The sequence below is a fragment of the Amblyomma mixtum genome, chromosome 9 (genome assembly GCF_055824585.1).
Source record: "Amblyomma mixtum isolate Tamu chromosome 9, ASM5582458v1, whole genome shotgun sequence".
NCBI lineage: Eukaryota > Metazoa > Arthropoda > Arachnida > Ixodida > Ixodidae > Amblyomma > Amblyomma mixtum.
In genome coordinates, this window is record NC_143020.1 from 24,250,566 (window position 1) to 24,353,993 (window position 103,428).

The 103,428-nt window shown below is 45.3% G+C and overlaps 2 protein-coding genes across 3 annotated transcripts; both read left to right on the forward strand.

The window, feature by feature from the left end:
* Window positions 1-29,110: 29,110 nt before the first annotated feature.
* Window positions 29,111-35,731, forward strand: LOC149328527 (uncharacterized). Its single transcript, XM_089559009.1, has 5 exons — window positions 29,111-29,197; window positions 29,474-29,774; window positions 32,062-32,373; window positions 33,407-33,700; window positions 35,625-35,731. Exons 1-5 carry the CDS (start codon window positions 29,111-29,113, stop codon window positions 35,729-35,731), a joined length of 1,101 nt encoding a protein of 366 aa, XP_089415135.1.
* A 13,874-nt stretch (window positions 35,732-49,605) lies between these two features.
* On the forward strand, window positions 49,606-103,136 carry LOC149328528 (tenascin-X-like). Of its 2 annotated transcripts, none has more exons than XM_089562161.1 (6): window positions 49,606-50,275; window positions 82,204-82,219; window positions 83,537-83,857; window positions 88,728-89,039; window positions 93,005-93,295; window positions 101,259-103,136. In XM_089562161.1, the coding sequence occupies exons 1-6, from the start codon at window positions 50,045-50,047 to the stop codon at window positions 101,417-101,419; spliced, it is 1,332 nt and encodes a 443-aa protein (XP_089418287.1). In that variant the 5' UTR covers window positions 49,606-50,044; the 3' UTR covers window positions 101,420-103,136. The 2 variants fall into 2 exon arrangements, with proteins under 2 accessions (XP_089418287.1, XP_089418286.1); XM_089562160.1 differs by lacking the exon at window positions 49,606-50,275 and adding an exon at window positions 70,083-71,007.
* Window positions 103,137-103,428: the final 292 nt, after the last annotated feature.

Consider the following 103,428-nt stretch of genomic DNA (forward strand, 5'->3'; position numbering starts at 1 on the left):
TTGGCCTTACTTTCATGCCAGTTTTGGGCCAACGCTCGGCCGATCAAGCGGCCAACGCAGTCCCGATGTTCGTTCTGCAGCATGGACCAGCAAAGGTCTCATACTGGCATCCAACTTTCAAACATTGGTAGCCAACTTTCAAACATTGGTAGCCAGCTTTCGAATAATGGTTTCCAGCTTTCGAATATTGGCATCCAGCTTTCGAATAATGGTTTCCAGCTTTCGAATAATGGTTTCCAGCTTTCGAATAATGGCATACAGCTTTCGAACGCTGGCACATGCAATTAACCCACTCGGCAATGACCGGCACTGTGGATGGATGTACATACATACCATTCTACCTAGCAAATATTCATAAATGAGGTTGCGAAAGAATTCCAGAAAAAAGACCCGTTTATTGCTTTGAGTTACAAGAATCACGCTTCTAGCGCACGCAGGATGGTTTGCGCTACCACCAGCCACCGTGAGGAGTAAAGAAAAGGGGCCCAAGAGCATGGTGGCAGAGGCTGTGGGAAAACAATTTATTTTCAAGTTTGGTGCGTGCCGATCAGGTTGGACAAAGCATCTCGGCAAGCTGCTGCGGCACGGCTAAGGCATCCATAAAGCGCTCAACGGAGCTGTCCTCCAGTGAACTGATCAGTCATATCCAAAGTAATCGTTGCACTCCACTTGCAAGGGGACTGCTGGACTGCATTCAAAGAAATTCCTCGTCCAGTTCTTGCACGATGGCCTCACGAAGCGCCAAGCCTGCAAAGAGATGCATGATGTAATGGTAAGTTGAATTATGGCCATCACAGAACAAAAACAAAAATGATTAAATAACACCGAATTTTGTGAAACACAGTCATCGTGAAGACACTAGCAACATATTTTGCAGGATAATTTTTAATTTATTCTTAAGAACCAGCACCACATTAGTTGCACAAAGTGGAATTTAATTTACTAAACTTCCCTTATACCAAATGGTTTAATTTAGTTTGATGCGTCGTGTCGCACTCCCAGTAAATATATTCAATGCGAGATAAGCAAATTAATGTGATATTGAAAACAGATTAATGTATTATTTTGTTTTAATATAACTCGTATCTCTAAATTGCGAGGTAATTTTTTATTCCAGTAAACATGCACAGGTTGTAGCGTCTCTTCCACATGGACGTCAAAACAACATTTTTGATTAGTTTTATTTAATGGGGTTAAAAATGCGGCTTGCGATTTTTGACGAAATACGCTGAACGCAAGGAACTCAGGGCACCTTTGTTTTACCTTAGTTGCTTCGCATGCATGCTATAGTTGGATTCGAAACTGCAACTTGAAAACCACACAAAAATACTAGTCTTGGGCAAAAGCTTTAACCAGTAATTGCGGATTTTCTATTGAGTCTGCAAGAGTAGAAGGCAAAAAGAAACACTACGAAAGTATTACACATATCCTTACCGACTAGTCTGCAGTGGAAAATTAATTAAGCGGTTCTGATTTCCGTCGTGCATAAGCGGTAAAGGACATATTGTTACATGGCGGCCAGCCGAAGAATGAGACGTGGTGAACGATGGCTATGAGATGATTTAATGGCCGCTGGCCTAGCGCGGGCGCTCCGTCCCGCGCCACTGCCAGCTTCGTCTTCGTCACAATATTCCCGAATGCATCCTATTTCAAGTCATATGAGTTCAAACCCGCTGTTAGCCAAAGTAGTGAATCTTTAGTGAGTTCATCTCACCAAAGACGAAAAATTAAATTCTCACCATTCGGCCACAATTCCACTGCGCACGACGTCAAGCAAGCCATTTCGCAATGAGAGTGGGTACACAGAAGTCGTCCTCGTGCTTTTTGACTCGCTCTCTTCTCCTGCCGAAAAAATAAAGGCGCATGTAGTCGAAGCAACATTTACTACAAAAACCACTTTAACTTCCAGGCGTATATCAAGGTAAAAGAGTTTTAGTACTTACAAAAGATCTTGCAGGCGGTACGAACAGCGTCGGAGCTCTCCTAATATATGAGTGTGGCTTTTCGCGTGCACAGACTATGAACGGTACTAGCTCGAGTGTGCATGCATTTTCGTCGCGTTGGTTGTGCACGTGGTTGAGCTCCGCCGTGCAGTCAAGAATGTCTTATTGTGATGAGTCGCGCGGTTCCAAGACGAGCAGTGGAGACGATGGTGTGTGTGTGTGTGGGGGGGGGGGGGGGGGTTGGCTGGAGGGGAGAGAGTAATTTTCCTTTACACAGGTTTTGTGGTTCCGAGAAAAGTCCTCGAGCTGAAAGGTGGAGACAGGGAGGTGGAGGAACAGCGAAGCGCGTAGCTGCGTGCGATGGAAAACAGGTTTGAGAAAGTGACAACCAAAAAGAAAAAATAGCGCTTCGCGGGGTGGGGGGTTAGCCCGCTCCCTAGAAAAGGGCACGGCCGGGAGAACAGGTGGGGAGATATTGGACTTGAAGACTTGAAAGAGAGAGGGAAAGAGGCCAAAACACGTGAAAAGGGTTTGGAATTTTTGGAGAATGAGTCACATGGCCACAGGCAGTACAGAAAGCAATATCTACAAGAGAGAAGTGGATGGGAAACACGGAAGCGTCAAAGTATTGCTACAAAGCTGCAGCAAAAGCCTGAAAGTTTTGAAGTGAAAAACTTGGAGCTTCAAGATGCATTTCGCCAAAACGACTTGAGACACTCGCGTATTTTGTGGGGCCGTATGGTGTGGCTTCTGTCAGTTCAAGATAGCTTAAATTGTTACCACATAACAAAAATATAAAGCAAAAAAATATCCAAGCAGAATGCGCGCTCTTTCATAGTTTCATGTACCGTACATGCACCAAACAAGCTAGGTTAACATACGTCTAACGCCAGTTGTCAGTCCATTTATTCAGTGGTCGTCGAAGAATCCTCAAATTGTTTGTTGGGGTGGAAGTTTCGCGCAAAAAAAGCAAAAACAAACAAAGGCATGTTGAATTGTGGTTCGCAACTACTTTCGATGGTTTTCATCAATAAAGGTGATGTTCGAAAGAAAAAAAGAACCTGCGAGTAAATATGCAAAGACGTGAGCAAGAGCTATATAGCCCCCAATGCAAATTACGCAACAGAAAAATAAAATAGTCAAAAACAAAAATTTCCAACACAACGATTTGTAGAAAAGGAAGGAAATAGCAAATCAGAAAACACGGGAAAGGCGCGATCACAGGGCAAGACGTAGGGAAGCGTAGGAATCGCTTAGCACGTGTCCGCGTGCGTTTATGAAGCATCCGCCTAATATTTCACGAGCGCAACGCATAATTCGAAATTACGAGGCGACTGCTTCGTTTCTGGACGTTGCCAAAACTGAGCACAATTTCGGTTTAGCGAATGCACTTGCGCTAATCTATTACGTTTGTATCGCGATCTCCCTGAAGCAGACACCAGCTGCGTACTGCGGCAGTGAATTCCTAGAGCGAATAAAAAAAAAGTGATTTTTTTATTCCAAAAATTTAATCAAATGAAACTTATTTGATTTTTCATGATGAAGTTCCACCTTACTACTATTATTTGATTTTTGTTGAAGGCACCTGTTGACAATTTTTGTTGAAGGCGTGTCGGGTGTAATCAGAACGTTAATTCTGATCAACAGGACTTCGATCGCAATTCTCCTAAACGTATTATTGCTTGTCACTGCGCAACCAGAGTGCAGCTTTTCCAACGGAATCATGGGTAGCTTTGCTCACAAACTTCAAAAGTGTTCGGTTAAAATATAATAATAAATAAAACCAAATCTTTGAACTCGCATGTTTTAGCGCGTTCGAAAATTATGAACTGCCGATATGATACCCGACAATAAAAATAATTTTGAACCCATTTTAATGGATGACACAATGTTTACCAACGTTTGCCAGTATACTTTGAACACTGGATAAGCGGTGGCAATCCTAGGCCAATATAGCCAGCTCCCGGAAATGGCATAGCCAATTCTGGCAAAGAGTGGAACAACACTGGCTAACATGGCCCATGATAGCCAGGATTCGATGATGGCACAGCCAGCAATGGCAAACAGTGGGGCAATCCTGGCTAACCTGGCCCATGATAGCCAGGATCTAATTATGGCTCAGCCAATACTGGTAAAGCGATGGACAACCAAAGCCATTGTTGGATGTGCTAAGGAGTGGCACAACCAATATCGGATGCTTACTGGCAACTCTGGGCCTAGTTAGGGCCACGCTTTGCCAGTGGATTTCCAATATTGGCCCGCTGCCGTGTGCTACCTGGGAAGGGCGGTTTGTGTAGAGCATTTTTGATTTGCACCAAAAGAGGGCGCCACTAATCGCCATCATTAAACATGTTTCCATTCTCGCGGTGACGCCGTAGATGATTCCCGACCGCCTCTCTGATTGCACGATGTAGCCGTTGGGCATTTAGCGTCGCAAACGGGTTGTGCGAATGGATGCGGGCAAGCGTTCGGTTTGCAAACAAGGAAAGATCTTTATAATAAAAGTTTTGCGTAAAATAACCGCCACACTCTTCAACGCGAGGTCGGTGAGGTAAAAAAAAATGCTTACCCTTGCTGGATGCGATAAAGGGCTTTGCTGAACCCTACCCTGCCAGCCGAGTAAACAGTACGCGTATTGACTGATTACTTAGGCGCCTCGTATACCTATTAGTGATATGCTCTGCATTGCCTCTTTGCTCCGTGGTTATTTAGTTGTGTTGTTTTATCCATCCTCTTGATTTGACGCCGTTCTCCTAATATCATTAAGTACATAGCTGATATGCCTAGAACATTACATCACTGTTATAAATACCACTTGACGAAAAAATACTACAAACAGTACGCACTACTGTCGTGCTTGGAGGTGTAGTCTAAGGCGTCTGGATAGTAGTGCGAGGAGTTAATTTGAATCCTTTTTGCAGCACGATAATTTTCATTTGTTGGTCTTTTTTTTTCTTGCCGTAACACATTTATACAAGCTTATCTGAGTTCGGCGATACTTGGAGCAAAAATAATTTCCTGCTCACAGAACCTTAATTAATTTAGTGCATGGAACCGAAATCAGCTATCACTAAGGCGCATCGCCTGCAAAGCAGGTTTTAGCATTTTCTCTCTTTTTCTAATGCTTCTTTACCCATGTCTTGACTTAAATAAAATAATGACTTTCAGCACGGCAAAGTCAGGCACGTGGAGTTATTTTTTCCCTGTACACTGCTTCCAAAACGCAACTTCAAAATGCCGCACTATGGCCCAACACGTAGGACAAAATGTCATTTTCTATTTATCAACTTTATTAAATTTTATTCTGCTCCTATCCAGCTGGACATTCCACATTGTAATGAGACTGATGCCCCGACAGCAGAAAGTTAATCGGTAGTACCAGTTTTTGAAAACTAAAAAAAAAAATAATGGCATTAATTTGCAAACTCGTGTCGGGTTTTACCCCACTCTCTCGTGTACACGCGTTTAAACATCATCAGTTTGCATTCGCAGTCCGCGCATCTAATGCAAACAGGACATTACCTTAACGGACTGGCTACAATATGTAAAATAAAGGAAACAAATGAAGCCCAGCAGCTGCTGCTCGGCTGGCTTTAACAAAAGGAGCTGACTCGAATTTGGCGCCGAGGGAAACCACGCTCAAAGGCGTTAACAGGGACGGGTGGAAGGTGTTAACATCCTCCATGTTATAGTTTGATTTGGTTTATGGGGTTTAACGTCCCCAAGCGACTCAGGCTATGAGGGACGCCGTAGTGAAGGGCTCCGGAATCTTCGATCACCTGGGGTTCACTAAGGTTTACTGACATCGTACAGTACAGGGGCCTATAGTATTTCGCCTCCATCTAAATTGTTTCCACTGTTATGGATAGGGACTATCTCGTTTAGAATTGACAACGTGTTCGGAGGGGGGCGGTGGATACGACGTTCCTAACAAGAACATTTCTTGCCAGAACGGTTTCCAGCTGCAGCATCAGCCACTAGAACTGCCTTCTATCATGCACAGCGCAAATGTTTACCGTCCTCCTCTAGATCACAGCTATGCATTCCACACATTACATTTCTTCACCACATCGGACGGAGGCGGGCTCGAAAAGGTTCCCGTTACTCGTCGGTATTGAAGTCCCAGTTCCGGAAGTGTCAGAGCTTCTAGTTCTGCCAAAATCGCTTGCAGTGAAATGCGACGTCCTTAACTTTTTTCGAACTGTAGTTTGATACCGGCCACTCAGCACCCGACGGTGTCCGACATTTTTAAAACGGAAGTTGTTGGTTTACCACTGCTAAACAGAAAAGTACATTATGCAAAAAACAGCGCAAACAAACGGGGACGAAAGGAAGAATACACAGGAACAAGCGCCCCTAATAAGCTCAATAAAATTTGTTCAGGGGTAGAAAATAAGTCTCGCAATCCCAAGAAATCTGTAGCGTCTTGTGGTGTTAAGCACGATAAAAGATTTGTGCCGTGCTCCAAAGGGGTAGTTTATAAAATCTCCGTGTCCTGTGGTCAGATGTACATTGGGCGAACGGGACGTTGTATTAACACACGACTCGGAGAACATCTCAATTCATCAGAATCTAATCGCTCCACTAATCTTGTTGATCATTGCCGAGAGTGCCAATCTTGTTTTCTGTCCTTGCATTGTACTGATACTTTGTACAAACACCCGATCAGTTGACCAGGGAAATCATCGAGGCGTATAATATGGCAAAGAAAGCAAGATTGTGTGTCAGCAAACCATCCCTGTCCTGCGTGACTGTGAGGTTGCATATCTAGATTTCATTTAGTAGCACGTGCGTTCTTGTTTTGGTGTTTGTTTTCTGTTTCCTTTTATAAGCCTGTCAGCACTTGTTCCTGTGTATTCTTCCTTTCATCCCTTTTGTTCGCGCTGCTTTTTGCATAATGTATCACCAACTCGCCCGCTTAGCTATCCTGTAGAAAAGTAAACAACAGCTGTATCTTACCGGTACTCACCTATGGGGCAGAAACATGGGGGGTACCAAAGAGGGTGCAGCTTAATTTAAGGTCAACGCAGCGAGCTATGGAAAAAAATTGAGAGGTGTAGCGTTAAGAGATCGAAACTTGGCAGAGTGGGCGAGGGAACAAACGTGGGTTAATGACATTCTAGTTGAAATCAAGAGTAAGAAATGGGCTTGGGCAGGGCATGTAATGCGAAAGCAAGGTAACCGCTGGTCCTTAAGGAAAACGGAGTGGATTCCAAGAGAAGGCAAGCGCAGCAGGGGGCGGCAGAAAGTTAGGTGGGCGGATGAGACTAAGAAATTTACGGGAATACGGTGGGCGCAACTGGCGATGAAGAGGGTTAATTGGAGATACATGGAAGTGGCATTTGCCCTTCAGTGGGCGCAGTCAGGCTGATGATGATGATGACTTTCACAGCACGCAGTGCAGAACAACAGTCTAAAATCAAGGAAGAGTAGTTCTTTATTTAAAAAAAATCGACCACTAGGGAAACTGAAGGTTCAGGTCCTAACTACGTGGAAACAACCTTGTACCTGACAATGGAACCTGCAGGTGACGTCGTTCTTGAAAACCGCCTTTGCCATTCCGAACTTTTTTTTATCAAGCACAGACAAGCTGGACAGCCTTCGCTGAAATGGACATCCTTCGCTGACTGCGACATGGGAAACTGGGCAGCCTGTGCCTTTCAGGGATAATTTTTTTAGTGCCGTCCTTTTTTGCTCACGCAATAAAATTTTTTTGGTAATAGTAACAAATTAAAAATATCCTTGTACCAAAATTTACTACCTGCGCGCACGGCTGCGTTGCCACCTAGTACGGAGAAAAACGCACAGTATGGAATGATATATATCATTCGGATAGGGATGTGACAGAAGCCAACAGCCAGAGAAACCAAGGGGCACAGGGGATTTTTTTATTAATTTATTTATTTTGTGCTGTTGTTCGATTTAGAATATTACTGAATATGTTATCGCTTAAAGGTAATTGATTAGAAAAGCAGAAGAAAAAACAACCACATGCCGCCGGTGGGATCCGAACCCACGACCTCCTATTTACGCGTCCGGTGCTCTACCTCCGAGGAATTCATGTGACTTCATGGGCGCCATTTTGTGGCATAGTACGCTGCTTGAGCACAGCAAACCGGAACACGCGGCGATAGGCCGAGTACATACATGCATGCTTGCAGCATTTCGCAGTAGTGCAGTCACCTCAAAAGGCCGCCACTTTGAAGTCGGTGCATACTGGCGGATGCTACATGTGCACGACGCTTCGAAGTGGCGAGGAGATCGGTATGCTGGTGGCGGTCGAACGACCAGGGGAAGAAAATGGATTCTGTCTGTAAGGAAGCGTGCCGCCTGGGAAGGGGACAGATTCAGCAGCCATCCCTGGCGGGCAGTTTCAGATGTGAGGAATGGCCACGTAATGGCCACGGTTCGCCAAGAAATATAGTTCACCGATGTTTCGGTATGGGCGATTTGGCATGCCATTGCATGAAAGTTTAAGCGCACAACCAGACGAGGATGGTCAAGAAAGACATGGCTACACATGAAATTTAACTGTTGACGAATATATCGGAATTGCGCCTTCAAGGCAAAAAACAGCCGCCAACTGAGGCGCGAAATCTTCGAGGCAGAGTTGGTTGACCGCTTAGCGGATATCTGTTTGTCCAAGCCGTTCATTGCGCTTTCTTCGAAGGAATTACAGTAACTGAGCTGTCGCTGATTATTTCGCTGGCTCCCGATGTGTGATGTCATATGTGATGTGTGTGATATACCGGGTGTTGCGGCAAACACTTCGAAAACTTTTCAAAAATAGGCTTTTTGGGGTAAAAATAGAGCGTTTGCGGAATAGTATTACCAGTGGTGGCGGAATACACCAAACCGTGAATCGTCTGAAGGCTAACTGAACGGCTAACTAATTTATAGTAATTAACTTTTTAACTAGCAGAGTTAGGCGACTAGCTGCAATTAGTGATTTGTAGCCGGTGGTTAGTAATAACCAGATATGTTTCTAGAATTTCGAAAATGCGATCACCCTTGGCGCTGGGGCTCTACAAAATTTGGCTTTTAGACTAGTTACGCACACAGCAGGGGTTGCTTTGCTATATGCCTTAAGAAGCGCATGTATTCTCGGACGATGCAGGCAGATTTTGTCGAGCTACAGTGACGAGCTTAATTGTGTTCTCGGAATCTAAAACTGATACGGTTATTACTAACGACCGGCTACAAACCTCTAATCGCAAATGTTCCCTATTTGTGATAGTTTAGAAGTCGGTTATAGAAATTAGTTCACCAGCTTCCTACCTAAGCCCATTCGCTGGCTTTCCGGTGTCCGCCATCACGGGTAACTGTATGCCGCAAAAGCCATATTTTTACCCCAAAAGCTTATTTTCGAATAAATTCTTCCCTGAAACGGCTAGAATATTCCGCTTTGCGGGTCATAATAGCGCTAGTGTGTCATGTCTTTACTTACTGTCCTCGTTTGATTCTGCGCTCAAACTTTGCTAGCTTGTCAAGAACTTAAGTGACGCCCGCTGGCGTCTGCCGGAGTACCGAGCGTGGAAAAACGGTTCGGCAAGGAGGAACCAGAAAGAACGAGAAAACTTTGGCATGACGTGGTCGATTTGAAGAAGAGTATGCGCTTGGACACCAAGGCCGCACCCTGACCTAAAAATGTGTTGCTGCTCTTTAAGTTTAAATAAATTCTGCACTTTGTAATCCGCAATATTTGATGTGGTCTGGATGATTCGTAACAGGACATAGTAAGTAACGAATCTGCCCGCCTCTACTCATACTGATGTACTTCTGAAGGGCGAAATTTTAGACGTCTGCTGGGATATTTTGTCTTTCTAACAATTTTTATGAAACACTTTATTCTGAGTAGCGTTTGCATTGTTGTGTGGCAAGGCGCCAAAATTTTAAGATTTTATGGACGACAGGGTTACTTTTTTCCCAGTTGAATCTCACAGACTGCCGTTTTCATCCGTGTCAGCGGACATTTTAACTTCGCTGGCATAAAAGTGTTAGACAATGAACAGTGCGTTATATCGTGGTGAAATTATCACCTCTTTTTGAGCACAAAACAAAAATGTCGGCATATATCCACTGCCTGATGTGCATTACGTTATAAGCCGGGCAATCGAGCTGTAATTTTAAAACAATGGTTTCCCGACTAAAATCCGCATGTTGCCTTCAATTTCTGTCGCATTCTCTCTTTTGTGGTGGTGACGCCCATACAAGAAAGATGTGGCAAGGCACATCAAAATGGTTTGGAATTATTAAGGCCGGACACATTATTTCTACTACATAGTTATCTGCATCAGTAATTTGTCCCACTCTCTTCTACCAAGAAGTGTGGACCGAATAATTACAGGTATAAGCTAACTAAACTCCGACGCTGGCACACTCCGCCTTGCAGTACCTGCAGCCTTTTTGACAGCGCCTACGGCCGAAGTTTGCAAATAAGCCATAATCATCCTATAAGACGGTAAGGAAACAAGGGGAAGCTTTGGGCCAGTTGGTCTTACATCTTGGAGAGGAGGAATAACCGCAAACTTGACAGGATTGAAGAACGAGAAGAGGACAGAACGAGCGGTAACTAGCAACTGAAGTTTACTGAAAAAAGATGTCAACTGTGCCACTGGTGTGGTATACCAGTTCCCGTTGCGATGCGGCAGAGTATACGTAGGCCAGACGGGTCAATGTCTAAATGATAAGCTACGACAGCACTTCCGGTCCTTGAAACCTGATAATGGCGCTAATCTGCCGAGACACTGCAGGGAATGCGATGGCTGCTACCCACAGTTCAACAAAGCCACCATCATCGGAAGGGGCCGGTCGAGGCTTGAAAGGGAGATTTTAGAAGCGGCATACATGCGCAAACTTGGGCTTGATATGTGTGTGAGTGAGCCTTCCGTGGCGCTTTTAGATAAAGAGACCCGGTTTCTGTTAAACCTGCGACGGGCATTTTATTCTTTTTTGTTCGTTTTTTGTTCCTTTCGATGTATTTCATTCACTCTTTCGTGTGTTCCACGTGTCACTATCTCAGTTCTCGTACGCTATGTGCAGATGCAACCTTTGCTGCTATTTGTCTTTTTTCAGTAAACTTCAGTTGCTAGTTGCCGCTCGTCCTGTCCTCTTCTCGTTCTTCAGTCCTCAAGTTCGCGGTTATTCCTCCTCTCCAACAAAACGGTAAGGAAAGCTTGTTGCTTTCGACTGATCTGTACCACCGGCACTATCAAAAAGGAAAAGCAGCCGGAGCGCATTTTAGCACGAACAAGGCAGTGGGAAAATGCTTTCTACCCTGATAAAATGATGCAAGGGCACAACTTTTTGGTTAGCGACAAATTTTTAACTTCAGGTCATACGTAGGAAGCGAGCTGCGCAAATGAGATTCTTAAATAAGGAGCAATGGTTTCGGCCGGAGTTACAAAACAGTTATATGCTATTCTGCGTTGGGGAGAGTTTTTGGGTAGCGAAAGCGTTTTGGGTGACGAGGGCGAAGGGTCAAATAACAATACAAACAGGCGACCATTAAATTAGAGTAAATACATACCATTGAGACGTCCAAGAAGGCATAAAGGTAGTGGAAATTATTATATGGCAAACTGCCAGACAAGCAGTTCATTTAACTGCGTTTCCGAGTCAAGTGGCGGTACAATAAGTCTTGAAAGTTTACCAGTTAGTCAAATATTTGTCGAATATGCAAATAAAATTTTCTGGGCACGGCGCTGCGCCATCGGTAACACTGAGGGGCCTAAAACATTGTTATTTGTTACCCACACTTGTGTGATAGCCCATTCCTGGGGCGGTAATATGCTCGGTCGTTAGCATCATCTTGAAATTTCTGCATAATGTGTCATATTAATTCAACTGTACAACATTTCTCACATCGAGGACTCTTCTCGTGCTCACCGCAATCTCGGATGATGCTGGCAAATGGAGCGTTCATTCCGACACTATCATAGACTGATTCCAGATGACGAGAAAGTCTAGGCTGAAATCGAAAGTTTAGGTATCGGTGAGTAGAATGGAACAATGCATAATGACGAGATAGCGAACGCCAGGGGACCTCCCTTTCATCATGAGCCTATTTTGCAACGATGGGAGCGCGTTGTGTTCTCAAAGGCGACCTTCAAGAAGTTCAGGGGCAGCAGACAGTTCACAGTCACTTCAACTGCTTTTCTGGTGAAAGCTACACTAGGATAGCTAACACACATTTCGCCCTGAGCCTCCGGATGACCTTGAAACAACCTTGAGAAAAGTAATGGTTGCACATCTGCCCTTAGTGCTACACCACTTGACCTTGGACTTCGACCTTTGACCTCGACCTTTGACCTTTTAAGTTGTCGGTAGAGGGTGGTAAGAATACCATATGGTAATCGCATGGTGTCACAAGACACAACTTACAGTTGTGCCGCCAGGGTATGGCGTGTAAAAACCGTAGCTGTGCGCTCCGCTTTCGCTGAACCACGGCCTTCTTTTCGAAAATGCCAAAATGTGCCGGAATCAATGGGAATAGTACACAGCGGGCTGCGGCGCTAGCCAAGTAAAAGCGATATCCAATGTCACAACCGACTGCATTTTGGTTCAATTTTTAAAAGTGCTCCAGAGGTTTTTCACAGCTGCTTCAGAGCCTGTGGATGTCCCGCATCATCCAGCTCTTCCCCGAAGGTAATATGTCAGACAGTTTTTTTTTTAATATTGGGTACCCCGCCCAATGCGGAGGATCTCGTCCGCTGAAGGAGAATGGAAAGTACTCTGTAAAGGGCACATAAACACCACAGGTGGAACTCTCTTCAAAACAACGCTGAGGACAACTGCATGCAATGATTATTGCATGTACAAATTTGTTCTCAAGCTTTTTCTGGGTATGTGGACGTGTTCCGGCAGCAAAAGACGCGCTTACCGGTGAAAAAATTCTAATTGAAAATTTTCGTGCCGTCGATTCAAACTAGCGACGCCCTCAGCAAAAAAGAACAGATCGCCCTCGTTTTTCAGCCAATCGCGGCGCAGTGCAAATGGGCGCTCAAAAATCGATCTCAACGCATGCATTTCACTAGCAAAATCAGCCGGAGAAGATGACTAATGCATTTCTGTTTTTTTTGTTTTTGTATTTTTCTATCGTATAAAAGCTCAGGGCGGCTATGCTGGAAGGCCCGAGTTTGTTGAAACTCGGAATCTTCCCGAGCTCTGGCGACGCCCTTAGATAAGTGAACTAATGGTAGCAAGACAAAATCCCACCCTAGCCACGCCTCCAACTTCATTGGGTTATCTGGATATATTCCGTGCTTTATCATCACATCGGCGCCACCTCATGGGCTTCTCGGGCGGTCTACAAAGAACGGGTCATCTGAGCCAACCGCCGGTGCACTTTTCATTTTTGTGTCGCTCCACCAAGTGCATTGCGTGTGAAATTAGACAAACGAGGTTTTTTGAATTTTATAATGCATTTAGTACACCTTTATAAGCATTTTATAGTGTGCAAAATTTGGATTTAAAGCGCTTTAGAGTGATTCATACACTATTAAATTTTGCTTTGTACCGCGAGGGAACGCTACCAACGCTACGATCCCGTCATCAGCTGACTGCCAATGGCGACGAGATACATGTGCAACGCTGTGAAGGCTACGGCAGTAGTCCGCAAAAAATAGAGAGAGATGTATCACTCCGCGCTGCTCTGTGGCCGTGTGGTCTAACGCGTCGCTCCGGAGAGTCGACAGGCAATGGGAGTGCGTGGGTTCAAATCCCGCATGGTGCGACTTCTTTTCGCACATTTTTTTTTTCATCGCAAGTTGAATTTCGCGTCACTTGAATGAGAAAATTCCTTTTGTTCAGAATCGCTAGAATATTATGCCTTCTTCTGAAATGAACTGCACGCATCTGTTCATTTGATGCATACCATTTTATTGTGAGCTGTCTGAAATTCGTTGTCAATGAGCTCTCACCGGCCTTTGGTCAGCAGTGGCGGTTTCCTTCCCGATTCTGCAGCATTGTGAGCATAGTTTTTAGATGCAAGCGAGAGGTTTGTGGGAAAGATGATATTCATTCGTCAGGTTTAATAATTAGCACAGTGGTGAGTGCTCTGAAGTGGCCCGATTAACAAGTGGCCGCCTGCAACTTTCGATTTCGCCGTTGCCGAGGAGCCCACTTTTTTTTGTGGGCCTCTCTTAAGGTACCTGGCATGTTATGAATTGTTCTGTGCAACCGGTTAGCGGCTGATCCAGTTTTCGCCAAAAGAGTCTGGGACCGACTTTGGCACTGTGCTGTAGAGTAGCCCAAAGGACTTGGTGAGAACAATTATTTTTTACTGATCGCAAAGTTCAGAAGCAAGGTGTCTGTTAGTTTAGAATGCTGGTTTATCATGCAGGAGCGCAGAAAACATGTTCTAGACTTCTTAATCGCCTATTTTCTTACTGTATATGTGTCACATTCTTGTGCATATCTGCAATTCTTTTGGTTTTGTTAAGATATCTTTCGTTCTAAAGCAAAGCGCGTTTTCCTTTGTCATTGAAGAGAGCTCTGTAACTTGGCTATTATATGTGACAAAAGAGCAGTATATTAAAACTGATTGGTGAAATTATTTTTACACACGCCACCTCGATATGGCCTGTTTTCCCGTGTTAGGTGTTAAATTTTGAACATAGTGTTGATTCATACAGTGACAGAAAACAGTACTGCCTCAAGAGTCAGCTTGGCTCGATTTGCCTGCTCTCCTAGAAGAGCAGAAGCTGCTCAGGCAGGATTTTCATGCAGCCAGGTAAAAAGAGTTCAAAGCTGTGGGAGTGTCAAGTAAGAATGCAGAAAAAGTTGTACAACGCTAGGAAAAAACATTTCGAAAGAGGAAACAATAAATGAGCCAGATCAATAAAGAATGTTGTCCCCGCAGTGTTTGCGAGAAATGGTTTATTCTGGAAACAGCCAGTGGCATGGATCACAGTGCATACAAATTAAAGGACACGTGCAGTGGATGTCCACCAACACACAATCAGTCAAGTGCTCCAAAATTGAAAAAAAATGTGGAGCCATCGAACATCACTAATTGATAAAACGAAAGCCTGACCAATGTACTAACAAAGACATAACTCAAAACAAATTCACACTCAACTGAACAAGAGCCAGCTTGAAATCATTCACACCTCCGAAAAATTATGGACAAAACATACAGTACTGGCTACCTCAACACTGGCACTGCATAACATGTCAAAACGACCAGAGATTGACAGTAATGCAAGACAACACCAAACCAGGAATCCCGTTTCAGGACATGAAGATCAGACACCCATACATATCATTCCCAACCCTCACACACAAAATGAGGGCAATGCCTAGAGATTTGTGGGTGTTCCAACTTTTTGGACAGCATAATTGAATAAATTTCGGTTCAGTTAGTCGAGCGAATCAAACAGTATATGTTCAAAATTATTTTACATGAATCCAATTTGCTCTCAAATTTTCAGGTACTTTTTGATTAATTGACACAACACTTGATCAAGCTCCACTGTATTTTTCTTCAATTAATCTTCTAAAAACTGCAGACATTGACGACAACTACCAGTATACGTATTCTAATTTGAAAAAGTACTATTTGCACTCCCTTACAAATTCTAATTCTATACAGACACTATTAACACGACCACCTCACCACCTACACTACAAGTTACTGCCCGTTACAATTTGATGCAATGAATTGCAATGATGCAATGATTTGATGGAAATGTTACAATTTTTGATTGAAATGTTACAATTTCCTCGGTAGACTGATCACCACACATACCCACATGCACACATATTTCACATTTCCACCCACACACGCACAAAGGTGATCACAGCAAGCCGATGAGTTCTCTCTCTTTCCTCAGTAGCATGTGTATTACACATCAATTCGAAGTCAGACAGGTTCCTCGATGCCACTCAAATCTTCATCACTGGAATCAGTGCTCGACTCATCAGAGGAGGAGTTGCACGAGTCAGAAATGCTGAAAACAACCGGTTCAATTTCAGCGTCAACAATCATATCACGTTGCCATACTTCAGCCTCAACTTGCTCCACATGAACACAACAGTTTTGCCAGTTTTCCTGGCTTACAGACGCCAGTGCTTCCGGCAGGAGCTTTTCCACTTCAGCCAAAGTGAAACATTTATTGCGACCACGATTATTGCATAAGAATGCAATCTGCCAAGTGACACAAATGCTACTGTTTAAAAACCCATTAAAATGCATGCATGAAATAGCCGGAAAAATCCATGCACTTATTACATGCGCAAACATAAAGTAAAACAAAAAATTATCTACACTGTGTGTAAAACTGCTCAGTTACTGATAAACGGAAGCGGTTTTTGAGGTCTAATCCCCCATGTAACTCAAGCGTTGAGGCATGCCATGGTGAAGGGCTGCCAATAACTTCGACCATATGGGGCTCCTTAACATCCACTGACACTGCACAGTACACGGACCACTATCACTAATAAATGGGAGAACAGTCCATTAACCATGATATGCATGAAAGCAAAAACAGAGCATTCTTACAACCATTGTGTTCAATGCATAATGTGCCTTCCTCGTGAAATAGTTGGCCTTCACCATGTCAGGGCTGGACTTCGAAGGGTCTTTACGCCAATGTAGGTCCCCTCGACGCATCCCACGACGTCTGTGATGCAATCGCGCAGAAGGAAACGCTCCTTAACATACGCACGCTGGGCCGCAGTCGTGGGGAAAGCGTGCCACCACTTCTGCACAGCCGCGTCGATAAGCGCGTCGGGGACCTCCCTCACACAGCGGCTCAGAGTGCTTTGGTGGCGTCCAATAAAGCGGTCGGCGCCGACGCTCCCCTGGAAGCTCCCGGTCGCGAAGAACCGGAGGGCGCAGAGGACTTCCTCTTCGACTGAAAGCGAATGAGGCCTGGTACCCACTCTCCACAGACGGGGGTATTTTTGAGAGGCGAAAATGTCGCTGGAATTCCTCGTCGGCCATGGCAGTAAACGGTTCCAGCCGCCCGTACTGACATTTGCCTTCAGAGGAAGCGATGACCCAGGCTACTGCTCCTCCATGCTGCTGCTGCTGCCGCCATCACGGTCCCGAGATGAATTCAGGGCATTTCACCGTTCACGAGTTTAGCTCCGAGTTCACCTGTCAATCAAAACCATTGGTCACGCCCCCGGCGTGCCGTACATAAATTATAGGCGTACGCGCTATGGGTGGGCCACTCCCAACATCCCTGCCGGCTACAGGTATGCTGCGCGGTTGTGCTTATTGCTGACAGACATCGACGATGTTGACCATCGAAATATAACAGGCAAAACGGACGTCATCGTTGATTAATCTCAGCACCTCTGCGAAGGGCACGCAACGTGGCGACAGCCGCCGATTTCTTCGCTCGCATACCAAGATTGCTCAACACTATAGCCTGTTGCAACCACGTAAGACACAGCACAACGCTGACGGCGCGTCACACCTGCTTGCAAGGCGTCCAACACGGAGCACGACCGCGAAACGGGGCTTGGAGCACGTCCTACTCCAAGAACATCGCATCACAGGTGTTTGGCTTGGCCGTCCTTTCATCGGTGATAAACCTCAGCATCAATGTGTCAAACACATCCGGGATCGACAAACGGTCGCTGCTCCAGACCGTGTGCCATAAAGAGTTTGTAATTTCCAGCACGCAAGCACTGCGTACTTCACAACCGTACACCTTTCTCTGTTATAAGTCCGATTCCATTATTACAAACAGGATCCCTCATCTGCCCGAACGATATTATTGCGATGTCACTGAGGTATACAACGGCGATCGACGTTAGAGACAAAACCAGTCCGCAAAGCCTTGAAGTGCGCGACGTAAACAAATACTACGCAGATACGCGCGCCACCACCTTCACAGCTTTTAGTCAGCGTCTGATGACATAAAATGAGTTGTGTCGCTGGGTAGCACGCTCTTCGCATCCGCAGTGCACTAAAGAGGCGTCACACACAACAGGCATACGTAATGAATCATTGAATACAGCCAAACAGCAATTTTCTTTTCGCACACCGCATCACAGCCGCTCGCAGTCGCACGGCCAATTTCTGCCGCCGAGATTCGCCAAGAGCGTACTAAAAGCAATGGTTGGCCATAGCGGGGTGCGGCAGCGGCCGCAGCAGCGGAGAACTCCACCTGAGGTCGCTGCAGAGAGCAGCAGTGACGCGGGGGTGCAGTGCAGTTCAGTTTTTTGCTTTTGTGTATATGCAAACCAGAAGATGCATGACAGTTATATGTTTATATACTACACAGTAAAATATATTGTCGCAATTGCCGAAAAATAAGACAGATTCAGAGTGTAGTAGTTGCCCAGTCTTTCCAGTCGAAGGCAGCGCTACCGGTGGCGTGTCAGCGCAGGAGCTCTCTCCTTTTCGGCACGGTGGGCTGCCGCTCTAGTTAGTATGCAAGCCACGCTGCAAGCAATGGCCTCACTGCCACTAGCGGCAGAAAGTGTAAAATCTTTGTTAATTTCCTAAAGCTATGCTTTTCAACAGCGCTTCATTGGATTCAGATTTTAAAATACATTTGGATATGAACAAAATGTTCATAATCTTATCTGTTGCATGTTAACGTATTCGAGAGAAGAGAAAGGGTTGATACAAGAGTGCACCTAGTGCTCACTGTTCGTCTTTGGAAATGGAGAGACAGATAGAGCCTGACAGAAAAGACACGCCTTTGACGCGCCTGAAAAGGCGGGTCCAACAGCTAGCGGCGAGTGTGCAGATAGATAGCAGAGAAGTCACGATTTCGCGATTGCTGATATGGTGCTGATAACTTCAGGTAGCGCTGCGGCCTGGTATTGTCCAGTGTATTGTGTTTGAAGTGTGAAACAGGCGCGCAGAGTGCGCTTTTATCGCCTTTACGTGGCTTTATCTCTACATTTTGTTGTCCGCTGCCTGCGCACGTTCCGCGCTATCTTCGTTCACTGACTGCCGTCATCGCAAACTGGGATGAAACTCGGGCGAGCGCCAAACTCGGGCCTTCCGGCATAGCACCCCAGGCCTTGATTGCACTAGTCCCTGTGTAATTAGGACGCGGCACCCTGTTGATAAAAGGAAATTCTGCCAGAGCTGGAGCTTTACTGCTCACGTTCTTCAAGGTAAGGTCGGTATGCCAAACGACTTCGGGAGGCAGCAAAGCGCGAAATAAAAGTAATAAAAAAGGAAAACAAAACAGAATAGAATAAAATAAAAACTTCAAAATAATTAAAAGAAAAAGGAAAGAAGATGGAAATGACAAATCCAAAAATAGACGCTAATGAAGAACACAAACTAATGAAATAAAACTAAATAAACAACAAAAATAAAATAAAATTTCGAGAAAGGAAACAAAATAACCGAAAAACGGAACTAAAGAACTGAAAAAACTACATAGAAAGCCGCTTCCGCTCTGTCTTAAGGTGCGGCAGATCTGCGACGAACCTGATTAACCTCAGTGTTTCTTCGAAAACATAGCGCAAAAAAGGACACGGACGACACAGAAGTGGGCAGGACAGGCGCTAACTTGCAACTTTATTTTCGAAATGCCACCACGTCTAATATATAGGAGCCGATCACCACCATCAAGCAATGAGCATGCGCAAAGAAGAGCACAATCAAGATTACAGCGTGTGGAAAATAAGCAAAAAATTACGACAAAATAAGAAAATGAAAGCACGGTGCCGGGGGAACACTGAAAGAAAAGAGACATCGTGTACTGAAACTTACTGCAAAAAGCGCGTTTCAAGCTTGTCAAGGTTAAGAGCCAAACTGTTACCAACTAGCCCAAACCAAGCTACTGTTACCCTCAGTGTTACTCTAAACGTTAAGCCCACGGGGAAGATTTCGGTCCCCGTTGAGTATTTTTACGGTGTAGTTTACTATTGTCATCTCATGTAAACTAGGCGGTTTCAAAAGCCAAGACTGACCGGCAAGCAAAAGATAAAGACAGTACTTTTCTTCGCTGGGTAGGGGCCATGAGATGTCATAATCACAAGGCTAGGCGAAATTCAGACTTTCTGTGTGTTCATTGTACGCGATGAAGCTGGAGCTCCTCAGATGGCATGCCGGAGGTGAATAGGCATTGTCTTCTGGCAAGTGATAGCTTTGCTCGTAAACCAGGAGCGACAAACAAAAGTATAGACCAGGAAGTGACCTGTTACGTCACATGTTTTCATCTCCTCCAGCGTACTTTCGATATTGAGGAAATAAGTTCGAAAAAAGAAACGAATTGCTGTCTCTAAAGGTGCTGAAGGGAGAACGGGTTCAATCGGGAAGAACAGAGGAGCACGCGTTCTAAGCCGACTGCGTCGGGTAGCATTCGCTGATGACACTGGCTTTTAGACTAACTGAATTTCTAAGCATCCGGTCTGCTCTCCGCTAAGATCCTGTTGAATCTTAGCACATCGCCAGTCATTTTCACGTACTCTATTCGATAGAATAAAATCATTTCGCATGTTTGCTGATAAATGTATTTTGTATACAGTTATAAGAAATGTCAGTGCCCTTTATGCCGTACAGACTGACGTGGATAATACACATCATGATGTACAAAGTGGAAAATGTTCCTCAATGCAAAGAAGTCTATACATGCCAGGTTTACTGGAAAAAAAAATCACCACCCCCCTGAATACACCGCAATCAGAGCCCCACTGATCACATCACCGGAAATAAAATATTTAGGTATATTTCATAGCTCAGATTCACGATGGTATAGACAAGTTAATCATGTTGTAGACACAGCCGCATTCATTCTGGAAGTTTTCCGCCGAAATTTCAGCGAAATGACCAGTAATCTATTGCAGTAGTTATATGTTACACACGTCCTCTCAGTCCTCAAATATGGTTGTGTATGCTGGGATCCTTACAATACAAAACATACAGACAAACATGAGAAAATGCAAACTAAAGCAGTTCGATTTGTTCTCGAAAATTACGATAAAACATTAAGCATAACGAACAGCAAACGTAATCTTCTATAGAGTGAATTGTAAGACCGCCGGGAAAATCTTCGCCTTAAACTATTTTACAGTATCTATTACTTACACACAGGCATAGACCGCGAAAAATGCGTGCAGCCACCTTCCTATGTTTCTCGAAGAAGGGACCATGAACAAAACTCAGAGTATTCCTTTCACAGTAACCGATTCCGTCATTCTTTTTTTATATGGACAGCTGAAAAATGGACCACACTGCCGCTTGAATTTGTTCCTACTAACATCAGTGGTATTTCTCTCCACTATTTGGTTGTGTCAGCAGCTTTGTGAAATGGGGTGCTGCTTTATGTGAATTGTCTTGAATTCCTCATCACGTTTTGTAGCCACCCTGCTGTAATGCCGTAAAGTGATGCAGGTGTCTAATAAGTAAATGTAAATTAAAAAAAATAAAAACATCCACGACTCTCGACCATGCATTCTTCCTGGAAAGAACTCTGTGGTCAGGTTCTCACACACTTGGAAATGACCTGCGGATTTGTGAACTTGAGAACACGGTAATAGTAGACGACCTATTCGTTATGAGCAAAAATGAACAAACTGAAGAGAAACTTATTAAAGTATCTCGGAATGTCACTTTTCATGCTGTGTTAAACACTGAAGGTATCTGAGGGTGAAAGAGAGAAACAGCTTTATTGTGTTTCAGCGCTGAGAATCACGAATATAAACAAGTCCTTCACATTTCCTAGGTCAGCCAGGGCATCAGAGCTGGCGTAGAGTGCTTTTGGTAACAGAGGGTTGAGAATAAGTATGGAGCACGGGGAAAGGGAATGAAGAATGGTTGACGTGGAAAAAGACCGAAATAAAATTAGAGTACCGCCCGGTGAACTGGCTGGTTTCGTTGCCATTTTTTTTTACTTTTCACTTTTGCAGCTTCTGCAAAATTATGGCTTAAGGAATGTCGTTAAAAAAAATTCTTTGTTTCTAGTAGTCGAGAAAAGCGGAAAAAATAAATTAATCTTAGAACAATTTTCCTCCTACTCAGCAAGCAAGAAAGTTACTCGAGTTATCAGTTCGTCAAGCACGATTACTTGTGTATTTAGCATCCAGAAGCACCGCAGACGGACTGTCTTAGTTTCCTGCCACTCCGATGATGAATCTGCTTATGTGAATACCGACGGCAGGTTGTTCGACAGGCCTCAACTTTGCCCAAAAACAATACTGAACTGAGTGGCTTTTCAAAAAAAAAAGTTACCGTCCAACCCATAGCAACAACTTGCAGAGCCTGCCTGTGTTTCCGTCCCCTTCTCTGGGGTATTCTACTCGCATTCCTTTCGTTCTTTCTCATTGCAGCTCGTGCCAAGAAGAGATATCGCAATCAAACCGCGTTGTCTCAAAACCTCCCAAAAAATATGCAGTCTCCCGTGCTAAGAACGCCCTCCGAACTCGACCTGGCGTCTCGCCAGAAAGAGCAACGGCCGCCGCGGTGGCTCAGCGGTTATGGTGCTCGGCTGCTGACCCGAAAGACGCGGGTTCGATACGGGCCGCGGCGGCTAGAATTTCTTTGGAGAAGAAATTCTAGAGGCTCGTGTACTGTGCGATGTCAGTGCACGTTGAAGAACCCCAGTTGTTCGAAATTTCCGGAGCCCTCCACTACGGCGTCTCTCATAGCCTTAGTCGCTTTGGGACGTTAAATCCCATAAACCAAACCAAACCAGAAAGCGCAACGAGGAACACGTCACTTCACGTCTGCCTCTGGTTGCCTCCCCACGACGCCGTTAGCAAAGCTAACGAGGAAGCCATTAGCTCGCCCCGACTGCTGCATAGAGTGTGTGCAAACAGTCTGGACCGGTTCTTGCGCCACACACCCTCGATAGCAGCTGAGCGCGCGTCTCATCGCCGCGCTGCGGAATCAGTCTGGCGGCGTCTGCATCGCGATATCTTGGCTTCCGTCGTGGTCAGCTCAAAGTTTCGTATTTCCCGCCCGTTGGAAGCAAATGTGCCGCTTGCTGTCACCTGTGCCCCTCCCTGTTCGTCGAGTGTTCTGGTGTCCTTCGTTCAGTTTCAGTGTGCTCGAAACATCGTTTGGATTCTCGGATGCGCTCCAATCTGCGTGTGCATACTCAGCCCATACGTGCGCGTTTCAGAAGATTTCTTGCACCAAGCATCAAGTAGACATTTTAAAGTCCAGATGGAGGAAGTGTCTCCGAAGGTGATGGACTGTTCCAGTGCGCCATGCAGGACTGCCTCACCTCACTTTGATGCAAGCGAGATAGGAACACTTAGTTACGAAACTAAGGCAAGCTCTTCAGAAGATGTATACCGAATGAATAAAGCTCCCAGGATTCGGCTCCTGAAGGCTCCCTGTATATTGTCATTACTTCAGCAATGGTGCACCGGCAGGATGGCGCAGCTCTTCCATGACCCTTCGCAAGAGAAGAAAATGTGAACGCTCTTCGCAGAAGTTCTTTTGAACAGCAACTGCACTTCTAACTACTACAGCTCGACACAGATCGGCGTTACTGGGTTTGTGTTTTATGTTTAAGGTGAGTAATTGGTGTGGGCTTTAGTCGAGTGCTTAAAAGCATAACTGCGCCTATTTAACGAACTAGGAATTAATTCGGTGTCAACTTTTTGATGGTCCATAAAATATCGAATGGGAGATTATTTTTCATTCGAGAGGGCAGTTAGTCAGCTTATAGCACTGAGCAAAAGTTTGGGGGTTTTCCGTGAACCTTTTAACAGCAAATTGTAAAATCAACTTTAGCCCGTAGAACATTCGGCTAGGCGGACAGAAGCTAGGAGGGTAATAGCTGCAACAGTCCGCAAATAAATTTACAAAGCGGAAACATTTTGCCTCTTATTACCGTATACGTCATTAGTGCATTTTTGTGTTTTTTCAAGAAAATAAAAGCAAATAATTACTTTATTCCTCTTTACAGAAAGCTTTGAAGCGCCTTGATGCCCTCATTTCAGCGTCCTGAAAGATACTCTCTTTTGCTTCTCTCAACACAGCTGCTGTAATCATAAAACGCATTTTAAAGGGGAAAAAAACAGAAACGATTGTGTCGTCGCTAATACTCGATTACAGATTATTGAAAGTCAGCGTACTGCTTCCTCTATTATCCTTCTATATTATCTATTATGATCTGTTATGTGTCCTTCTCCCCTTCTGTATTATGTTCCTTTATCTCTCCTTCTAGAGCACATGCGACGCACGTCGCCCAAATATGGCGGAAAATGTGCACCTAACAAAATATTCACAGAAATTATTTGCGGAGAAACAAACTACGCACAACTGAGGAGTCGAACCAGAGTCAGTGGATCAGAAACTTACCGCGTTAACCACTCCGCCACGTTCCAAACTAAAGCGATGTTGTTTTGAGGCCATATGCATCTGAATCCCTTAGAACGTCTATCTAACGTGCATATTGAGCGGGTTTTATTTTGGCAGTCAAAATGCCTTGTTTGATAGTATTAGGCAATGCTTATCCGGAAATTTTCATCTAGAAATCTGTTTTCCTTAAAGCATAGTGCTCCAAATATGAATTAAGAGAAGCTCAATGCTAAAAAATTACTTCAGCAGTACAGTGGCGCCCCCACGTCAACGTAAACAAGAACAGCCATATGATAACAGGTCTATAACGCGATTCCGTGAGACGGCCATTCTCTTCCGTGGCGCGAAATCTGGCGGTTTGTGAAGCCTTCTCCAGATAATCGTCTTCGCAGTATAGGACTAAGCTCTTGTCATCCGAAAAATGTCTACGTACAATATCGAAACAATTGCTGAACGTCTCGAGCCATCGTGCTCCCGAAAGAAAATATTGATTTCTGTAGGGGTGCCCAGTACTCTGATACTATGCGGCCTATTGGCGTGCTACCTGACTGGAAATGTGAGTCCCACCTCATTCTTGTTTATCAATGCTTAAAAACAGTGATCGAACCATTGCTTCATCGTTTAAAATCTGGTGTCATACACAGTGTACGGTTTCCACCCAGGAAATTGCCTCATTGGAAAGTTTACCAAAGGCAGATTTTGGCGCGGCGTTTCTTTGTTACGTTTGCAGGCCTAACTACATGTTGATGAGGATTTTACGATCGCCACCTTACACTCTTTCAAAACATCAATACTATTTAAAGTGCAAGGTGCATATATTGTGTAGTTATTTGAAGAGTGGATTTTTTTTAAATTTTCTTCATTTTGAAGCACCCACCACTGAATAAATGCATTAATAATAAAATTTTACACATGAGGAGATACATTGAGAAGACTTAGCCTTTAGCACTCCTCAAAGAAAGGAACGGACTGTAAGAAATTTTTTTATAGGCTTCCGGTTAGTAGTAGTAGTAGAAAACGTTTATTTAGATCTTTTAAGAGATTCGCGGATTCGAAGCCTCCGTCGTCTTTCGTGGCGCCGGCGACTTGAGGCTTCTCTTCAGCAAGGTTGGGCCCCTAGTCCAGGGCTCCACTGAGTCGCGCTGCATCAGTAGCGTGCCGCACTAAGGCCCTTTGGGCCGCGAGCTCGCTGCTGGTGAGCCGGCTCTCCCATTGCTCCGCACTCGGGAATTCGTGTTGGTGGAATGCTTTATTTCGTTCGCACTCCCATGTGATGTGGTATAGTGTGGGTGTGTCGCCGCACCAGGGGCAGTTTGCTCTGTATTGTGTTGGTGACATCTTGTTATAGATGTACAAGTTGGGGAAGGAGTTTGTTTGTAGCCTACGCCAGCCGACTGCTTCCTCCCTCGTGAGGGCTTTGTGTGGTGGTGGGTACTTGAATCTAGTCCTTCTGTATAGTTGTAATGTCTCTGTGTATCCCCCCTCGCATGCTAGTAGCTGAAGCTCCAGAACATCTGACATGCCTGCTCGGTATGTAAGCCCTCGAGCTAGGCTGTCTGCTGTTTCGTTCCCCGCTACGCCTGCGTGGCCTGGGACCCAGATTATGTGTTGTATGGGTGTCTTCTCAGCAGAGGCTGCTGCCCCACTGATTATCCTGAGGGCCATGCCGCTAATTCTGCCCTTCGTATAGTTTTTACACGTGTCTTTCGAGTCTGTTAAGATGTTTAGGGATCGGCCTTTCCTATAGCCTTCTGCTACCGCCAGCGCGACGGCAATTTCCTCGGCCTCCGTTATGCCCACGACCTCCACTGAGGCGCATGTGGCCATGTCTCCTGTGCTATTAACTACCACCGTAGCGGCTAAGCGCTTCCCTGCATGTACGTACATGGAGGCGTCCGTATAGACTGTGTTCTCTGATCGGCCTAGCCTCCTTTCTATCTGCTCGGCCCTTGCTTTTCGTCTGTCCTCGTGTAGGTTAGGATCCATGTTTTTAGGCAGGGGTCCTACATTAAAGGTCTTTCTAAGGTCGTCCGGTACGTCCGCGTATCTGTCTATGAGTCCGCACGTGTTCCGACCCAACCTTCTCAGGAGCGCCCTTCCCGTAGAGGAGCCTCTGAGTCTGATTAGTTGTGCCCCCAGTTGAGCCTCGGCAAGCTCATCGAAGGTATTGCTGATTCCGAGTTGGAGTAGCTTCTCGTTTGATGCGTTTCTGGGCAGGTGTAGAGCAATCTTGTATGCCTTCCTGAGAATACAGTCGGCTTGCTCTCGCTCCGCCTTTGTTGTTGCGTGGTAGGGCAAGGAGTACATAACTCTGCTAACGATTAGGCTGTTGACGAGTTTGAGGGTATCTTCTTCTTTCATCCCGTACCTTCTCTGAGAGACTCTACTGATCATTCTGCCAACCTGCTCCGCGGCTCTTCTCAACAGGCTGATGGTATGGCTGCATTTTCGGCTGCTCTGCAGCCACATGCCTAGGATTCGTACCATGTTCTGTTCTTGGATCAGTTGCCCCTCTAGAACTACTTCCAGCGAGGCTTTGGTAGGATTTCTTCCGATCCTGATGATTTCCGACTTCTCCGTCGAACATCTGAGGCCTCTCTCCCAGACGTAGGTCTCTACGCAGGTCGCTGCTTCTTGTAGTCTGTCTTGCTTCTCCCCTAACGATCCTTGGGTGACCCACATCGTGATGTCGTCGGCATATATCGCGTGTTGGATGCCCGGGATTTCCTTGAGTCGTCTTGCTAGCCCGATCATCGCCATATTGAACAGGACGGGCGATATCACGGAGCCTTGGGGTGTTCCTTTGCAAGGCGTGGTGAAGACGTCGCTTCTCAGCTCGCCTAGTCCCACGGTCGCTGTTCTGTCGCTCAGGAAGGCCCTGATGTAGTCGTGGGTTCTTCCCCCGCAGTTGGTGTTGTTGATGCCTTCCATGATGGCGGCGTGGCTCACGTTGTCGAAGGCTCCCTTTATGTCGAGGGCCATGACAACGTTTTCGCCACTTCTCGGCATTTTCTCGAGTACTTCCTCCTTGAGTTGGAGTAGTACGTCCTGCGTAGACAGGTGGGCTCTGAACCCGTACATGCTGTCTGGGTACAGTTGGTTCTTCTCTAGGTGCGACTGGATCCTTTTTGTGATTACTTTCTCGTACATCTTGCCCAGGCACGACGTGAGGGAGATCGGCCTGAGGTTTTCGACCTGGAGTTTCTTGCCTAGCTTCGGGATCATTACCACTACCGCGTGTTTCCACTCGGCCGGCACTGTTCCTTCTTGCCAGAGCTTGTTGAAGTAGGCTGTGAGCTGATCTATGGCTCCATCGCTGAGGTTTCTTATGAGCGAGTTCTTGATTCTGTCCGCCCCCGCTGCTGTGTTTTTTGTTGCCGACCTGATCGCCTCGACGACTTCCTCTCTCGTTATGGGCCGATCCATGGTTGGATTCTCTTCGCCCTGGTACTCTTCTTGGTAGCTTTCGACCTGGTCTCTGCCGTAGCATTTGACCCGGACTTCCTCGAGTAGCTGTTCGTCCGTGCCCGTGTACTTGTGCACCAGCCTCTGAATCGATTTGCCGCTTTCTGATTTGTTCTTGCTCGGGTCCATGAGGGACCTGAGGATCTGCCACGTCCTGGCCGTGCTGAGGGTGCCGTTCAGCGCGTTGCTGAATTGCTGCCATCCTTGCCTAGCCAGCTGCGTTGCATACTCCTCCGCTTGTTTAGTTATTTCGGCTATTTTAATCTTTCGCTTCCTATTGAACTTCTGTCTTTTCCAATGCTTGGTCAACAAGGCCTCCTGCAGCAATTCATCTATGCCAGAGGAACCCCACCAGACGTAATTATGCTACAGGAAACAAACTGCACCCCTACGCTTAGGGGCTACACGTGTCAGGAAAATGGCCGTACGGCAACTCTCATTAGCAAACAAGTAGTAGCCATAGCACATAACGAAATAGAGGACACCCGGATCGAACACGTGATCACGGAGATAATCCCCAAAAAGAAAGCACGATCTAAAAGCACTTATATTATAAACCTATACAGCCCGCCCAGACAGAAAGATGGGGACTTTATTAGGCTCTTTACGGAGGCGAAAAAGTTAGCGGGGAACAACACCCTAGTAATAGCAGGTGATTTCAACGCCAAGAGCCCGAGGTGGGGCTACAATAAAGACGACAAGAAGGGACGTGGCATTTGCGCTGCAGCAGAACAGGCAGAGTGCGAATTGCTAACCGACGAACATCACCCAACTAGACAGGGGAACAGCGTCAGTCCAGACACGTGCCCTGACTTAACCTTCGTAAGGGGCGCCAGACAAGCAGAATGGGAGAACCTGCTCGAGAACCTTGGAAGCGATCACCACATAATAAGGATCAGCACAACCGCAAACAATATCAAGCGGAAAATAGGCAAGGTCCGCCTAACGGACTGGGACGCCTTCAGAGCACACTGCAAGCAGATCAAGGGCGACATTGTATCTGCGGAGGAGTGGAGCCAGCAACTCAGACAGATCCAAGAACTCTATACTAAAGAGGTGGATACAACCGAACAAACTCCGGAGGTGGACAAGCGGCTCCTCAAGCTATGGGAGGCGAGACGCAGGCTTCCGGTTAAAAAAATTGCGTATGCTAGAAGTGCATGAATTGGAACAAATTGGTTGTTCCTCATGGTGAAGCACGTTAAAGTTTTGAAAGACAGAAACGGAGTGAAGAGACAACACATAGTGCAATCAATGGTGTCTTCGTTCCATTTCTCTCTGCAAAAAGCTTAGTGCATTTCACCATCATTATCTGTGTTCAGATATAGCGTCGTTGAAAAATATGACCAGTCAACTGGTTTGCTTCTCAGCGAAACAATGGAGCATTTACAGCTCCTCTCAACACCAAATGGTATTGAAAGGTGAGAGCAAGCGTTCTCCTTAGGTTACTCTGATTTAGAGCTTAATGGTTGCCAAAAGTGCTCCATCACAAAGCTACGAAACAAACCCCATGCTGGACTATTTTTCGCGCAGCGGGGGCAGATTACCTCGCGTAAGAGTAGATATTGTAAAAAGGTACCCATGTGTGCTAGTTGGTGTACATCAGACATAACTTCACCAGCGAAAGAACGAGACACCAGGAGAAGAAGAACACCAGCGTTGTCCTGTGTTGTTCTCCTGGTGTCTCATTCTTTCGCTGGTGAAGTAGATATTGCTTCATCAATTGCATTGGTTGTTTGTTTGTTTTTTCATATCGCTGGCATTGCTACGGAATGCATTGGTTCCGGGCTTCTGAGTGTATTTATAACTGACTTAGTTTTTCTTACAGGTCCCTCCGGATGTGCAGGCCTTGACCATTACTAATATTACAGAAAAATCAGCCACAGCTAATTGGGTGATACCCAAAGGAAAGCTCGGCCGAATCATCGTGGAAGCGAACATTGCTGACACCGACACAAACCAGGCTACACTTCGCTGTGCTGTCGTTTCAGCACATGAGACCACTGCAACTTGTGAGGGCCTTAAGCCCTGCTCAAACATCACCGTCACAGTGTGGACACAGGTCAGAAGACCTTTTTGGCGCAGCTCAGAGGGAGTGACCACCAACGTAACTTTCGTACCCGGCCAAGGTAAACGTCAACATGCTATGAATCTCTATTTTCCGAAACTTAGCGCAAAAAAACGAGGACACCGAAGAAGGCACAGACACGACGCGAGCGCCTCCCCGATTTTACCGCCACTTTTTGGAAAAGGCAAAAGCTCCAACTCGCCCAATTTAGCGTACTTGTACCAATCTCAAGCTGTGGATGTGAAGGCCTACAAAATACGGTGATTTTATTTTTGGGATCAAGAGGTAACGAGGGCAGTAACAATATATGTGTGTGTGTGAGCAGAGATAGCTTACAGACTTAACGTAAACGATTCTGTCTGTAGCAGTTCTGGGCGGCTCATGAAACATGTACAATTAAGCTTCTGCAGTAATAACATATTTCATGCGGGCGCGGCAATGGGAAAATAATAAATAGAGACGGAGGGCCACTATACAAACACTGCAGAAAGGTTCCGATGATTTTTGCATGATGCTTCTCGCAGTCTTCGCGCTGCAGTCTTCCCGATTTTGGTGATAGTTGTTCGATCTTATGTTACGAGCGAAGCTATGAAATGTTCCTAACATATAGTCCAGGTGTAAGACGAATTACGGCAGGAACAAAAATCATGCTCGTGTGTGCCTGCCGCAAGTTCTTTTGGAATTCATCACGTATCCGTCCGAGTAGCATAGTACAACAAATTCAAAGAGGGCGTATTTCTTCTGTGCGCGCATTGGCCCGATTTATGAAGGATGGATGCTGTGATCGCTTTTGTTGCCTCTATCCTAAAGTATAGTAAGCTAAATGGCCAAGGAAGGTAATGAGGGCTGGGCACCTTAGCCAAGTTTGTGTTCCCACAGCCAGCGTATCCCAATCAGAACCGGAGCATACTTCTGTGATTGGTTGTGAAAACTGATCTGAAAATCTGGACGGTCCAGAAAGCACTGGCAACACGCCGATTGCTCCTTTGCTGATATTACTAAACACTGACACTGCAAAGCTAAGTCGTAGGTTCGTAGGGCCCTGTCGGCCTGCGCATTGAGCCTACCGGCACTCGCGAGTGGATGCGATTTGAATGGTTGGGTAAAATATGTGCGCACTGACCCTAAGTTAAAAACGTTATCGTTCACGCGTCTTGGCCGCCCCACGAAAATTACATTCATGTTTCTGTAAGGAAAATCTACTGTGTCTTGGGGACCAGCTCCTCCCCACTGAGAGATGTCGCCGGAAAAACTGCGTGACGGCGTTCAGCCAGTACTGGCGACTCCGGGCACCTCGTCCGCTGCATGAACGTTCTAACCACGAAGAACCATCCCTATGTCACGGACCACGAATACAGGAAAGGATCTAGAAGGGCGCTTTGGAGCCTCGTTAAGCTTCCCTAATTGCCCTTAGTTTGACAACATTGCACTTAAATGTTGCTAGTTTTGCGAAACGAAACGTCGATGCATATGCTATCAGCAAGAAAGATTACCGGCTTTTGCTCTGTGGGAAAAAAAGTATTTCGATGCAGTAACGCAATTTAACCACCTGACATTCCTCCGGGTGTCTGGAACAAGCTTGTTGCGTCAGCTGGCAGCATTGCTGACCCGCTGGTTCGTCACGCAGCGCAACACCAATGGTTTTTTTTTTCGAGCATGCAGTCATCGCGTGAACTTTTGTGACAGGTAGTATACCTCGTAAGCAAAGCCCTGAGAGCGGTAGTCAGGGCATAGAACGAGCGGATTTGCTTTACTCAGCTCACCTCGATGCTAGAGTTAAATAATTATTTTGGCAGTCACTTTCTTTAGCCAACTTTCCTAATATCACCCACATCCAACGCAATGCTAATCGCCAAAGGCAAGGGCATATGTACTGACCGCGAAGTTTTTCTTTCAGTAGAGGACACAAGAATATTTGCTCCGGTGGAACCTCCGCCATAGCACGCATGTGTCCGGCAATGTGCTCTAAAAAATATGCCAGTGTTAGCGTAGGGTTCCACTACCAAAGCAGTTACTTGCGCTCCCTCTTGCGATGTCATTTGAGGTACTTTGAGTGCAGAAAAAGAAGCACAGGATTAGCATGTGTCCTATCGTTTTGGCTTCCAGTTAATTCAAACACTAAAAGTAAGAAGTGGACGTTGTTTCGCTCAAGTTGTACTCTCGCTACTGGCCTCTTCTTCGCCTTGGGAAGAGTGAAAATTGGGGCAGTTACTATGTGTGTTAGTGACTGAACAATTCCTGGATTGCACCGAAAGTGTTGCTGGCTATTTTCTATCTGTTTACAAGTAATAACACTCAAAAGGCACCGCCCAATGCAATCTCAAATTTTTATTTCTCCAATGACGCAGCTCCGGACACGCCAAAAAACCTGTCATTTTCGGCTAAATCTCCCTCGAGCAGCCTTCTTCAATGGGAGGTTCCGAAGATGGTTCAGGGTGCGTTGCCCTCGATCTGGGTGAACATATGCGACTCGTTCCGCACATGCCCTCCGGGAACGGAAAAATCAAGCTGCACCCAATTTGCCCCATCTGAAAACCAACTGGAGTTCAGCACCAATGCCGACCGTGACTACTGCATTATACTGAAAGCAAGTTCCCGATGTCGTGACACCGAACTCCACAGCCTTCTGATTTCTAAGAAGGTCTCAACGCCCGTGTTTGGTGAGGACCCTATCTTTATTTGTCAGGAGTGCTCCATGCCCATGCAGCGACGTTTTTGTGCACAGAAACTTGCATAATGCAAGTTGCGGCTCAAAGAAAGTTCTCTCTTGTGGAAGCTGGTGAAACGGCTTAATGGGTAAGTTACACCTCCCGCATTACGTGCGGGCGCTGCAGAACCCCTTCTTCAGTATCTACGGGTGCCAGCCGGTGATGCAGTAGGTGCAAGCTATGCCCTAGCCTGGTGCACGGTTTATCGGGGGGTTAGGCGCGGGATTTCACTTTTTTAATTGTTAGTGCGAACAATAGAAGTTCGACAAAACGGCCGATATGCTCAGCAAGTAAGTTTTTTACCCCAATTTGTATGTACCACAATATCTTGTGTCATGGCACCCTTTGGCCAAAGCAGCACTTTCGTCAGCAATGTTCATGACCACCATCATGAAATGGTGGCAGAATTGTACATGTGATAACACTGGCAATAACTGGCTTAACAACCCGCGCTACACATCGACGTCATAGGTTCGTTTGTGGCCAAGGTGAGTTCTTGACGTCTTCACTACGCCTCGGAGTTAGTGCCTGTTACCAAACATTCTTCTTAATTCAATTTGGGAAAAATTGGCAACGGAACTACGCCAACTACGCGTAAAATCACCTTCGGCGTTGTAATTTCCGGCAGCAAGTGTTAATGGATATCTTGGCTTCTTTGGTTTGCTTATTCAACAAATTACTTGATTCTTAAGAGCCGTTCTCTGCGAGATCACAGGGGCTTTTCAGCGCTTGCGAATTTTTTACCCTTATTGCGAAACTACTCAATTAAATGAACGCTGTATCGACATTCACACCTATTTCATCCTCCTCAAATGTGAAATGCAGCAAACGAAGAGAGCCACATTTCCTTCTTTTTCAGACAACTTGACACATATTATCCATTTAGTACTGTGAAGTACATTGGTTTTTTCAAACCCAGAATCTGCCGATATTCTGGGAGATGAATTTATGCTATCATATTTTATTTCTTCTTTCATGCACTCAGAGCCTGGAAGATTTGTCATCGAAGGAAGAGCTCTAAACTCAAAATCGGTGGAAATAGTGGTTCATCCTCCTGAGATCAAAAATGGACCGCTGGATAAGTGCAACGGGACCCTACAGAGTCGCAGCGATAACCACACATTCACGTGCGATAACGCCGACAGTGGACCCGTAAAAATCAAGATAGGAAGTCTTCACCCTGAAACTAATTACACCTGCACTGTTCAGTTCATGAACAAACGAAAGGATGGCCAAGAAATGGCCACCTCTGAATCCATATGGGTTGTAACTCCGGTCGGTAAGTTTGAAAGCGGCAATTTCCATGCGACTTTCCTACAGAAGATCCATTTTAGCCAGGCCTGCTACTGTTTTTTTTTTTGCAGTCTGGCTGTACTGTTTCGGCCAGCTTACAATGAACGCCATTTTGATTTAAACCTAAATTGCAGATGTAAAGCTGGTAAAAGGAAGTTAATTAATTATTCTTGTGTTCAGAATCGGCGCGTGCTCTATTAGGGAAGACATAGCGGAGGACTCCGGAATAAGATTATTTTTATGTGAAACAGGTCAGGATACCCGTCTGTGACCGCCTGTGCACTGCATGCACGGTTTACACGGTTTACACGGTTTACAGGGATTCCGGTGTGACATTCGTGAGAGTGCACATTTCTGTTTTCATGCAATCCCTACTCCAGTATGTGTTAATGACATGCGTCGGTGTGCGTGTTCAAGACATGAGTTTCGCGCGCGTCTGCTCACCGCGATGAGAGGGCCAACCAGTATTTGTGTGTATGGACTTCACCTACGAAACTCATTGTATTATGCCATCATCAACCTTCATTGGCACTTTCCCTTTCCTCCCCTTCCCTTTCCCCAGTGTGGAGTAGAAGGCCAGGGCCATGTAACTACGTGTCGACCTCTCCTCTTTTTCCTCTCATTAAAATTCCTTTCTCTCGCTCTCTGTCTCCGGAATGACTTAAATTACCTGGGTCTCTTTACCGTGCGCTCATATCGCACTACAGACGGGCGTTTTTATATCTAGGCTTCATTCAAATAAGGCTGCTGCTTCCTTTTAATCTATCATTTTAAAGGCACCATCAACTTACTCAAGTACGCAAAGCATGTTTGTCATTTCACGATGTTCCAACTTTGCTCCCTTCTTAGGCGAAAACAAAGGGCTGGGACTGGTTTGTGCTAACTTCACTGTGGCCTCATGGATAGGCAGTACTGCGGCAATAATAAGTGAAATTTCAGCGAAAATTTAAATTTGTCTCCACTGAAAACAATCTAATTGTTTAAATTGGCCTTATTCGACAAGTGTTTATTCATTGAGGTAATGTCCTTCGATATTATTGTTCCTTTGTTTGCCTGGTCACGTTAGGAAAACTATCCTGTTATTCTGATAGGCACACTTTAAACTCCTGTTCTTTTCGCTCTGCTGATGTCCAGATCGCGCAGGACAATTGGATGCATCATCCCTCGACTGTTTCAAGATTTTCACATGACTACCTTACTGCTGCCGCTGATCTCGCCAATCAGTGTATTTTCCACACTTTTACAGCTGGAGCCTGCACCAAGGCAGCGGCATTTGTGGTCATTAGTCCATGAGGGCGTACTATAGAACTTCGCAAATTTCTCTCGGTCGTGTCGCCAGCTCTTATGGGTCTGAATGTCTGGCCATAGCAGAAGCAATCGCCCCCCCCCCCCCCACTCCAGCTATTTCTTTCGTCCTAGTATTCCCTCTTCTTTCTTCGCTTCCTTGGGGCCTAGCCTTGAATTTCCAGTCAAATTATACCCTTCATCTTTTTTCTTCTTAATTGGGATTTCGTTTAAAATTTTAATTTTTTTTTCTTTCCTTAGCCTCGCTTCATTTACCTTGATGGCCTTCAGGCTGTGATAGATTTACTAGAAGAGGTAATCCCTGATTTTCTTTTTTTTTACTTTTGCCCATTTTTGAAGAACTCCAAAATTAGAATGAGGAACTCAAAGGTTGCTGAAATGTGAAAACCTAACGTGCTATGTTGGGTGTTTAGTACATCGTAGGAGTGAGTTAAACGTAGCGCGCAAGCGTGGCACCTAGAAAAGATACGCCCACAGAACATCACGTGCATCAACAGCGTTGTTACAACACTATCTCGAAACTCACTCTATTTTTGGTGCTGATATTACCTTAGGTACAAATGAAGAATACTAATTTTTTTTCCTTTGTCCGTTTTCCTCCATAGACCGGAAAGAATCTTCACCTGACAGCGGTGTCTCTTTTACGGCCGAGGCACGAATCATCGTCCTAGGCCTGGGACTCTTGCTTGTGTGGCAACCGGGGAGACCATGATAATGACGACTTGGCGGAAGACGTCCTATGTCGCCTGAGGGTACATGTGAATAGTGCGGAGTCAGTGCTGTCAGGCACGTGATAGAGTGGCCTATGTATGCCAGGTGTTTCAGGGAATCCCCATATCGCAGATTCAGATTATGTATGACCAACTGGCCCCACAGTGTACTCTGTTTAATTATTACCTCGTACTTATTTTTACTTCCGCCTTACCTTGGGCAGAGCAGGTAGTCTTAGGAAGTGCCTGCATATTGACTGATGGTATCTCTTTGTATTTGGACGAGGTCTATGGGATAGATAACAAAGCACCTTTTACATAGCTACATAACAACCAAAAGGAAAGCGCTGGCATGCAATTAAAAGAGGCCGAGAATTGGGAATATTACAGCTCTACAAAGCTACCTCAAAGGGTAGTTTTTTGCGTTCCTTCTTTCCTTGAAATTCTCTTCCCCAAGCTCTGCACAGACGAAGGCATCGCGCTCCTTTGTTGGGCATAGGCGCTTTCGTAGTGGCCTGTATACTGTGCTTTCACTGTGTGACTGTGTCCTTTATTGTGTTGCGGCTTTGCTTTTGTCTTGTTTTGTTTTGATTATGTTTTTACTTTTTGATTTTTGTTATGACTTACTCGGACCATGACTACACTGTGACTTCGGTTTTCCAGTTTTTTTTAATTCTTTCGCGACTACACGCTGTGCATTTTCTGCATGTGACTGTACATTTTACTGCGACGTGTCTTTAGTTCGCGCTTCTTTTTAGTTTTTTTTTTACTGCTGTGTTTTTCTCTAATTTTTTCATTCTTTGGAACATTTACTCCTTTCTCATATATCTTGATTTGGCGTTAAGCCTGGCAAAGCTTTGCTGTTCCGGGCACCTTCTCTATTGCTTTTATGTTGTTTACCGTTTCTGAGAGAACCAATAAAAGGGATAAAAGGAGTTTAATTACGTCTCAGTCCATGCGAAACGAGATACAGTTTGCGATGTATCCTCTCCGATTTTTGCCCTAAAGTATGTGGGTATTTATTCACTTGTGTAAAGCACTCATCCAGAATAACTTCGCGGGAAAAAAATGTCCTGGTCATGTGACAGCCCTTAGAGTTTCTCAGACGACAGCAGATGTTGGTCTGACGAAAAAAATTACACATAAATCTAAGATTCGAATTTTCGCCCAAAAAGTGTTTATATACAGTGCATATGCATTATGCTTCTTCTGTCGCAGAGGAAGGAATTTTCAGCATAAAGTATTTATATTGTATTAATTTACCATTTTACACCAAGAAGTATCATTTTTACTATTTTAAAGCACTTTTGAAACTGTTTTAAATTTTCATAGAAATCTAACATTTTACTTTTGCGCTCAAAAAGTCTTTATAGATAATGCATATCCATTATGGTTTTTTTTTGCACAGGAAGTAATTTTCAGCAAAAAGTTTTTGCACTGCTTTCGTTCACTATCTTACACCAAGAAGCATCCTCATTACTGTTTGTCAAACAGTTTGCCACAAAAACCAAAAGGTAACATTACCAGAAAAATTTGTACCAAATTTTCACCTCTAATACAAGTCTTATTTATTTAGAAGAATGCTAGAAAATTTCATAGCTACAGCTTTTATTACGACGTCTAGACACCCAAACTTTAAAAACTTTCAAGATGTCACCCCAATATACATAGGCTTTATACTGTACAGCTCGAACTTCAGAAAAAGCTCTTTTTTTCAATTCTTGCTCCAACTTAGGAAATGGCGCTATTTTGAAAAGACTACAGCACATAAGGGCGCAGTGTCAAGACGGGCTGCGCAATAGAAAGCATAATAAGAAAGAAAGGACTACAACTGCGTAGTTGTAAGACATCAACTACCCCCGCAGGAATTACATTCACAGCGTGTTGAAAGTAAATTATAAACATAAACATTAAGTTTATCCTGTTTTCCGATCCACACTGCCCTTGTTACGTCTTTCAACCCTCTAATAAAATTTTTGAGGCGAGGTTGTGCTGTGTACCAAAAACGCACGTGTAGCTAAAATTATCCCAACTTACAGGAGTGGCCGCCGCGGTGGCTCGGTGGTTATTGCGCTCGGCTGCTGACTCGAAAGACGCGGGTTCGATTCCGGCCACGGCTGTGGAGTTTCTACGAAGGCGAAATTCTAGAGGCCCATGTACTGTGCGATGTGTGTGCACGTTAAAGAACCACAGGCAGTGGAAACTTCCGGAGCCCTGCACTACTGCATCTCTCATAGCCTTAGTCGCTTTGGGACGTTAAACCCCATAAACCAAACTTATAGTACTGATTTAATATGTGTGCCCTCAGGACATTCCCTATGTCATAGGAGCCAGTCTTCCACCTTCAGTTTTATTTCAAACAGAACTGGCGTATATGTTACCTATACTGTTGGGACCAAAAAGGACTGAAACTCCAGTGCCTATTACGTTGTCTCTTTTTTTTCGTTGCTTGATAAGCGAAGCATATTTTAAAGCGAAGTACAGCATTGGTCAAGCATATACAGGCCGCCGCATTCAGTGTCAAGTTATGAGGGCCATTCTGCGTCATCAGTGTCGCACATCTCGAGGAGGTGAGGGAATCACTCTTCTTGACATCTTACGAAGCTTAGGACTCGCACAGCTGTTTGTACCTCCGCCACATGACATAGAAGCAGATTCCTGGGGCTGTAAGTTTCTGACGATGGCTGTAGTTTGACAGACTCGAACATGCAATGCTAATTACCAAGAACCTTTGCGGGTAATTTATTTTTTATATTTACTCCATTAAAAATTTTATGCCCTAGCTTCCATTTCTAAGGCTACTTACTAGCCGCGCAGGTTCTAAGCCAATTAAGTAAAGCTAAAATCCATGGACCCTCCTTATCCTGTACTCTCTACTAGATATTCTTACTTTAGTGGCCATTATACTGTTACCTTGTTCAAAGACAGCTTGCGGGTACCAGCGTATTCGCAAACTGCAATAATATAAATGAGCAGCACTTCTTCTAATTATCTGGAAATAATACCGCTTTTTCGCACAAAACTTGAGCCCTACTTTCTCTTAGAAAAGGCACTACTGAATGGGAGAACTAAGGTCTTCGCAGCGCGTGGCTTACATAGAAAACCAGTCACAATAGGCTATATGTAGTACCAGAGTTAAGGTTTAATTGACCGAGTCCAGAGCCAAAACGGCACCTTAATAGAGGACTGTTTCGCCCGCAGCGTCAGCGGAACATTGCATGAAGTTATGCAATCGCAACAACTATTTTTTTTTTAACCCGTGAGTATGCTCGAGTTGTATGATGCGCACCTTTTTTTACGAATTTCGAGCCTTGAAATGTCATGCACGTTACAATCGCATTCCAGACCGAAACCAAGCTAGCAACAGTGGCAGCGTCATTGCAATCACAATACACCGGTTAAGCCTTTCGGAGCTTTGCAGTTGGCTTGGGTGGCATCTTGGCGACGTTAGGCCTCAGTATGCAACTGGCGCGTGTAAGTCGACGTGTTGTTTAGAAAAATTACCATCCGAGATTTCAAGGCCTAGCAGCAGGCTGTACGTGCCCCGTGACGGTGGTCGCTCCCTCCCGAATGCCTAGAACTGCATTTTTCTTAAAATGGTAAATTTGTGCGTAAACCACTCCTCTTAAATAAATTAGAAAATTAGGAGTTATTTATACCCGGTTCACTCGCTGTGTTGTTCGCTTCGCCAGACGAGTGGCACCTAGCGCGAGCCGCGACGGAAACTTTCCGGTACATTCGGAAACCTGCGGAGCATGGATCGCTCTGGAATCCGAAACTTCACAGCCGTTTCAAGGCCGGTTTCCAGCCTGCCAGGCTGGCCAGAAGGTATGCCAGGCCGCACCGGAGTATGGGAAGCGTTGAATGTGCGTTGTCTTATCTTCATTATCTCTGAAGGTATGCAAGGCCGCAATGGAGTACAAAAGGCATAGAAACTGCGTTGTGTTATCTTCATTATCTCCATTCGCCTTACTCGGCTTCCCCGGCAAATGGGTGTTTACATAGTAATAAGATCGCAGATATGAACGTCGCTGCGCGCTTCCGCAAAATTGATTTCTTTTTCCATTTTTTCTCGAGTGAAAATCAGGGGGTGTTGCCATCGGTGCCGCGTTAGAACCAGGTTTTCTCCGAAGCATGCTATTGCCATCTGACGGGAAAACTGTGAAAGCGAACTGTGTGGGCTTGCTTACGACAGCGGACAGATGGCGCAAGCAGGGGCCCTGCCGAACCTTTGCTGATCGTGAAAGCCAGCCGCAACTACTCCCATAAATCTGCGTAAAAGACGCATCAAACATTGTTTTCAAATAAAATTATTAAAAAAGGTGTACTTGTAATTACCTATATTGGGAATGGAATGTTATCAATACAAGGCAAAGTCCACCGCTTCGAGAAGTGAAGATAATTGGAAGTGTACTATAATCAAGAAGAAAATATATAAAGACCTCCGAATTTTTAGGTTTTAGGCGATTTGACGCCCCATTGCTTCAGGTAGTAGGCACTCTTGAGATTCCAATTTTCTTCAGATGTGACGTCGTGAATTTTTATTGGTTTTTATAACTGTAAACATACTTCTATCTTTTGCAAAAAGAAATAATGAGAATATATATAGTGCCACTCAGAAGCTACCGGCTAAATTGTTAATTTCAGAGTACTAAATGAACCGGAAAGTAAAAATAAATGAATAAATGGCTAGCTTAAACACGTGCAAAAAAAAAAGACGAAGGAAACGGTCAAGGATTACCTCAACTACCGGTGTGGAGCATTTTAGCAATTTAGGGCTCTGCTTTCTTCTGTATATACAAAGTTTTGCATAAAGGTTTTTGCATTCTTCATTGTTATTTTCCTCGAAATACAAATTTGTCACTTCTGTACATTTATGCCAGCATGGATAAATTTACACTCACAAACTTTTCTTTTCAAACTTCGCACGCTCATTTATTACATACGAAGGCATAAAAATTGTTTAGGATTATTTGAAATTCACTAAACTTTTTCATCGCGTGTGCATATTAATTGAATAACCATGGTTTTGGAAAGCCAATTTAACTGCGTATTTTCTGCTTTTGGCAATAGTTGGCCGCAACTCGCCACAAATTCTTTGTTGTAATAGGTGCACCTGGATAATTACAAGCTGTTATGATGTGCATTAGATTGTTAGCGAATTACAGGTTGGCGTGAGGGTAAATTTAGCAATTTTCAAAGGGAGACATTACTATTAAAAACAAGGAATAGATTTCTAATCCTTATATACACTAATGATCCTCTGCCTACCAGTTCAAAACAACAGCAAAAAAAAAAAACAATCTTATTCGATCAAAAAAAGAATTTTTCCTTCCAGAGTGGTGTTTTCCTTTAAGTCTGGCGCTATCGAAGGGGGCTCTATAATTATAATAATAACTTCCTAACAATAAACTCAGACTTGACCCTTCGGCTTATCTTTCCCCAATGCCAACACGGAGTACACGACACCATCACAGAGCTCTTTTAAAACAACATTTTGCCCGGACCAATTCGTACAAGTTTTCCTTTTTCCCACACACCATATTCGACTGGAACTCACTAACCGAACCTAATCAACCCTGAAATATCAGACGAGTTCTTCAGACACGTTTCATAATGCGTATTATGTTTTTTTCCTGCTTTTTCTTGCACTGCTGTATTGCTGTATTACTAAATTATTGTTGCTGTATTGTTGCATTTTTGTTGCTATAATTTTGCTTTTTGAGAACCGGCCCTTCGTGCTTGGACCTAACCATGGTCTGCAGTATGTGCATAAATAAATAAATAAATAAAAAATCCAGCGGATGTGCAGAGGGAGAGAGGGAAACTGAATGGTGGCCTGTTTTACTCATCGTTTGATACAAAGGTGATCAATCATTTATTCAGGTCTTCTGCTCAGTTTATGTCACAGACATTACTGTCATGAAATACTGTCATGCCATGACAGTATTTGGGAAGAGGAGTGAGGTTTGCTGCGACCCTCTAAGGCTCCACTGGCTTTAAGAACAGCATATCCTATAATGTTGTACATCCCTGTGTCGAGGATGGCTTGGTCGGCCTGTGGAGCGCTGGAAATGAGCGATAGCATAATAAAAACAACGCATTACGGGTATGAAACAGCCTAGAGAAGACAAGAGTACCAATGGCGTACAAGCAAATAGAAAAATTGCACGAACTATCACACAAATAACAAAAATATAGCTTAAAACACGAAAAAAAACATGACGATGGCCAAGAGCTAAAATAGGGTAAAATTTTTTAATCTTGGGGTATAGGAAAAACTCCCTCTTTAATCTACAAAGCAAGCTGGTGCCCGTTGCTACCACTATATATAGCGGACACCAATAAATATTTACTAGGGCACTTAACGTCTAACGTGCGGTTAATGCGAAAGCATTGAAGGTGTGTTTCGTACCTATCCACTATTTCGGGGGCGGCGCAACAAATTTCGGGCCGGGTCCAGGTTGACTTCGAACTTTTGAGATGGCCCACAAACTTTTTTTCGACGGTTCGCCCGGGCCAACTCGAAATTTCCGAGTTGCCTCACCAAAATTCAAGAATAGGCTGAGATTGACTTGGAACTTTTCGGATGTACCTGTAAATTTGTTGCGTGGGTTGAACCGCGCCAACCCCAAATTTAGGGTTTTACCCAGATATTTAGAGGATGCCCAAAGTTCGACTTTGATCTTTTCGGGTCGGACCACTACATTTTTTTCGAGGGTTCACCCTGGCCGACTCTAAATCTGGTGTGGACTCCCAACTTCTCGATAAAACCACTCACTGGAACGGTAGTGCCCCCTATTTTTTTTTTACCTGATTCAAGTGGCGCTTTTGAATTTGGCGCCGGCTTCTGATTTGTCTTTGGGGTACTGACGTAACAGTTTTGGTTGACCAATCTCAGGTTTTCTAACTTCCGCGCTCCGCTTTCGCCACGTGGCTTTATACAATGTACAACCATTTAAGCCTAGCTTGAGTTACACTGCTAAACATTTATTATGCTGTCGAAACAGGCGTGGGAAAGATTTCATTCGATCACCATCAAAGAGGCTGTATAAAACATCAGTATAACCTCCGTGGGAGTTTTTTTTTTTTTGACATACATTGCCACCTGATGGGAGAATAGTGAAATCCTAATGGGAAGTATTTCTTGTTAGTAAACATAGATAGCGCTTCCCGTAAAAAAACCAAGTGGACAAGAAGAGTTTGTTTTCGCCTCACGCGCGTTTTGCTACTTAGTGCGTCGGGCTCCGAACAAAACAATCGCATAATCTAGCTACTGTTTTATTGCACTCTACACCTATTCTGAGCAAGCCCTTAGGTATTTCACTCGATCAATAGCCTATGATAAGCGGATACCATTAGTCAGCCTTCGGCTTGTTAGGAACAGAATTCCATTTTATTTTGGTCCAGGACATCGCAGTTTATTTGAGTGAATAAGAACATCGTCAAACGGGTCTTCGAAATGACATTTAACATGACGCCCAAGATTCAGTTGGCATCATAGCTCTGTGCCCGTCTTTTCGTCCAACCTCCATGCTGTAAAGGAGTCTTTCTTGTCCTTTCCGAACTTTTCTTCACTTTTATTTTATTATAACGCATAACCCTTAGAAGCACCTGCAGGCTACTTTCCACATTGTTTTTGTTTATTTTTTTAGCGTAGTTTAGTTTTTTGGGGGGGGAGCTGTAGGGTGGTTTGACATTTATTTTAAGAAAAGTGTCATTACAAACAATTCTAAGAGGCGCAATGTTATCTTCAAGAAGTATTTCAAATTAAGCTGTTTTATTTCTTGTTGAAGCGCCTTTGCCTGTAATCAATCTAGCAATTTACGAACATTGAAAAGCAACCTACCGAGGATGCTCATTTCAAATTCTCTTTATTTATTCCTTTCAAGAGCAAACTGCTGCTTCACCGTGTGGAATACTCAAAGGGAATACGAGAACTCCGGTCGGCATGGGCGATAAGTGCGGCGGACTTTTGTGTCTGCGACACACAGGGGCGATTTGCTTATCTTTTAAGACGCGAGGTCCAGGAGCTTGTATTTGTTTTCTTTCTTTTTTGTTGTTTTCAGCAAGCAGAGCAGCGCCGTCAACGTTTACGAAATGTGTGCGGCTGCCTTTCATGCTTCCGAGTTAGTGTTTCCTGCTCTTCAAGCAGTGTTTATTTTCAACTGACAACGTGGTGTCTATTTAAGTTCTGAAAGCTCACTGAAGGCGGACGTCACAGGGGTGAATGTACTTTTGTATGCAGTGCAAGCACAGAGTAGAAGTCATCGGCTGCATGCATGGGCAAGGAACAGGCGGCAGTCTCTGCAGGCGGTAGGCTCGCCTTTTCTCTGGGAGTTCGCCTCAAAAAAGGTTGCAAATTAGTGGCACACAATTGTCGCAACGTACTTTACTTCAGAAGTTATTAAGAAAGAAATGGAGCGCCAACATAGTCAATAGATCCTCTGGTGAAACCAGGTGTCTCCTTGTCCCCGATGCCACACTACAAGCAAAGCACGATTCGCAGCGTCTCAGATTTGAAACAAGCCATGAGCGTAGGCCGTTGTAACATCTTTCACGAAGGTGAAATGCCGGCATTTAGAAATTGAGTTCCTTCCAAAAATATTTGGGTCGAAACTGCCTTTGTGTACATAATACATTTATGACATCCGACCATGTGCATGTATAATACTAACGTGAGACCAAGCCAGATAAGCAGTATCAGTGAGTTGATGAAGAATTTTTTCACGACCACGCTAGGGACGAACGTTTATGGGATGGGACTTTCGTCATCTAGGATGTCGCAATTCTGAAGCAGAGCGCCGGCTTCGATGACCGCGACTCGCAGGACCAGAGAGAGCTAGTGGCCAAGCACAGCGGCGACATAAAGTCGTTCCACTATAGGTCATTATGGAGTGGCGGCCAGGCGGGTGGGAATAACACCCACAAACACCCACACTCAGGTCGTCAGCAATTAGCAGAGAAAATAGATTTCAGACAGTATTTAAGTCCTGATATAATTTGAGACTTAATTTGTAAGCATGAGCGAATAACATTGTAAAATTCGGTTCTGTTTTCGTCCTCCTCCTTTCGCACTACGTATGACGACCAAAAATTAATGATCTAGTCGGAATCAAGAGGAAGAAATGGGCTTGGGCAGGGCATGTGATGCGAATGCAAAATAACCGCTGGTCCTGAAGGATACGGGAGTGTATTCCTACAGAAGGAAAGCGTACCAGCGGGTGGCAGAAAATTTGGTGGGCGGATGAGATTAAGAAGTTTGTGGGGACACGGTGGCCGCTACTGCCGAAGGAGAGGATTAACTGAAGAGACATGGTAGAGGTCTTCTCTGGTCAAATGTTTAGGGGAATCCCCCAAGGTGGAGTAGATTTGTAATAAGGGAGTAATTACTCATTGGCATCAACCCGAGCGCAGCCATACGGCTACAAAGGAAACTCAGAAACTTCGCAGTCAAAGAAAAATTCGTCCTGGTCTTGACCCTAGACCAGGACGAATTTTTCTTTAACTGCGAAGTTTCTGAGAAAGCTGTATAGCTTTTCTTTGTAGGCGTATGGCTACAAAGGAGTAATTACTCTCTTGTTCCAAATCTACTCCACCTTGGGGGATTCCCCTAAAAAACATTTGGTCAACACTACTCCCACTTCGAGTTATTGATCAATTCGCTCTCGCCCTACCATAAGCTTGCTGTCCCGGTTAGCTCAATTTGTAGAGCGACCGCTCCGGTGTAGAGGTCTTCTCTGTTCTTCCACGCTCATCTCCAGGTGACCGCTTTCTCGAGCTACTGGCGATGCAGCAGCGCGTTTAATGCCTAGTAGCTTCCCATGGTCCAGGCATTCAAGTTGACGCAACGGAAGCGTTGCTGCAGAGTGATGTTATAAGATACTAAAATTTTTACAGTGGCAGCAATATAATGGCATTTTTGTGCTCGTAAGTTGGGCGTTGTATGAATAGTTACACATGTACCAACGCCGCCTGTGACGGTGCAGCTCACTACAGGCAACGGCGCAGGATCGCTTTTCTATCGTCACGACGGCAGAGCTCCGACTGCCTTTGGATCTCGGTAGGCAGTGCACAGAACACCATATTTAAAACTTGCATGCCCTCCTTGTATATGCCTCAAATGAAGATGAATTTATGAATGTTTCCCGTCTTTCGAAAGGCTGCTAGGCCACCCAAAATGCTGTGACGATTCGGCGTTGAGGGAGACAGAGTAGACTATCTTGAAGGGTGTTGGAGGTGAATGATGTATTTGCTGATTATGCACGAGGCCAAATTGGAATAACAAGTGCGGATTAACCCAGACAATCCGCCACCTTAGCAATCAAGTACATCTTACACACGGAAGCGTTCTTGCGAGAACGCTTTTGCAGACTAATTGGTGCATACTGAACGTAATATCACGCAGAGGAAAATGCACCCTGCCGTTCTTAATAACGTAACAGCTGGTAGACTGGGCGTCACTAGGATACCTGCAGAGCACGGTGTCACCACTCACATCTAAATGGATGAGACTGATTAAACATTTGAGTGGTGCTGAGGCTAAATGAAGGAAGCATTCAAGGCGGCAACTTCTTCTCACCCGTGCGGAATATATTACAAGCGATCAATCCCTCTAATTCAAGAGGCCACAAGTTCCGAATAGGCCGCAATTGTACGCAGTTCATTAATTTATTTATTTACATCACCCCCAGGCCCAGTGGCATTAGAGAGAGGGGAAGGGTAAATGTACAAAAACGGAGAGAAAATTGCAGTTAGTTGGTTACATGAATGTTAAACAGCACATGAAAATACAATGTTATCTAGTGCTACGCGGAACTGCTCATCATTTTGAATGCCAGCAGCTTCTGCGGGAAGTTGGTTATAGTCACGTGAGGTTCGCGGCAGGAATGACTCGCGAGAACCATTTCGTGTTGCAGGGCGCAATTTGTTCCGAATAGCGGTGTAAACAAAGAAGTACATAAAGAAAAAGTTTGAAATAGCTCCGAACCCATTGTCCATTTCAGTGAACACAAAAATGAAAGAGAAACAAAGCTAACATCCTCATCCCGTACGAGCGTCCGAGTCTGTCCCCCTCTCATCCACATCCCTTCACTGTGAACAGATTCTCTGCCGGGCGTCAGCAAAGAGAAAGGCCGCTTGCCGGCTCTTTAGTGTCGTCTTTCGCTTCTCACGCTTCGGCAAAACCAGCGTAGAGTTTCAGGTATGCGTTTCGAGATTCTCACGCGCCTCTCTCGTGGCTCGGCCGCAGCATCCACACAACGGCGGAGGCGACGGGTCATTACGGCCCAGTCAAACCATGCGCGCAGACCAAAGCATGCCCTCTGAGATGACTCGATAAAGGGCAGATAGTCTCGGAGGCCATGCGCAAAGTGGCCTCTTGTTTCTTGGCCCCTCGCAGTACTGTAGCGGCGGTGCCTTGCGGGCGCCGCGAAAAGCAGGAGAAAGAAATCACCAAACAAACGAAAATAAATACAAACAATAACATATAAAAAGAAACAAAAAGATAATCGCCAACACCGCGACCTTACAACAACTGAATTGCAAGCGGAAATTCAAGCCTACGAAAGAGCAAATATCGAGAAGAGCGCTGCAGACGTCAGCCGCATTCTGCAAATTTTAACGTGAAATCGGAAAACATGGGTGCAGCTTTAATTCAATTCACCTTGTATGTAGGGTCCTGGTGCCTGCGTTTATGTGTCTCATTTCATCGCAGCTTGCGTGAAATTTCCTCTACAATCTTTCTGGGACATGTATTTGCAGAGAGGTGTTCACATTCCAGTTGTAGTTAAACTCACGGCTCCAAAGAATATTTTACTTGTTTCTGTAGCGCCCACGCAGAGAAAGGGTGTTCATTCTTTTTTTTGAGTGCGCCCCTCTATCATGAAACACACGTGAATTGGTGAAGTTTAGTTTCACAAGCTGCTTAGAACGTAAGAAGTACGACAGGCTAGTGCGACAGTTGTGATTTGCGTCAAATGATTTGTTACAGTTCAATTGAGTTAATTTTTCAACAACACGTTGATTCATAGACTAATATCATGTAGTTAAGCATGTAAACAAACCTTTGATAGAATCAGCAAGAAATAGCTGTTACTAACTCGAGCACTACAAAGTAAAATCGGCGAGTTTCGCAAGCAAAATGAAGGAATTTTCAACAAAGAAAGGGAATTGAAATCTACACTTCTGATTTTCTATGCTCTTTCAGTAGTCAGACTCCTGGAGCCGGATTTTATCGCTTAATAGTTTGCTGTTTTTTACTTTCTTCCATCTATTATATAATAATAACATTATAATCTATGCAGACGATACTAACGTGTTTTTTTCAGGGCAAGATAGTAATATTTTGCAAGCAGCCTCCAATAGTTGGCTATCCCAATTGTTTGTTTGGTTAAAATCAAATAGGTTAGAACTTAATGTCAGGAAAACAAAGTACATACTGTTTAGAGCCAAAAATAAGGAAGTTCCGAAAAACTTCCAAATTCACTTCGAACAAGCTCCTATAACTCGTGTCAGCTCTACAATGTTCCTTGGAGTCATTTTTGAAGAACATTTACCCTGGACATATCATGCAAACTACGTTTGCACTAAAATGGCTCGCTCTGTTGGTATCCTAAATAAATTTCGCACAATATACTGCCTTGAAAATTCAAACTACAAATTCATTTCTCTCTAGTCTTTTCGCATGTACAATATTGTTTGTTGATCTGGGGAACGACTACCTCAACCAATCTTGTGAAAGTACTTACTTTACAAAAAAGAGCTGTACGAGCGATTGATAATTTACATAACAGTGAGAGCACGGGTCCTTCCTTCCTCAACCATAGACTGCTAACCATCACGGCCGCTTACCACAAAAAGCTTGCTGTTTATATCAGAAACCTTATGAAAGGAAACTGGCAGACTTTCGAGAGCACATATTTAATTGCCCAAACAGCATACAGTCTTAGGCACCCTCAATACCATGCATCAAAATCCCGTACAAACTATGGGTTCCAAAACTAACTCACATAATTCCTCATACATTAAACACCTATCCATACTTAACAGAATTGTCACTACAAAATATGTCCGAGGTCAGATTTAGGAAAACTGTTCATGAATATTTTTGTTATAGCTAATTGTGGTGAGTTTTTACCTAATCAGTTTTTGTCTTTGTTATGTTTTGCTCTTAGTTTTGTTGTGCTTAGCTCTATGCATGACTGATCTCTGTTTCGTTGTCAATATATCCGCTGCTTTTCTAGTTTCTGTTACTTATGGAAATTTTGTACCATTGCCAAGTGCCACTTTGCTTTTTGTTTTTTTACATGGGGAGGGCAGGCCTCTGTCAGGCGCAACTAGGCGGCTTTAGCTTGCTCTCCCTTGTTTGCAGTCTCTGTACTGGAAAAACAAAACCAATAAATGAAATAAATAAATATCTACACAACGAAAAATCCGATCCTGTCTTGATCACGGTCTGACTACTTTAAAATTCTATGTAAGATATCAGACTTCTCGCTCACTTTTTATAGCAGCTGTTAGACGAGAGGAAAAACACGCTGGAATAATTTATCGGCCTTCGTGAAGTCATCTAGAACTACATCGTCATCGCTTTCTTACAGATTTACCATATGGACTCTCCCTTACGAAGCGAAGGTGAAAAAACTGTTCAATATCACACTTCAGCACATCAAAACACAGACGTACGCTTAATGTCAGTAGCCAGCCGCTCTGATTAAAAGCGGCGACGAGGCATTTTCCTCGCCGGTTGGCGAGGAGGCGTATGTTGCCTACGTGCCTCCCTGTTAGCCGCGCTTCGCTCGCGCCACGTTATCACAAACTCCCTCTCCCCCTCATCGACGCATGCCCCTCTCTCTGTAAGCGGTGTTCGCCCACTCAGCCGATCGTCCGCTGACGAAGGGCGAACGTTGTTTTGCGAGTTCTTCTTTCATAGCTGTCGTCGAAGAGGTCAAACTGAAGCACTTCAAGTCGCCCTGCGCTGCGCGCTGGGAAATGAGACATCGCTAAGTGAAGCCCGTTTTCCAGGGTATATTCAGGACGGAGCCTGTGCGTATCTTCGCGGTACACGCCCGCTGAATCGCTTAGTGACCTGTTCTGACTTTCATTTTTTACAAGGTGTAGGGTTCCGTGTATAGTTTCGGATTGCCAGACCAGCCTGTACCTCCCCGGTGTGAGGACGCTTAGCGCTTAGGCTTAGCAGGTCTCCTTCGTTACTAGGTGCTATTTTTACTCGCGTCAAGCGTTGTGCGGCACCTGAGCATCGTACGTCGCAGAGCATTTCCTGTTTACGAACGCTGCGAGATCCTTGCCCTACAATGGATGACGACCGTCCCCCGCCGTACGTTCATTACGCACCAGTTGACGCGTCGGCCAATGCGTTCGAGGATTTGGACCTCGACGATGCGCCGTCTCAGCTGAAGCAGCCGCCACAAGAAGCGGATAATCGCCGACGGATTTTCACGAAGATTCTCAAGATTGTTCTCCCAGTCTGCGTTCTTATTGCGGTGACTGTAGTGACACTACTGCTGCTGCTACCCGTGCTCGAGGTAAGTTCATTTCGTGTGATTTATAAGCTATGTAGTTCTACGAGATTCGTTGCCGTGTTTTGTGTGTGGGGACGTGGCTTCTTGTGTTGGCGGTACATTAAGATGTCCTGAGAACAACTTAAGTACCGACACCAATGTGAGCGGTTGTAAGTAACTTCCCATAACCGATTTTTGCTTCGCTCTTTCCTACTTACAACAACGTAACATTTCAAGTACTTTGCACATTTGATTATACTGACTTTGAAATTCATGCGCTGCAGAATTAGCTACTTGACTACAGGGTGTCTACGTATTGGGTCGTAGAGCAATTTTTAGCTTGTTTGTTATGTGTCAATGAAGATTCGTTGTGAAAGAAAAGTGAACCAACGTGAGTAAAACAAATGGCTTCACAGCAAAATTCAGCTGTTCGCATATGAGCAAAAGATTGAAACAAACAGTAGTGAAGATGCAGCAAAAAACCTAAACATATGATTAATAACGTTGGAGGCATTTACAACGAGATCGTTTGTAGCTTTTAAACTTGAGTAAGAAGAAAAACGTCGAGAAACGATGCTATTCATAAGTGAGCGAAAATGAGTGAAGAATTTTTTTTTCGGCAGTATTTGTGTGTAGGCCTTCATGGTGTCACTTTCGAGGGGAGTAGGAACTGATTGTGTTTATAAGAATATCATTGAGAGAGTTTTTTTTTACTGCATAAACATCGATGGAAGAAATTGGTTTAAGGAGACTTCATAGATACGTCTAACGTTTCCAGACACTCCTAATAATACTTAATACAAAAGGAAGTGCGTGAATAACTGCAGGAAAACCATAAATAAACACAAACAACACTGTTCCCTGAAGTGGTGCAAAAGGAACATTTTGGCACTAGCAACGAACCCTTTGAGCAAAAGAGAGGGAATGTTTCATTCCATGAAACCGAGTGAGTTATAGGCATTTTGTCCATAAAGGGCTCAAAGTACGAGGAAGAATCACGTATACAGCATGCTGACAATGCTATCTCAAGCTCGCTCAATATCCCGCCGATGGAGCGCAGCGTTTTTCACCGACCCACTCAGCTGATCGATAACGAAGCAAGATACCTGAGCGAATATCTGTGGACATCGCACTGTCACCGTGTATTTTTGGTACTTAGAGATATCATGCTCAATGCACATGTGTTGAACGTGAAATTCCAAAAGGAAGTAGATTAGCTCAGCGCTAGAAAAATGATGTACCTGTTATTTTCCCAACCTCCCTTTCCCAATGGCAACCATAAGTACAAACGCACGCGCGGTGGAAAGTGACTAGCAACAATGCTTTATAAAGCGGGCTCGTGGTAGCGTGTTGCGGCACACAAATAAACTGAAGGAACAAAAAAATTGTCTCCGGGGTAGCGCCCAGAAAGTTTTCAACAAGTATATCTTTGTAACTCGAGCTTCATAGGGCTTCAAAATAAAATAACTGTCTCATTAGCATCGCTACTTTCTTGTACGATTTGTTCGTCAGGAAATTAATGAAGGATCTATGCCGTGTATAATATTGCGTAAACGGAAAATAAAACTCGCCGGCTATCATAAAATGGCCGGGTTTGCAGGGCTTCGGGTTAATATGCAAAGAAGCGAAGTTACTACAGCTAATTGCTTCGAATAGAATTCTGTGTGTTGGTGCGGACGCTTTATTACGAGCATTGATGCCTTGCCTGGCGCAGTGCAGAAAGTCCACATATGCACATTTGAGTCTGGGGTTCTGGGACTTCAACATCATATTGTTTCTCTTAGAAGCGCCGCTCGCGCCACCTGTATACAGTCTCGGCATTTCTAGTTGTGTAATGGCTCACTAAGTTCGTCCTCGTCCATCGCCAATTTTGTGCCACAGCATGCGCTGTGTGCGCCACATTTACCGCTTGTGGTGTGCATACATTAAAAGGTGTGCTTGTCTTCTTTTTTTTTTGTCAAGCCAAGTTCGCGTTGCACTCCAGCCATATGAATTTGGCGCATCATCAGTACACTGAGGATGGCTTTCTAGGCGCTAATAAAAGAAAAAAAGATAATGCGCGAGATTTTACGCTCCCGATTGTAGAAGTATTAGCATTTCTGGCCCGGCGAATTCCCAACCGCTATCCGGAGCGCTCTCCGAATGCGCTAAGGATCAGCATGTCCAGGTACTGTAGGGAGCATACCGTCGCGGTGCAACTGGAACTAAGATCTAAATACGAATCGCCCATTGAAACAGCTCTCCGGGTTCTTGCTCCAGATCGCTGATTAGAATTTGCCATTATTCATTTTCAGTTAGAGAATTGCTAGAGCACAGCATTAAGCCAATTTTCTGAAAGTTTTAGTTTATTGGTGTTGAACATCCCAAAGGAACTCAGGTTATGAGGGACGCAGTAGTGAAGGACTCCGGAAATTTCGACCACCTGGGGTTCTTTAACATGCACTGACATCGCACAGTACACGGGCCTCTAGAATTTCGCCTCCATCGAAATTCGGCCGCCGCGGCCAGGATCGAACACGCGTCTTTTGGGTCAGCAGCCGAGTGCCATAACCTCTGAGCCACCGCGGCGGGAATTTTTTTTTCTGATGGAACATGAACAAAAGGACGTGACTATTTATGACACGTTACTAGTAGTAGCCTTTGTTGTGGACAGTGAGAAGCAGCCAAGCCGGGTCCGTAAAAGCGGCAGCTAGGGAGAGCAAAAGCAAGCGCCAGCTGGATGTAAAGAGCTTCCACAATTTTATCCGCCTTATACATGAATAAAAATCTGCAACAGTCCCGGACAGGGGAAAGAAGCCTCATTTAACCCACTGTTTAAAATGTGACTTCTATCAAAGCTTGCGTGTTGGAAAAAAAATAGCTTTGTGTATGGTAAAGGATTCATAGTGCTTAACCAAAACATTCACACAACCCGCAGTACTAGACTACGCAGGTGTCAGCTGTACATTCATCCAGTCATAACCCAAAGACACGCGGACCCCGCGGATTACGACATATGAAGCTCTTGCGTATTAACCACGCGATCACGGGGGCCCGCCCGCATTCGAACTCTGAACCTCTCAACACTCCAAGTCTTAGCTTCATGCGAGCGACGAGCGAGAAGCACGCCAGAACATAAGCCGCCTACATGCCCGCTTCGAAAATACCAGGCTACGAGCGGGGCCATTCGGAGTGAGACGAAAGATAGACGGGGCCGAACAAAGAAGCGACAGTATACGTCCTTCCATGCTCTGCACATTCTCATATAACATCCTAAGTCTTAAGAAACGAGTTTGGTTTTAAAGCGATTATCCGTCCCTCTTTTGCTGACACAGCCATTCTAACCCTGCAGATGTCTACTCCACCATTTTCTCCTGCCCCGCGCAGGAATATGTAAAGGATGGGGCACTGCGGTCAAGGTCGCTTTTTTAAGGCGAAAGCCTTTAATGCCTCATCGTTGTCGACAGAAGCAGAAGGTTGTCATCAGAGGTGTCACGCTTTTCGGTTGGTCGACATGGTTATGACGTCACAGTGCGCGAGTTGGAAGTAATGAGGTCACCCACGGATGCCTGACGCCCCCTTTTGGGGTACACGACAAGTAATAAAATAATTGTCGTCCGCACCGACAGGGGTCGTAAGGCGTCCGTGGGTGACATACCTCATTACTGCGAACAGAGCCATGGACACAACCGACCTCATCAAAGCAGAGAAAGGGTCGTGTTAAGGAAGCAGTCAAAGTCGGAAGTCAAAGTGTGCAGTTGTAATGTGTAGTCAAAGTGTGTAGTCAAATAAAGCCCTAGTACAGCATAAACAGTCTCGCAGTCAATGCCAAACAGTGCGCCAGGAAAGGCTTTCGGCTTGCAGCACTTTAGAGAGCCATAGTGGCCCCCTGAATTTTTTTCAAGATTTCAGGATAATACATTACGCGGTACCGAATAACGGCTCATGATTAGTAGGCTGGGAGTGCCAGTACTTCAGAGGGAGGTGCGTCCTTGCACCCAATGCAGCACTCCTGACTGAAGCGAGTTGTTTTCCAACAAAAACCGAGAGAAAATTGTGAAAATCTCTATGCAGAAAAGAATCATGTCAATTATATCCTCGCGTTAGCCTGCTGCACATTCCAAACAATTCCCGACCATTTGCGTCCGTTCCTCGGCAACTCAAAACATCCGCACATTGTTCACGTCCCGTCCTTTGTTCTTTGCTCCTCGTCCGCTATCTTCTCGTTCCCGACGTCGCGCCCGCGCCGGCTTGATATCGCTGGGATGCAGGAAGGCGCTGGGTGAGTCACACCAGCGAGCTGTTGCATCATTCACGCGCCGATGTCGGCGACGATATCTATGTCGGGAAGGGAAGCAATGTCGGCGGTCTGGCAACACTACGTTCGCGACGCACATGCGCTTCGGGGCGCAGGCGGGGACGGCTACGAAACTCGATTCCTCGTCACGCGTCAGCGCTGCCTAGTTCAGAATGAGGATGGAAAAAAAAAACGTTACATATCACTGCGGCGACCCGCGTTTCAGGTATGCGAATGCATTGACTGACGCCTTTTCCGTACTTGTCGCATCTGTCATTTATTTTTTTACTTTTACATCAGTTAACACTTTTTTAACCTGATTTACTCTTTCTTAACAAAACTTCTATTTCGCTTTTTCTATTTAGGCGTCCGAGGCTGTTTTGACGTCTTCCCACGACTTCGATGCGCGTGGCTATTTTGTCGGATAATTTGACTTTTCGTCTCTAATTAATACACGTCGGCCATAGCTTCTTGTTTGATTACTTAACATTCATTAATTAACTTTTAATCCATTTCAAACCTTCGTCCGGCTTTCTTGCGTATTTTCCTATAGTTTCAAGGCTGAAAGATGTTTTGACGTCCACCCACTTTATCGACGCCCGTGGCGATTTCGACGGCTAATCGACTTTTTGGCCTCTAATTAATTAACCGATGACTCTACACCAACCAAAGGAAGCGCGCAGCGACATTTTGTCATCCTCTGTCTCATACAACCATTTTTTTACGCCTAACTTTTTATCGAACTACGCAAAGCCTGCGGACATCTTTTCCGTCCACTTTCGTCTGACACGAAACCGCGAATATAGCCGAGTAATGCTTTGGCATTAATAAATGCTACAGTTTGAGGAAGTGTGCTGCGTCCTGCCTTCTTTTTCTTGTGATCGCGTCCGTAACCGCGTTAAAAAATGGTTGGCATGCGCTTCCTGTCTAAAAAAATGCATACGGCCCTTCGTTATGTTCTTTTTTTTTACAGGAATTCGGGAGTAAATATCAGGGGATATTTTCTGACTGAAATTAGTGCACAAGTAACTCGGTTCTTTGGGGGAACTTGCTTGCTGCGAAACAAAGTTCATTATACGCGCTAGTTTTTGAGTGGGGCACGAAACTCTATATTAACGGCTCGGTCTTTTCATAAACAATATCAAAACACCAACGGCCGTTTTCTGCAAAGATACCTTTTCTTCCCATTCTCTGTGGTCCTCTAGCTGCCATTGGTCGCTGCTCCCATTGATGAAAGGCATCAGAGAAGACGTGACACTCAGGGGTCTCCCCAGTATTTGATATTGACGCGTGTTAAAGGTAGAGAGAGGACAAGCGGTAGATATTTTAAATTCTTTATTTCTCTCGGCCAAATTGGGCAGCGTCGTCCGTGTGGCTAATCCAAACTGCATGCTGCTGCGCCATGGCCAAACCGGCTGCCTGTGATTGGCCGCTGGCTTTCCCACTTGCATTCGTCGCACTGGCGTCATAGCCAAATGAAATGAAAATGGAATGGATTATTACAGAATGCGCTACCAGGTTCCGTTAAAAACTCTTTATTTTGCATTTGTTACAAGTACACTCTTTTCCAAAAGTAACCAGGCTCCATGGTTTGCTTCTCATTCATATATCAGAGCCCTCACAACTTCCCTAGAAATCAAAAAGTTCTTTGAAGGTTAGAACAAGGCTTCTCCTTACCATACAGAGATTTAGAGCTTCAGGGCTGGCATAATAGCTTTAATATACGACTGAGACGAAAAACGTGCACCCTGGTTACTTTTGACAAAGACTGTACAGCAGAGTGGACTTTAAGGCCAGGCGGCCTTTGTTCTTACACTAAGAAATTAAAAAAAAAAGCATTGGAGTAGGGCATCGTTAGCGTGAGGACCATTTGCTACGATTGCAGCAATAAGAAGCGTTGTCAGTTCGCCTGTTTTCGGCTCTCGCTTCCAAAATGCACTCTTCGAAGGGATTGTCAAACTAAGCCGTGTCAAAATGTATACTTTAGATGAAGTTGATCATTATCCTCTAACTGAAAAAAAGCCCTGTGGAATAAACGCAAGATGTACGCTATTTTTGGTGCGTTGTCTGCGGACTTGGATCTCAAAAAACATGTTAAAAAACGAGCATTCTCATGCGAAAATCTCGTTAAAATATTGCTTAAAGAACAACCTTCTTTGTAGTGCAAGAAATTGGTGCTAACGGGTTATCCTGCAAAATTGAGGGCCCTAAATAAATACAAACACGACGGTTTTTCGTTCCAAGCCGCGTAGTAATGCTCTTGTAGGCTCCTCGAAATCTTAAGATCCGGCCCTTATAAAAACCATCTAAAGGCAGTCCATAGAGTTCTTATTGACTCTCTTGACTTCCTATAAATTTTTGTCTATTCATAGTCTTGAGACTGTCTATAGATAAGAGTCTACTGACAGTGTATAGCCATAAATTTATACATTGTCTGTAGACTGTATATAGCATATTTGTATTGCGTATAGACTGTTCTCTATGATTTGTCTATAGAAAGTCTGTAGACTCTCTTGATAGAAGTCTATAGACACTCTATAGACTGTCTAAAACGTTTTTTGTAAGTGGGAGGGCTGAGTTCGAGATATTCACCTCACCTTGGAGGGATCTGGATCGCTGAAGATGAAAAGCGAAGCAGGTTATTTGCCCAGAAGCTTACTCGGCGTGCTGTACGAACTGGTCCGGCAAAAACTAAAATATTACTTATTGCAGACGAGGTTAAAGGGGAACTGACGACGAATTGAGGTTGAACTGGAAAGATTCGCTACCGGATGGAAATAGCAAGGACGCCACGCTCACTGATGACGGCGCCTTTGAAAGCTACGATATGACAACATTTGAAGCAGATAATGCTGTCCCTTCAGGGCACTTTTCTGGGGATGGGGGAAGCTTCAGGCTAGGCTATGGAACCATTCACTTCAAACAGTAATTGTGGAGTCACTTCGGTATTGACGTCACGAGTTTGAACCGAGTAGCAGAGAAAAATTTCTTCATACTCAAAATCATTTTTTGCCAACCAGAAATGCCTATTTTCGTGTAGAGGAAGCATCAATATCGCCCCTAACAGCCACAGAATGGATCCTTAAGACAAAAAAAAATACTCGATGGGCTTGCCCTGAGTGTTGTTTTAACGACTCGCTTGTGAAGAGGCACTGGGGTGTCCTGGGGCATCTAACTATACCGGGCCTTTCAGCGAAGACTTTCAAAAATTTTCAGAAACAGGTTTTTTGGGGATAAAAATATGGCTTTTGATTCATAGTGTTACCAGTGTTGACGGACACCAGAAAACCAGTGAATCATATTGCTGGCTTATTCATTTTTAATAATTAATTTTTTAACCACTCGAGTTACGCGCTTAGCTGCAATTACAGATTTGCAGCCGGTCGTTAGTAATATCTAGATCAGTTGTTACAATATAGAAAACGCAATTATCCTCGCCACTGTGGCTCAACAAAATCTGGCGGCAGTGTGCGAAAAATAAATGCGCTTTCGAAAAGATGCAGGCAAAGTGACCCTTCCAGTGGCACGTAACTAATCGAAAAAGCTAAATTTTGTCGAGGCACATCGCCTAGGGTAGTTGCGTTTTCGAAATTCGAAAAACTGACATGGCTATAAGTAAAGACCGGCTACAAATCTCTAGTTATAACCAGTTGCCTATCAGTGATAGTTAAAAGTTAGCTAGAAATTAGTTAACCACCTTTCCGGTGTCCTCCAACACTGGTGATACTATTTATTTCATTTCATTTCCTTCATTTATTTATTTCCCTGAAAGGCCCCTTTCGGGGTATTGCATAAGGGTTATTACATCGGGGTAATACATTATATGCCGCAAAAGCCATATTTTTACTAAAGAAACCTATTTTCAAGATTTTTTAGTGTTCCGTGAAACACATGCCATACGCACGCACATACGTTTTTGCCTCATGTCCCACCAATAATAAACGCTATTGATTCGCACACGCACTTAAGCATAACTCAAGTGATCGGGTATTTAAACCAATGAAAACAGAAGAGCTCTCATAACCACTATCAACGCGATAGCATAAGCACATTGTGTCCCAGAAAATGTGGCGTCGTCGTCGTTGACCCTGAGAGAAATATCCACAAAAAATCCCCAGAGAAGCAGCCTAGGAGGTAGGCGGGACACTGAAGTGACGTAACCTTATGGCGTCATCACAATGGGCCTACGGCCCTGCCGCGGTGGCTCAATGGTTATGGCGTTCGGCTGCTGAACCGAAAGACGCGAGTACGACCCCGGCCGCGGCGGCCGAATTTCGATGGAGACGAAATTCTAGAGGCCCGTGTACTGTGCGTTGTCGGTGCACGTTAAAGAACCCCAGGTGGTCGAAATTTCTGGAGCCCTTCACTGTGGCGTCCCTCAAAGCCTGAGTTGCATTGGGACGTTAAACCCCAATAAACCAAACCAAACTAAACAACCTGCCTACGGGATTGTGAGCAAACTGCGCATCGTGGCAGGTGGCAATTAATGATTGATTGCGAGAGGCTGCTTCGGAAGAGCAACGTGGGTCGTCCAAAGCCCACCGATAGCAGCGCCTGCCATCGCAGTGGAAATTCGCTTAACCGCTTCACCACGGCGCAAAGATTGCAAGGCGGACTCCCAGGGATATATGAATGTTAAGTAGAGAGTGACCAATTCTGAGTATTTGGGTATTAACCCATTTACTTAATCGCTTCATACCCTTAAGGCGAAGCTTAAGTGTCCCTTCCAATTTTTCGATTAATTTATTTGAATATCCACGGAATACAGCTGTACATTACGCGGAAGGGGGGGGGGGATTAAATTACTAAGGTGAGAATTAAAGAGTGCGAAAAAATTTTATTTTCTAGAAATTTGAACTGTGGAAGAAAAAATACGGTGCACAAGAATACGAAAACGAACAAAAAAGCAGTAGAAGATAAAAACAATGATAAATGTTTGCAGTTAAAGTTTCATTACGCTTCAGTGTGATTCAGACAAATTAATTACGTTGTGAGTAGTCTGGAGTAGAAGTAAAATAAATTCCGTGAAAATATAAGAATACTTTGAACACCCTTATAAAAATGGACTATAGGCAGTCTAAAGGGTTCTTTTAGACTCTATTGCTTTCCTATAGATATTTCTTTTTGTCTATTCGTAGTCTATGGACTGTCTATAGACAAAAGTCTGCTAAAAGTGTATGGCCATTGTTCCACAGATTGTTTATAGACTGTCTTAGCATTTTTATTGCCTGTAGACTATTGTCTAAGATTTGACGATAGACAGTCTAGACTTTATAGACAGAAGTCTATAGCTAGTCCATAGATTGTCTAAAAAAAATTTGTAAGAGTGTAGCATGGCAGACGTAGGACGAAGGGAGGACGAGGCGCACAGTGCGCTGAACTAAGAACTTTTATTATCAAAGGAGGGCGATCAGCACGTTTTTATGCAGTACCCAAGAAGCCAGTGATTGTAGGGCACATGTGCAAATCAAGGCAAAAAGCCAATAAAACTATAAAAAAACAGGGGAAGAGCGCAGGCGCATATTGAACCCGCTGTACACAGAAGCAAAAAAAAAGCACACATTCCGGTCGGCCAGGTATCGGCACGTCCCTGAGTACACAAAAACAAAAAGCGGCAATGTAGGCGAGAGGGGGAAGACATATTAACAACACAAGGTAAAAAAAGAAATCTGCACGCGCCGGCAGTCCTGTGCAGCTTAGTGATGACAGAGTTAAAAAGATAAAAACAAGAAAATGCAAAAGGCAATGACGGGAAAGACATGAAAATCTCGGAAGGCGGCGTGAAAATGGTACATACATAAAGAGAAAGAAGTGAAAAGGTGCTTGGATTTGATGAAGAATTGGCAACCTAAATTCAAGCGATGAAAGCCAGCCGAAAAAACACGGCCTAAAAAGATTCGATGCGACCAGAATGGGCCAGTCCCTTTTGTGTTTTTTTTTTCTTCTGTGCAGTGTGGGTTCAACATGCGCCCGCGCGCTTCGCCTGTTTCTTCTCTTCTGGCTTTGTTGCTTTTTTCCTTGATTTGCGCATGTGTCCTACAATCACTGGCTTATTAATGTATAAAAACGTGCGGATCGCTCTTCTGTTATATTAAAGTTGTTAGTTCAGCGCCCTGTGTGTCTCGACCTTCCTTCGTCTCTCTTCTGCCAGCGCTACAATGTTCACAATGTCAAACCAACTTGCCCAGCAACACACCCTGCTCAAGTATATAAGAATAAGCTTTGTTTACTAGGAAGAAAGTAAGACGTGCGCGATGGGTTGGAGCAAAAATATGATTCGAAAAGAGATGAAATAATAATATCAATGCAGTGAAAAAGCACCAACAGGATTAACCGGAAGAGTAATCCTGTTAGAAGACTAGGCCGCTCTACATTTGTCTGCGCGCACACACGCGCGCACAAACGCACACTCTCTCCATCTCTCTTCCTGTCACGCACGCACGCCCACAAACTGCAATCTCCTCTCCCTTTTCGAGACACGCGCCAACGAGTCGGCCAAAGAAACAATGGAAACGAAGCTGTCGGGATGCGGTCGTGGTCTCGGCTTCCGGCAGCTATCTTTAAAAGGCCGGCAGCATGGTAATAAGTGGCCGACTGCCAGTGTTCCAGTAAGGGTTAAGAAAGGCTTCTAAGCTGTCGAGTGCAAACTAACAGCCTGCAGTCGGTCGAATTCTTTGCGCATGTGGTTTTCAATGTGGAATAGTTTTTAGAGCAACATATGAAGGGCGACATAGCAGGCGCTATGTGTTGTGCTTAAAAGTATTTCGACTTGATTAGCGCCTCTATTTCCACCTTCATGCGTTGCGTTAATAAGTGGTCCGCCTTGAAAACATGTTCCAACTAGCCATCAAACAAACGCTGCTGCATGTGCGATAGGTTAAAACGTGTTGAAAATTGGTAGGTTGAAACGGTTATGTTGAAAAGTTAAGATATTCAAGCTTCGAGTGGATTCCATGGTGGTTGCCAGATACCGCAGTGCACAACTTAATGGACATGGCAAGCTTGTGGACTCTAGGCGTTATTTTGTAGCAGAAAAAAATTTATCGCAATTTACGTGCCGTATTCAGCACGCGTTAGCGTCAAGAAAAGGAAACATACATATTCTGCGACGAAGCTACTACATTTTGCGCGAGAAAATTGCCCACATCTTTAAACTTAAACTTCTGTAAAGGACATGCTACAAATTCAAGCCCAAATTCTTTATTTATGTTTCAAAGTGCAAAAAGATGCGTCCAACAGTGTCTGGACCCGTACCCGTAGACTAGTCATGTGTCCAAAAAATTAAATACAGTCATACAGACACTCCAATGCAATACAATTCGAATTTGTAACAGAGGGGGACATACATATACACGAATACAAGTGCAGAAATTAAAAGAAAAAGTCATCTCAAAGAATAGCTCCGTAAAATAAAAAATCGTTGATGATCAAAAAAGAAATAATAATAATAAAATAAAAACGAATGCGCGCACCTGGTTGAGTAAGCTTTAGCTTACAGTATGTATGTGCCGATATGCTTTTTTTTGCTGTAGATGTAAAATTTTTAGCATATTGTTCTTCGTGTGGAAAGGTATTCCATATTTTTCCACCAATAAAAGCTAGCTGTCGTTCTCTATATACGTTGTGATTGGGTGGCAGATTAAAGTCTCCTAGCGTTACATTACTGGTGGGACGTTATGACGTGTGAAATAAGGATATATGGAAAGGGTGGTTGTATTTCACGATTGTATTTACGACAGTTGCTCTTTTTAGTAGGCGTAGTGAATCGAAAGGTAGTTTCTGTAAGCCGTTGAATAATGATTTGCTGGCATGATCCGGCTTATAATGAGCTATGACTATTCATGATCGTTTCGGTAATTTTCGGATTGTCTTGATATAACTGTTGCAGGTCCATCCCCTTGAGTCTAGACAGTATGAAAGTTGGCTGTGGATGAAGAAATGTAAAAGGCGTAATATATTTGTGTCAAAAAAGTCACGTGCCTGCAGCAGTTTGTAGCACCCAGATGCCATTTTCGCCCCACTTCTGATAAGTGATTTTGCCCGAGCAGATGCCTATAGAAGACTACGCCAAGATATTAAAATAAGGTATATGTTTCAGTAGAGAGTTGCCAACGTTAATGTTCATACAGTTAATATCTACTTATCTACTTGTCTACTACGGAGTAAAATATAGTATATTTCGTTTTCTCAACATAAACAGACAGCTTGTTAGCAGAAAGCCAGTGAGAGTTGCTTGCTATATCTAATTTCGTTTTAAAGTCAATTTCCTCGATATTGTTTTCTGTAATAATTATAGCGAGGTCATCGGCCTTCAACACCATATCTCCAAAATTTAGTGCACGTGGAATGTCGGAAAAATATAAAGATAACAGCAGGGGTCCTATTAGAGACCCTCGGGGCACGCCCATGTGTATACGTTGTGGTGAAGATGATACATTATTCATTACGACTACCTGATGACGTTGATGAAAGTAATTAGAAAACAGCTCGAAAATCCGTTGTCTTTAAAGGGCAGTGTTTTGACTTGTAAAAAAGGATGAAATTGTCAACGGTACAGAAAGCCTTTCTTAAGTTGAGAAACAACATAGCCACAACTTTGTTGTCATTCAAAAAAGAGTTCATTCTTTCGACAAATGACTGCACTGCATTCGATGTTGAATGGTGCTGCCGAAAGCCGTGTTGCTGAGGGCAACTTATAGGGTATTTTTCGAAAAATCTGTTAGTTCGATTTGCAAAAATTTTTTGAAAAAGATATTAACAGCACTCAGCACTGATACAGGTCGATAACTAGAAGTGTTTGAGTTGTCTCCGTCCTTGTATATTGGAGCAACTCGGGCCACTTTTAACGGCGTTGGTATACTTGGCAGTTTGCAGTGAGTGATTTAGAACGTGGCGTAATACAGTGCCGAGAATATCGATGTTATTTTTTAACATTTTAACATACTATTATTTCATCCATTCCAGCGGCGTTATTGCGAGCCATAGTTTACAATGTACACGCGCCGTCGGATGTAAATGGAACGCAACATTAACTAAAAAATTTAATCATCGCCCCCCCCCCAATTCATGCATCCCTGATTACATATGTAAAGCCTAATTGTAATTGTGCGAATTGCATTGTGCACCAACAAACATGGACCATTATGCTTTAGATTGAAAGAAATAAATCTTTTTTGACCAAGTCGCCTTCCGTTTAGGCTACTTTTGACGGCGAGTGTACAATGTATTTCGCTAAGTTAAATAAAAGGTGTTTGCTAGTGAACTCGGTAACAAAAAGCTTATATCTGTAATATTTACAGAGGTAGCTGATTAAATACCTACTGCAGTAAAATATGAATTAAAGCGGCCGACAACATTCTGATCAATAACTGCCGGAAGCGTCTGTCGTTTGCGCGCTTTACGAATGGCATTGTTCACAATTCCCGACAGTTTTTGTGGCGTGAGCTACATTGCCCACAGTCTCGCCGTTTCGCGTGCTCTGCCGCCGCGGTGGCTCAGTGGCTATGGTGCTCGGCTGCTGACCCAAAAGACGCGGGTTCGATCCCGGCCGCGGCGGCTAGAATTTCTTTGGAGGAGAAATTCTAGAGGCCCGTGTACTGTGCGATGTCAGTGCACGTTAAAGAACCCCAGGTGGTCGAAATTTCCGGAGCCCCTCACTACGGCGTCTCTCATAGCCTTAGTCGCTTTGGGACGTTAAACCCACAAAATCACAAAATCACTTTCGCGTGCTCTCTGGCACGACCATACTGCGCATGCGCGAGGAGCAAGTGACGTCACTACGCGCAGCTCGCGTGCCTCTCCGAGCCCGCTAGCCTTACTTTACTTAAAATGATCGGAGTGTAAAAGGTTGACTACGCCAACGCCAATGAACACAATGAACGCCGACGGCCTATGGCTCGAGCGGCGCGTTATTTTCTGGCACAAACATGTCAATGCCTGCAGCTCTCATCTCTCTCTCATCACCCCACGTACCTATAAACACGATTCAGGCATCCACTGCCCCAGGGAGCCATTATGCGCACTTCTTTCTTTAAAATGATTGGAGTGTAAAAAGTTGTCAACGCCAACGCCAATGAACACAACGAACGCCGACGGCCTATGGCTTCAGCGCCGCGTTTCTGGCACAACGTTGTCAATGCTAACGCATGCAGCGCACGCCTGTCACTACCGCCACCTAGCTTACAGCGTGGTGGAGGTGTCCACTCTTCCAAAAGACACTTATGCGCCTTCCCTCTGGTTCAGGTGTCCACCGAGATGTGGACACCTCGCCCTCACCTCACGCTACGTATATCCTGGCATAGCAGAGCTAAGCCACTGCCAATTCTTTTAGTGTTCCCGGCGTTATGTTAGAGGGGCGTCTATGATATTGCCACACTTATTAAGGCGGAAGCCTTTAATGCCTCATCGTTGTAAGCAGGAGTTGTCGACAGAAATATCACGCTTTTCAATTGGCCGAAACGGTCGTGACGTCACAGTGCGCGAATTTCAAACGGGGCCAATTGTATTTCGGTTAGCAACCATGCAACTAATTAAAGGGATCGTATAGTGGTGCTCCAAGTAAGTGGGACTAGGTTTAGTTAATTACTTAATTACCCAATTAGCCTATTTAACCCTTGTAGTCAGGCCAGATAAATAAATAAAACCGAGTAGGAAATTGGTCTAGTTCGGGAATCGAACCCCGGTCTCTGGAGAGCGAGACGAGCATGCTAATCACTCCGCCATGCCAGCTCGATGGTTTGGAATGAACAAAGGCGAGTCTAGTCAATACGGTGTCTTCGTTCACTCCCATCTTCCTCCCTTCCCGTTACAGCGAGGTTTAGGTGTCCACCCAGATATGCGAGACGATACACACACTTCCTTTCTTCAAAAACCAATTTATCGACAAGCAAGGCGTAGCATCGAACGGGCGATGGCGTTCCATGGACTTCCTGGCAGCATTGCAAAACGCTGTCGCGTTTCACACTTAGAGCCAAAGCCTAACATCTTACGGCATCAGTGACACAAGCAGCAACACTGCGCTTAAGGCTTTCGCTTCACCTCACTTTGGGTCCACAAAGTGCCTCCTTGAATTTTTTAGACACCACTCTACCGGCGCCCTTGTGCGTCTGTCTTCGTCCTATGTGGCGCGCCGGACTTCGTCCTTTTCTGCCCTGTTCTAGGGTCGGCCGGCTGGGCTCTGCCCAGTGTGCTCGCCAAGTACTGTTCTGCCAGGGAGGACGTTCTACCGGCGTCCGGTGACAATATTCTTTTTGCCGTGTGTGCATAGCTGCCAAGGATTTATTACTCTTTTTTTTGTGCTGACCCAAGGCTGGCATGTTCCGATAGATTACTGCTATGTAAGATTACTGCGTTAGAAAGGGATAAGATTTTTCAACGAATATGTCCGCGCTCTTTTCAGTGAGTTACTTCAAAACTGTGGTTCCCCGTCAGTAAGCGGAGAAAACCGCATCTGTAGATTAAAGTTCTGTTTTCAGTTAATAGCAGGTCATTACAATATTAAGACATCTAGTTTATTCACTTTCTGTTCTGGCTAAAAAACAAAACAACACTCCACAGCAGTAATGCCGCTAACTTCAGGAAATACTTAAGTGCTGATCGTTACCAGTAACTATAGTTGACTGGAATGACCTCAATAACGACGAAATTACACAGAACTCGTTAGCATCATTTGAAAAGCGCCTAAAATAATTTAATCTTATTGTTTGCCTTTTTGTATATGCTAACAAGGTAAGGGGAATGGGGGCTCGTTATAAATATGAGAGAAGCCAACAGCCACAGAAACCAAGGGGCACAGGGGATGCCCCTGTGCCCCTTGGTTTCTGTGGCTGTTGGCTTCTCTCATATTTATGACGAGCCCCTCATTCCCCTTACCTTGTTTGCTTAATTTCTTAGCGAGGGCCTCGGTTCTGGCAGCCTTGATGCCATAGGAAGCATAAGATGGTTCTCACACAGCTTCCACCCTCGCCGTTCGATGACGTTCTACGTCACACCAGCGGTAACTCAGGACGTTCTACGTCCGCCGCTTACGAACGTGGGTGGCGCTGATGAACACTCTCAAGGTTAGGTTATTTGTAAACATAAATACCCCCGAAAGCAGAAGAATTGACAGCCGTCGCCGTAGCTCAGAGGTAGAGCACCGGACGCGTAATTCGGAGGTCGTGGGTTCGGATCCCACCGGCGGCATGTGGTTGTTTTTTCTTCTTCTTTTCTAATCAATTAGCTTTAAGCGATAACATATTCAGTAATATTCTAAACTAATCAACACCGCAAAATAAATAAATAAATTAAAAATCCCCTGTGCCCCTTGGTTTCTGTGGCTGTTGGCTTCTCTCATTTTTGTATATGCTGTTATGCACATGTACCACCCTGCCATGGACTTGAGCAAGACCGCAGAGTGTATGAATCAAAATGAATTACCAAGGGTAAAGTTTCAGATGGAAACGGTTCATTAAGAGCCTAAAAAAAGAAACATTACTTATCCTTATCCGCGCCAGTGGGAGCTTTCACAGGTAAATAGAAATTACGTCAGTATTTCGTTTATATGTGCATCTCCGACGCCTGACTACTGCGCATTTCGGTTAAGAATGGTCGTCACGGGTCCCTTTTCGATTATCGTCGCAACTAGATTCAAACGTGCAGCAGAGAAAAATAACGCTCTCTTTATAAATCTCACGTTCTCAGCAATAAATATATATTTTCCTGCTGAACGTCAACGCAGTCAGAAAGAGAGAAATATTCGATTTTTACTAAAAACAAAAATGAGATATTATCCTGTGTTTTCCTTGAGGTGGTGGTAATGAATAGAGACCCGTGAACTGAGATGTGCGTTTGGTTTTGTCTGGTTCAAAACGTAGTTGAAAATGTGAACAGAGAAGGATGTAGTACTATACGGCACGGAAATTATTATCCAGGAAATCTGGCAGTCAGATTTGAGTGGTGGAAGAGCCCCTTAGTTAAAAGAAGTTATATTGTTCAAAAGTGCAAACCAACGCTTCACTGCAAATATGCGAAAATTATCTAATGAGGACTAAAATTCTGGCGGCTAAAATTGCTGGCTACAAATGCTGGCTACAAAAAAAATAAATACCTAAATAATAAATGAAATACATTTGAGCAGACTATGGTAGCGAAAAGAGGGGTTCCTTGTGACATACATATGAGATAATGGTTTCGTTTGGTTTATGAGGGTTTAACGTCCAAAAGTGACTAAGGCTATGAGGTACGCCGCAGTGAAGGGATCCGGAAATTTCGACCACCTGGGGTTCTTTAACATGCACTGACATCGCACACTACACGGGCCTCGCCTCCATCGAAATTCAACCGCCGCGGGCGGGATCGAACCCGCGTCTTTCGGGTAAACAGCCACCGCGGCGGGGCTCATATCAAATAAGCCGACACTCACTGAAACCAAGGAAATCACAGGGGGAATAACTGATTTTTTTTTGTTCGTGTTAATCGATACGAAACTGAGAGCGCATATACTTTTTCTGGCTGAAGTATAATTGATAAGATAATAGACAAAAAAAAATACAAGTCTCCAGTGGGATCCGAAGCCACGATATCCGGCTAATTTTATTCCAAGATTTCGAACTTAGCTGTTGGCGGAACTGTTTCTTGCACGCGACTAGGTACAATACACTTTGGCAACTAAAGTGTTGAGAGGCGAAAGCCGAGGACGCTATGCCGTGTCGACTTCCGGTGGATGTGACGTCACATTGTTCCAGTGGCTATATCGATATCCACATTATATATCTTTCAGGGATCTTTAGTGTTAATTACGCTTAATCACTCATTTTTACCATCTAATTTGACACAAATCGGACTTTTTTCCGACCATTCTGTGACAATTTTCAGTATGCCGAGACGACTTCCGGTGGATGTGACATCACACTGTAACCGTGGCTATATCGCCGTCAGCGCTATTTCGACGCAATTTCGACGTATTCGCCTATAATTATTAACTAATTAATCTACAGTCGTGAAACTTGACTTCTGGGTTCATTTTTTATGCGAAGCATATTACTAGAGCTACACTACAGCCCGTCGAGCGCGGCGGTGGAGCTACCATTGACCTTTAGCGTGACCACGTGACACCACGTGACAACATGACGTCACAGCAGAGGAGAGATGGGCTGCCGGCTCGCGCGGTCGGCCGCGACGGTGGAGGCTCCACATCAGAGGCGCGGCGGCTGACCACGTGACAACATGACGTCACAGCAGAGGAGAGATGGGCTGCCGGCTCGCGCGGTCGGCCGCGGCGGTGGAGGCTCCACATAAGAGGCGCTGCAGCTGACCACGTGACGCTACAGCAGCGGTATAAAGCTGAGCTTGCCTCGCTCTCCGAGCATTTACGAGGCGGCCAGGTGTTGGGATGCCGCCTAGAAGCAGGGCTAATTTGAACGAGAAGCGAAAGTTTCAGCGTGCCACAGAGACCGATGAAGAGCGGGATGAACGTCAACCAAGGAAAGCCATGTATTACCAAGCCTAGCCATCAATATGCTTCGCATCTGACTAGGCTTAACCGTAGCTAAGCCTCAGCCATTTTTTTCCTCCTCTATCTGAAGCAACCATTGGTTATCTTCTATCTTTTTAGCTCCTGAGTTAAACGCGTGTGACACGCTTTGTTAACGGACGACATTATGAGCCATTAAAGGCTTTCACCTTAATATTTTTACCAGCTTCTTTGGACAAAGTCCCCTCATGACCGCCCAGGTTAGAGCCACTCTAGTCTAAGCGGCACATTGCAATAATTTCGTTATAAACAGTGCCACATTCATTCAATGCTCAAAACGGAATAATTCCCGCAGTTTGCTGATTTGTTTCTTTACTGTAAGTAGACTTCACCGCTGCTGTCGAGCGCGAGCTAATCATGCATGATTTGTACCACGATACACATGTGCAACAGCTGCCCGGCTCCAGCGGAAGCGGTTGCGCAGGAGAGCCACTTCGGAGCATTCAATACAAGACTACATTAGCTGCGGCATAATCATTCGTTCAGCCGCGTTCGACGCCCTCCAGGTTTAATTAGTTCCGTGCAGTGCTAACAAAACCGACATCGTGTCAAGGCTTTTATGCTCACACGAGCGTGACTGCAGCGCTCTCGAATTCAGAGAAGCGGGCTGTTTCGCGGCCGTCAAGTCAAGCGTGAATATTTTAGAAAAGTAGTACGTCCTGCTTTGCGTGCGTTACACTAAAAACGTCAACCGAATGCCGCGTGCAGTGATACGCACAGCTTCCGACCCCCCACTACTGTCGGTGTCATCGTTCCGACCTCAGTGACAGTTTCCACGTCACTGCACGCAAATAACGGGACGATCGGAAAAGCAGGTTAGCCGCGAAGCAGCGCTCGCCTCGTTTTCCCGCCAAAGCACTGCCGCCGCTGTTGCCGCCGAAGCCGTGACACAATCACCCCCGCTTTCACCGCACCGCGCGCCGTCAACGGTGTTTCGCGTGCGCCGCAGTCATGCCCTATCTAACGCTAACGCCCTTTCCCTCCTTCCCACACGTTGCGCCTCTCCCCCTCCCACTCCGGAATTCGCTCGCCCGGCGAGGCGCAGCCGCTGGCGACCCGCACATACGCAGACGCAACAAGCGGCTTGTTTTGAGCGGCGCTCGTCCGGTCTCGTTCTGCTGCGGAGGCTACCGAGACTGGAACATTTGTGTTTGCGCGCAGTGTGTCGTTCAAGTTCAGTGCGCACGACTCGGACTTGGCCACGGTGCTTTGCTCGTTGGATCTCGAAGACCCCTGTGCAACACCGGATTACTAGTTTTTGCGAACTTGTCGTCGGTCTTCGCGTTTCGTGCTGTTGAATCTTTACAACGACGTACTGCGCCCTCACTTTTCTTCGACTACGATTCCTCGTAGAAGCCGACAGCACTGCGGATACAAACTTTCCGAACTTGGTCGTCCGATCGCCAAGATCGTTTTAGCGTCGTCCGCACGGGTTACTTGCGGCGGCCTCGGTCGCCGTTCCACATAGTTTCGCATTCCGTCACGAGTGATCTAAAAAGCAGTTCGGATCTCCCCTGGACGTGACTTCTTGAGAGTCGGCACTTCAACGCTCTCTTCGCTTCTGAAAAGAGCCGGCCTTGAGTCGTGTCGGATTCTCGTCAGTTGTCCCGAGTGTTGTGCCCTAGACGCCGTGTCTACTGGCAGATCATGGCTACAGCGAAGGATGCCATCTTTACCCTGGACAAGGAAATGCCTCCACCTCCGTACCCTGAACCGAGGGAAATGCCACCACCGTACCCCGACCTGAAGGAAGTACCCCCGCCGTACGCTCAGTACGTCCCCACGGGCGCTTCCAACAGCAGGTTCGGTGCCGTCTCCCATTCCGCGTCACCGACGCAGCAGCAGGGGGCTTACAAACCTGACGACCATCGGTGGACTCTGTTCAGAGTTGTGAAGGTTGTTTTGCCCGCTTGTCTGGTTATAGCTGGCATTGTCGTGGCTGTGCTCTTCCTCCTGCGTGTTGTGAAGGTGAGTAGGTTTAGCGTCTGCGCAGGCTTGCTCTTTATTCTTAATCTCTCCGCTTACCGGTCGGCTTCTATATATCGTTTGGCGTGGATTAACGCCCTAAAGTAAAGCATACTGCTCATTGTGCTATATAATATTTTGAAGAACTAGCTAATTCCACTCCTGCCTTTTAATTTGGGTAACTTTGAATGAGAGAAAAGAATGCGAGTTATATGCTGCGGTCTCTAGGTCCAGATGGAGGGGCCATGACATTAAACACAAACGCATAAATGTAAAAAGGGCTAATTGTTTTGGGTTCTTCGATATTAAGCCATACTATTATTGTTTTCAGCTCGTGTAAGGTTTGTGGCAGAGTTCGTAGTTTCGAAGCAGTTAAAGGAATGTATGCTAATTAGTGGTTGCCTTCTTTTGTACACAAAGAAACTAGTTGGAGCAAATGTTAGTGGCACATGTCAAGTCGCGGATCGAAAAACTCTGGTAGACACCTGGTGACAGGTGCGTTGAATGTGAAGGAAACAATCATGGTGGAACTGGTCGGAAAATAAAAGGATGAAAAGAAAACATGCTTGGCGGAGAAAATGGGGTGTCCGCCATTACAAATCACCTTTGTAATTATCTTCCTAAATTACCCAGCCTCAAAAATTTAATCGTATCGCTTCCGGAGAGTGTTTCATAGCAGCCTGGAAGAGTGAGGCTCTCTTGCCGCACGTGTATGGCCAAGGGAAGCAGTGGAAACATTATTCGAGCAACATTTGCTTTGTCTCAACGAGAAACTCTTTAATAGGCTTGACAACTGCGCAGTTGCGGGTGGATTCAAGTATTTATGCGGCGCAGAATATATTTAGTTAAAACATGCGCTCAGGAGTCTCTGTCGGTGTCATGCTATGGATGAGACGAAAAACCATAACACAAGCACACTGTCAGAACCCCACAAAGGCCACTGCGGTATTCGCATGTTTTCTGGGCGGTCGCCACCTGCTCGCCGAGCCATTTTGAGTTCATTTCGTTGCTCCTCGTGGATCATTAAGCTTCGTTTATAGCATCAACCCGCGGTCCTTGCCTTTGAGCAGCGAATGTTTTGATGGTATCTGTGGACGCAGAGGCCTTACGCACAGATGGTTGGGGTGATGGTGGAACGTTTAATAAAGAAAAAATCGGCTCAAGGGATGGCTGCGTGCCACAAAGTTCGAGTAAAAAGAACTTTTTAGAGGCTGTCACTGCTCAGAGATCACTAAATTTCGTTGTGGATCTCTCTAATTTTTTTATCAGTCATTTTGCGGTGCGCAAAGCTGGCAGGCGACCTATAAGAACATAGAGTTGTGTCTCATTTGTTCGTTCTCGTTGTTCATGTCCACCGCCTCCATGTGCTGTCCACCGCATACGTTAGCATTGCTGACTCGCGTGGCCTACTCGGCTGTAGGTTTCATCATCTGAAGAAAATCAATATCGTTGTTTTAAAATTTATTTATTTATTTATTTCACATACTGTCAATCCCATTGGGATTTTTACAGGATGGGCATATAGTAAGAAGGTACAAAGCGAATACAAATGGAATGGTATACATTAAAAACACTGTTATTTTCAAGTAATTACATGAGTATGGGAAAAAAAAACACAGATAACAGAAAATAAAACACATAACGAGAGAATATTTTTCGCAGAAAAGGGTGCAATTTTATACATTGTAAGTAATATGTTCATAAAGATGCTGTTACATGCAGTGATACGAGTGGTCTGTTGTACTTGAATAATTATGATTTAATTATCTATTTAATTATCGCTCAACTGTTCTTCTACTAAAGTTACAAATTTCTGCAAAGATGTATTAGTAGTAATAGAGGGGTTCAAACTATTCCATACTTTTATGGCAAGCGGAAAAAATGAATATCTGAAACAGTCGGTTCGGAATGCGTACTCTTTAAGGGTTAATGGGTGCTTATGCCGGGATGGTCTGGATTCATCTACAGATATATATAACGAAGTATCTATGTTTAATGTGTTATGAACTAATTGGAACAATAATTTTAGTCGTGCTAGTCTGGCGCGTTTCTGTAAAGTAAGAATACATGCTTGATTTAGTAGTTGGGATGGTGAATCACTGCTCCTGTATTTGTTAAAGATAAATCTAATTGCCTTTCTCTGCACTCCTTCTAGTTTGTTAATGAGTTGTTGTGTGTAGGGAAACCAAATCGTATTTCCATATTCGAGAACTGATCGTATAAATGTGTTATATGCTAACAGTTTGGTCTCCGGTGGCGCTTCTCGAAGCCGTCTTCTAAGGAAGAACAATCGTTTTAAAGCAGATGATACTATGCTGTTAATATGTGAATCCCACCTTAGATCATGTGAAATGATTAATCCAAGGTATTTGTGTTCGTGAACTCGGGTGAGCGGTATGTTATTGATGCTGTACACATATTCGGACCTTTGTTTTTTACGGGTTACAGATAAGAAGGCTGTTTTTTTAATGTTCAGTTTCATTTGCCATTTGTGACACCATATTACCACTTCTTGAAGGGCGCTGTTTAAATCATCGTGGTCATTTATAGAGTTAATTTCGTTGTAAAGGATGCAGTCATCGGCAAAAAGTTTAATTTTAACATGTATGTTAGAGGGCAGATCATTAATGAAGATGAGAAATAAAAGTGGAGCAAGGACGCACCCTTGGGGTACTCCCGACGTAACGAGCGCAATAGAAGAAATATCATTGTTAACTACAACATACTGAGATCGGTTAGTTAAGTAGTCCTCGATCCAGTTGATAATAGGGCCGTCACCTAAAGTTGATGTAAGTTTGCTAATTAGTTTTTTATGGCTTACTCTGTCAAATGCCTTAGAGAAATCAAGTGCAATCAAGTCAACTTGCTTTTGGTTATCAATGCTCTGGAATAAATCATGTGTTAGTTCGAGTAATTGGGTGATAGTTGAAAGTCCCCTTCGAAATCCATGTTGAACAGGCGATAAAATGTTATGTTGCTCAACATAACTGGTGATATGCTTTAGTATAATGTGTTCCAATAATTTTCCTACCGTGCACGTTAGTGATATTGGTCTGTAATTTGAAACGTCATCTTTGCCTCCTGTTTTGTGTATAGGAATAACTTTCGCGATTTTCCATTCATTAGCTAGACTACAGGTTGATAAAGATTTATTGAACATTAAATGTAAATATTTCGCGTTGACTTCGGCATATCTTTGCAAAAAAGTGTTTGGAATATTATCAGGACCATTTGCTTTTTTTGTATCTATTGATAAAAGTAGGTTCAGAACGCCTGTCTCGGTTATTGTTGGCATGTCTAGCGGTGTTTGATTGCGGTGAATACTCTCCGGTGTGCGGCCATCGTCATCTGTGAACACAGATTGGAAGTATGTATTTAAGGAATTTGCGAAGTTTTGATTTTGTCCTTGGCAACTGAAGGTGTCTTTTTGTGTTTTGGGGCTGAGGTATTTCCAAAATTTTCCAGGGGAGTATTTTAAAAAATTAGGAAGCGTAACTGAGAAGTAGTTTGTTTTCGCTGCCTTAATTTTTGCTTTGATTTCACGGATGGCGTTCGTGAGCTTATGTTTTACCTGATAGTCATTTTTTGATTTTAGTGATTTCCTTAGTCGTTTTACTTTGCGTTTCCCATGAATGATATCATGTGTTATCCAGGGATTACGTGTATTTGTTCGTTTGGTCTTCAATGGTACAAAGTTTTTGATGCAGTGCGATACAATGGCCTTGAAGCTTTCCCACAGCGTATCTATATTTGTACCTTGATAATTAGCGAGTTCTTCAAATGATTCGTACTCCGAAATTAGGTAATTAAGTATGCTTGAATCATCAGCGTTTGTGAAGTCTGGGTAAGTAGTTTTCGAGATAGTACGAGCTGCTGTTGCTTGAATGGGTGTGGTGCACAATGTTAGCTTATGATCTGATATGCCATCGAGGACTGCTACGTTGGTTTGATCGATCGCGAAGTGATTGCTGAGGAAGATGAGGTCAAGAATGTTAGATGCACTACCTTGAACACGTGTGGGCTCGTTGATAACTTGGAACAGGTCAAAACTAAGCATAATATCAAAAAGGGTTTCAGAACACGGGGAGCGATACGACATGCTTTGCCAATCTATATCTGGTAGGTTGAAGTCCCCAAGAAGGATCAGTCTGGATTTTTGAACATGTTGATGCATATATTCATATAGTGAGACCAATGCAGGCTGATCTGCTGAAGGACTGTGGTAAACACAACCTACAGTGACAGTGTTCGTTCCAAATATCAACTTACAAAAGAGTGCCTCGGCACCCTCAACTTCTGGTAACATTGCGAAGGGAATTTTTTTGTTTATTAGTATAGCCACACCTCCTCTACGTGTTAACCTGTCTTTTCGGACGATAGCATAGTTTGGTGGGGCAATTTCTTTGTCATTGATATCGTTAGTAAGCCAAGTTTCTGTGATCGCTATGAAGTCAGGTTCGAGGCCGATAAGAAGAGATTCTAGTGACTCAAGTTTATTAAGAATACTTCGCGCATTTACATTTGCAAAAGTTATCTGTTTCGTTTTGTAGGATGACGGGGGCGTAGGTTTGGTGCTTTGCCATGTTCGTTTTTTTGGCTAGTACTCGCGTTTGTCTCGGGACACGAGTTAGTTGTCGCGTTTGTCTGTGCTTTTACGTGTACTCGGCAGTTGTTTTCTTCATCCCAGTGGAACATTTCACCGTTTATGCGTATTTTATCGAACACTAGTGCAACCTTTGCCCCGGAATCTTTCATTGCTTTCGCACTAGTCCACAACTTTTTCCTTACGTCACGTACTCGGGCTGAGAAATCTTCACTGATCGCATATTCACTACCTTTGAGTTTACTACAGTTTTTTAGCACAAGTGTCTTTTCGCGATAGTCAAGAAGTTTTAGTATTACAGGCCTGGTTTTTTCAGCTGAAGGCTTTCCCAACCTATGTATGCGTTCAATGGCTACAGGTTGAATTTTAAGGATATCCTTAGCAATGTCTTCATTAAAAATCTGTTCTAAGGACTCACTGTTTTCATCAGGATCTTCTGTAATGCCGTATACTAAAAGGTTACTCCGCCTCGATCGGTTTTCCAAGTCATCAAGCTTTAGTTCCAGCGAGGCAACGACTTTTTGTATAGCATAATAATGTATAGCATAATAATGTAATAATGTATAGCATAACATCTCTCCCAACCGGGAATATATTCGGGTAGCAGCTTCTGCATATCGAATTTATACGGTGGCTCTGGCTGCTACCACCGTGATTCCGCCTTCTCTTCCCTCCGTGGAAACACCTTAACCATGTTACCATTAGCTGACATAGGTCACCATGAGCTTTCTTTGCCGGCTCTGGCTTAACGCAGAATTGCCAGCGTCTTGGATGATGAGGACAGGGAAGGAGAATGAATTAATGCCATGCTTTCTCACGTATGCTAAAGAGGCTGTGGCTGAAACAGTTGAACGGCTTTACAGCCCTACAAGAGTTGTTGTACCTTGTGAATAGAATAGATCATGTAAGAAGCAAATACAGTTCACAATTCGCCGTGCTTCGCAGTGTTAAACACAGCGGCAGTGTTTAGAGGCGCGCGTGTTCTTTCTGCTTTCCCTCCATGTGTCCCTGCGTGCAAGAGGACCAAATGCCGGCGCTCACGTTGACTGAGGGAACAGGTGTTCCTGGCGCCAGCGTCTGTTTTTAAAACACAGCTGTTTTGGGTCTGCCCCTTACATTTTCTGTCTCTCAAGCATTTGAGGTTTAATGATATGAACATCCTAGATGTGTCTGCTCGTTTTTAAACAATCCGTTTTGCGTTTTGAAGTCAGAAAGGGAAGCAGTTATTTTCAGGAACGATTGGTAGGTTAGCCGGAGTAGAACTATGGGATCTGAAGTACGACATGCTACAGGATTCTGGATGAACTAAGACCAGATCAGGCTCTTTGAGGTGGAGTAAACTGTCGGCACACGTTCGTTTTTTTCTTTTCGCCTGCATCGAAATGCAGCTGCGCGTCCTCGGACTCAGCCATTGAACATCTAGCGCCAGAGCCCCGCGGCGTATAACGCTGCTCTTTACCGAGGTCACAGATGCATATACCTAAGCGATGCTTTAACGAAAGTAAAATAAGGTCACCTCCGTCAACCTGCGAGGCCTTGTCAGAGTATGGCTCTATTGTGGCCCTGCGACTAGGTTCGAAGCAAACAAAACGCAGTGACAACTGTTACACTCACGGAGTGGTTAGACCACCTCTACCCGGCGGGATGTCGCGGGTTGGAACCCGAACGTGGTGGCCGCGTTTCGACGTCGTCAGGTGGTCGGAAATAATTTCACGCGCTCCACCGCAGCGTGTTTCATGAGCTATAGCGAAGCTTTATATGTTTTTGTACGGTGTAGTGCAGGTGACTGAACCTTTTTGTCATTCAGGCGTTCAGCGGCTCCGCGGGTTCACCCAGGCTTAAGATGTCATAGCCGCTGTTAATACGTCGGCAGAATCGCGCGCCGTGTGTCCTTTGTATACTTCTACTATCAGCAGCGCCGTTCTTTTCCAGCGCCATTATCACGAAAGCGCGCTGGCGCTGGAGCAAGATAAGAACCTTACGTGGAGGGAATTTTATCTCCGTATCACAAGACCGCGTTCTCCTATGCCCCGATGGGCGCGCTGGCCTCGCGAGCTCGTAGTGGCTCTGTTGTTTTGCCGCCGACTGCGTTGTGAGAGATCCATTGCTGGCCGCAGCAACTGTTTTCAAATGAAACCGAACCATAAAAAAAGGTAGAAAAGAAAACAAAGAAAACAAGTTGATTGAAACACAAACTGTATAGCCTGCTCGAGGTTAATTGAACGCAGCAACTGTGGGCGAACTCGATCGACGCGTGCCCTTGCTGAGCCGGCCGGATGTGACGCGCTTTGCTCGGGCGGGGCCTTGGCGCCACGTTTATTACCATGGTTATTACAAAAAGTACGGGGGGTCTGGAAGCCTTGTATTTCTGCGGCTCGAGTACTTCAGTCGTGTTTACTGTAGTAAAGGCAGTGTCAGTGACATGGTGCTGGCGGCACTCATCCTCACAACGGTGAAAAGGTTTCATGACTTCATGTAGCTTGCTGTTCGTTCAACCCGGAGAATAACTGTCTAATTCAGGAATATTCCATAATTGCGGAGTTATTTGTTTTTTGCTAAATGAGCGACAGCGGCTCCTGAAAAGTGAAGGCGAGTGTGATTTATACTGTTTACCTTCGTGTTTGAGGCATGGTCGCCTTAGCTGCGTATATGGCATAAAATCCACTACAACACATTATTTTTTATTGACGAGTTTTAGAGTATAATAGTAGTGCTCGTTAGTGCGCAGCCGTATTCGCAATACCGAGGCGGCTATATGTACTCTTCAGTACAAAAATACAATTCACAGGATGCAGCGCGCGTTGTGTCAGATTTTTTTGTTTGTAGTGGGTCTTCTGCTCGGTGTTTTTCCGAAATGTGCGCAAAAGTTGTTTATATTTCCCCGTTAACGTAGATACTCCGTTTCATACATAACAGGCAAAGTTGGCACGCCTGTACGTGCTAGCGAATTCCGCGTCCCCCCAAAAAATAGTTCGCCATACACGCAAAGCGAACAAAGGCATATTTCGTGGCGACAAATCTCAGGACCGTGACTGGCCACATCGTGCACTTCGTTTTATTTCTTAACCCATTTTCACCCTGTGACCTATTGAGAATTTGAGAAGCAATAATGACGTGCGGTGGTATGATAAGCGGCTGGTAGGGCGAATCGCTCTTACTGCATCCGCGCCTAAAAAGTAGTTCACACCCAGCGAAGATTATAGCCAAAGGCTTCGAACGCTGAGCGCCTCGCCGCTAAGACCGTGGTTTTCAATGCTCCAACTTAATTTTACATCGTTTTTTGTTTTCGTCCAAACACTGACCGAGGCCTCTAGAAGAACGGATGATACGCGACGGAGTCAGATCTAGTCGCAGAGGCACTACTTCCGCAGCCTCCTCAGCATTGCCTGCTATGTATGAAAAGGAGTATAAACAGCGCTCTTTTCATTTATTTTTTTTCTCCTCGGACGCATTCTGTGTCTACGTGAGGCAGAGCAGAGCGTTTAGCAGGGCAGCTCTCATCCCTTGACAGAAAACGTTGCGCGATATGACTGCTGAGGAGTAACTGAGGGTAGAACCGAAGGGCGCTTCGCAGGGCGAAAATTAACTCAAGCAGCACGGGCAAATCATTTGGTCAGATATTGGTAGCGTAGTGACAAATTCCGGTCCTACAGAGGTCCTACAGAGGAGCAGAGTGACGCCATCCATTTGCAATATTGTGTCGACTTGACTACCTGTGCTTCTTGGTAATCCGCTGCTTATTCTTTCGCCGTCTGTGATTACTTGTTCGCACTCGGAAGCTCCGGCTTTGAGGCGGCAGTTGCCCCATGTGTGTTGCTGTTTCTTTTTTTCACGGGAGTAAGCCTCATAGGAATGGAAGCCATCGTCTCGCACTTGTAGCTTGCACTCCAACATGGACAAGTTTCAAGGCCTTAGAAGGCGCGGCTTAGGTTTGGAATAAGTGTTCGAAATTTAGGAGCACTCAGTTTTCTCGTTCTAACGCAATGGTAGCAAGCTCAACGGAAGAGGGAAATGTGTCCTTCGCTGTTTTAATTTTGTTTATACGTTGGTGAAGTTTGCGGTTTTGGACTGTGGTAACTTAAAAAAGCAAACTGGACTCTGTCCGTGAAGGCTTTTGCGGTATATTTTCTTTTTATATATTTCTTTCTACATGAGCTGATAAGTAGTCCGGCCGTGCCGGCAGGCAGTCGTGGGCCGTCCATGGCCACCGAGATGCTATCTGTCCCAGGGGATCGACGACTGCGCGTCGCTTATTATGGGTGACCGGGATGCATATAATTCTCCAGTGGCATTGAAGTCATGCCAAGGAGCGATCGCTGGGAAAACGCGCAATCTTTGATCCAGCGAGCTCTGCTCCATTTCCGGGCGTTGTTGGAAAAGGACCCGACGAATTTCTCACGCAAATTTTGCGTTCACTTTCCAGAAAGCAGTGGGGTTGGAGGGATTCGTGTTGGTGGGCCTGAATGTGCTTCAATGCTGGCCGGGAGGTAGACAGTGCGATGTATGTCTTTACACGTCCTATTCTTGTGGTCGTTGAATGGTGTTCGCATTGAACTCCTCGAGCCTTTTCACGTGACTGTGCCCACCAAAAAGCCGCCGCGGTGGGTCAGTGGTTATGGTGCTCGGCTGCTGACCCGAAAGACGCGGGTTCGATCCCGGCCGTGGCGGCTGAATTTCGATGGAGGCGAATTTCTAGTGGCCCGTGTACTGTGTGATGTTGGTGCACGCTAAATAACTCCGGTTGGTCGAAATTTCCGAAGCCCTTCACTACGGCGTCTCTCATAGCCTGAGTCGTTTTGGGACGTTAAACCTTGTAAACTAAACCAACCAAATGTCATTACGACGTGGGTGAATGTTTACGAGTGTCACCTCTTTGCCATTGTACAACCATTCGCAGGTGGTTTACTCCAGTTGAACATAGCTATGAGACTGAGCAGCGATAAGTACGCCGGCAATAGCGGCTGGTTATCATGAAGATCCCCCGCTTGACATTGGTGTCAGTGGCTTTAACCCGCCCGCTTCCCTTCCATAAGCTCTGTTTTACTGCAAGCGGCCGTATTCGTCTATCACGTTGTGGATCTGGTTCCCACACCGCAGTCAACTACTGACTTTCACGGAGTAGTTTCCGCGGTGGCCCCGTTGACTCGCCACTGTGCTCGCCAGAGAGCACGTAGTATGGCTTCGCTCTCTTCGGCCTTTTTGTTTTTTTGCCCGTGTCTTCGAGGTCGCGTTCGCCGCGAACCGTGCCTGATCTGATCAGAAAGTGGACGTCGGAGGCGGAGCATGATTACCATCGACACCGACGCTGAAGCAGCGATGTCCGTACGGTTCCGCGATTAGGTCGGCAGCTAGAGCCTTCTTTATCGCCTTGCATATCTCCCTGACATTCAAGCTAGTGTTGGTTTTCTTTTTTTTTTGTAATAGGTGCGCCCACAGAACGCGAGGCATTTCAGTTTAATGGTAGCGAGCACGCACCGTTGTGGTTTTCAAGATGCATGGCGTCGGTTCCGGCATATCTCGAGTCTTGGACGGCGTCTTAGCAGCGACGTGGTTTCAGTGGCATCACTGGCCTAAAGAGTTAAGACTTCCACCGAGAAACTCGAGCGGTGTTTCAACATGAGCACAGTCTACTCGCATGGTATCTGATATGAAGTGGGTTTGCTGGCCTTGCGGCGGATTGCTTCTGCGGGTCATTTGGCCAGTGATGCCTTATCTTCTGGCTAGAGCTAAGGAAGCGGTCAAATCTCGACGTCTCCATGCATTTTCCGAGTCCGTGTGAAACCTTGAGAAGGGATAAGGTTTTGGACAACCTTGGAGAGGAATAACTTTAGCGTGCTGGTTTGTACTCGCTAAGTGTGGCACTCGCGGAAGGCGAAGTACAGCTCTCTATCACCATCTGTTTCGCGCATCAGTTTCCCCAGTTACATGTGAAAAAAAAACTTAATTTTCTTTGGAGTAAGTGCGGTACAAATTTCTACTTTTTGTACATGTGAAACAGGCGCTAAATGGCCCTGGAGTGCGCGTAACTACGGCTGAAGGCATGTTGTTTCACATGTGCCATAAGATACAACGGCAAGGAAGCGTGAGAGCGAATACCTTATTTGCTAGAAATCGACCGTCACTTCACAGGTTTGAATGAGGCGGGCATTTTGTGCATCCCACTCATTGAGTTAGCTTCCTGGAATTTTGTGGAGTTCGTTCCAAAGGTAAGGACCAAGTGCGAGACGGGGGTTCTCTACATATTTCGCGGACCTGAAAACGTGAAGAAAGATTCCAGCTGTGTTCATTTGTCCTGGAGAGCTGATGGGATAGTGGTGGTGGTGAATGGGTTGAGGTACGAATATGACGTTCAGTTTTTCTCTCTTATTGTAATGTTTGGGAGGTTGGTTTTTCTTCTTACTAGCTGCGACATAATCAATGTCGTTTTAACAGCGTTCCTACTTCAAAGTGCAAAATATTTTCCAATCGGCGGTAGACTCAGTTAGCCGCACTATAGCCATGTTTTAATTTCCAAACAAACGTTGTGCTCTGCGCAATTGTGAGATTTTGTGAAGCTATGCGGTAACGAATGCTCTCGTTTCTTTATCTCGTTGCAGGAGAAAGAGTACCCTGGTGAGTTTTTCTTTTTGTTTCTCTTGATACCAAAAGAAATGTAATCGATACGTAGAAAGTTTAAAACATAGAAGGATGTTATTAGTGTTTGTCCGCCTGAATGATTTTCAACCAGAATCATTTCAGGGGTCACCTAAACAATTCCAAGAAGCGATCACGCTTAACAACCTGCTTGCACTATAGTGGAGGTCACTAGTACATTTTTTGTGGGTATCAATGTTTTGTAAATACAAGACAACTTTCGCATTTTCTGGCGCATAAAATCCTTAGGACGTGGACAAATAAAAAAACAGGGCCGCTGAAAAGCGATCCTTCACTATGCATTGTTCTTAATAACCTTCGAATACATATGATGAGTGATGGTCTAGAATTGACGGACAGCTCGCTTTAAAATTGGAACATGAAAGGGTAGCCTTTTTTAGGGAATTTTAGTGAAGCGGCACTGTACAACAGGTCGTGTGCTAGGTGTAAACTGCACGCGTTGTAGGCGTATGCACATTTTGCGTAAGTTTTAACTTGCAAGTAACCGTGTATTTCAACTGCATAAGTTGCACCAGCAGGTTGCTTATTCGCACAGGCTTTATGCCTATAAAACAAATAACGACCCATAGCCAGTCAGTCACTCGCCTGTTTAATCTTTTGGAGTATTCGACATTTTTATTTTTTGAACAAATCGTGAACAGTATGTACCGCAGAAGAGTGTTGTTAATTTATGTTCAGAGTCGTCCACTTTTCGCGTGAACTCGTTAGTACGTGGGCGTGCGCTTCAGAGCGGCAGTGCGTTCTGCATGACCGCGTCCGAAAGGAAGTTGCCACAGTTTCAGAAGAACCTGGAAGTAGTCAGCTCTTATGGAGCTTAACGTATTGTGTACCTACTGATGCTCTAGCTCGCTAATACGGACGCATGCAGGTGGACAGGCAATGCATTCGTTGCGTAACCGATAAGTAAAAGTATTTAACCAAAAAGTAAGCCAATAGCATCGTTCAGTTCAGTAATGAGTTAAGTAACCTTGCGCAATCTGTACGCAGCAAAGGTAGCTCAACATGAGCAGTAAATGCACCGTTCGCAGGTCGTGAATGAATAAATAAAGCGCGACAAAAAGCTTTTATAGTCGGCGCAATATGAAGCGCTGAGCACGTCGGTGCAAGGCTCGTTAGAATAGCGCTAGGTATCACCTGGCTGGACCGGCGCCAGCGACGCACGCCAGGAATAACGAGAAGAGGTGAGGAAAATGAGTAGACCGAATGACAACCAGGCGTGAGAAAAGATAGCGTTCAAAGTTGAGCATCAACTAATCCTGACATCTCTCCTGATAGCCCCTCCCGAAGTGGCCAACCTGACCCTGGTAGCAGTCGCGGGCGACTCGATGACTGTGACATGGGAACGACCCGAGGGCCGCTTCGACTACTACTGGATCGAGGTCACCGACACGGATGGCGGCAGCGGTGGTGACGAGCCACATCTCGTGGGCTCCTGCGCGAACGGCACCATCATTCACAAGGACCAGACGCGAGTCACATGTGGACACCTCAAGGCCTGCACCAACGTCAGCATCAGTGTGCGAACCCACGTCACCGGGCCGCCAGAGCGCACGTCAGCAGCAGTAATGCTCCCGGGCATCTTCATCTCCGGGAAAGGTGAATAGCGTTTCGATCAAAATCACTTGTGATGACGACGGTAATTTGGTTTTAATGGCTCATAAGCAGTTGGGCCAAAGACCGCCGTGGATAAAATCTTTCAGTATGCTTGCTCGAGATGGAGTCAAACACCTATTATTTCCAAGCACTTGACTCCAGCGAAATCTGGCATCTGATGCGAGGAAAGCATGTGCCTATTGGGAAACTGTTGGGGAACCCGGCGGCTGTCTTGTTCGCACCCCGTATCTCGCCATACGAGGCTAATGCTCACTAAAATTCACTTTTATGCGCATGTAACGTTTTTAGTATTAAGGCTTGAAACACTGAAGGTCAGTGCTGATGTTTCCCTGAGATACCGAAGAGATTCGTCCTACAGATGTCTTGTTGTGTTGTCTACGTGACCGATAACATCCGCAGATGTCGGGCAGATTGTCCTGCTATCAGGCAGTGCCACCATGAAAATAGTGTTTAAAAAATTGTGGGGACACCTAAGTAATTCTTTTGATGTGTTAATGCGAGAGCAAGTTTCACTTGCTCACTGGGTAAGTGAGCGAGTTACACTTGCTCAATCGCGCTGTGAGTAGGCAGTGGCGTCCACCCACAAATTGAGGTAGTTATGCGCATTTTCTTTCCTAAAACCAGCGGAAGGTTTAGACTCCGTTCATTTTGAGGAAAGCGAAGGCCCATAACTTGCTCCCTATGTCAGGGAACACTTCAATCGCGCTTTGAGGTACGTGGCAATGGGGGACGCCGGCAGGATATTGATGACGTCATTTTAGTGCCACGTTTCGGCCACGGGTTTCTGATAACGGCAAGGTTTTCGCATAGTGAGCTAAGCAATGTTCTCGCATTAAAGGCGAGAAATAGTGGGGATATACTGGCTTCCAGTCGTGGGACGAGTGCCATGATCTATTAAGGCGAAAGCCTTTAATGGCTCATGCTGTCGTCCGTTAACAAAGCGGGTCACATGCGTTTAACTCGGGAACTAAAAAGTTAGCAGGAAACCAATGGTTTCTTCGGATAGAGGAGGAAAAAATGAATCTAGAGGCCAAGTTTGATAACTGTAGGTTAATGAGTTAATTAATTATAGGCAAAAATGTCGAAATAGCACTGATGTCGATATAGCCTCGGGAACGGTGTGACGTGACATCCACCGGAAGTCGTCACCGCATAGTGAAAATTATCACAGAATGGTCGGAAAAACGTAGGATTTGTGTCAAAATAGATGGAAAAATGTGTAAGTAAGCGTAATTAACTGTTAGGATCTCCGAATGATGTATAATTTGGGTATCGATATACCCACAGGAACGGCGCGACGTCACATCCACCGTAAGTCTTCACGGCATAGTGTCCTTGGCTTTCGCCTCTCAAAACTTTAGTTGCCAAAGTGTCCTCGAAATTTTTTGCCTTCATTGGGGATTTGGAGTGTCCGATCTAGATTGCTGAGTGATGTCATTTTTGATTCAGCGAAAAGATTTGTAAAAACTTTAAATTTCAATGCGCATTTAGGCTATGCTTAAGAGTAACAAAAAACAAAATTTTCGGTTTTGTGGAAAGCATAGACGCTGTAATTGTAGCACCCTCTCTGGCCACCTGAACTTCGGTTGATCATGAGGGGGAAGATTGAGGAAGTAGGAGAGGAGGCGCCAGCATCATAGAAAGCAGCACAGAAATTTCGAGCACCTGGGGCTCTTAACTAGCACAGCCGTCGCTCAGCACACGGTCATTTTTGCAGCTTACCTCCATCGAAATGCGATCGCGGTGACCTGGATTCTTCACAGCGACCTCGTGCTTACAGAGTAGGTTAAATGCCATCGGCACTGGCTCACTGTGGCGGGTTAAGGAGCTGTAGACGGCATGTGACGGTGCTTTTCTCTTTAAGTCTTTTGAATGCTCTCTTCTTTTATGCTCTTTGGGCATATTGCCAGCAGATTTTTGCTTTGCGAATGAAAAAAAGAGCGTATTGAACATCGGAATTGGCTGAGAAGTCTTGTGAGGGTGGTTACTTGAAAATGTTTTTTTTTTGTGGCTTTTCCAGAGGTGCTAAAACTTATTATCGGTGTGTTCTCGGTGGTTTGCTGCCGTCCCATAAACTATGGTGGCGTTGGAATTTGGAGCCGTATTAAAAAAAAATATCGTAATGCAACGAAGCCAACGGCTCTAGTTTGGAGCGAATCATTTTTGTTCTCATTTAATCTGGTACTCTTCCATCGGTTGCTACTGCCGGTGACGTAGGTCCAGGACGTTGACGGCTCGCTTCTCGTGGCAGGAACACGCGTGTGATTCTGTTTGCTGGCATAAATCCTCCCCACATCCATGCCGCACCGGCGGGCCAATGCCGACGCGGACGAATCACGCAGCACGACACTAACTCTGAGTTGCCTGACCAGCCTGATTGGCGCTAAGCCAGTATCGAAAAACAAACTGGTTTAGTGCGAAGAACTGGTTGGTTTATTGGGGTTTAACGCCCCAAAGTGACGCAGGCTATGAGGGACGCCGTAGTGCAGGGATCCGGAAATTTCGACCACCTGGGGTTCTTTAACGTGCACTGACATCGCACAGTATTGGTGCGAAGAACTGCCGGAGGATGATGGTCCATGTAATATATATGGCTGGTCTGGATGCAGCGGCAGCAGGTCGACTAGCGGCCGTACCTGTGATTGGCCATTTGTTTCCCCAGCTCATGTTGCTCGCGTCACGATTGACGTGACGGCTAAGTAAAATAAAAGCGAAGTGTACCTTTTCATTATAAGCCTCTTAGCTTTTTTGACTGAAGTCGCCTTTCTAATAACTCTTTAATTTAGCATCTCCTGTGCACCTAGTTTGTGACTGCTGTTTTTTGGCATTTGTTGTGGTTCAGGAATGCGACCACTGTGCAAAAAAAAATCTCGGTGATTCAACATGGTTAGCCCAAATGCAAATTAGATACGCTAGCACTTCGGTTTTCACTTCGGTTCTGTTCGAGGCACAGATTTCAAGGTCAAACGTGCTTCACATAAAGATCCTCGAAATCGCCGAGTTTGGACTTAGGTGCTCGCGCACTAAAAAAAGAAAAAAAAAACGCCCGCACTTTTTCTAAAAACGGAGAAAAAGTCGTTCATAGCTTGGGAATCCTTAATTGCTTATGTACGTTAAGGACGGATCCGAAACGGCAATACGCGAATGTATGGCATCCGCTTCGTGGAAGGCCGTTTAAGTCCACCATTCGTGGAGCGTCTCATGTGATTATGAAGGCTGGGATATCAATAATATAATATTTTCTTTGCTCGCTATTTTTGTAGCCTGAGCCGTAGGCTCGGGTGTCTTCAGAGCTTGTTTATCTCTAGAACCCGCTAGCGAGCGTCGCGGGCAATCAGGCGAGTAAACAGTGAGAAGAAAATCAGTGTTATAAACTGGCGACGTAATCGGTTTACAAGGCACGCACTGTAACCGCAGTCTTCGTTATTGCGGGTGTCGCCGGCTTACTTCACTTGCTATGCGGACAACGCGCGTTATTTTTTCTATTCTGCTGCTGTGAATGCAGAGAGTTCATCTAGAGACTTTTACTTTGCAGCCCTTGCTCAAAAGTACTTGCTGAACATGGAGTAGTGATAAGTTGTTTTTATCTCCTTTGCATTTTGCTTTCCGAATGGCTTTTTTATACCCCTGTCACACGGGCACTGTAAAGGTACTTTGAACTAAAACTCCATTACGCTACCAAAGGAGCACTACTTCAATGAAGTTCGTCCGTGCTACACGGTCCCGGAACGACCTTTGCAAAAAGTGCTTAGCGCCTTCATCGATGAAAAACTGGATAAAAATTGCAAACTTCAGTTCACATGAAAATACAACATTATATTTTTCATAAAAAACTTGTTTTATAGCAATATTATGCTGAAGCAACGCAATTTCAACTGCAGTAATGGCATGATCTGCCAAGCAGGGACCATAACATTATAGTGCTAGCCACACTGAGCCCAATACGCTCAGCTTGGTTCTTCGATTTTTTCCTTTCGTTATTTTGCTGTTTTTTCTTGCCTTGGGTCGTTGCGATTCTGATCACATTTTTCTTGCGCGCTGTATTCGGCGATCTCCGTCAAGATGCGTGACGATCCAGGGATCGTCACTCAGGATCCACTCAGGGATAGGGTCCACCGCAGGTTCACCGCCACTAATTTTGTCAGAAAAAAATAACAAGCACGAAACTGTACAAACAAAAAAAAGCAGTGCAGTCTCGGAGTGCGGGTACCATAGGCGAGTAGTGGCAACCAGTGAGTCTAGTGGCAACAGCACCGCAGATATATCACTAGCTGCTGTCCGTCACTGTCCCTACTCGCTGGAAACAAAAACAACATGGCCGATTCTAGTACACTATAGTTACCGCGGCGCTTGTAAATCCGGGACGAGAGTATGGCGTGGTGAGACTGCCGAAAAACAAATAATCTTAGATTTTAGAAGACCAATAATTTTACGACGCAAATTTAAGAAAATATTATCGAACGTTTCTTATCCCAATTTATTTTTGCTGTTAACTTGTCGGGAGAGACAGTACTCCCTTGCAGCCTCAAAGGACAAACTCGAGCTGCCTTGATTCGAAGTTCCTTTGAACTAGGTGTCCTTTGGCGCGTCCGTGTGGCAGCGCGCGTTCTTCCTTGGAGTAATAGAGCATTAGTTCAAAGTACGTTTACAGTGCCCATGTGACGGGGTATTAATTCCATTAGAGCATGTTACTTTTCTTTTTGTAAACACTTGAAATTATAGACATCGGGAATGTGGCCACATTGGCTGTCGCGAACTGTGGGCTGTGCGCAAATTGACTGAAGGAAAAAAATAGCTTAAGGTTCAATCGAGTGATGTGCTAACGAGGTCGTGTTTGTGTTTGGTTCTCCAGATCCGGACTCACCGACAAACATCACAATGCTGGAAGGATCGCCTTCGAAATCCAAACTAGCTTGGGAGCCACCAGCAACCGTGTCTGGCTTCCTCGCCGGCTACACAGTGAAGATCTGCGATGCATCCGGCTCCTGCGACGCTGAAACAGACGTGAGCGGCTGTAAACAGTTCGACACATCAGAGCCATCGCTTGAGTTTGAAACCACCGTTGACACGCCGTACTGTGTCCTAGTTACAGCCAACGCAAACTGCGGCGCTGAAGTTCTCTCCAGTCGTCCGGCTTCTAGGGAAGTCAGAACGCCTTCTTTCGGTGAGTGGCCTGTGAGAAACGGTCAGGTTTCCTTGAGTCAATTCCTGAGTGTGCAAGTACGGTACTTGCTTCCAGTATCTTTGTTTATTAATCTCTGCATATGCAGATTGTTCCATACATAATAATGGCGCAGTCGGCAGTTGGAACTTTTTTTCTTCTTCGAAATGCTTGAATGAAGGCCAGTTACACTTAATCCAGGTCAGAATAGTTATACGATGTATCGTCAAGACATCTCCACTTCTGTGTAGAAATGTGGGTCATTGTGCCGCTGAGAGTTCTAAGATTTCGCGCAAATGTTAAGTTGACGACGAGCCTGCTTTCGTAATGCAAGCTACTTGAGCGCGCACCCACAAGGCAGCAAGGGCGATCATCTTCAGCCGCCTTAGTTGGACATGTTTCCCCCTCATCACCCCAAGTTATTCGGTCAGCAGAGCGACCCCAGCTGCCTGGTACGTCTGGCTAGAAAAAGCCTGATGCCTTGGACACTTCCGGTTATGTCGGCCCGCTCAGCAATACGAAGAAGCAAATCAGCGGCATGCGTCCACTTCATCACAGACGACGGGGTGCCTGGAACCAACCAGTTGCTTGATGCAGCGACAGTACTGGGGCGCCTTGTCAGCTGAAGCCGCAAGGGTAATATCGAGCATGTTTGTGCATCGGGTCGCTACTGGATATCCAGGAAATTTGGCTCCACTTACAGAAGGCAGTTATCGGGCGCTATTCGAAAGGCTGCCCTTCCTGGCTGCTGGATACGAACGTCCGCAAGTGGTGGAAGAAAGTATGTCTGCACCTGGCAGGGACACATGAATCTCTCGTGATCTGCAAATGTGACGGCACTTACCCTTTCCCCTCAACACGGACAGAGGTGATGTGTCAGTGTGTGAAGAACTGGTGTTACTTGTGCCAATAAGATAGATCTGGTGGAACCACGGGGATCGAATGATTTGCCATTCTTGTCTACGTTGGGAACGTGGACATTTCCCAATCAGTGTGCAGTATGTTTAAGTGCGTGTTCACTCCTGTGCCGCGAGCTCACGCGTTTCTGCCTAGAATGCAAATAAACCGTTAAGTTTTCACAATCCTGGCTTATCTCTACATCGGCGACCACCTCCTGATGTGTCCGAGTGCCTGAGGCTCGGCGCCTCGCCTGGTTGCAAGCTACACACTTAGGTCCACTCACGCAGGTGCATTTGCAAGAGATCCGAGTGCAGCCCATTGAGACCGCCTAAAACTTTAGCTGCAAATCTCTTCACCCTTGTACCATGCTACGACTTCGGAATCCGTCGACGTCGCTTCTCGTAGCCTTCGCTGATGCTGTACTGAGTACGTACGCTTGCAATCCGCCTCTTCATCAATTGCGCGTATGACATGCGAGCGCACGCTCACGATGACGCTTCCAAGTGAGCGAAGCTGCGCGCACCGCCGCGGAAAGAGGATTGCGCATGGGCAGAGAGGCGCATAGCTGAGTGATGACGTCACGAGTGGCGTCACGGAGGATACGCAGCGGGAGCGACGGCGCGCGGCGAAACCTGTGGCTCGGCGTAACCCGTTGCCATAGAAACGGCGCATGCGCAGATGTGGGCTTGCGCCCGACCCGGCGAAATGCTCCGCAACCAGCGTAGTGAAGCTTTCGCTTCAGTACTTTCACTATGCTTTTGGAAACACAGTTATTCCAGCTACCAATGAAAGTATGCAGCTGATTCAAATGGTAGCGGCTAACACATCTTGCTTCCAGGTAAGTATGCAAGCAAAAAAACAGCTGCAAAATATGATCCGGGTGAAGCCCTTTCTTATAAGGTCCTGATACGCACCCAACCTTATATTTTTCCGCCCAGAGTTGGTGCAAGCAGCTTTCATGCAGCAGAATAGAAGAATAAATTAAATATTTACATATTTATTTTCGCTGTAAATGGTTGCTGAGGACAGTAGTAATTCACATTTGCAAACGCACTTCAAATGCTTTACGCAGGTGGTCGTAGTCATTTCATCTTTAAAGCGCACTGCTTTTAAATGGTCTGTTGTTATCTCTCAACAAACCCCATGAACTTATCATTTTGCCTTTGCTCTAAGGTTAAAAAGATTCCAAGGCAGAAATTTTCAGTTCCTTGGTTCTTATATGCGACAAGCACAGATACCAACCCGTGCATTGAAAGTATGCCAGAAAGCAAACTTTGCTTATGATTTGACTTTACACTCACCGCCATTGAAGGCATGGTTTCAAAATTTCCAAGTGTCCTAGTGTATGTTCAGTCGTCCTATTTTTACACCTCATTCTGGCCAGTTCTGAATGCAGCCCTCTGCATCCCTATTCCTGTGAACGTGTGGAAGTCACACTTAAAGGGACAGTGAGGAGAGCTCTATTAATATTTTTTTATAGCAAAATCCGATAATTCGGCATTTCATGGCTTTGTGTGCCACTTGGCCGGCAGCGAAAGATGCATTTATTTCTAAGAAATTTGGATTCGAAGTTGACAAGTTTTTCCCACCGCTCTGATTCAAACTTGGGATTCTCTTATGACGACAGAGGACTAAGTGACTTGAACATGACGTGCACATGACGTAACGCAGACTCCGTGATTTCTGACGGCCAGCAGAGCGGCCTAGCAGCAGCCGAAAACAAAGCTACCGCCGGCCGCTCGTTGAAGGCATCTATCGGCTATTGCGGCAGTCGCTACCGTCGCTTCATTTACGTTTGCACCGGCGTTTTGCCAGCGTTACGATGGATCCCGTTCTCGAAGTCGTCAACGAAGTACTCACATACCGCATACCCTTTAGCATACCGTGTACCTTGTTACCGTTAGCGGAATACCGGGAGCTTGGCTACCGCCGGTGAGCAGGCGCTGATTGGTCCCGATGCTGCAGGCGCGCGCGTAGCTGCCCTGTACGTGGCGCCATCTGGCGACGTCAAGATTTGCGCATGCATTGGCTGCGCCTCAGTGATTCGCAGAGCTTCTTGTGTACCACTGTTACTAGAAGCTTTGGTTCCAGCAACACTGTTTTGTCCTATGACGTCATGAAGCTTGTACTTGCGAGTTTGGCCTGTGGCGGCGATACCTGTATTTTGGTTCTTGCTCTTTTCTACGTTATAAGAGCTTTGTTGTCAGTATGAGTGGTCTTTTGTAATCAGGAGCTGGTATTCTGTCGATACAAGCCAACTTCAATTTCTCCTCAGTGTCCCTTTAAGCATTATTCTTGCGGGTGATAATATACAGAGTAACATCAGGAACACGACGCATCTGAAATGCGGTGTCACCTCAACCAGATTTTCAATATACCAGGCCAACGGAAAAACATGCTAGGCAGTGCCTTTCTGTGATATAGAAGCTGGAAAAATTAATTTCGACTCCACTGTCATATGTCAGCACGCAGTACAAGTGCAGTAAGAAATTTGTATCAGGTTTGCGTCCTCCGCAGCAGCGTCTTCTAGGATTGCGGTTTTAAGCTTTGTATCTTCCCACCGCACAAATATTGAGTACAGCTGCGAAAAAGACTACATTTTCTCTGATTTGAAAGGTTAAATGTGTATAAGAGATTGCGTTTGCAAGTAACTTGAACTTTACTGAGTCTGACAAAGCTAATTTTCTCGCGCTTCATTGGCTGTCATATAATCTTTGACATAATGTACTTTAAGTTAAAGCAATGATTACAACGTGGGCTTTACTTCTCTGGTGCATAGTAAGCAACGGTAGCCTTTGTCAGAAATGTTATGCCTCGCTGGTTTGCTCACCGACCATGTAATGTGGCCTGTTTTGTATCATCTGTGCTCGAAATCATTCGTAGGTGACTGGAGCACATGTCTTCACCCTCTGTGTAGCTCAGTAGTTCCACGGAGCGCCTCAGGACCACCACACCCTTAAACAATATATTTTGGCAAAGGCCATGGTTTTGCTAAGACGCGACCGTTCATACTGCCTGCATGACATGTATTCAATGTTAATTCCCCGTTTTTTTGCTCTGTCACGTAGCCCCGGGAGACTTCGAACTGTGGGGCACAGCAACTGGGCCTAGGTCGGTGGAAATAGTGGCGTCTGTGCCGGAAATCAAGAACGGCGCTCTGGACCGCTGCTACGGAACACTTCGCGGTGCCGGAATAGAGCGAACATTCTCTTGCGACGACCATGGCGGGAAGTCGTCGACAGTCACGATTACGAGACTGCTGCCGGGAACAGAGTACGAGTGCACCGTCACTTTCGCCAATGTGTTCGATGGTCGAGAAATGGCCACTTCGAAATCTATATCCGTCAGAACGCCGGACGGTGAGTGAATCTTCACGTTTCCTAATTACAAAAGAAATAGCGCAGAACGAGCAAGGCGCCGGAAAAGGTCAGGATAGGATGAGGGCTAACTTGCAGCAGTACTTTACTGAAGCCTTCAAATGGTAGGAGCAGTTCCAAACCAGAGCTTACGTATTTTTTTCACAATTATGCTTTTTTGAGATGGCAAATACATCCTAATATATCCATGAGGAAATAGATGTAACACAGTGAAGAGATCAGAAAGATTGCCATTTCAGTCACTTTTTTATAATAACCATCCTGCAGAGGCTCCTTATCCCTCCTTAAAGTTTTTCGTGTTCCAGAGCCTTTATGCATCAATCCTTCATCACATCCTTCGGGTAGAGCATTAGGCCCTCTTTGTCCTTCCTGGATTTAGCTATTTCAGGTTTAAACAAATGAATCGGACGCATGTTGCAGGTTCTCTTTGTTTTGCGATGCATTAAGGTGATCTTTACAATTAGACTTCCACGGTAATGGTGCTCAAATACAGGTCTGATGTTCCTTGCGCCTTATCGAAAAAATGTCCTGGCTCTTACACAGGATGAAAAGAATAGTTTAGCATTCAATTCACAGATCGAATGAAGTAGGTGCATAAAACTGCGCCAGATGATAAAAATAGTGTACGTTTCCTTCCTCGCATACGTGTAGTATTAGGTGCAGAGAATAGGGCTAAGTAGTATATATGGAGTAATGCGTGCGTGGTGCTGTCCTTCCATATTTGTTTATTTTGTCATTTGTCTTTACATGTACCTGCACCACTGGAGTAGAATTAATGTAGGCCAGAATGGAGGGCGACATTTAAAAAAACAGAGGTCTCCAAATGAGCTACTTCGAACAGAAGGCGTACCGTATACGTTTCAGGATATCCTGTGCCATGAAAAATATTTAGTATATTAAAATTCGTCTGCCATTTGAAATAGATTTGCATCCTACTAGTGACAGCAGCAGTTTGGCTAACTTTTTAATACGAGTTAGGAAACCATGGAAATGCACATGTTTAAAGGACCACAGACATGTAATTCGAGTTGCGTGTTTTCTTCTTTTCAAATGGTGCTGTAGACATTAGAATACACGGCTCACCGCGTGGTATTCGCCCACGACTGCTAAGTGATGTTTCATCTCTTTATTCATGCTGTTTCGGTTTCTATTATCGCCCGTACGATGACTGCAGCGTTTCTTATACGTTTAGGTAACTTCAGGCACGAAAAAACCTGCAATATTAACGTTGATATGTTGTTTGAATTCACTAAACCACTTAAACCAGCCTGCTTCAAAAGCTGGAATGGACACAAATGATGCACCAGCAGTAATATTGCCGCCTTTTTCGCGTCTCACGTGACCTAAAAGGCAACTACACGTCACTGCCATCGTTCTGCTGATGAAACCGAAGCACCATTAGGAAAAATTCAGTTTTGTGTTATTTTGCGGTCGTAGACGAATACAATTCGGTGATCCATGTATAATGTTACGGGAATAGCTTACAAACAACTGTCCAGCTTTGAGAGGTATTCTACAACCTGAGGCTTGAAGAACGCTCACGCACACCCAATCTCAGCGTCGTTGTCTCTGAGTAGCGATGCTTCTGAGTAGCTAGGGAGGCACACAGTCGGTAACGAGCAAATAGGCGGGCGGCGTCTGCCCGGGCGATGACGTCACGAGCATAAGCAGTGAGGGAGTCGGAGGCGGGCAGTGTGGTATTGAAGGGAAGTGATGGGTCTCGTCCAAAGAGGACAGAAGGGCGAGTACCCAGGGAGTGTCACGGCGAGAAGAGTGATAAGGAAAAGTCACAAAAGGTAGGCTAACATTCCAATCCCAGTGATCATCAGAAACATGCGTAGAGAGCATGTCAGTGCGCTTGCGGTTTAGACGTTCTGTGAGGGCGTTCGTCTGATGGTGATGAGCAGTGGTGAATTTGCGCCAAACAGAGTAGGAACAAAGAATTTCGTCAGCCACTCGGGATAAGAAGCAGGGGCCACGGTCGGCGAGCTGTTTGCGGGGGGCGCCATGATGGAGTAGGACGTCGTGCAGAAGTATGTTAGCCACGTCACTAGCACATCTGGTTGGGAGGCACAACAGAGTGTTTCTTCCGGCGTTGACAGTGCTCACAAGCAGCTACATAGCGTTCGACTGAGCAATTGATGGAGGCCAGGTCAGAAGAAACTCCGGTGAACGCGAGTGTACGTGTGAGCGATACAAGTAGGAGCAGCCGTCGGAACATCATGGAATTGTTAGAGTATGGCGCAGCGCAGTTGTTGGGTAACGAGCAGTAGCTTAGAGCTATCAGGTTGCATGTTGTGGCGGTATATCATGCTCCCATTTATTATGAACAACGGAAAGGAAAAGTCAAGGCGGCCGACGTCTAGACGGTCGAGGATGGAGGGTAAGTTTGATCCATGGGCTGTTCGTCCGTGATGTGCGAGAAGTCTGAGATAGACGAGGCATAGGCGTCAGAAAAAGTCTGTAGATGAAGGAAGATCGACGAGGTGACGGGGCAGGCAGTCTATATTTTGATGGAGCCGGCCGGATTTGTGTACGAGGGAAAAGCGCAGTGCCCAGCACCCAAGGCAGCCAGTAGGGTCCTTGAGGGAAGAGATCCAGCCCAAAGCGTGGCGGTGAACAGTGGGCCAAAAAATTAAGGGCTGAATTAGACAATTGCCCAAATGAGGTCATGGCACTCCCGTTCCGTGATGGAAAAATTATTCCCCGCTGAACAAAGCAGGTGGTTTGCATAGTGTTATGCCCGGGATGCCCTCCAGCCTAACTGTAGTAAAACGCGCACTGTCGTCCGACGTAGCCACGGCAGCGGCGACAACAAGCCTCCCCTGAAAGCAGCCAGCGCTGCTCTCCCAGTGCAGCTCCACCTACATGACGAAGATAGTTGCGAAGGCCAGCCGTAATTAACCTTCAAGAGAGAACTCCGGTGTCAGCTGGGTCCAGTCACCATGTTTGACCACGGCATCCATGGTCAAAGGAGCAGTTTCCGACGAACGGTTTCCCTTCATCGCTTTGCCTTGCGCGTGGCCTTTAGCCTTGGCCTTGGCCTTGTGGTCTTGCACGTGATGAAGAACAAGTGCAGGCTACTCGTGCGACCACCTGCAGACCGTGGGAACGCCACTCACGGACCTTGCGGGGTCAGCGCGGCATAGATGGCATTCTCCTCACCCTCAAGCTTAACACGTGACGGGGGCGTGTTCCCTAATGATCGAGTGTACGGCGAGTACCAAAGTGATAATTTCAGGACACGCCTTCCTCGGCAGGCCTGGACTCCATCTAGGGATTTCAAAGAATTAAAACCCTAAACCTCGGCAGCGAGTGCGGCCGAGAAGCTCCCTCTCGCCGATACTCCCTTCCTCTAAGACGTTCCCCTTCGCTGAGAGACACTCTCAGTTGTTCTGTACTTGTGCATAATGCAATTAGTTGTAAAAAGGTTTCCGTGTCTTCTTCGTAACCGCGTTTCCTATCTTCCTCGTCCCTTCTCCGACCCGAAGACGCTACCTGCATCCCAACAATAGGCAGTCGCGCAGTGATAAGCGCGTTGCCGCTGAGCAAAGATGGCACCGTTCCCGTGACCGCTGCCGTCCGTGCAAAGGTCCGTAACGGTGGAGGGGTCGAAGTGGTTCAAGACAGAACGGTTGGTTAGGACAGCAATGGCAGGGTGAGGACAGGGCCGGGGAGGAGTCACAACGAATGTTTGACCAAGAGGACGGGTATCAAAGTCTAAAAGGTTACTGTAGGACCTCAAAAGGGGGTGAAGACTCTCTACGTACTCGGGATCTAGATTTTGCGCATTCATCCCGCAAATATGATCTGGGCCGGAGATGTGCGATGGAGAGGCTTAGGTGTTAGGGCGGGAGCGGTGCAGTCAGTCACAGGTGACAAATCAGGGAACGAAATGCCTTCGGGAAGAAGTTGAGACAACAGTCAGAAGTGAAGGACGTGAATGTAGGTGCTATGCTATTCTGGATGACGCGCACGACGATGAGGTGGGAGAACTGCGATATGGTGGAGAACAACAACGGTAATGAGGCAAGCGACATAGTCGCCGTCAAGAATGGCGGATAAGGCTGCAGATGGAGGTGTACAGCAGAGTCAGGCGGCAGGTGAGCGAACTCCGTTGGAGCGAAGGAGGTGGGGTCGAGGGGACGTCAAAGCGTAAGGACAAGCCCAGTTGAAGAAGGCCGCTGGAGCAGTGGATAAGGGCAGAGTAAGCTGTTAAAAAGTGCACTCGAAGTATCATGTCATGAGGGCACCGGTTATGGACGGTGACCAGAACCGGGATGTTACGACAGGCAACGGGGACTCGAGCAGTACACATTCAGTAACGGCAGCACTACTGCCATCGGCGACGCGAACTATGGACGAAGCAGCACGGGTCATCACTTTCTTGAGGCGGTGGTGAAAAGATGAGCTTAAGACGGATACTTGGGCAACAGCCTCAATGAGGGCACGGGCAGGAACACCATCGATATGGACGTCGAGGAGATTACAGTGGAAAACAATGGTCATCACAGGATTTGCAGTCCGGGGCATCAATGCAGCGTCACCTCCGGCAGCTGCTTTTGCTAGTTTCTCGAGAAGCGATAGGCAGAAGATGGGGAGGAGCTTCGGCTGGGAAGAGGGGAACGGAGGGATTGTGAGGAAGGTGAGTGGCTGGACCCGTGAGCAGGCAGAACGATTTCGGAGCGAAGTGGCTCATAGCCAGACAAGAAACGGCGGGGTCCGTAGTTGGCGCGTCGTTCAACGTACGAAAAGCGGCGGGCAGGAGAGAATCAACAGCTGGGGCAGTAGCGACTGATGTGCCCGACACGCGAACATGCGGAACAGATGAGCCGATCGTCAGCGGTAGGCCACTGTGCTGAAATGCGGTACCGGCAACGTGTCGTGAAGGTGGTAAAGGGAGTAGCGGTAGCGACCTATGTAGGGAAGGGGCTCGAACTCATGTTTTCCAGTGTGCGGCGAGAGGGCAAGCGTATGTTTGCAACCCCCTGGCGAACAACGGCCTAAATGAGAGATAGTTGCCAGCGTGTTGTTCGGCAAAGGCGGTGTGAAGGCAATGGGATTTAGGGCCTTTACTTTATGGCGCACGATCCGAGTCAAGTTTCCATGGTTCGACGGCTGCCGCAGAGACGGCAGATATTCGCACCAGGAGTTGGGAGCTGATTTTGGTAGACGGTCAAAACGGCGCGTATGTCCGGTTTTTGGCCTGTTCGAAGCGCCCGCACACCTGTAGAATGGAATTAACTGTGGAGCAGTCTCTAAAGGGAAACATTTGATGGCGTCATCATCATCGTTATCAGCCTGAACGCCCACTGCAAGGTAAAAACCTCTTCCATATCTCTTGAATTAACCATGTCTTGTGCCAGCCGCGGCGACCCTATCTCCGCAAATTTCTTAATCTCATCCACTCACCTCACTTTTTTCCGCCCCTTGGTACGCTTGCTCGGTTATCTTGCCTTCGGTTATCTTGCCTTCGCATTGCATGTCCTGCCCAAGCACATTTCTTCCTCTTGAGTTCGACTACAATGTCATTAACCCGCGTTTGTTCCCGCACCCACTCTGCCTCTTCCTGTCATCTAACATTGCACATATTTTCCTTTCCATAGCTCGCTGTGTTGTCCTTAAATTGAATCCTTTTCGTTATCCTCCATGTTTCTGCCCCATAGGTTTGTAGCGGTGAAATACAGTTGCATACTTTTTCTTTTGAGGTGTATTGGTAAACTGCTGTTCATGATCTGAAGAGAACCTGCCTAATGCGCCCCACCCCATTCTTATTCTTCTATTTATTTCGCTCTTGTGATTCGGATCTGTGGTCACTACTTGGCCCAAATAAACGTATTTTATTACTACTTCCAGCAACGTCACTACGAACAGTAAACCACTGTTCCCTTCTGAGACTGTTGAACAGTACTTTATCTTTCTGTATATTTATTTTTAGACGCGCTGATCTCATCTCCCTGTCTAAGTCATCGATCATGCTCAGCAGTTCATCTCCTGAGTCACTTAAGAAGGCAATGTCATCAGCGAATCTGAGATTACTATGGTATTTTTTTTCAACACTTCTCCCCAACTATTCCCAACCCAGGCCTCTCAGTACCTCCTGTAAACAGGCGGTGACTAGTATTGAAGAGATCGTGTCTGCTTGCGTGATGCTTTTCCTTATTGGAACTTAATTGCTGACTTTGGGGAAATCTATGGTAGCTGTGCAGCCGTTGTCAATATCTTCCAGTATTTAAGAGCGAAATCTCTACTTCACGACGAAACCTGCAAATATAATTCCATCGCTGAAGCCCGACCTTCAGTTGACCAAACCGCGACTGGGTTTCGAACCCGCGGCGGCGTGAACGAATCGGCTTCGCTGGCGTCTGCATGAGAGCACTATGCTATCGCCGCAACCGATCACGCATCGTGTTAAACTGCAACACGCTCTCACGCCTTCCATTGCTTGTCGACGTCTTCATCAACTAATACCACTATCGAATTAATATCGTCTCCAGACGTGTCGACGACCCGCAAAGCAAATCCATGAGCCAAACATGCTAAACACATGCTTTCGCACGTCTACTTGCTTTAACTACGTTAAAACCTAATATTTTTTTACATAAGGCTCTTCTACACCCTAATTCTGCAAAGCCTGCATGACTGCTGGGGTTTCGACTGAGTGAAATGATTACACATCAGGTGTCGTTAGCGATGCCATTTAGTGTAGGCCTCACCTTATCTGCCTCGGACATTTCCTTATCAGCTTTTCTGCGCAGGGCAAAGAAATCCTAAGTTAAAAAATTTAGGATTCCGCAAACGTTCCGGCGCGAGCAGCAATTTCCTTAGAGGCAAGCTGCCGGCCAACAGGCTTCCTAAACAGCTCTCAGAGCTTCTGTTTGCATACGTCCCTGTATGAAAGATCTTCGTGGGTTTCAAACCATTCACGTGCGTTTCCGGCATGGTAAGATATCTCCTTCGCAAGCATGAGAGTAACGTCCCCCCTGTTACGCTTGCTGACACGCTCATAAAATAAGAGCCAGTACTTCATATCCGCGTCGTCGGTGCCACAGAAGGGGCTGGGTGGCGTGGGTGGGCCACGACGACAGTCGGTGGTGTTGGCTTGGATAGAGCCGCTTCGGTAGTCATCACTATGGTATCAGTGTGACGGCCACTGCGTAGATCCAGCTTGTGGGTGCGCGGCGGGTGATGACGATACCTCGTAACTCGCATCAAATGTTACGGGGAGGTCGCTACTGTGCAGCCGTGAGAGATACCACAAAAGTTTTGGACAAAAGCATTTTTGAACGGTGAAAAGTTTATGAACGCAGTTTTTTTTCATTCATTGGAACATTTTCCTATAACAATCAATGTATCTGCAGATTTGCCGTCGCCAGGCTTGCATTTTTTTTTTGCTATTAACGATTTCGTTATCGTCAAAAGCGTTCCCCATTGGTTTTATATAGCAGTCTTAACTTTTCGATGCGAGCCATGAAAACTGTATAAAAGAAAGATTTTGCCACATATCGGAGGACTGGAATATTACCTTCACTATTTCTATAGCTGTATCTTACAGTTTTTCAGTTTTCAAATTTTTGTGAAAGAATGTTGGACATGCTACGACCTGCGGCTTGAAGGAGGGTCAATCACACCTACTCTGAGCATTGTCTTCTTTAAGAGCATCGATAGTCACTTCGTTGCCGACTGGCAACAGTATTAAGATCTTACTCATCATTTGAAAGTAGAGAACACGCAAGCAATAATTTAATGAGTATGGTCCTTTAAAACGGCGCAATGTGCTCTGTATTTTCATCGCTAATCACCTGTGCTGTGTAAATTTAGTGTTCAGTCATTTATCACTGTTATGTCGACTGAGCGAGTCCATTTCTGTGCTTCGTACTGTTAACGCCACGAGTTAACCAACCTTTCGTTTCACATTAGTAATATTCTCTGTGTTTTTTCGTAGAACCCGTGGAAAAAGATTGGACACGTGAAAACTGGCAGCCAGTCTCGCATGACCGCCCATACACCGCTGCTGGCACGGCTAACCTCCCGGCTCCAGGAGTGTTTATCCTCTGGGCGGCGACAGTCTTCACTTTTTGGCGGTTGCACTGGGTGGAAAAGTGAAAGTGTGTAGAAAAAAAAGAGCCACGCAATAAGCAGGACTATTTATGTTCAGTAGTGAAGACTTTTTTATGAATCTGAGATGCTGATAAGACACTAGTCGTGTGCAATTTGCCCTCTGTCTCATACAGTAATGAGGCTACAAAACGCAGTAGTGTTGGTTTATTGCGATGGCGTTTGGGTTGCACTGAGTACCACAGTTCATCCCGCAAATGTGGTTTGGAAAAACTGGAAAGAGGTCTTACGCTGCCAAAGACAACAAAGCGTACTTCTGTAGTAAAAGACAGGTGTATGCAGCTGAATTCACTGGTGTTCCCACTGTCTATCCTTGGTGTTCGCCTATGTGGATTATGACAGCACTCCCGTCATGAACAAAGTGCCGTTCGGGAGCAATCAGGGCAGGCAGTGCTGATTATTTTACTCGCCGGGCTGACGACTGTTCTCACCAGTCGCTTAAGTAAAGTGAGGTAGTGGAATGGTTGCAACACTGACAACTTTTCTAGACTGCGGGTCAGTCGCAAAGCATAGTTCTCGTCTCGCTTACAGAACCACCGTCCACCGGCTTATATGAGACTCCTCTGTTCAGTCAACATGCGAAAATTTCAGTTGAGTTAACATGGCAGGAATTTTCCTTAATTATTTTTTGTAACAGGGTGCGAGTCATTGGAGCGTCTAAGGCGACGCTGCCTGTACGGTACCGACGAGATCTCGATCGATTCCGCGATTTCTATCTGCCGGCGAAGATCCACATTATATCACGTCTCTTCCTGATACCTACTGACCATCGCATGTCGAGCATGTTATCATTGTATGAGTCATTTTGTTTCGTGCGAATCTTTTGCATGTTGTCTATTGGTGTGTTTGTATACCCGAGGTATATATACGTCGAAGCCACGTTGATGCAATCATTCTGTTATGCTTGATATAGTTTTCTTAAAACAATCTCACTATAAACACATTTGTTCAGGCGCAGGTGAAAAGACTGCTGAGATTCGTAATTTTATGCATAGCATTCATGAGAGCCAAAACTCCGCAGATGTGCAGAATTGTACTGTAGTTTTGAACTTGTTATGGTAGATTACTTGCAGCTTTCATGATTACACATTTTTCATTTTATTTTTTAGGCATGCGCATATTCTTTAAATCATGCAGAATATGAATTATGCTATACAATGTGCTCTATATGGGACCAGAGATGCCTTCCTTTGTAAACACATTTGAGTGATACTTAGACTCTGTCTCTCGTGTGAAGATCAGGACTGGAATATTGGTGCAAAGAAAGGTGGTGAAAATGGGAACTCTTTTCCTCTGAGGTGGAAATTGTTGAGCGCTTCGCGCCCGTGTGACAGCCATTCTTTTGGATCCTCATTCAGAAATACAGAAACCCAATGTGGCTAGTAACGGGCATATTACTTAAGAGATTCGAGCCGCCCTCGAGCTTTTGAAATGTGTAGCTGTGACGCCGATGCTGCTTTTTACTGTCGGTAAATAAGGAACGTTGGCGATGCTATATGAGAGTCACACCGCGCGACCAGGACAAACGCCGTGTGATAAATGCAGTTTGATAAAGGGGCCGTGTGGCGTATGCAAAAAGCCGCGGACATCAGTGTTACTCAAGGCAGGGTTTGGCAATATAACCACGGCTTGGTTTGTATCTCCGCTGTAGAGGAGTGCTGAAGATCGATAAGTATGATTTTTGTAATAAATGCCATCTCATAGCTTTTCGTTTTTGCGTCATTCTTTCATATCGCTCGTCTTTCCTCATAAAGAAAAATGTGCACAATTATCCAGCTTACCATGTCTGGTGCTTTTGAGAGGCGCTAGCTAAGTGTCGTTGAAAGTTTTGACGAAAAGATGTAAATATAGTTGACACATTTTATAGAGTCAGTATGAGCTACATCTCCTGGAGCTGCTAGTTTTTGTTCTGTAGGTTATGCTAGCAGGCTTACGTGTATGCTGACTCGTAACCAAACGGCTTATATCTTGCGATGCTTACACAAAGAGCTAGCAAC

Excerpts from the sequence above, each read along its gene's own strand:
- LOC149328527 (XM_089559009.1), top strand. The coding sequence starts at position 29,111 with ATGGTTGCCAAAAGTGCTCCATCACAAAGCTACGAAACAAACCCCATG. Across the intron at positions 29,198-29,473 it reads GCGGGGGCAGATTACCTCGC|GTCCCTCCGGATGTGCAGGC; the intron begins GTAAGAGTAGAT and ends TTTTTCTTACAG. Across the intron at positions 33,701-35,624 it reads ATGGGTTGTAACTCCGGTCG|ACCGGAAAGAATCTTCACCT; the intron begins GTAAGTTTGAAA and ends TTTCCTCCATAG.
- LOC149328528 (XM_089562160.1), top strand. The coding sequence starts at position 70,687 with ATGGCTACAGCGAAGGATGCCATCTTTACCCTGGACAAGGAAATGCCT. Across the intron at positions 83,858-88,727 it reads CATCTTCATCTCCGGGAAAG|ATCCGGACTCACCGACAAAC; the intron begins GTGAATAGCGTT and ends TTGGTTCTCCAG. Across the intron at positions 93,296-101,258 it reads ATCCGTCAGAACGCCGGACG|AACCCGTGGAAAAAGATTGG; the intron begins GTGAGTGAATCT and ends GTTTTTTCGTAG.